A 144,179-nucleotide genomic window follows, 5' to 3' on the forward strand; every position below is an offset into this window, starting at 1 on the left:
ATCATGGCTGATGCCTGTAGTCCCAGCTCCTGAGAAGGCTGAGGCAAGAGGACCCCTTGAGCCCAACAGTTTGAGGTTGCTGTGAGCTATGACACCCCAGCACTCCACCCAGGGAGACAGTAAAACTGTCTTAAAAATAAATAAATATATAAAATCATGAAGAACTTGAATAAGAAGATATTTTAAAAATATAGTATTAGCTGGGGACTGGGGCTCATGCCTTTAATCCTAGCGTTCTGTGAGGCCAAGTCATAAGGATCCCTTGAACTCAGGAGTTGGTCGGCCTAAGCAAGAGCGAGATCCTGTCTCTACTAAAAATAGAAAAATTAGTTAGGTATGGTGGCAAGTGCCTATAGTCCCACCTACTTGGGAGGCTGAGGCAGAAGGATTACTTGAACTAAAGAGTTTGAGATTGCTGTGAGCTAAGCTAACAGCACAGCACTCTATCTTGGAGCACAGAGATTCTGTCTCAGGAAGAAAAAAGAAAGGAAAGAAGGTAATAAAGAAATTTTAAAATCTTGAAATGTCAGTTATGATTTGCAGACCATGTATGATGTAAGACTGAGAGGTGGGGTTATCAGTGTATATCCTCAAGAGAGCAAAAATAGCCAAAAGTCAAATTGGATTGAAAATCCTAGGAAGTATACTATATCTAAGTGACGAGAGGTTTTATTTATGTCATTATGTCTGAGGAATTTTTCTTGAAAAATGTGTTTGGATTTTATGGGCTAAATAAAATGTTTTAAATGAGGTTTATATGGTTTTTATTTATACCTTGTATTTTTTCCAAGAGGATTTTAAAAAGCTTATGGTTTTATAGAAAATATGATAAGATACTATGAATTAAATGTAGAAAAAATGTAGAGACATAAAAAAAACCCAGGAATGGAGCTTATTTAAAACTTGAATTTAGGGGGCGGTGTCTGTGCCTCAGTGAGTAGGGCACCAGCCCCATATACCAAGGGTGGTGGGTTCAAACCCAGGCCCGGGCATACTGCAACATAAAATAGCTGGGTGTTGTGGTGGGTGCCTGTAGTCCCAGCTGCTTGGGAGGCTGAGGCAAGAGAAGCGCCTAAGCCCAGGAGTTTGAGGCTGCTGTGAGCTGTAACGCCACGGCACTCTATCAAAGGCAATAAAGTGACACTCTGTCTTTAAAAAAACAAACAAAAAAAAAAATGTGGCCACATACCCCAGAGCTGGAGGGTTCAAACCTAGCCCGGGCCTGCAAAACAACAAAGACAACTACAACAAAAAAATAGCTGGGCGTTGTGGTGGGTGCCTGTAGTCCCAGCTACCTGGGAGGCTGAGTCAAAAGAATCGCTTAAGCCCAAGAGTTTGAGGTTGCTATGAGCTGTGACACCACGGCACCCTACCGAGGGAGAAAAAGTAAGACTCTGTCTCAAAAAAAAAAAACTTGAATTTATGTAGTGATTTGGCCTTTAGTCCTACAAGGTAATTTCTAAAAATTATGCAGCATATACACATACATACATATATAATATGGGTTGTACACATTTTTCTATAATTTACAAAATATTTTCCTATCTATTTATCTTACTTGATCTGAAATTGACTTTCAGAGGCAGTTATAATCTACATTTTCCAGATAAGGAAACTGAGGCTCAGAGAAGGACTTGAGAACCCAGCCCTTGACCTTCTCATTACATTATGCTATAACTGACCATGACAACAGCTCCTGTGTACAAGTAAGCAATGCATTTCAGTTCTGTGTGAGTACAATATGCACTTGATGCCTGTGGCCTTGGTCGTTTGATGAGAAGATTACTCCTTTCTTTGCCGTTCGCTTTATATCTGGAGGTTGGCTAGACAAAAAATGAAGGACTTCACGCTTGGAATGGCCCTTTTAAGAAACACTTAACTCCAGGCTGGTGCAGTTCACACATGTAATCCTAGCACTCTGGAAGGCTAAGGTGGGTGAATTGCTTGAGTTCAGGAGTTAGAAACCAGACTGAGCAAGAGTGAGACCCCCCATCTCTACTAAAAACAGAAAAATTAGCCAGGCAGTTGTGGCAGGCACCCGTAGTCTCAGCTGCTTGGTGTGGCTGAGGCAAGAGAATTGCTTGAACCCAGGAGTTTGAGGTTGCTGTGAGCTATGCAACAAAAACAAAAAAACCCCACTTAACTCCTTTACTTTATACATGAGTACACTGAAGAGCTGAAGGCCAAATGATTTGTCACATTCCCACAATCAGTTAGAGGTAGAGTCAAAACCAGAAGCCGGGTTTCCTAAGCTCTCTTCTTTATACAGCATTGTCTCTATAGCTTTCTACCCATTTCTATGATTTGGTTACACACTCCATTCTGACCTTCTTTGCCTTAACAATTTCCCTTGTGCCTACTGGTTGAATTTCTGCATGGATACTGCCATGGCACACGAGGCCTTGCATAGACTGGCACAAGATACTTCCCCACCAATGAACCTTCTCCTACAGCATGGGAATGCTACTGACTCCTCCAGGTGCTGCCTCTTGTGTAAGATCCTGATAAAGTTGTCCTGCTGGAGCTGTGTTGGTAAAAGCCACACACCTGACAGTAAGGACTTGAGTTTCTTCTCTATCACTCAAGAAAGACTTGGTGAAGGCATTCAGGTGGGAGGGACAAAACAGCCTCTGGAACCTGGAGGCTTTGGGCAGGGACCTCTCCTTCCTTATACCGAGGGCGACATAGTGAGACTCTGTCTCAAATAATAATAATAATAATCATTAATAAATAAATAACTTTGGCTCCCTTCCCCAAACTGTTGTTCTTTTGACAAGCTCTCATGTATTCCTGATACAGACATCTTCAATCTTTCCTGACACTAATTCCTCTTTCAAAATCTGTGCTCCTTTACAACAGGATCTGCCTGTAGTTGCCTTGTCTAGCATGAGACATATTATGTATTCAATAAATATTAGTGAATAAAATAGCAACTTTTTTTCCCTTTAACAATTTTGTTTTACAGTTTTGGGCCGGGGCTGGGTTTGAACCCACCACCTCCAATATATGGGGCTGGCGCCCTACCCCTTTGAGCCACAGGTGCCACCCAACAATTTTTTTCTTTTTTTGAGACAAAAGTCTCACTCTGTTGCCCTCTGTAGAATACCCTGGAATCATAGCTAACAGCAACCTCAAACTCTTAAGTGATACTTTTGCCTCAGCCTCCCAAGCAGCTGGAACTACAGGTGCCCACCATAACATCTGGCTAGTTTTTCTTTTAGCAGAGACAGGGGTCTCTCTCTTGCTCATGCTGGTCTCAAACTCCTGAGCTCAAGCAATGCTCCCAGAGTGCTGGGATTACAGGTCTGAGCCATCAAGTCTGGCCAACAATATTTTTTAATTAATGAACGCTGCAAACAATTCAAACTGTACCCCCTCAAAAAAAAATTTTTTTCAGGGAAAAGTAAAGTCCCATCCCAACCCCCCCCCCCATATCAGGTATGTTTCCTTTCAGATTGTTTATGCACATATGGGTATTTAAGTGTGTTTCTTATACACATAGTACAAAAATTATAAGATATAATTTATATGTAAATATACACGAGCAATTTACGTATTATTATGGAGCATGCATAATTGTATAACATATAACATGTAAATAATATTTCATTTAAATACATATTTTTACACACGCCCTTAGCGTATGTCAGGCACCATTTTTATTTTTCAATTAAGAGCAGTTTAGTCTTCCATCGTAGGGGCATAACATGATTTACTTCACAGACCTGATGTTTCCAGTTTACAATTACTGCCATCGTCACTATTGAGAGATCCCGTCGCCAAACACAGAAATACCATCGCTCTCACCCCAGCCCCCGGTGGCTCTGCATTTTCAAAGACCTTTTCATGCACCCGGGAGCTGGGCCTTGCACCGAACGCAGTCCTCGCCTACCCCCACAAGCCCGGGGTCCCCACCGCAGGGCGGAAGACCTCCGCGCCAGCGAGCGGGGAGACTGCAGGACCGACCCCGCCCCTCCCCTCCCCCAGCGTCTCCCGGCCGCCCGGCTCGCCGGCTCAAACGTGCCGGAACGTCAGCGCCCGGCCTCGCCCAGCTCAGGACCCACAGGGCGGACTGGGCGCGGCAGGCTCGGCGCGGGGCGGGGCTCGGGCGGGGCTGGCCGGGGCTCCGGCCGGCGGGGCGCGGCCGGCGTGCGGGGCTCCTCCCCTTTCCTCCGGCGGCGCCGACGGCAGCAGCACTTCCGGGTCGGCGCGGAGGCCGGGCGGAGGCGCAGCGGCGGCTGTTATTGTTCGGCTGGGCTCGGACGGGCGCTGTCTCTCTTTACTCCGCGGTTGTCAGTTTGTCCGGCTTCCTCTCGGCCCCTTACTCCCGGCAGGTGACGGCGGCGGCGGCGGCGGCGGGCGGGGCCTGGCGTTTCGAGGCTGAGCAGCGCGGGGGTGAGGGGCGCGGAGGAGGAGCAGTAGCCGGAGGAGGAGCCGTGTGCCCTGGCACTGAGCGGCCGCGGCCATGGCGTACGCCTATCTCTTCAAGTACATCATCATCGGCGACACAGGTGAGGGCCTCGGGCGCTGCCGGGCGGGTGTCAGCGGCCTCTGGGCCTGGGCTGAGGGGTGGACGGCGTCTGGCAGAGGCGCGGACGCGGATTCCGCCCGGCGCCTCCCTCCCGGCCGCGCCGCTCCATTTCCGCAGTGCTGGAGCTGGTGACGTGGGCACTGCGAGCGGCCGCGGCCTGGCCAGGCCCAGTCCGCGGGCGGCCCCCGACCGGTCAGCCTTGCAGCCGAGGGCCGCGGCAGCCGTTTGCGACGCCCGATCTGGGAAGTGTGCGACAGAAGGGACAGTCCAGGACAGTCAGAGCCTGACTCTGACGGCTGCACCCCACCGCAGGGCCCCTCACCTTGGGTGTCTTCGCGGCCCCCGAGAGAGAGGGAGGGAGGACGAGAAGAGCAGAAGGTGATAGCACCGGGGTCTTGGTTCTCCTGACCAGTCCCCCGTCCTGCACGCGTCTGCCAAGGTCCGAGCAAGGAGCTTTCTGGTGTGGGACAGCCAGCTGAGAAGAGAAGGAAATCTTTTTTTTTTAATGTTTTTAACACCATCCCGAGTCAAAATAAGTCACATCTCTCCATTGGATGGCTAGAGAATTCCTTTCGGGGTTATTAAAGCATGAAAGAGTTCTGTGGACTTTTGCCACGTGTAAACTGGGATTATTTGATAGTAATGCAAGGCCATTCAGTGCGCTGGGTGTGTGCATATGCGTGTACGTCGAGGACGCTGTTTGTTTTTAGATATGTCAAGTCCAGTGTCACAACTGTTAGTTTTCAGGTGATCCAATGCCCATTTGAAGTGGAAATGGATTCGGTTATTCCAACTTAAATAACATTTTAGTGTATTTCTCAGAAAAGTAAAAAAAGCCATTGTAAAATATTTCTAATACCTGTAATTTTTGGCATTACTTTGAATCTAATAATAAACCTAAGACATGTTCAGGTGTTAACAATTATTAATATACCAGAGTCTGATTTCACTGGTGACTCTTGCACAACTTCGGACATTTTGCACAACTTTGGAAATGTAAGCAGCAGCTTGTGATTGCGCTAATGATGTAGCAGGTTCTCTAAGTAACTAAAGGAGCATGCTGATGCTGCCTGAAAGAAATACTTTGTGCTATAAACATGGGTTTTCAGAAAGGAGTTGTTGGTGTGCACACGTGTATGGAAAGTGGATGGTTTTCTATTTAAAATCCTGGTAAAGCAGCGTGTTGCAAATGTTTGGTAGCAAATTTTTAAACTTTAGAAAATGCTGTGGTATATTTGGGGAAAAGGAAGGTGGGTTCTCAGACCTTCTGGCAAAATTGGATTTAGGTTGTAAGAATGAGATTGGAGAGGAATGTATCATGCAGGGAGTAGCAGGGCAACAGATATTGTAGCAGGGCTACAAGTGTGGGCCACAACATCCAGCTAATTTTTCTGTTTTTAGTAGAGAAGGGGTCTCACCCTTGCTTAGGCTGGTCTCTTGAACTCCTGAGCTCAAGAAATCCACCCACCATGAATTACAGGTGTGAGCCATCTCACCTGGCCTCCCTCTTTCATAAAAGAAATTTTGAAACTTTGTCCTTTTTTTTTTTTTTTTTTTTTTTGAGACAGTCTCACTCAGTTGCCCTGGGTAGAGTGTGGTGACCTCATAGCTCACAGCAACCTCAAACTCCTGGGTTTGAGCCATCTTCTTGCCTCAGCCTCCAGAGTACCTGAAACTCCAGGCACCTGCCACAATGCCCCACTAATTTTTTCTAGTTTTTAGTAGAGACAGGGGTCTCACTCTTGCTCAAGTTGATCTTAAACTCTTGAGTTTAAGCAATCCACTGGCCTCAGCCTCCCAGAGTGCTAGGATTACAGGTGCGTGAGCCATCAAGCCCAGCCTAGACTTTTGAAACTTTTATATCAGTGGTTCTCAACCTGTGGGTCCTGACCCACAGGAACTATATTAAAGGGTTGTAGCATTAGGAAGGATGAGAACCACTGTTTTACATAATCATGATACTGTTGAACTATTTTCTTACTGTAAGGCTAAATGCAGTTAAAATGTAGCTTTAAAACTTTTCCTTGGTAGTGTCTTATTTCTGAAAAATCATTTAGGAAAATGTGTCATTTAAATCTAGATATAAAGTGGAAAGTGGTTGGTTTGTTTTTTTTTTTTGGTTTATAGGAGAGATTTATTTGAAGAAATATTACAACATATAAAAACTACATAAAGTCTTAATTTCCACTCATACAATGGGTTGATTTGATATAATGGGGAAAGTGGTTTTTAATAAGGCTTGCCCAATATCTTTTTTTTTTTTTTTGAGACAGAGCCTCAAGCTGTCGCCCTGGGTAGAGTGCTGTGGCATCACAGCTCACAGCAACTTCCAACTCCTGGGCTCAAGCGATTCTCTTGCCTCCGCCTCCCAAGTAGCTGGGACTACAGGCACCTGCCACAACGCCTGGCTATTTTTTGGTTGCAGCCGTCATTGTTGTTTGGCAGACCCGGGCTGGATTCAAACCCGCCAGCTTAGGTATGTGTGGCTGGCGCCTTAGCTGTTTGAGTCACAGGCATGGAGCCAAGGCTTGCCCAAAATCATACCAGATAATTATCAAGCATAGAGGGAAAGAAAAATCATAATAAACCCATAGTAATTGTTGCTAGTAAAGTTCTTGCGTCAGCTTACCATTAGCCCTCCTTGCCCCCAGACACAAAAAGGCACAAACCTGCTTGTATTCTTCTATCTCAAATGCCCCTTCCTCAAAAAAAAAAAAGGAAAGGTTAACTTTTGTCACCTGGCCAATCCTATTTTTCCATTGTTTTACGATGACAACCCCCACCACTCCCTGTTGGATTATACTAGTCCCCTCCTTTCTTCCCTCTCCTGCCTCCCTACTCCCACTTGCATTTTAAATAATCTTTTTGTTAGGAAGGCCTTTGACTTCCTCTTAGGTGGAAAGGTAGGCTTTCCATTATCAGAGATTTTTAATAGTTTAGTGGATGGACCTTTGGGGGAGGTGCTATGTGATGTCTGAGCTAAAATTAGAATGATGAGTAAGGATTTGCTGGGGTGGGCAAGGGAGAATGTGTAGTTTGTAATTGGAAGTCATGTTTGTAGCTTAGAAATGTGTGACCTGGGTTTCAGATTTGGTAGCTAATAATGTATAAATGGAGTTCTTATTATCTGAGCATTCTTATTTAAGCTTTTGAAATTATGAAGTTTTGTAGGTAAGAAAAATTCTTATAAAACTTCATAATAATCTTATAATAGCCAGGCGTTGTGGTGGGCTCCTGTAGTCCCAGCTGCTCAGGAGGCTGAGGCAAGAGAATCGCCTAAGCCCAAGAGTTGGAGGTTGCTGTGAGCCGTGTGATGCCATGGCACTCTACCTGAGGGCGGTACAGTGAGACTCTGTCTCTACAAAAAAAAAAGAAAAAAAAAGAATTTTTCTTTTCTTTTTTTTTTGTAGAGACAGAGTCTCACCTTATTGCCCTCGGTAGAGTGCCGTGGCGTCACACAGCTCACAGCAACCTCCAAATCCTTGGGCTTAGGCGATTCTCTTGACTCAGCCTCCCGAGTAGCTGGGACTACAGGCGCCTGCCACAACGCGCAGCTAAAGAAAAATTCTTATAACATGAAAATATTTACTGATGAGTTACCATATTAAGAAATTAATGTGGCCAGGCATGGTGGCTCACACCTATAATCCTTGCACTCTTGGAAGCCTAGGTGGGTGGATTACTTGAGCTCACAGGTTTGAGACCATCCTGAGCAAGAGTGAGAACCCGGTCTCTAAAAATAGCGGGATGTTGTGGCGGGCGCCTGTAGTCCTAGCTGGGAGGCTGAAGCAAGAGAATCACTTGAGCCCAAGAGTTTAGGGTTGCTGTAAAGTGTGATGCCAGGGCACTCTCCCAAGGGTGACAAGGTGAGTCTCTGTCTCAATAAATAAATAAATAAAAGAAATTAATGCCTTTCCAAAACTTTCTTCCTCATTTATATTCCCATCCTCTTGGCTTTGGCATAGGGTCCTGCAGATTATAATAAAGCTTGAATTAGTTAAAAAGTGAAATTACTTATGCTAAAAATGCAAGCATTTATTTGATGAAAATGATTTTGGAGTTTTTGATTACATGCAGAACCGCTGGTAAATGGGAATTTGACAGAGTGATCCTCTTTGAATGAAGTAGCTAATGATCATTCATTGAATGAATATTGACTGAAGAAAACTTGGTTGTGATGGTGAAGAATCACCATGGGGCAGACTAGGAAAGTTATCAGCGAAGAAGACTAAGCAGGAAGAATCAAAAAGGAAGAGAAACCTGGACAAAACAGTGTCACAGAGGGGGAGCATATCCCTTAGAGGGGACTGTTGGTTGAAATGGTAGAAAGGCACTAGTGGTTGGCCACAGTGTTGGATTGTGAGGTGAGAGAAAGGGAGAACTGTAGGTATACTTTCTTTTATTTTTTTTTTAAAAAATACAGATATTTTATATATTATGTATGTATATTGAAAAAAATCTAGAAAACTGTACACTTAACAATTACTTCTGAGGAGGAGGGTGAGTAAAATTTTTTGCTTGTGTTGAAAGAGTTGGTATTGGTGGCTGTGCACAGTGGCTCACGCCTGTAAACCTAGCACTCTGGAAGGCCGAAGTGGGTGGATTACCTGAGCTCACAGATTGGAGACCAGCCTGAGCCAGAATGAGACCCCGTCTCTAAAAATAGCCAGGGAGGCAGGTGCCTGTAATCCCAGCTATTTGGGAGGCTGAGACAAGAGAATCGCTTGAACCCAAGAGTTTGATGTTGCTGTGAGCTGTGATGGTACAGCACTCTACCAAGGGTGACAAAGTGAGATTCTGTCTCCCCCCCCCCAAAAAAAAGTTGATATTGGTGAAATGGGTCTTTCTACATTGTAGAGTTCTCCTGCTTTATTTTCTTTCTTAAAAATTTAAGCAATATTATAAATAATATTGCTGCTTTTGAAAAAAGATACTGGGAAGTTAAAATCAGAGTCATATTGTGGGCTGTCTTATTGAAGAAAGTGTGAAAGGAAAGGAAAGAATGAGAAGTTTAGACTTGGTGAGCTGCTGTGTGCCCACGTGCATGGGTGTGTAGTTGTTTATATGTATTTTAAGATAGACTTGAGATTGAAAATGCCAGAAGGAAGGGAGGAGCAAAATCTTAAAGGATTTTTGAAAGTATTAGGTTCTTCAGAGTTTAAGAGTTTTAACAAAAGGAATACCTCTTCCTGTGAGAGACTCAAAGTTGAGTTTCTTGTGAACCACCTGGGGTGTTTGTTCAGGGGGGAAAAAAAAAGATTCATTGGCCCAAACCCCCAGATATTTTGATTCACTAGATTTGAGGGGGTAGGCTCAGTGTTGCTAAACCTGTGGCCAGAAACACTAATCATTGAGTTTTTTTGTTTTTTGTCTTTTTTGAGACAGAGTCTCAAGCTTTCACCCTGGGTAGAGTGCTGTGGTGTCATAGCTCACAGCAACCTTTTGGACTCAAATGATCCTCTTGCCTCAGTTTTTCTATTTTTAGTAGAGATGGGGTCTTGCTTTTGCTCAGGCTGGTCCCAAACTCCTGAGCTCAAGCCATTCACCTGCCTGGACCTCCCAGAGTGCTGGGATTATAGGCTTGAGTCACCTCATGCTTATGAGCAGATTTGTTAGAGTATCTTCAAAAAACAGTAGAAAAACAAACTGAGAAGGTCAGAGGTAAAATTCCATTGAAGCTTTTTTATTGTGAAATATGTATATAAAAGAAGACATGTAATATATATGCACAGTTTAAGAGTTTTAAAAAGTAAGAAACATTCATATTAAGGGACAGTATCCTGGTTAACCAGGTTTCCACTAGCCTGACTTATACATTAATCTTCCCGTCACAGTTGTATCACTTAAGCCTGTCTTTAGATGTATTTAGCTATTTTGTTTATCAAAGGAGAATTGAAGCATTTTTTAATGTTCCCGGGAATTTAGATGATAGGCTTTTGTCATATTTAAATTTGTTTTACATATTGTTATTGGTAGTTAGTCTTTCAAGATTTTTGACTAGGTCTTTTCTGTTCCCAGTACTGAACCCAATTTATTTGCTACTTTCTTCCCCTAGTATCTGTATTTTCCTGAGACTTTATATTGAACTGCAGAGAATGTTGGCCCTGATGTTCTCATTCCTTCTTTCCTCTCGTAATCTCCCTTGGTAAACTCCCTCCTCGTTATCCCAAAGAACACCCCTCTTCCTTTCTGGTGCACTTGTCCTTTTTGTCCCACTCTATTCTTGCACCAGCATGAAATTACTTTTCTTATTTATCTCCCCCAACCGCACCCCTCCTTTGCTTTATCTCTCCAGTTCACCTCCTCTAGTAGTAGCCAGTCATTTTGATGTTTTATTTGGGCAGACCTAGTTTTGCCAGCCAGCTGTTTTTCCCTCTCTTTCTGACCCAACTGTGCTTACTCTGTTTGTTGTTCTGCTCCTCCTCAGCCCCTGAGGCTGTGTCCTCTGCTATAAAACCTGTAGCCATATGTGGCCCTCCCTTGTTCCCTTACTTTTTGTTTTCTACGTGAAATTTTCCCATTTGATTTCATTAGCCTCATTTATTTGCAGGTTTTTAAAATACTCTGCATTTTAGCTATTATTCTTCACTTGTAAGTAAAGAGTGGGGAAAAAAATGCTGGATTCCTTCTGCTGTCACACACAGGTAGTCACCCATTCAGTGTTTCTCAACTCAAACTGCTTGAGTCTCATCCTTGGAGATGCTATTTTAGTAGCTCTATAGGGAGTCCTGAACATCTGTTTTTTTAAAAAAGTATTGTTTGTAACAGTAGTACTGTAACATTCCTCTACTGGTCAGTCATGGGCTTTTTTTGCTTATTTTTCCAAAATTGATTCTTTTTCTGTTACCAAATTTTCTACTGTTTGTGAGATATAGTTATGCCTGCCATTGTACTCCAGCCTGAATGATAGAGTGAGACCCTGTCTCCAAAAAAAAAAAAATCTGCTTTTGGGATTTTATTTAAGTAACCCCTAACTAAGATATATCCAGTTTGTTTGTATGGAGTTTCCCATCACATTGCCTTTTGGCCCTGAGTCTGTATGGTAGATTCTCATGAGGAATCGTCCATAGTTTTTATAATTCCTACACAATATAAAAGAGTTATTATCTTTTAATCCTTTGACAGATACAGGAGATTACCATTATACAGACAAAGAAACTGAGCTGTGTCAGTTGGGGCAAATAATTTTAGGAAGTAGGGGAACAAAGACCTCCAGCCATCTGGTTCCAAGGGCTCTTTGCCCTTCCTTCTCTCATCTCTTCTGTGGCTTTGCTTTTCATAGCTATGATGTAGCCTTAGGTTTTCTCCCCGTTGTCTCTTCAAAATGTTCTCATTTTTAGGTATAGCTGACAGTTTACTGTGTTTCTGGCCAAATCTGAGAGAGAAAAGGAGGAAATGAATATTGATGACTGTAGGTTGTGGCCAACTCCTTGAAGGCAGGATGGTGCCTGCACAGAGTCACAGTAAATTCCTGTAAATGATGAATGTGTGCTAGGTAGGGTCTGCTGGGTAGGCTGTATGCACTGACCAGTTCTTGTCCTTGTCTCACAAAGAATTTTAGGCCAGGTGCAATGGCTCACACCTGTAATCCTAGCACTCTGAGAGGCCAAGGCGGGTGCATTGCTCTCACAGGTTCGAGACCAGCCTGAGCAAGTGCAAGACCCCGTCTCTAAAAAATAGCCAGGCATGATGGTAGGTGCCTATAGTCCCAGGTACTTGGGAGGCTAAGGCAAGAAAATAGCTTGAGCCTAAGAGTTTGAGGTTGCTGTGAGCTATCATGGCAAAGCACTCCACTGAGGGCAACAGTAGACTATTGACTCTGCCTCAAAAAAACCCCAAACAAACAAAAACAACAACAAAACACAAAGAATTTGAGGGCAGCTTAAATCCTTATGTATCATTTTCAGTTTTCTTATTAAATTAGAGAATAAAGGAATGTTAATTTTCTATTGCTGCCCTAATAAACTACCATAAGAAATGTAGCAGCTCAAAAAAGATGAATTTATCTTACAGTTTTATGGTTTAGTAGTCTGATGTGTCTCACTGGGCTAAAACAACAGTTTCAGCAAGTTTGCTTCCCTTCTGGAGAGTGCTAGCTCATTCAGGTTGTTGGCAAAATATAGTTTGTTTGTTTTTTGCTGGCTGTCATGTGAGGTTTTATCACAGCTTCTGGAGTTCATATGCATACCCACATTTTGGTCCATGCCCTTCTTCCTCCATCTTCACAGCCAGCAGCAGTGAGTCATGACCCTCTCCTGTCCTACCTTTTTGATCCTTCTTGGGTCATCCTTTGTCTCCCTGATACAGGAAAGGTCCTTTGCTTTTAAAAAGACTTGTGTGATTAGATTAGATTCTATGGCTAATCCGTGATGATCTTCCCATCTCAAAGTCTAATCTTAATCACAATTGCAAAGTCTTCTTTGCCAGGTAGGGTAAGATATTCATAGGTTCTGGGCATTAGGAGGACATTATTCTGCCTGCGGTAGAGGGCTAAGGAGCAAACGGTAGAAACAGTAAAATGAAATCAGAGGAGACAGGAGTACCTGAAGTATATGATAGGAAGTTGTGTACATTTTGAAATGAATACTGTATTTAGCACTAACCAGTGCAGGGAGATAGCCCTGCTCATTTATAGTAATAATAGTATCTATTATTTTTAAAAAGTATATGCATGCACTTAACTCCTAACATTGAATCTTGAAAGAAGCTTTTGTTCTGATTCCTCTTAAAAAGAATACAGTGTAATATAGTGAAAGAATGTAAATATAGGACTGTTTTTATAGAGCACTGTTTTAGAGCATATGCACTGTTTTTCTCTAGTGTTATAAAACATTGAATCTGAGCCAGTAGTCCTCACGAGGAAGACTCTTCTTTTGTAGGTAAGGAAAAGGAGACTTACTGTAAAATTCTATAGCTAATAACTGACTGAGCTAGAACATGAACCTAGGTCTTTCTGACTCCAAAGTCCGTGCTTTCTCCCTCATCTCATATATATTTCTTGAGTCCTGTAAATTCCATGTCAGACCTCTTTTGGCTTATTAACTTCCATTGGGTTACTGTGGGAGTACATAGTCCCTCAAATCTCTTTACTTAAACAGATAGGACCTCCACTCATGCAAAACTGGGTAGAACTATCTTGTATAAAACTAAGATAAAGTCCTTCTCTGCTATTTACCAGGTTGATGACTATGGGCAGTTAATTTCATCTTCCTAAGTATCTTTATCTATATTATGGGAATGAATAATTGAGATCATGTGTATTAGCAGTGACTTGAGTAAGAAATGGTTCCTATTTATTTCATCTTTACTTTTTATCCTCCTTTGAATGCTTTTATAATTTTTCCATACGCATGTGAAAAACTATCCCAAATTTGAATAGTGCTATACAGTGTCTTGGTAATGCTGATCACAGCAAAAATAATTATTTTTGTCCTCTGTGTGATTTAATACGTTGCCCCCCTGCATCCTTGCTTACTTGTTTTTGGACGGTTTATACTTAAAGGAGTGTTAGCCTCAACTATAATTGTTTCTTTCCCAGTCTGTGTTAGTGTTTGCTTATATCTAGATGTTTCGTGGAAAGTTTCTAGTGTATCAAGATCATTTTTGGTATATGTAGTTTTGGCAGCTTTGCTTAATTTAGTGTATATGACCATCCAAATCCACTAATGATTTAGAAATGATCTTAGGATTTTCTAAGAAAGACCTGTATCATAGCATGGAACAGAAACCCACTTCAGAGAAAGAGATTTATGATATAGATTTAAAGAGGGCTTCTATAAATCTTAAAAAAAGAAAAAAAAGTTGAATAAGCAAATCTTGGGCAACTGCTTTGAATTTTTGTTTTTCTCTCTTCTCCCTTGACCCTTGAGCTATTTAGAAATGGGTATTTGGATTTTTAAACATACTACATTTTCTTTTTTGTACAATCTTTTCATTATTGATTTCTGACTTTTTTTTTTTTTTTTTGAGATGGAGTCTCACTATGTTGCCCTCCATAGAGAGCCCTCCTCACAGCAACCTTAAACTCTTTTGGACTTAAGCGATTCTCCTGCCTCAGGCTTCCAAAGACCTGGGACTATAGGCACCCGCAACAACACCCGGCTATTTTTTGGCTGTAGTTGTCATTGCTGTTTGGCAGGCCCAGGCTGGGCTCCAACCCATCACTTCCAGTGTATGTGGCTGGCGCCCTAGCCACTTGAGCTATAGGCGCCAAGCTGATTTCTGACTTTGTTTTACTTTAATTAGGGAACACTGACCATGTGTATTTTCTTTCTGAGATAGAGTCTCACTCTGTCACCCTGGGTAGAGTGCGATGGCATCGTAGCTCACAGCAACCTCAAACTCTCGGGTTTGAGCAATCCTCTTGTCTCAGCTTCCCAATAAGTGGGGACTACAGGTGCCCTCTACTACACCTGGCTAATTTTCCTATTTTTAGTAGAGACAGGATCTCACTCTTGCTCAAGCAGGTCTTAAACTGAGCACAAGCCCTGGCCTCCCAGAGTGCTAGCTGCTGTGCCTGGCCCAGACCGTGTATATTGATTCTTTAATGGTTGAGACTAATTTTATAACTGACTACTTCATCAGTTTTTGTGTTCCATGTGTGCTTGAAAAGTGTATTCAGCATATGTGGTGACTTTAGGTTTTCATAATGTCCATGAGATCAAACTTGCTATTTGTTTTGATCATATCTTTCAAGGGTGTCAAACCTGCAGCCCATGGACCACATACTGATTTTGTACAGGCTTTTTTTGCTTATTTTGGTGTAGTGTTGGGTATCATAAAAAGTATGCACAATCTTTTGTTTTGCTACTCAGTTTTCGTATTTAATGTGTGGCGCAAGACAATTCTTCCAACGTGTAGCAGAGAAAAAAAAGATTGGACACCCCTGTTCTATGTGGTCTTTTGCTTACTTTGGTGTTTTGGAGAGAGATGTTAAAATCTATTATGATAATGGATTTTTCTTCTACTTCTGTTATATTTTTCCTCCCATAAATTTGGGGGCTAATTTGTAAGGTGCATTTGGACTGGTTCTGGAGTTATATATCTTTTTTTTTTTTTTCAGTTTTGGTCGGGGCTGGGCTTGAACCCACCACCCCCTGTATATGGAGCCGGCACTCCACTTCTTAAGCCACAGGCGCCGCCCTGGAGTTATATATCTTACAAAGGAGTTATTCCTTTGTTATTGAGTTCCTTCCACTTGTAACGTAGTATAGTTTTCCCTCTACTTGTTATTTAGTATAGTTTTTGTATTCAGATGTTTGAATTTTGCATATTTGGTTCATATTTACCCAGTATGTGCTTTCTCAGCCTCTTTTATTTTTTGAATTACTTCTGTTTAGGAAATAAACATTTTATACTTGGCTCTGGAACATTTTCATTCAACGTTATTTTGAGGGATTTATCTTTATTAATGCATTTTCCTCTGTTTCTTTGATATTAATTGCTTGATTGGTTTAATTTTAATTATGTTCTGCTGTTTGACTGTATTACATTTTCCCTATTCTTTACACTTAAGGAAATTTCAGGATTGGTTATTTTGTTGTAAAAGATAATACTGCGTCAGTCATTTGTTTCCTTTATTTATAGTTAAGAATGGCAGTGTCTGTGGTGTATTGCTATGCTGCTTCACCACTATTAAAATCGATGGAATTCTTTCCCTTTTGCTTTTGTCCATGTTTAGCAATAACATTGTGCTTCTAGGAGGCAAAAAATTTATTATTTTAAGTTCTATCTGGTTACTTTAGCTTAGACACCACTCTTGGAAAGTTTTCAGGAACCTAATGTTTGAGGTGGGTGCGGTGGCTTATGCCTTTGGGAGGCCTAGATGGGTGGATTGCTTGAGGTCAGGAGTTCAAAACTAGCCTGAGCAAGAATGAGACTCCATCTCTCCTGAAAATAGAAAAGCTAGCCAGGCATGGTGGCTGGTACCCATAGTCCTAGCAGTTTAGGAGGGTGAGGATGGAAGATTAGTTTGAACCTGGGAGCTTGAGGTTGCTGTGAGCTAATACCATGGCATCCAACCCAGGGTGACAGGATGAGACTATCTCAAAAAAAAGAAAAGAAAAAAAGAACCTAGTATCTGTAATTAGAATATCTTGATTAATGTCGTGGCTCCATGGCTTACTTTTGACTTTGATAAAGTTTATGCTTCTTCAATTTTAGTTTTCTCATCTAGAAAAACCAGTAGAGTGCCTGGCTTGTATCCATCACAGGACTTCTGTGAGCTTCCGCAGGTACCTTGTAAGCTGCACAGGGCATTGTTAATAGTAATATTAAGGCTCATTTCTCCTATTTATTGAGCATCCTAAATTAAGTTAGTTGGGTTAGGTTTCTGCATATGGAAAAAGCTGTTCACTGTGCTGATGTGTTAACCACAAAGTAGCAGCTTTTCCATCCTGATGTCCTTTTAGACTGAGTAAAAGAAAAAGTCCTTTTCTAATTCAGATGTTCTCATCAGCCACTTGAGGCTGAGAAAATATCAAACAGGTGCTGTTTTTCATTAGTCTTCAGGAAAGAAATAGTAAGGCCAGTAGTTTTCTTCTACCTTGATTTCTTCTGCACCCACTGTTGGTATTTTGTGATACCACTTGAATGAACCCCTTTGAAAAGGGGCAGTTTTGTAGATCTATAGAAGTTTTTAGTATAAATGAATCTATTGATTGGTGGTTACCTTATCTTTGTGGATAAATGATTATTTATTTTAACCATTTTATATAAAAGTGTACGTGTCCCACATCACTTATGCTCAAAGTTTTACTTACATGTGACATAAAAATTAATCAAAAGATGAGTTAATCAGTTATAAATTAAAGCAGTAATAATTGTATGTCTGAGTTGATTCACCAGTCATTTAAGTAAAGTTATTTGTTACACCTTTTCAGGATAACCTTGGGTATGAGGTGAAGAAATTGTACAGATTTCACAGCAAGGTAGATTTTTAACTGGTTCAATAGTATCCGTGAAGGGTTTCCGTTATAGGCAAACTGGAGGGAACAGTCCTGATTTTTTTGTTTTGTTTTGTTTTGAGACAGAGTCTCACGCTGTCATCTAGGGTAAAGTGCTGTGGCGTCACAGCTCACAGCAACCTCAAGCTCTTGGGCTTAAGCGATTCTCTTGCCTCAGCCTCCTGAGTAGCTGGGACTACAGGCACCTGCCACAAGGCCCAGCTATTTTTTTGGTTGCAGTTGTCATTGTTGTTTAGCAGGCCTGAGCCAGGGCCCGAACCCGCCAGCTTTGGTGTATGTGGCTAGTGCCCTACTCACTGAGGTGAATTTTTTGTACTATCCACCCTGAAGAGACCAGTTTGCTACAATAATTACAGGAAATGTAGTACAGGTATGTACAAAGTACTAAAGGAACATGGAGAGGCTGTTTTCTAACTGGAGCGGATGACTCCCTAACAGATTCAGATTGTCAGTAAACATATATTGAGTGCCTACTATATGCTGAGTACTATGCTATGACATTCTTATGTTCTCTGAGTAGGGAGCTATTTATTTCATTTTACATGTGCCCTCATGACCCTGTGTTTATATTAATATGTGAGGAGAACTGAACTGAGCTCTTTACACTTTTATTTTACCAAAGGTTTAATGATTCTATATCAGGAATGTTATATAATTTCAGCAGTGAAGGATTGTAAGGATTAGGGGACAAGGATGAAGGAATTGAAGGAATCTTAGGACCATACTGTAAGAGCATTGTGTGAAGGAATCTTAGCACCATACTCTAAGAGCATTGTGTGACAGAGGTTAATTTTTTATCCCCTGGATGGTTTCAGAGAAGGAACCCTATCCTCCATGCTCTTAAGGGTATAAATTTCTACCCTAACTCAGATTTTTTTGTAGTAATTAATGAACCCCTTCCACTGTTTAACCTTTGTTTTTCTTTCTTGGTTTTAACCCCCATCCTTTCTGCCTTAAAGTTTTGTTTATTTGAGAATTATAAGAGAAATAGAAAAATTATATTGGATTTAATTGTGAATGTGTGAGTTTTCAGCTGTTCTTAAAAAGACTTTGGGCAGGGGATAAAGGAACTCAAAATCTACTTCACATTATTTCACTTACAGGCTTCCTTGTTATTTTCTTAGCAGGCCAGCATTTAACATAACTATTTTTGGTCACACTAGACCAGCGGTTCTCAACCTCTGGGTCATGACCCACGGGAACTAACTGTATTAAAGGGTTGCGGCATTAGGAAGGTTGAGAACCACTGCACTAGACGTTTTGTTACCCTGTTTTCCCCCAAATAAGACATCCTCCGAAAATAAGACCTAGCGTGTCTTTGGGAGCACACCTTAAAATAAGACACTGTCTTATTTTCGGGGAAACAGGGTAGTTACTTAAATGCCACCTCACTATGGAGGTGGATGAGGTCCATATAAGTATTGGTTTTATATGGTGTTGATGGTAAAATACATCCTTTGAAAAACTTCCATCTCTTATCAGCCCCTCATTATATACTTCACATATGTAAGCATGGTAAATAATGGTTTTATGCATCCTTCCAAAAATTTTCTGTGCTTTTATGAGCCTTTGTGTGTGTGTATGCATGTATCACAATCACACCAATAGGATTATACAAATAGAGCTATTCTACACTTTTTTCACTTAAGGTTAAAGCTTGTGTGTCCTTCCATATCACCATGTATAAATCTGTGTCATTTTTCAAGAACTTTTTACCTGAACCATAATTAGTTTAACCCATAATTAATTAATAAGTTATTGATTCTGTTATTGTCCAAGTTGGTGGTAGCAAACAACAGAAAACAGCTCTGGTTAAAATAAGCAGAAGTCAGCTGGGTGCAGTAATTCACGCCTATAATCCTAGTACTTGGGAGGCCGAGCCAGGTGGATTGCCTGAGCTCATGGGTTCTAGACCAGCCTGAGCCAGAGCAAAACCTCATCTCTAAAAAAACCAAATAGCCGGGCGTTGTGGTAGGTGCATGTAATCCCAGCTACTCAGGAGTCTGAGGGAGGCTGAGGCAAGAGAATTGCTTGAGTCTAAGAGTTTGAGGTTGCTGTGAGCTATCATGCTACAGCACTCTACCAAGGGTGACACAGTGAGACTCTGTCTCAAAAAAAAAAAAAAAAGAAGTGGATTTTATTGGAGAGATTGAATGATTGACAGTACTGTTAGGATCAGTAGAATCAAGCTTGAAAATGGGCAAAACCAAGAAAGAAAGAGAAGGCATAGCCAATTCCTGTTGTTAGTACAGCTTGCTTAAGAAAATAGTGGGCATGTACCACTGGACTCTGCTGAACTCTGATGCCCACTGCAGCCACCAAGGATTATCTCTCTTTTTTTTTTTGGAGACAGAGCCTCAAGCTGTTGCCCTGGGTAGAGTGCTGTGGCATCACAGCTCACAGCAACCTCCAACTCCTGGGCTCAAGTGATTCTCCTGCCTACGCCTCCCAAGTAACTGGGACTACAGGTGCCCGCCACAATGCCTGGCTATTTTTTTTGTTGCAGCCGTCATTGTTGTGTGGCGAGCCCGGGCTGGATTCGAACCCGCCAACTCAGGTGTATGTGGCTGGCACCTTAGCCACTTGAGCCACAGGCGCCGAGCCTTTTTTTTTGGTGGAAGAAAAACTTTATATAACTGCTTCTGCGAAAAACATCTGTATGAAGTAGAAATTGTCCCAGTCACCATGGATTATCTCTTACTGGTCCCTGATATTGCAGCACTTTCTCAAGATTCCAAGTTCTGAACAAGAGCATCTGATTGGCTCAGCCTGGTCTCATGTCTCTGCCTTAGCTGCAAGGGAGCTCAAAGAAGGATGCCATGACACCAGGTTGCCAGAAATGACAAATGTCCCACCTACACCTGTTGATGAGTTTTTGTCATGTGCACTGTTGCTATTAGCATTCTTGTGCATTCCTATAAGAAATAAAATTTCTGGGTCAACTATATTTACATTTTGTATTTTGATAGGTACTGCCAAATTGCCTCTCAATAAAAACATGAATCTAGAAAGAATATTTGAGTTTGACTCGTATTTCCTGTATTTAAATTCAATAAGCTAATCCCGGTATTCATTGTGTATGTTAACTGATGCCTGGTCTGTTGGGAATTTAGCAGTTTGATTTTGTTACTGTTAATGCATCATTCTTTTGGCTCTTATTAATTTAATCCAGGTATTTCATAAAATAGTTTTTTTACTTACAGCTTTTAACTTGAATGCAAACCATTTATATCATAATATACTACTTAGAGATCATGTGTAATAAATTTATTTCGTAATAATAATTATATTTTACCTTTTGGTTGAGTTTGATACATAGTATTGTGAAAGTTTTCTCTTCAAGTTACTTCATTGAAATGTATTTCTGAGATGCTACAGTTCTTACTTGGAATCTTTATTTATGAAGGAATTAGGAAAAGAGATGAAAGTGTGTTAAGATACTGACTTATCTATATTACCTAAATGGATCAATATTATTTGAGACAAAGTCAGCATTATGGAACCAGTGTCATTTTTTTTTAAACTTCTCTTCACTGAATTTCTGTATAGGGTCATTTTGTGTACAGAATATTCCTCTCTTCCCGTAGTTTTGCTACTAATACCTGGAAAGTCAGGTGCTGTTCTTTTTGGTTTGAAGAGATACTGATTGCAAATACTAGTATGTATCTGAGGAAGAACAGATTCAGGAGGTTGGGTCGAACCCTGGGGGAAAATGCCATTTAGAATCAAAAAACCAGATTTGGAGGGCAGCACCTGTGGCTCAAGGAGTAGGCACCGGCCCCATTTGCTTGGGGTGGTGGGTTCAAACCGGCCGGGCCAAAAACTGCAAAAAACCCCCCAGATTTGGAGTTATCAGCTTTGCCTTCTAGTATTTATGTTAAATTGCCAGCAAATGACTCAGTCATATTTTTTCTCTGATCTCTGCCCTTGTAAATGTTAATTAAAAGAGAATAGAAGTATTCTATGTTCCTCACAGTTGACTTATTTTACTTTTAATACTAGCGAAAATACTGATGAGATCTGTCACTGGGTGTGAACATTAATTTCCAGTTTGTTTCTTATAAGCCATCGTATAAGGTACCTTTTACATTACAACCCCGGGTTCAAATATATGCTTAAGTGCATGTACCCTTCTAAAACAAAAGTTTCCAGACAGTACTTATTTTAACCATGTGGAGTACAAACTAATATTTGCTGTTTTGTTCTATTGTTTGTTTTTTCTTCTTTATAAAGAGTCTTGTTCTGTCCCCCAAACAGGGGTGCAGTGGCATGATCATAGCCCACAATAATTTCAAACTGCTGGGCTCAAGTGATCCTCGTGTCTGAGCCTCCTGAGTACAGAGTACTACAGGCATAAGCCCCATGCCTGGCTAATTATTGTTATTATTATTTTAGTATTTTTGTGCAGATGAGGTCTCACTATGTTGCTCAGGCTGGTCTAATTCTTATTATTTATTTATTTATTTATTTTTGAGGGACAGTCTCACATCTGTTGTCCAGGCTAGAATTCTGTGATGTCACAGCTCACAGCAACTTCAGACTCTTGGGCTCAAGTGATTCTCTTGCCTCAGCCTCCTGAGTAAATGGGACTCTAGGCATGAGCCACCACTCCCAGCTAATATTTTTCTTTTTTAGTAGAAATGGGGTCTTACTTTTGCTCAGGCTAGTGTGGAACTCCTGAGCTCAAGTAATCCTCCTGCCTCTCAGAGTGCTAGGATTACGGATGTGAGCCACTGCGCCCAGCCTAGGCTAGTTCTTTTTATTTTTATTTTTTTATATTTTTGAGACAGAGCCTCAAGCTGTTGCCCTGGGTAGAGTGCTGTGGCATCACGGCTCACAGCAACCTCCAACTCATGGGCTCAAGCGATTCTCCTGCCTCCACTTCCCAAGTAGCTGGGACTACAGGTGCCTGCCACAATGCCCGGCTATTTTTGGTTGCAGCCGTCATTGTTGTTTGGCAGGCCAGGGCTGGATTCAAACCCGCCAGCTCAGGTGTATGTCGCTGGCGCCTTAGCTGCTTGAGCCACAGGCACCCAGCCGGCTAGTTCTTTTTAAATGGTAGTTATGATCCACTAAATTTTAATTTCGTGACCTGACTGGTTATAGCTTACTGTTTTAAAAAATCACACTAAAGGACTTCCCAACAAAACTGACATTTAAAAATGTTAAGAGGTATTTGTAGCTCAGTTTTTTGTTTTTTTTGTTTTTTTTTTTTTTTAAGACAGACTCTTACTGTGTCGCCCTTAGTGGAGTGCGGTGGCCTCACAGCTCACAGCAACCTCAAACTCTTGGGCTTAAGTGGTTCTCTTGCCTCAGCCTCCCAAGTAGCTGGGTCTACAGGGACCACCACAATGCACAGCTATTTTTTTGGTGTAGTTGTCATTGTTGTTTGGCAGGTCCTGGCAGGGTTCGAACCCGCCAGCCCTGGGGGCTGGCGCCATAACTGTTGTGCTATGAGTGCCAAGCCAGTAGCTCAGTTTTTTTGTTCTGATTTTTTTCCACACATTCTAGCCATTTTCTACCATTAAGACAAACTAGGCGTAACGTTTCACAAATTGGGAGGAAGAAAAGAATAGGGATGTTATTGTTACCATATTCTATTCATCTTACTTGCTACTACGTTTAATACCTCTATAACTTGTTGAAGATAATTAGATAATTTTCTTATCTAAGAAAATTAGCAAATGCTCCATTTGATTATCTAATTTTTAAGTTTTGTGAAAGTACTGTATTTAAAGACAGACTCTTTTCTAAGAAAGTTAGAACTCTACTTTCAAAAATCCTCAACTTCACTAAATTAAATTTGGTTTATCTTAATGAAAGATGTATTAGACTAATTGTATCAGTCAAAGCCCACTTAGGAGACAGAAACTATATAGGAATTTGAAGAGAGAGAGGCTTAGCTGTAACATGGAATTAGAGTAATGGAATTGGCCAAGAGGTAGAGAGAACTCTTGAGAATATGGTAACACTAGGTAAGGGGGAGTGGTCACTACCTCTGAGGCTGGGGAGAACATGAAAGAAAGGGACAGATACGGCATCCAGACCTTGTTGGAGGGCCATGGCTGAGGTCCACCAGATAGCGCAGAAGTTCCCTGAGAAAGCTGCCCTTTTCATACCAGGGGAAGCCTTCCATGGGTGGTGTGTGTGGCCTGGGAGCTCCATGAGAAGCAGCCTAAGTGGGAGTGATTGACTGTGGAGAGGTGACAAGTGCTGTTGCCTTCTGTCAGTCATACCCCCTTGCAAGGGAGAAATGTTCAGTCTCACTTCTAGGGCTGTGAAGGGTGGATTTAGAGCATACTCTAGTACATTTACTACCTTTTTCAAAAGAAAATTACACTCAAATTAGGGGCAGATAATATTAGAGAAGCATTTCTAATTTAGTGCAGTCACATTTTCATTCTCCAACATCATTTCCTATGTGAAAAATCTATTGAAAATTTTTTTTTTTGAGAAATTGATAGTTTTTTCCCTTGAAATGTAGACTAGAGTTGTTACATAGAAAAGAATAACCTATCACATTGTGATCTTTTCTGTAAGCTTGATATACGTACATTAATTCAACACTCATTGAGCCTCTGCTTTTAAGCCAGTCCTCTGTACAGGTGGTTATCAAAATACAAAAGGGTAAAGGTTATTGCTTTTAAGGAAGGAAGCTAGATGTGTAAACTGATAAAGTACAATGTGATCAATGCTTAATAAAGTGTGTGTATTTACTGAGTAACAGGGCCTTAGCAGATAAAGTGTCTTTAGGTATCAGGGAAGGAAAAAGAAGCACAGACTTATTATCTCTTTTATTGTGTACAAGTTATCTTTTTTATTTCTCAGAATAGCTGATGAGTGAAGTATCTGAGATGATTACCATCATACAAAAAAGCAAACAAGGCCTAAAGACCTGAGGCAGCTTTTTCTTTTGGTGTCACACACAGGATTCCCATCTAGTCCAGTAGATATTTGTTATCTATTAAGCTGGTGGTATACCTTGAAATGCAGAAGGTAAAAGTTCTCAACACAAAACATAGGACTAAGTACTATTGTGAAGGATTTAAAAAATGGATTTGATGTGTCCTTGCCCACAGGGCGTTGCTAGTCTACCTGTGCTGATGGGTAAGGGGCTCTGATTGAGGAACTTGAAAAGATAGCTTTTTGTAAGATGGGGAATGCATTTTGCTCTTCCCCCTTTGATAACATTCGAGTTGGTTCTTGAGAAATGGGTAGGCTTTAGACAAGTAGGAATGGTAAAAAAATAAAAATAAAAATGTGAAAATAAGAAGAAACAGGAAGGTAGTCCTCATTTAATGCACACCTGCTGAGTAGAGCGTCACCATGTTCTGGCCTCAATGTACACAATCCAGTGTAACTGCTTAGACCCTGTGTCAGAAGTTACGACAAGCACGGTGGGAAAGATAAATCTCTCAAACATGATGGACCTAGGAAAGGACATGTTGTACAGGTTAAGATAGAGTGCAAACTTTATTCTGTAGACAGTAGAAAGCATTTAAGTTTTAAAATAAAGAGTACAGGACTAGAGTTAGATTAGGTTTGCAACTAAATAGAATATATGTTCATATTGTAACACAGTGGCAGACACATGCTAAAAATTAAATGTAATCCTTTTCTCATCCGTTCCTGGTCACATGTAGGATAGCCTAGAAAGGGGGGGTATAGTTAGATGGTTATTATGACAATCCAGGTAAGAAGTAGTAAAGGACTTACCAAAGACTATGGTAATGAAAATGGTAAGGAGGTTACAGGGGACAGCTGGGATTATCAGGTTTAGTGATGGATGTTGTATGGAGTAGAAAGAATTAAAGATGGTTATTTTTAGGGACTTTTCCTTTAAGAGTGTACACTTTAAATAGAGCCTCTTTTTCATTTACTTTTTATATAAAAGTAATGCATGCACAGAATATTAAAACAGTATGGAATGATAAAATGTTGGATATGGGATGAAAGATGACATCATACAAAAGAGCAACAGGTCAGGGGAAATGCTGAGGGTAAAGCTTTGGGAAGGTTGGTTCCTCAGGTGTGGGTGGGGCATAGCAACTTCCTTCCAAGGAATACAGTGTGAAAAAGGAGGAAAAAATCACTTTACAGTGGAGAAGCCTGAAAAACTACCTCAGCCAGGTGATGAAGGTTAAATTCAACGGTGATCAGTTGTGTTGATAATATGTACTCTTGATATGATGTGAAAATGGCAGTCTGTCTTCATGATCTATTTCCTAAACACTTAAAACCTCAGTCTAATTAAGGAAAAAAATCAGACACATTTCGGCAAGAGGGCATGTTACAAAAACCTGACTCCTCAAAGCTGTCAAGGTCATCGGGGAAAAAAAAGATCTTGGGTGGTGCCTGTGGCTCAGTGAGTAGGGCGCCGGCCCCATATACTGAGGGTGGCGGGTTCAAACCGGGCCCCAGCCAAACTGCAATAAAAGTATAGCCGGGTGTTGTGGTGAGTGCCTTCAGTCCCAGCTACTCAGGAGGCTGAGGCAAGAGAATCACCTAAGCCCAGGAGTTGGAGGTTGCTGTGAGCTGTGACACAATAGACTCTACCAAGGGCGACACAGTGAGACTCTTTGTTTCAAAAAAAAAAAAAAAAAAGAAAGAAAGATACAGTATATGTAGTGATGATTGTAAAGGGAAGAGGACCAGTTCTCCATATGGTCTTATGTCCTTTTAAAAATTCATTTATTATCTTTTATTATATTACCTAGCTGAGTGCTTGGAACTTAATAGGCGTGCATTCCATAAAAAAAATTTTTTTTGAGACAGTCTCATCAAACTGTCGCCCTGGATAGAGTCCCTCAGCCTCCCAAGTAGCTGGGACTACAGGCGCCTGCCAGAACACCCAGCTATTTTTTGGTTGTAGTTGTCATTGTTGTTTGGCAGGCCCGGGCTGGATTCAAACCCGTCAGCTCTGGTGTACATAGCTGGCGCCCTAGCCACTGAGCTATAGGCACCGAGCCTATAAATATTTTTTTAATGGCTATCTCTTCCCTTCCCTCCTACCTTCCACTGACAGGTTTCACAAATAAATGCTGTATACATGTATTCCATTTTCTTCTCTCACACCGGTCAGTATTTCTTGTGTTTGAGTCACTTTACTGATTAATCGTAGGAATTATTATAGACCCAGAGTCAATAAGACTCGAAGACAACATAAAAGTCTTAAAGGAGTGAAAGATGACTCTTAATTCGTGTATTAGTTTCCTAGGGCCACTGTGACAAATTATCATGAACTCAATGGCTTAAAACCGTAAAAATTTGTTTTCTCATAGTTCTGGAGGCCAGAAGTCTGATACGAGGTGTCAGCAGGACTGTGCTCCCTCTGACGGCTCCAGGGAGAATTCTTTCTGATACTTCCCGTTTACGGCTTCAGGCGTTTCTGGGATCTGGCTGCAGGATTCTAATCTCTGTCTCTGTCCTAGCTCACCTGGCTGGCTTTCTTATCTTTTGTCAAACCTCTCTTATTTTTTTCTTACAAGAACACCAGTCTTACAGGAACCACCCTAAATCCAGAGTGAGCTCATCTTGAGGTCCTTATTCACATCGCAGAGGTTGTTTCTCTAAATCAGGTCACATTTACAGGTTCTGAGGTTAGAAGTTGGACATACCTTTTTGCGGCCTTCTCTAATAAACTGACTATAGTGAGCCACCAGAGTAGTGTGTACTTGAAGTAATGGAGAAGATTGCTTTCTCGGATGCGAGGGAACAGTGTGTGGACAACCAGCAGTATGAAAACAATTCTGAAGTCATCCTACTGAAAAGGAAAGTAATAAATTACAAATGTTTTCTTTACTTCACTTTTTAAATACATATTTAAAATTTTTGATTAAAGGTCAGATAATTTTGGTTGGCAATTTTGCTCTCTTATATATATTCATCTCAAAAAATCCTCAGTTTAACATTTGCATTAAATACTTTGAATTTGCAAAATACTTTATTTGAGCCTCATGACATTCCTTTGGAGTAGGAATGCTGTGCTTTCTTTTTTCCTTTTTTGGGAGGGGTGAGGGTAGGGATGGGGGAGACAGAGTCTCAAGCTGTTGCCCTGGGTAGAGTGCCATAGCATCATAGCTTTACAGCAACCTCCAACTCAGGCTCAAGCGATCCTCTTGCCTCAGTTTTTGTATTTTTAGTAGAGACTGGGTCTCGCTTTTGCTCAGGCTGGTCTTGTACTTGTGAGCTTAAGCAATCCACCCACGTGGGCCTCCCAGAGTGCTAGGATTATAGGTGTGAGCTACTGCACCTGGCCTCTTTTTCCCATTTTATAGATGTGGACATGGAGCTCAATTTCTATAACTAATTTGCCTAGGTCACAGGCTACGGAAGTAATCCAGATGGATTTGAACACTGGTGTTACAACTGTAAAACCTGTATTCATTGCGATCTACCGTGCAGAGTTTATTAACTTAATGTTTTAAAAGAATAGACTTTATTATTTTTTCATACTTCACATGGTTTTCAATTTGGAATGTTAGCATGAAAAAGGATAAAATGTTTGCAAAATAAGTTACTAATGTTTAAATCAGACTTACCATATCTCTGTATGATCTGTGTTTGAGTTCTGTCAGTCCTTTGGTATGAATTAAAAACCCACAGTTTTTTGATGGCCTGCTTTTAATACTGAGATAGAATTTTTGTGCTTTGTTTTGTTTTGTTGAAGGACCAAATACAGTAAGTAGGTGACAATATGGAACCGTGATTTCCGGATGATGGTTGTACAAAACATTTCTTCAGCTGTTAAGAATTGGCCCTGGTACTTTTCTTCACATCTTTGTATTTTCACATATTTTATACTTAAAGCTATTTGGCTTATGATTGTAAAAATATTTACAATTTTAAGAAACTTGAAATTGGTGAGAAGTTGATTTAAGACAAGAAAAATAAACTTCAGTAGACTACCTACTAACACTTAAGTGTTAAAATACAAGAGGACTTAAATAGTTAGATTCTTGAGCCCCACCAAAGACTTGCTGAATTTCTGGAGTGAGGGTTTAGGAATCTACATTTTTGTGACTACTACTAGTAATTTTTAGGCATTAACATGGTATTTTAGTTCTCAGCTCTCACAACTCTGTCCTTTTGAAGGACTTGGACCCTAGGAAAGGAAGGAGATAGGTAACTTTATGGTGGGAACTTTAATAGCAGCATTAGTATAGTGATTTGTATTAATTTCAGAGTGTTCGTGACCTGAATATATCCAAGAAATCCACATAGGGCTTTAAAAAACAGTATTTTACTCATCTTCTTTTTATTCACTAAATAAATAGTGAATAGTATTATAGCTGAAGAGATCATTCTAGATACTTTGGAGAATGAAAAGATAAATAAGTTCCTTTCCCTTAAGGAACTTTGGGACTGAGATTAAAACATATATTTATGAATGTGATTATGAATGAAACTTTATGAATGAGATTAAAACATACATTTAAATAACTGGTAGTATAAAAGTAGGTAGCAGGTAGCAAAAGAGGAAGGAGACATAAGGCCACAAAAGATTCCTCTGGGTGTCCATGCAGCTCCTACTGGGAACTGTTGCAGCCCCAGAAACCCCTTCAGCTGCAGAAGGACAGAGAATTTGGTTTGGAGAAGGGGATTTGCACAGTGAATGTATAGTAAGGAAAGCTACACCTTCCAGAACTTCTGTACAAAATAAGTCGTATCATCTGGCCGGTGGCTTCCCTAATACCTTAATGAGGATGAATCCATGAGTATTCCAGCAGCTGCCAGGAGCAGAATCCACCTTACTGGTCATACTCTGATGGACATAGGCCCAGCAAGATGCAACTGTGGAGAAGTGGAATCTGTCTAGGAAAAGCACCTGCTAAATGTAGCTCCCATCCAAAAAGGCCTCTGATGCCACATCACTGCCAATTCCTTGATCTTGAATTGTTTTTTTGAGACAGTTTCACTGTGTCACCCTCGGTAGAGTGCTGTGGCATCACAGCTCACAGCAACCTCAAACTCTTGGGTTTAAGCGATTCTCTTGCCTCAGCCTCCCAAGTAGCTGGAACTACAGGTGCCCACCACAACACCTGGTTATTTTTTGTTGCAGTTGTCATTGTTGTTTTTAGCTGGCCCTGGCTGGGTTCAAACCCACCAGCTTTGGTATAAGTGGATGGCACCGTAACCACTGTGCTACGGGCGCTGAGCCTGTTTTTCAATTGTTAACTAATCTGACTGGGCCAGATCTTCATTTATCATTTCCAAGTAAGAAGACTCTCAGTATTGCTCACCCAAAATCCTGCATTTGGGGTAAAGCAACCCGGAAATTTCTATAAGGCGCCTTGAGGAGACTAAAGGACTAGAACAATCCTGGGTGTGAGGCTGGATGTGGGGAATACTTTAGACAGACTTTGGAATGGTAGGGATGGAATGAGAAGAATGTGGCCTCAGGAAGCAGGAAGCCAACAGGGAGGGTAGTTCACCTGGAAGCCACTGATGTCTCCCTGTCCTACGATGATGTTGGTGGCAGTCCTCAGGCAATGTTAGTGGTGCCCAGCACAAAGGAAGCTCATCCAAGCTGTGCTACTGTCAACACTGGAGCATCTTGACACATCAGACACTGGTAAGGCTGTACACTGGTGTGTCAATGACAGCCACAGCAGCCTTACACACCCCACCCACCCTACCCCACCCCACACTTGTGGCAGGAACTTCAGGGCTTACTGGGCACTGCTTAGATTGTTCATTTTTCTCTCCAGCAAGCTAGTGTATTAAAGACTGATAATCCTGGACTAAATAAATCCATGGATGAAGGGACACCAAAGGATATAAGAAAGAATTTCTTGGCCAGGTGCAGTGGCTCATATCTGTCATCCTAACACTCTGGGAGTCTGAGGTAGAAGGATCGCTTGAAGTCAGGAGTTCAAGACTAGCCTGAATGGGAGCGAGACTCATCTCTACTAAATAAGAAAAACTAGCCAGTGGTAGTGGTGGGAGTGGTGGTGGCTTCTATAGTCCCACCTACTCTGGAGGCTGAAGCAGGAGGATCTTTGAGCCTGGGAGTTTGAGGTTGCTGTGAGCTAGGCTAACACCAGGACACTCTAGCCTAGGCAACAGAGTGAGACTCTGCCTAAAAAAAAAGGCAGAGAAAGAAAAAGAAAGAATTTCATTGATAGTGAGATATGACCCATGTAACCCCAGACCAGTTACACGGAAGTAGTACACAGAGTTCATATACTCTCACAATATTTTCCATTCTAGCTTATTGATTTTTATTGAGCAAAAATTTGAGGTTTTTATACATTATTAAACCCATGCCCTTGTTTATGATATTTTCTATTGCTGTAAAAATAATAAATTTCCAGTCCTAATGCCTGCCCTATATCCTGAACAACAGGCAAAATTTAAACTAGATGGTTTCGTTCACGCAGCAGTGGCTCTAACCCATTGCCCTTCAGGATCTGTATAATAATTCCTTTTCTTGACTTTTAAAGAAAAAAAAAGTACATAATAAGCTTCATTTCATATATAGAAATAGACTTCTAGAAGTCCATTAAAGGAAAGATCACGTCCAATTAATGTAAATATACTAGGAGTCTTCCTGAAGGTGATTGGTGGTATAGTTATCTAGAATGTAGGGAAAGAGTAATTCATGACTTCTTGGATGTCTAGAGAAAGCTTGAAATGAAGTGAAAAGTTGAAAAAGATCCATGTTGAATTTTTGTCTTTTTTGGTTTAATAGGATAATGATGACTTTAAATTCTTATGTAGTGCTTCCTCTGTGTTCTATGTATGTTAACTGATTTAATTCTCACAACTTGTGTGAAGTATTATCCTCACTTTGAAAATGATGCACACACAGGCCAAGTAGTTTATCCTAAGGCCACACAGGTAGTGTTTTTTTGAGGGATAAGATCTTACTCTGTAACCCAGGCTGGAGTGCAGTGGCACAATCATAGCTCACCGCAACCTTGAACTCCTAGGCTCAAGCAGTCCTCTGGCACAGCTTCTCGAGTAGCTGAGACTACAGGAATGTGCCAGTACACCTACCTAATGTTTTCTTTCTTTCTTTCTCTCTTTTTTTTTTTTTTTTGTGGAGACAGGATCTCACTGTGTCATTCAATCTGGTCATAAACTCCTAACCTCAAATGTTCCTTCCATCTTAGCCTCACTAAGTGTAAAGATTACAGCTTTGAGGGTAGGGCGCCGGCCGCATGGGTTCAAACCCAGCCCCAGCCAAAAACTGCAAAAAAAAAAAAAAAAAAAAGATTACGGCTTTGAGTCATCATGCTGGCCCCAATTTTCTTCATTGTAAAAAGAAAGAGTTTTGTCAAGAATCCTTTTTTGTTCTCCCATGTTTTAATTCTGTATTTATAAAACAAAATGGACTTACTCTTTCTTTGCTGGTTTCTCTCTTCCTGTGGCTTAAAATACCATCTTATGCTGGCAACTCTCTAATTTATATCGCCATCTTGATCATCTTACTGAAATCCAGAGTGATCCTTTTAGAATTTAAATAAAATTTTATGATTCCCATGCTCAGGCTCTCCAGTGAATCCCCTGTTTTTATTTCAGGACTTACACAGTCCTTCACTTTGTGTGATCAGGCGCCTGGGATTCCTGTAACCACAGTTCCCAGGGGCATGGCTCTTGCTTGCCTTCTGTACCTTAGCCATTCTGGCCTCATGGGTTTCTCTAAAATGTGCCACCTTTGAACTCTTCCTCTAGCTCAATGGGGTCACGACCCACAGGTTAAGAACGGCTGCTCTAGCTGCTTCCTCAGCTTGGAATACTCTCCTCTCAGTCATCTCCCTGCCCTTTATTTCCTCACTTTTAAATCTTCACTTAAACCCCACCTCAGTGAAAGACCACCTAGTTTAATACTGCACACTCTTGAAGCGCATTCTTCTCTGTAAAGTATCACAGAATGGAAAAGCAAATATCCAATGTACTTCATTTTATTATGAAGCCAGCAGACGATCTAACACACGCCCACACAGGAGAAAAACTCAATTCTGTTCTAATTGAGGGGGGTTGGTGTGCTCCCATGGAAAGGGCACAAGGTAGGGGTGTATGCACACCTTTTGGGTGTGGGATACAACTACAAAAGGGACTCTACACAACAAATTCAAATATTGTGACCTGGTTGTTTTTACCCTCACATTAACCTAAAATTACACAAAAAGAAGAGCCTAAGACCATGTCCTTATGGTTTCCTCAAGTATTTTTTCAGAAAACTTTATACGTTCTACAGCAAAAGATAAGGAGTCTCTGATATTTTAAAGGATCGTCACATTTTATACATGTTGCTAACTGTGAATGTAGTTTGTATTTCTGTAGGCAATTTTATAACATTTTTATGAATAAATCAAAACTTCCAGACAAGAAAACAAACAAAAAATAGCGCACACTCCCCCCCAACCCGGCATTCCAAAGCCTCACATCCTTACCTTGCTCTATTTCCCTTTACCGTGCTATGTAACACCCTGGAACTAGCACACCCTCTCTGTTTCTGCTCCCCTCTTTTCCTCCCTCTCCTGTATATACACATACATTTGCATACATACATTGGGAGGAAAAGTTTATTTTCTTTTCTCCTCACTCCACAGTGCAGGAGACTGGAGGTTCATAGGACTGATGCCGAAAAGGCAGCATGGTTTGTGCTTTTAGGGAGTGTAAATAGGCATGTAATAAGTAGTTCGGTAGCAGTAACATTTGCCGAATTCTTTTTTGAAACTTTACTCTGTGCCAGACACTCTTTTAAACACTTGGAATACATTAACTCCTTTAACATTCCTGATCAGCCTGTGAGAGTAGGCATTATCAACCTGCTTTTTACAGATTAAAAAAAACTGTGTGTCTAAGAAGATACATAGATGGAACCTGGCTTATAATGGTTTGACTTAATGATTTTTGAATTATAATTATACAAAAGTGATATGCATTGAGTCGAAACCATAATGTGAATTTTGATCTTTTTAAATTTTTTATTATAAAATTTTTATTTCATTTATTTATTTATTTAGAGACTAGAGTCTCACTTTATTGCCCTTGGTAGCATACTGTGGCGTAGCAGCTCACAGCAACCTCCAACTCCTGGGCTTAGACGATTCTCTTGCCTCAGCCTCCCGAGTAGCTGGGACTACAAGGGCCCGCCACAACGCCTGGCTATTCTTTTTTGCAGTTTGGCCGGGGCTGGGTTTGAACCTGTCATCCTCGGTATATGGGGCCTGCACCCTACCCACTGAGCCACAGGTGCCACCCTAAAATTTTTATTTTTTTAAACATTTTAAATGGCAAGTAAGTTTTTTTTAATTTCAGAATATTCTGGGGTACAGATTTCAGGTTACATGAATTGCTTTTGTACAGTTTGAGTCAAAGTTTTAAGTGTGCTTTTACCCAGACAGTATGCATTGGTGTGAATTTACCCCTCCCTTCTTGCCCCATCTCTCTTGCTTGCTTTCCCTTGAGTTTTACCAAATGTGCATGTGGGTATTGGTCAAATAGCTCCAATTTAATAGTGAGTACATGTAGTGTTTGTTTTTCCATCTTGTAAAACTTCACTTAGAAGAATGTAAAATTTTTACTGCTATTAAATGGGCTTTGTGGCTAGATGCACATGCCTGTAATCTTAGCACTCTGAGACCCTATATCTGCTAAAAATGGAAAAACTAGCTGGGTGTTGTATGGAGCACCTACAGTCCCTACTGGGAGGCTGAGGGAGAGGTATCACTTTAACACTTGAGCCCAGGAGTTTGAGGTTGCTATGTGCTAGGCTGACACCACGGCTCTCTACCCTGGCTGACAAGAGTGAGATGCTGTCTAAAAAAAAAAAAAAGAAAAAAATAGGCTTTGTGTTAGGTAATTTTGCCCAACAACAAGCTGAGGGAATTGCTGTGAGCATGTTTAAGCTAAGCTAAGCTATGATGTTTGGTAAGTTAAGTGTATTAAATCCATTTTTGACTTAATGATATTTTCAGTTTATAGTGCTTTATCAGGATGTAATCCCATCGTAAGTTGTCTATAATTTGTGGTTCTATTGATAGTGATTGACAGAGCTGGGATTGGAGTCAAGGACTGTGGCTTCAGTGTCAAAAACCAACCATAACACACAATATTGTTCCAAGCAATAAATGAGGTAACATACATAAAGGGCTTAAAAATAGTGTCTGGCACAAAGTAAGATCTCTATAGATTTTATCTGCTACTGAGAATGTAGCAGATAAAATCTTTTGTAGTATTTTAAAGTTCCTAAGAATATAATCATAACATAAAAAGATTAATTGGTCACTTAGTAAACTATTCCTCATTTATTATTTTTTCTAAGTGTCTTCTTCCAGGAAAATCAACATATATAAATGCCAAATCAGTTGCAAATCCCACCAAAAATGTAGGATTTATCAAGTATGTGGAAATAGAGCACTGTTTGAATTCTATGAATTGATGAATGGGGTCTGCCATTTAGACTGCTGAATAGACAGTACATGCTTTAAAGAATTTGGAATATCAAGAATTAAGAGAGGCTCTGGGGAAAATTGGTAAGAGAAACCTTGGAGATTTTTGTCAATTTTACTTTATAATGCTATAATAAGGGCAGTCATTAAGGGTGTCCTGTGAAGTATACTTGTAAACAAAAATCTCTAACTTAAAAATAATTTGATATATACTTTGTTCAGCGTATGGTTGTATTTATAAATTAACTTTATTATGTTTAAAATTTATCTTAAAACTGCATAGCTTTTAAGATTAAGTATAATTGGGCTCAGCGCCTGTGATTCAAGCAGCTAAGGTGCCAGCCACATACAACTGAGCTGGTGGGTTTAAATACAGCTGGGGCCCGCCAAACAATGACAGCTGCAACCAAAAAATACCTGGGCGTTGTGGCGGGCACCTGTAGTCCCAGCTACTTGGGAGGTGGAGGCAGGAGAATCACTTGAGTCCAGGAGTTGGAGGTTGCTGTGAGCTGTGATGCCACAGAACTCTACCCAGGGCGACAGCTTGAGGCTCTGTCTCAAAAAAAAAAAAAAAGATTAAGTATAAGCGAAGGTTTTTGATTCCTGTTCCTGTTTATTGTGAAATTTTGGTTCTATTTTAATGATTTCATTTTAGGGGCTTTGTTTTGCACTCCCAGAAAACAAGGGAATATTATTTTAAAGCATCATATTTTAACAGAAATTTAGTCATTGCTTGTGCTGAGATTACTATTTTGTCTATATAAGGTATTTCAGATATACTCATATGTTCCAAAGATTGATTTTAAAATGTAGCTTCAATTTAGAGTGTTTTTCAAACATAGAAAGCATGTCGTTTTTGTAAAATGTGTCTTTTCTGACTATTAGGCTAGTGTTATAGGTTATATAAAAGTTTTCAGAAGGGTTGGCTACTGGATCTGAGTATTAATGTGCTCTAAAGCTCTTGAATTAGGACTTGCATTTAACTTAAGCATGCAGAGATATGGCTTATTTTTTTTTTAATTTTTACATATTTACATGTAAATAATAATTATCTTTACATACAAATATCATATACATATATACATACAGAACACTTTACATACATATTTGTATGTAAAGATTTTAAACACAAGAGTGCTCTTATTTATTTATTCATTTGTTTTTAAGAAAGAGTCTCACTGTGTCACCCTTGGTATAGTGCTGTGGCATCACAGCTCACAGCAACCTCAAACTCCTAGACTTAAGCTGTTTTCTTGCCTCACTCCTCCCAAGTAGCTGAGACTGTGGACACCCACCACAACACCCAGCTATTTTTTTGTTGCAATTGTCATTGTTGTTTAGCTGGCCCTGGCAGAGTTCAAACCTGTCAACCTCGGTGCATGTGGTTGGCGCAGTAGCCACTGTGCTAGGGGCGCCAAGCCAGATGGAACTATTTCTTAGGGAAGGTCAGTCCTTTTAAAGCCTTTTAACTGATTGAATCTAGCCTACCTTGATTATCTAGAAATATCTTCCTCATGTAAAATCAACTGATAACATGGCTTGGCACCCATTGCTCAGTGGTTAGGGCACCAGCCACATACACCCGGCTGGTGGGTTCAAACCTGGCCTGGGGCTGCTAAACAACAATGACAACTACAACAACAACTAAAAAAAATAGCCAGGAATTGTGGCAGATGCCTGTAGTCCCAGCTACTTGGGAGGCTGAGGCAAGAGAATCGCTTAAGCCCAAAAATTTGAGGTTGCTGTGAGCTGTGATGCCACGTCATTCTACCAAGGGTAACAGAGTACGACTCTGTCTAAATAAATAAATAAATAAATGAATAAAGTAAAATCAACTGACAAAAGATTTTAATTATATTTACAACGTTTTCATAGCAACACCCAGATGAGTGTTTGCTTCAGTAACTGGGAAGGATCTAGCTAATTAGTGACAGAGCTAGGATTCTAATGGGGTCTTTTTAGGGCAGATATGAAGTGTTATGGGGGAGCTGAAGTTGATTATTTTTTGGTATATGGGATAGTAAGGGCTAGTAGACTATTAATTCTGGTTGAGGATTGATAGAATCTTTGGAACAGGAATGCTTTACTGAAGAGAGTATAGAACTCCCTGACTTAGTTCTTAAATCGTGAATGTAGATTTGCCAGGGAGTGAAAAATTTCTTGGTAAAGGGTATCAGGGAAACAACATGGTGTCATTTTCTTTTCTTTCTTTCTTTTTTTTTTTTTTTTTTTTTTTTTGAGACAGAGCCTCAAGCTGTCGCCCTGGGTAGAGTTCTGTGACATCACAGCTCACAGCAACCTCCCAACTCCTGGGCTCAAGCCATTCTTCTGCCTCCGCCTCCCAAGTAGCTGGGACTACAGGCGCCCACCACAACGCCTGGCTAATTTTTGGTTGTAGCCGTCATTGTTTGGCAGGCTTGGGCTGGATTCGAACCCGCCAGCTCAGGTGTATGTGGCTGGCGCTTGAGCCACAGGCACCGAGCCATGTTGTCATTTTCAAAGGATGGTATGTTGTGCTTAACTATTACGATCTATTGGAGTCATAATTTTCAGCTCAAATGCAAAGGACCTTGTTCACTATTATGAAGAGCTTGTGTTTCTATATTTTAGGCAATAGAACATGCAAATGAGTAATGGCACCTGCATTTTAGTACAAATTTTCACAGTGGTTTATAAAATAGATGAGAAAGGATGGGTAGGCCTGCTGGCTTACACCTGTATTCCTAACACTTTGGGACGCCAGTGCTGGAGAATTGCTTGAGGCCAGGAGTTCAGGGCCAAGTTGGACAATAGTGAAACCTCAATCTCTACAAAAAATAAAAAATTAGCTGGCTGTGATGGCACATGCCTGCCATCCCAGCTTCTTGAGAGGCTGAGGTTGGAGGATCCACTTATTAAGCCCAGGAGTTTGAGGTTACAACAAGCTGTGATAATGCCTCTGTTCTATAGCCTGGGTGACAAAGTGGGATTCTATCTTCCCCACCCCCACCCCAAAAAATAAATAAACAAAAAACTGAGATGTTTATCAGATCTTACTGAGAACCAGAATTAGAGCACTGAGGATTAAGAGGGTAAGGGATGTATCTAGTCAGGTTTGAATTAGCCTTGTTTTGCTAAGTCTGGTGGGAGGGGGATGGGGGGGGCGTTAACAATGACTCAGGCTCTCGCCTAAATCCCAGCAACTCTGGGAGGCTGACATGGGTGGATTGCCTGAGCTCACAGGTTTGAGACCAGCCTGAGCCAGAGTGAGAGCTCATCTCTAAAGAAATAGCTGGGCGCTGTGGCAGGTGCCTGTAGTCCCAGGTACTTGGGAGGCTGAGGCAAGAGAATAGCTTAAGCCCAGGAGTTTGAAGTTGCTGTGAGCTACGACTCCGCGGCACTCTACTAAGGGTGACAAAGTGAAACTCTGTCTCACAAAAAAAAAAAGACTCAACGGCCAATTAAATGCTTTTGAATTCACTGTTTGTTGTGAGACTTTTGTACACTAAAATCATACAAATATATTTAACACAATAATAAAAGATAGGAAAAACAAATTACAGCATATGGCTTGGAAGACCAACACACTGACAAACTGAACAGGTCCATAATATTTTCCTCAAAACTCTGTAGGGGCTGTGGGATGGGTGTGTGAGTATGGAAGGGTTACAGCAGCCATTACTGCTAATAAAAGAGGACTCAAGAGTTCACACAGACAGAACTCCTACAGGATGTAGATGATAGAAGGAAAAGAAGGAATTAAGCATGGTTATGAGTGGTGTGATCCATTAGGAAGCAATTCCACAGATTAGGAAATAACTGAAATGTGTATCACATCATAGAATACTATTATGAAAAAGAATGAAGTAATGTCTTCTGCAGCAACTTGGATAGAACTGGACCATTATCCTAAGTGAAGTAACCAGAAACAGAAAGCCAAACACCATATGTTCTCACTTGTAAATGGGAGCTAGGCATTGGGTATATGTGGTCATGCAGAGTGACCTAATAGTCATTGGAGACTCAGATGAGGGAGGATGAAAGGGGGGTGTGGGATAAAAAATTGCCTATTGGGTACCATATGCATTATTCAGGTGATGAGTACCCTAAAAGCCTAGACTGATCTGTTATACAATTCGTCCATGTAACAAAAATCCATTTGTACCCTCTAAATCTATTAAAATAACAATTTTTAAAAAGAAGTAGGTTGAGGCTGTGGGAGTGAATTTGGTAACCAAAGTGGGTGGTAAGGAAGACCGCCAGTATTTCAGGGTTGCATGGAAGAACAGTGATTATCACAGAATTAAGACATCAGGCCAGGAGGATTGCTTGAGCTCAGGAATTCCAGGTCAGCCTGAGCAAGATTAAGACTGCATCTCACCTAAAAATAGAAAAAATGAGTTCTGTGTTGTGGCAGACACCTGTAGTCCCAACTACTCAAGAGGCTAAGCAGGAAGATCGCTTGAGCCCAGGAGTTTGAGGTTTCTGTGAGCTAGGCTGATCTTAGTACTCTAACCTGGGCAACAGAGTGAGACTGTCTCAAACAAAAAAAAAAAAAAAAAAAAAAAATTGAGCTCCTTGCACTAGAGAGTAGAATTGTGGTTATCAGAGGGTATAAGTGTCGGGACAAAGGAGAGGCTAGGGACAGGTGGGTTAACGGGTACAAAATTACAGCTAGATAGAAATAAGAATAAGTTCTACTATTCTATAGTACTGTTGAGTGGCTATAGTTAATAATTTATTGTGTATTTAGTTTATTATATATGATGTGTGTGTATATATATATATATATATATCATTATATGTATTTTTAAATATCTAGAAGAGAGGATTTTGAACCGTCCCAGACACATATAAAAAAAAGAATGATAAATGTTTGAGGTGATCGGATATGCTCAGTACCCTGATTTGATTGTTATACATTCTGTACATGTACTAAAATATCACTCTGAGGCGGTGCCCTCAGTGAGTAGGGCACCTGCCCCATATACCAAGGGTGGCTGGCTCAAACCCAGCCCCCGCCAAATTGCAACAAAAAAATAGCCAGGCGTTGTGGCGGGCACCTGTAGTCCCAGCTACTCGGGAGGCTGAGGCAAGAGAATCGCCTAAGCCCAGGAGATGGAGGTTGCTGTGAGCTGTGATGCCACAGTACTCTACCGAGGGTGACAAAGTGAAACTCTGTCTCTAAAAAAGAGAGAAAGAAAGAAAGAAAATTTTCCTTTGAATTTAGGAGTGTTGAAGTTATTCATTACCTTAATGAGGTCAATTTTAGTATGAAGAAATGCAAAACAGATGACCGTTGCTCATGAAATGAATTAGTGACAAAATAGAGCAAGCAGCTTTTCCCTTAAAGGTAGATTCCAGACGTTTAACTGCTTAGCTTATTTATTTATTTGTTGTGGGAAGTATGATAAAATGAACTAATACTATGCTTTGAATATTTACACTGTTACACACAAAACAAACGTGCACAAAAACTGTACTGTATACCTGCTCGATAAAGGAGACTTAGTTGTCTTATAGGAGTTTAACCATTGCATTTATTTTTCACGTTGAAATGTTGACATGAATAAGAAAGGGTGAAAAAGGTATTTGTGATTTTTTTTTTTTTTTTTAACAGCTTCCACCTAAATCATGAGTCCTCTAATTTCCTAAGAAGTTACAGAATATTGAGAAATCATAGTAGATTTGTCACGGAGTGCCAGAAACCCTGACTACCTCCTTTCCATGTGCTTCGTGTTTTTAGTTTCTGTGCATTTTCTCTCTTAATATCTATATATTATTTTACCTTCCAGGTGTTGGTAAATCATGCTTATTGCTACAGTTTACAGACAAGAGGTTTCAGCCAGTGCACGACCTCACTATTGGTAAGTTTTATATTAATAAAGGAGATGGGAAGCTTTGAAAGTTTTGGATAGTTTAAGAGGAAGATGCTAGAGGGACCTTTGTCTTTGTGATGATTCTGAAACCAGTGAAACTAAATTTGTTGCTATGTAGAGTTTAGTCTCTATAACTTTTTAAAAAATATATGTAGTAAAAATGATTACCCAACTTTGTAAAAATGGTTAGATATTAACATGTATGATTTCATTTAAAGTAATACTGATGACACAAGTTATCATGAGCAGTAAATGAGTTAATGTAAAGCATTGGAATAAAGCGCCTTGCAACATGGTAGATACACTAGAGTTACTTGTAATTAATTATTAACCAAAAGAAACTACCATTGGGTATTTTATGTTTCCTTAGTTGTAAAAAGTAAACAATATAGTTATTGGTAAGAAATAGTTAACAAACACTAATTGTTATTTAAAATAGTGATTTCTAATTTCTATTAATATACAAAGGTAGAAAATTAAAATGAGTGGAAAATGGAAAAAAATTAGGTAATTATACCGTTTCACAGTTTTGTTTGTTTGTTTTTGAGACAGAGTTTTAAGCTGTCACCCCGGGTAGAGTCATGGTATCATATCTCACAGCAACCTCAAACTCCTGGGCTCAAGCAAGCCTCTTGCTTCAGTTTTTCTATTTTTTCGGTAGAGACAGGATCTTACTTTTGCTTAGACTGGTCTCAAACTTGTGAGCTCAAGCAATCCACACACCTTGGCTTCCAGGTGTGTGGATTCCCAGAGTGCTGGGATTACAGGCATGATGGAGTTTTTATTTGTTTAAAAATTATACTTACGGGTGGCGCCTGTGGTTCGGTAAGGCGCCGGCCCCATATACCGAGGGTGGCGGGTTCAAACCCGGCCCCGGCTGAACGGCAACCAAAAAATAGCTGGGCGTTGTGGTGGGCACCTGTAGTCCCAGCTACTCGGGAAGCTGAGGCAAGAGAATCGCTTAAGCCCAGGAGTTGGAGGTTGCTGTGAGCTGTGTGATGCCATAGCACTCTACCGAGGGCCATAAAGTGAGACTCTGTCTCTACCAAAAAAAAAAAAAATTATACTTACATTTTGAGAGCTAAAGAACCTATCTAGATTATTTTTCTGTTGCTGCAGCTCATTAACAACTAGAAATTAGTCAAATATCAACAAAGAAAGGAATTGGAAATCTAGTTATATGCTGTACAACTAATTGTTTAGTGAATCTTTTCAGCCACTGAGATTATCTTCTATTGATGTTAGTAAGGTGCCACTTAACTGTGTGTGTGTGAATTTTTATTTTTATTTTTTTTTTGAGAGAGTCTCACTATGTTGCCCTTGGTAGAGCACTGTGGCGTCACAGCTCACAGCTCACAGCAACCTCAAACTCTAGGGCTTATGCAATTCTCTTGCCTCAGCCTCCCAAATGCCAACACAGCACCAGGCTATTTTTTTTGTTGTAGTTGTCGAGTTTGAACCCACCAGCATCGGTGTGGCCGGCGCCCTAGCCACTGAGCTGCAGGCACCAAACCCACTTAACAGTATATTGATTCTCATACCTTATGTATTTTTAAAATACCAAATCAGAATTAGAGCTTTTGAATCAAATTATTAGATCAATTAATAGTCTTTTATCTAAGCCACATATACTTTGTGCATATATTGCAATCTTTCATTAGCAAACACATCCATATTCCAATTTAATTTTGATAGTTTCAAGCATATGCAGTCATGATGGGTAAAACAGGCAGTACTGTTTTATGCTGGTCATGAAACTTTGTTTAACTTTGTGAGCTCATTTCTGTGTAGATCTACTCTTTGCTCAATCAGATTTGAAACCTTGGTTGCCAAGTTTAGGTATGACTCAGCCCTAAGACAGCTATCCACACAGTTTTTGGTATAAGATACTAAAAAAAATGTTCTTCCCTCTCATTGAATCTTACATATAAATGTCTAAGTTGTGATGGCGCACCCAGTGGGGAGGGTGGGTCTCAGCTTTTGCCAGAAATAGGCATAGGGGCTGGGTGCGATGGCTCACGCCTGTAATCCTAACACTCTGGGAGGCCGCAGTGGGTGGATTGCCTGAGCTCAGGAGTTAGCAGCCAGAACAAGAGTGAGACCTCATCTCTAAAAATAGCCAGGTGTTGTGGTGGGCGCCTATGATCCCACCTACTTGGGAGGCTAAGGCAAGAGAATTGCTTGAGTTTGAAGTTGCTCTGAGCTATGACGCCATGGCACTCTCCCACCAATGGGGACAAAGTGTGACTCTGTCTCCAAAAAACAAAAAAAAAGAAAACGAAAAGAAAAGCATTTTTCAAAGTAAAGGCTGACCCAGTTGGTCTTTCACCCCTTCCTGCCACTGCCGTTTATATAGTGTTATGTACACTTGCTGGTAGGGCATTCAATACAGCTGCTCGTTCAGTCAAGCTAAATGAAGGCCAGTGGAAGCAGTAATGATTATAAATTCGTGATTCTGCCTTCATTGGCACGAAGCCTATGCTGGCTTTTTTTTTTTTGGCAACCATCACAATAATTTATTTATTTTATTTTATTTTATTAAATCATAGCTGTGTGCGATAATGCATTCATAAGGTACAATGTGCTGGTTTTATATACAGTTTGAAATATTTTCATCGAATTGATTAACAGCCTTCATGGCATTTTCTTAGTTATTGTGTTCAGACATTTAACAATTTATTTTGTAGACAGAAAAATAATTAGTTGATTATCACATAGTTTTAAAAGAACACTGGAATGTTTGCTGAAACAGGAATATCTGGACTCTGCTGAAGGCTTGCTTCTGCCCGATGAATAGGTGAAAATGAAAATTTAAGGTTGGATTATGAATAAGAAAGTACTAAATGAGCCCGGCTTTGTGGCAGGCGCCTGTAGTCCCAGTTACTCGGGAGGCTGAGGCAAGAGAATAGCCTAAGCCCAGGAGTTGGAGATTGCTGTGAGCTCAAAAATGAGATAGAGTCTCATTTTTTTACCGAGGGCAAAAAAATGAGACTCTATCTCTACAAAAATTTAAAAAAATACTAAATGATAAAAAAGAGAAAATAAAAGTCCTTAAGAGGTTAGGAAATACTCAAAAATACTCCACCTTTTGACTACCTCTGTCAGTAAGAATTAAGAATCTGAGAAGCAGTTTGTAGTTTCATAGACCTGGTACATTGAAAGTCCACACGAGAGCCTCACTGCTCAAAAGATGGTTCATGGGTGCGGCGCCTGTGGCTCAGTCGGTAGGGCGCCAGCCCCATATACCGAGGGTGGTGGGTTCAAACCCGGCCCCGGCTTAACTGCAACCAAAAAATAGCCGGGTGTTGTGGCGGGCGCCTGTAGTCCCAGCTACTCGGGAGGCTGAGGCAGGAGAATCGCTTAAGCCCAGGAGTTGGAGGTTGCTGTGAGCTGTGTGAGGCCACGGCACTCTACCGAGGGCCATAAAGTGAGACTCTGTCTCTACAAAAAAAAAAAAAGATGGTTCATGGGCTGTTGCCCTGGACCAGCAGTGTTCATATTGCCTAGGAGCTTGTTATGGAATCTACTGAATTATCATCTGCATTTTGACAAGATTTCTAAGTGATTCATATGAGCATTAAAGTTGGAAAAGCAGGGGGAGAGGTTTTTAAATATTGATTATCCAGCTAGAAATATATTTTGTCTGCCCTTGCACACATTTGAGCACATAACCACACTCGCTGGCTTTTCAGTGCCTTTACTGCTTCTTCCAGGGAGCGAGCTTCTACCCTGCGTCAGCCACTCATTGGCGCTGTCACTCGCAGGACCTTGTGGTTAACCAGAGTCCGGAACCATTCCAGAATTTCAGTTTTACATATCTGGCTGTTCGAGTATCCCTCCCATCCTTCCAACTCACTTTGGAAGAACAGCTCTAGTTCCTAGTGTTAACCATTTTTTTTTTTTTTTACCCCATCAGAGCTATAATTTATTGATCTTAACCGTCTTTTCATTCTCATCTCTCTCACGTTCTTTCTTTCCTCCTTACTCAGCTTCACTTCTGACTACTATGTGTTTATAATCATTCCTGCATATTCTCAGTCCCATTGTCCCTCTCTTGCTTCATCAGAGCCTTGTGGATTAAATTCACATGTCTACTGTCCATGCCAGATGTGTATAGCTAGACGTGGCTGGAGAAAAACAGAGCCATGCTAACTCTTCTTTTAATTTCTTGGACACTAAGATGTAATCCCTTAGTGCCTGACAATTGCACTTCACTGTTCCTGTAGAACTCGATCCTACTTTCTTCTTGCTCTGTAAGCACGCAGTGCCTTCCCCATGTTTACCCTCAGCTGATAGCCTTGGTGTCTATTTCATTCAAAAAATAGAAGCAAGTAGAAGAGCATTTTCAAAGCTTTCCACTATCGATCAACCCCCTAACATGCACTGTGTCCGTAAACTCAGCCTCTGTTTGCTGCTGTGGGTGAACTCTTAACTTCCTCCCAAGGCTTCTCCTCAAGGACTCTGGCTTTAATAATTCTTTTTTCTTCTAAGCATCACTAGTTTTTTCAGTTTTGATGATTACTTTTCATTACTGCATTTTTTCTCTCATTTTAGATTAAAGTTCTCCAAAGTAATTTTCCATATTTGCTGTTTCCGGTTTGTTTCCCCTCATTTCCTTTGTGAATCTGCTCCACTCAGCCCCTTCCCATATGCATTTCCAGCTTACTTACTCAACATCTTTCTTAGATGTCTAGGAACTTCTCGAACTTAACGTGCAAATAGTTTCTGATTTTTTTCTCATGAACACACCCATATACACACCAATACTCATCCTCCCAGATGTATTTATCTTCTAAACTTTTTATAGAAGTAAATATAAGTAAGCAAATGATTTCCTGCCAGTATAAAGTAACATCCATGACAGCAAATAGTTTTATCTATTTAGACTATTGTTGTATTCTCAGGACCTGGTTATACAGTAGGGACTCAATAAATATTGCTAAATGATCCGGGCACAGAGTGCCTGTAATCCTAACACTCTGGGATGCTGAGGCAAGAGTATTGCTTGAGCTCAGGAGTTTGAGATCAGCCTTAGCAAGAGGGAGACACCCATCTCTACTCAAAATAGAAAAACTAGGCTGGATATGGTGGCTCACTCTTTTAATCCTAGTACTCTGGGAGGCCGAGGTGGGTGGATTGCTTGAGCTAAGGAGTTCGAGACCAGCCTGAGCAAGAGCAAGACCCAGACCCGTCTCTACTAAAAGAAAAACTGAGGCGAGAGGATCACTTGAGCCCAAGAGTTGGAGGTTGCTGTGAGCTATGATGACACCATCACTCTACCCATGCAACAGCTTGAGACTCTCCAAAAAAACAAAAGAAAGAAAGAATAACTAGCCAGGTGTTGTGGCGGGCTTCTGTAATCCCAAGTACTCAGAAGGCTTAGGCAGGTAGATTACTTGTACCCAGGAATTTGAGGTTGCTGTGAGCTGTGAAACCATAGCACTCTACCCAGGGAGACAGAGTGAGACTCTGTCTCAAATAAATAAACAAATAAATATTACAAAATGAATATACTGAGAAGAAGCTTCACAAAGCAGTATTTACTGGTGTAGCGCTTGATGCTTGCTTTCCTTTGTTTTCTACTATTCAGTTATGTTGTTTTACAGATAGTGCTAGTTACAGTCCACTAATTCCTACTGCATTTATTTCACTGCCTGCTGATGGACAATGTGACAAATATCGGTCTACATTAGGCCTTTTATATGTTGATTCCGTCTTCCTACCCATTTCCCTCACTTCCTTCTTTAAACCAGTCAACCTATAAGAAATGACAGAAGTGAAAGTGTACTTTTGGGGAAAAGGTGGTAGAATTGAAGCATCATTTCTTCCATTAGGCGTCCCACGGGGAGTCAGTTAAAAAATACACCTCATTTCTTTGGAATTCAGTTTTCTGGTAATTTGGGTTATTTAGAACGACATGGCCAAGAACTAGGATAACTTAAAAGATCACTTGAATATGTAATGAAGATCTTACAAAGTCTACTTAGCTGATTTTTAAAATGTAAATATAGTTTCCTCTCAGGGTATGATCATTGTGAACATATTGTAAAAATCTACAGAAAGTTAAATATCCTGCATATTTACAGGTTAGTCATGATGGATCTCTTGCACCCAGGAGTTCAAAACCAACCTGGGCAATAAGCAAGACCCCATCTCAGAAAAAATGTGAAGAGACTTTTAAATTTGAAGAGAATTTCATTAAATTTATTAATTTGGAGACAATATGTTTTCATAGTATTCAGATTGTCTACGTAATATGTTTTTATTTATTTAGAATTTTTTAAATGCTCTTTAGCAACATTTTACAGTTCTGTTCATTTAGGCCTTTTCTACATTTGTTTTGGTATTTTATGATTTTGTTGCTATTTTGAGTAGATTCTTTTCATCATTGTTAAATTATTTTGCATGCCTTAGGTCAGTGTTTTTCAACATTTTTATCTCACAACACACTTGAACCTATAGTTAAACTTCATGGCATGCTTTCATTATGTTGCTTTAAAAAAAAAAAAAAAGAGTAGGCTCGGCGCCTGTGGCTCAAGTGGCTAAGGTGCCAGCCACATACACCTGAGCTGGCGGGTTCGAATCCAGCCCGGCCCGCCAAATATGACGGCCAATAATGACGGCTGCAACCTGCCCCCCCACCCCCCCAAAAAAATAGCCACACATTGTGGCAGGCGCCTGTAGTCCCAGCTACTTGGGAGGCGGAGGCAGGAGAATCGCTTGAGCCCAAGAGTTGGAGGTTGCTGTGAGCTGTGAAGCCATGGCACTCTACCCAGGGCGACAGCTTGAGGCTCTGTCTCAAAAAAAAAAAAAAAGAGTAAAAATGGGGATATATTTACTGTGCTTTGAACTTCTTTCAAAAATAACTTCATAATCTTTAAAATTTTTCAAGGCTCCCCTACAATCCTCTCATGGCATACCAGTTGAAAATCACTGGTAGGTAGACAGTTTGGTCTTACCTGTAAATTACATTTTTTCCCTAGCTAATATTTATATCTCTTAGTTTTTTGTTGTAATTTTTGAACAAAATCTCTAGAATAATTTCTTTCTTTTCTTTTTTTTTTTTTTTTCCGAGGCAGAGTCTAGGTCTGTCACTCTGGCTAGAGTTATGTGGCTTCAGCCTAGCTCATAGCAACCTCAGACTCTTGGACTCAGTGGTCCTCCTACCTCAGCCTCCAGAGTAGCTGAGTCTACAGGCATATACCACCACACCCAGCTGATTTTTCAGGTTTTAGTAGAAATGGGATATCACTTTATTCAGGCTGGTCTGAAACCTCTGACCTCAAGCCGTCCTCTTCCCTAGGCCTCCCTAGGGATTATGGGATTATGAGTGTAAGCCACTGCTCCTGGCCTCTAGAATAATTTCTGAGTTGAAGACATTGTTATATTTTTCTCAGTATAATTTGAATTCCTCTACTCTTTTACCATTAAGTATGGTGTTTGCTATTTTGTTTCCCATAGAAAATTAAGGACATTACTTTTTGCATATAGTTTTCCTTTATTTCTAGAATTAGGAAAAATCAGGCCATCTTCCCACAGGCCTCCATTTTGAACCTCTGCAGTGTGTAAGTTCCAGGAACAGGACATTGGAGTAGATATACTCTCATACCATCTAAGGGGGGATAAGCCTGGCTTTTTGCTTGATACCTAGTTCTGTAGTCTGCTTTGACATCCCCACTGTGTGTCCCAGCAGCTTGGAGGTTCTAGCCTTGACGTTACACAGAAGCCTGAGTGGACATTCCCAGCGTTACGTAGGGGAATGAGCCACATTCTCCCCTCTGCACATGTCTATACCTCTGCAGTCTCCTGGCTGAGGCAGGTAACCCTCTCTGACAGAGTCTGCCATCATTAGTCATGTGGGTGGTAGTTCAGAAATTCTGATGCATAATATGGAATAATGGGAAGTATGGCTGACACCCTGGATGCTTATTGTGTGTCAGGCAGTGTTCTGTTTTACATGTAATAACTCTTTCAATCTTCAAAGAAACTTCATGAGATAGGAATCATAAATATCATTTTACAGATGAAGGGGTTTACGGGATCACACTAAGTAGGTACTGTTAACAAGTGCTAAGTAAATGATATAATTACTATGGAAGGATAATAATGATTTGGAGACAATTAGAAAAATGTGTCTTGCATTCAGAGTATTTTGTTGTGGAAAGTTGGAAATGAATAAAATATTTAAAAAAAATAAGCATCTCTCCTGACAATGTCAGATAAATGAGGTCTTGACTCCACTGAAAATTTCTTATGCAGCCAATTCACTATTAATTGAAAATGTATCTGGGAAGAGAGAGCCTTGAGGGTATAGGAAATGGTGATTTGTCCCATATCAAAAGATAAGGAAACCTTTCTAAATGAGATTCTCAAGCATATACACACGTAAAGGATTTAAAAATTCTAGCAATCGAGAAGAGAACACAGGTTTTGTTTTTTTGTATTTATTTCTGAGATTTCCAGGACATATTAGGATTTAGTATTTTCTTTTGCCATATAGAATACAAGGGTAAAACCTATACTGGACCCAGTCATAAGATGGTAAATGAGAAATAACTATATTACTGAACCTCAAATTGAGTCTGTTTTTGTTTTATTTAATGAGAAAATAAAAATGCTAGTTTTTCAATAATTTGACAGCACTTGTCAATTTTTCCTTCGGACATGTATGTATATATTTTTTCCTACCACTATTCTTTATTTTGTGCCTCATTTCTTCTTGTTATTAATTCTCTGTCCTGACCCTATTGTTATATGAATTTAAAGCATTAGTTGTATTTTGACATTTCCCTGCTTTAGAAACATTCTTGGGCGGCCCCTGTAGCTCAGTGGGTAGGGCACCAGCCACACACACCGAGGCTGGCAGGTTCAAACCCAGCCTGGGCCAGCTAAACAACAATTACAACTGCAACAAAAAAAATAGCTGGGCTTTGGGGCAGGCGCCTGTAGTTCCAGATACTAGGGAGGCTGAGGCAAGAGAATTGCTTAAGCCCAAGAGTTTGAGGTTGCTGTGACCTGTAATGCTACGGCACTCTACCCAGGGCTACAGCTTGAGACTCTATCTCAAAAGAAAAAAAAATTCTTGATTTTTCTATGACAGGTTTATTTTATTTTATTTTATTTTATTTTGAGACAGAGCCTAAAGCCATTGCCCTGGGTAGCCTGCCAGCCTGCCGTGGCGTCACCGCTCACAGCAACCTCAAACACCTGGGCTTAAGCGATTCTCTTGCCTTAGCCTCCGAAGCAGCTGAGACTACAGACACCCACCACAACGCCTGGCTATTTTGTGGTTATAGTTGTCATTGTTGTTTGGCAGGCCCAGGCTGGATTGGAACCTGCCAGCTCTGATGTATGTGGCTGGTGCTGTAGCTGCTTGAGCTACAGGCGCTGAACTGACAGGTTTATTTTAAATTGTATATATTTTTAAAAAGAGGCAAAGACTTGGTTTGAAGACTTTATTAAGCTTCACCAACTTTTCTTTGGTAACTTTGAATAAAGAAATAAACATACAAAGTCCGATTTTGGCTAAGTTAAGCAAAAGGGAATATTCTAGAATATCTGGAGTACAACTCGCAGTATGTTGGAAACTTGGGGCTTGGGAATGGAAAGGAGTAAAGCGTCTTAGAGGCCAGGAAGCAGGAATTCTAATGGCAGCCCTGCAGTGGGGGCTGTCTCATTAGCCTTGGTCTGCTAGGGTGGATGGTCACCTGTCAGTTTCAGTGTCTTTATTCCCCTGCTCAAGATGTCAGTTCTAGAGAAGGAGCATCTGCTTGCCCTTGCCTGCCTACCTTTGCTATTAGAGGTGTTCCAGTGTATGTTTCTAGTTCATAGTTGCTTTTTGTTAAATTTGGTACATTATGCATTGAATTCAAGAAATTTTGAATCCCAGTGAGTGATGCAGATGTTTTGGGGTTGTGGTTAATAGCCAGCTCATCCATGACAATGAAGAGAAAAATAGAATTTCTCTTTCTCTCCCCCCAGTTTGCTGGTAGAAACAAGAGATTCATGAAAAGACTTGCACTCCGTCACATATCTTGCTTACATGTAGGATTTTATGCTTCAGTATATTCCTGTTAAATACTGGATATTTCAAAGAACATTTGTATCATACTTAGTAACTGGTTTCTTCCCTCAGCTACATTCGTTTTCATGTCATGGGTAGTGGTTTTGTGTGTGTCCCCACTCCATGGCACAGAACAGGTATAATCTATGTAGACTGAGATAGTTGTATGTGGCACAGTTTTACAATTTTCTATTTTCGAGTGCATGGCAGACTTCTGGGTCTCATTTTCTCTAGCTTTCCTGTATTTCTGAGCTTGAGATACATGACCATCACCTTAGTTTCTTGGTATTAACTATGCCTGTATTAAAATGTAAAGCCCCATCAAGTTTTATATCAGGTGAGGACAAATTACCTTTCTTTCTCACCTCCTAATCACAGTTGGAGGACTTTCAGGATATACTGAAATGGAATTCCGACATTGGGCAGTGCATGCTTTTCTGGACACTAAAAGCTGTTGATCTGCCCGGGTGACATCTAATTTCTGGGGATTGTGTGTGTTCTTCGCTTAATCCTGAGTGATGTAAAAACTGATAGAACACACTGCAGACAGCAATGATTTAGTGTAAGTGATATACTACTTTCAGAGGCCTCTTTACAGCTGTTTGCTACTCTAAAATTGTCCCCTGTATTTCATTCCTATTTTGATAATGGAATGAATACTTTCCAAAAGGATGATACATTTAAGTTAAAAAGCCAAAGTAGTAAACTTGTGAATGTAAAGTCTGTATTTCCTTTAACCTGCAATCCTATTTCCTGTAGTTTGCCTAAAATTATAGTAAGATGAAAAATGTTTGCTAGAAATACATTTCAGCACTCACTATTTAGTGAAAATATGGGAACAGCCTAAATTTGTACCTACCTAAATAGAGTACCAATTTAGTAAATGATCTATACACAAAGTAATGTTGTACAGACCTCAAAAATAATGCTGTAGTTTTATGTTTACTAATTTGCAAGATGTGTAGTATAATGTCCATGACATATTTTTATTTTTATTATTTATTTATTTGTTTGAGACAGAATCTCAAGCTGTCACCCTGGGTAGACCATGCTGTGGTGTCACAGCTCACAGCAACCTCAAACTCTTGGGCTTAAGCGATTCTCTTGCCTCAGTCTCCCTAGTAGCTGGGCCTACAGGTGCCTGCCACAGTGCCCAGCTGTTTTTTTGCTACAGCCGTCATTGTGGTTTAGCTGGCCCCGGGCTGGGTTTGAACTCACCAGCTTTGGTGTATGTGGCCAGAGCCTCTATCCCCTGAGCTATGGGTGCTGCCCATGACACGTTTTTAGATAAAGAACAAATTGCAGAACAACATTAATATGTTTTCATTTTAAAAATTGTGTACTCATTTTTGTGTGTGTTTTTATTCATAGAGCACTGTCTAGAAGTATGTTTAAACAGTGGTTATATCCAGTAAGCTGATATAGAGATTTCTTTCCTCCTTGGTTATCCATGTAGGGAATCAAGACTGTGATGTCAAAATTCATGTGTCCTATTTAGTGATTTTTATATTATTATAGTTTTAAGAAATCGTAGTATTTAATATTTGTGACTAATAATTATGGCGCTTGGATCTTTTCCTTAGTTGTTTTTATGTTACTGAGCATGTGAAGCATGAAGACACCACAGTTGATTTCTTAATACTGACTATTCCAGACTTCAGTATTTTAATTATGCCCTTAGCTTATGTCTTATTAGCACCTTTGTCTTGGCTTATATATTTTCTTAGACTAGGTGCTATATTTATTAAAGCTTGTCCTAAAAATAGACATTCTGTTTTTTAATCCTGGGATATGCCAACTAGTTTGTGTAACAAATCATTTTCTACTCTATTCAGGCGTAGAATTTGGTGCTCGAATGATAACTATTGATGGGAAACAGATAAAACTTCAGATTTGGGATACGGTAAGTATAGCAAAAATGCATTGTTTGACCTAAATAAAGTTTTATAAGAATACACTTTATTTTTTGATGTTTTTTATGCCTGTTAATGGTCAGACACTAACATCCTACAGCCATGAGATGAAATGTGGTACTAAGAAGATTAATTTTTCTGTCTTCAGCAAAAAAAAAAAAAAAAAAAATGTTTAAATAAGAGATGGGGGTCTCACTGTGTTGTCCAGGCTAATCTTGAACTCCTGGACTCAGGTAAGCCTCCTGCCTCTGCCTCCCAAGTAGCTAGGACTTAAAAGCATATACCACTGTGCCTAGCCCAGATTGGTTTTTCTTATCCAGTATTTGGAACAGGTGTGGGTGTTGGTGAGCATGTTTGAGAGAATGATTGGTCTATGTGGTCTAAATGGAAATGTTGTAGAAACTGTATTTTTAAGAGAAAAACAATCATATTTCTCAGGTAGACATATGAGGTAAAATAAAAATATCAGTACTGTCAAAAAACTTATCCTGCTTTTATACTAATTTATTTTAAAAATTTGATTTATTCCCAAGCACTTGAAGCCACCTTGTTCTTAATCCATATACTAATCCTGTCACATGTTAGAATGGGTACAGGCGAAACTTACTAAATGCAGAATACAAATGTCTACATACAATAATAAAGAAAATGCCACGAAGGCTACGTTGAACAGGTTGATGAGAATATTTCAGATTGTATATGAAACCAGCACATTGTACCCCTTGATTGCAAATAATGTACACAGCTATGATTTAACAGTAAAAAAAAAAAAATTTTTTTTTTAATTTGATTTATTCCCAAGCACTTGAAGCCACCTTGCTCTTAATCCATAGACTAATCCTGTCATTTACCCTGGTGCATTGAGTACATATTACATGCCATACTATGTAGCTCTTAATGGTGGTTTCTCATCTAAACCACAAAATAAAGAAAATGATTTGAGTAACTGTTTATTCTCCCATTTTAGATGCATAAAAGTGAAGGTACTGTATTATATACGGTGGATGCCTTAAGGTAACCGTTTTCAAATTTTTTTGTTTCAGGACCCTTCTAAAATTTAATGAAGACCCCAACGAGCTTTAGCTTATTTGGCTTTAAGCTGTCAGTATTTACCATGTTAGAAATTAAAACTGAGAAAGTTCACTTTAACCTTATTACTTGTTAGGATAAACAATGCAATTTTAATGGAAACTAAGTTTTTCTAAACCAAAAAAATTCTTTATTTTTCTAGTGACAATAGTGGCATCATATTACATTTTAAAAAATGTCTCAGCTGCCTGCTTAATAGAATATCCTGGATTCTCATATCTGTTTCTGCACCGATTTCTTATATGTTTTTCAGTTAAAATATATAAAGAAAATCTAGCCTCACACCAACAGGCAGTTGGGAATGAAGGACCACATTGCCCCTTACAGAATTTGAGGAACTCTCAGTCTTATAGACTGGATTCCTGAGACCAGGCGACTTGCTGAAGGCTGTTGTAAGATCTAGGTTTCCTGATACTTCCTACGCTTTACGCACTTGTCCCTTCAATGTTGGAACCCCACAGCTCTATCTTGCCTGTCCTAGAATTGTCTATTGTGTCTGGGTTCTTGAGCTTTCTTACCTTATCTTCAATGAAGTTTCATAGTTTAACCCTTTCTGAGGGGTTTTCCCTCTGAGCCTAAAGCATCTCAAAACTTTTTTGATTTACATTCTCTCAGGCAATATGATTTCATAATTGTGTGGAAAGAAAATATAAAATGTGCAGAATCCCTTCTTTCTAGAAAATTAATCATTTCTAACCAAAAGGAAACATTTTTTATTTCTGTATGAAGGATTTCTCTCATCTTTTGCAGAACTGACTTCATAAACTCAGTTGGATTTTTAGCTAGTAACCTGGGCATCACACATCTTCCAGTGGTGTGGGAGCCAGGCTGCTCACTGTTCTTTAATAAACACGTTTTTCATGTCTTATCCTTTGCATAAATACTTGCTTTACTTGAAGTGATTTTTTTCCCCTCTTTTCCATTTAAGAACCAGCTATTATGTGAACTCCTTTGTGAAGCCTTTCTGACCCCCATGGAAATAACTGATTCTTCCCATAATATTTTATGCATATTTCTGTGACCCCGTTGTCATTATAGTTTTTTTGTTCACATATCTACCCTCCTCAAAATAAACATTGTAAGGAAAGGAACCAACTGTATCTTATTCCACTTTGTGCCTTGTATTGTTAGCTTGTTGACAAAATAATAAAGTTATTGGTAAATTTTATTAAGTGAATGACTAGAGAATCTCATTTTTTCTAAGCAATTTGTCGGCTCATTTGATCTGTTCAGGAGACAGGTGCATAGTTTCAAAGAGAAAGGTTTAATATAGTAATGATGATTATGAGATGTTTTAAACATAAACTGCCTTAGGTAGTTTATTCATTTGTTCTTCTATCCTTAGAATATTTCCATGAATAATCTTTTTTTGTGTGTGTGGGGGGGTGTTGAATAAGCCATTCATTCTCCATTCGTCTCTCTTGTGGGTTAACCAGTCATGCATTCTTTTGCTAGGAGCCTCTTTTTTTCAGTTTTACGTGGCGGTGATCTATCAGAAGAAATCTAAAATAGTTTCTCATACCAGACAGTATGGGAGGGAAACAGAAGAAAAATCATCATTTGCATTCCCCTAAGAAAGCGGAGGGCTAGTTTTTCTCTCTTACCAACAAAGCTGTGTGGAGCATTATAGGAACGAAGGGCCTGTCCCAGATTTTAAGGATTATTCGAAAAAATTGAACTTCTTTTGAAGGTTATTTCTTGAGTCTTTTGTCTTATAGGTTTTCTTCATATTTTCATTGGTTCTCCTTTGTACCTAACTTCAAAAACTTTTCAGTAAATGTAATCTAATACAAATTAAGGGTGGTTTCATGCTCAGTTTATATATAAAAAACAATATTTTTCATAATATTAATGTTTTACAGTGTGTCTCTATACATTTGGATGGCTAGTTACATTTTTAGTAGCGAGAGTTATACCTAGTCCTGACCCAGAACAATTACAAAACCATCTTAGAGTCCTCTGGGGGAAAATTTGACAAATGTTAGGATTTGTTTAGTTAGCCTGAAAGAAATAAAACTTTTTTTCCCAATGGCCAAATTTTGGTATTTTAGGATATTTGTCATTCATTGTATATTTGTTTTTATACCCTCCCTCCCCAACAAAAAATTTAAAGTTAGTTTCCTGACAAAATTTTCACAAACAACACCTTTGCTTTCTTTGGCAAATAGTAAGTATAGTTGCTTTAAAACCGTCAGTCAGTTTCACAGCTGGAAGCAGTGATAAGCCTCTATCAGTGCCTCCTTTCAAAGCACTTTCCCCTGGCCCTCCAGTGAGTGACCTTTTTTCCTATTATTAAAAGCGGAAAGGCCAAACCCTTCGAATATTCTTGGTGTCTACCAGGGTAGGTCAAAGAAGAATCAGAAATTGCTCCGGGTTCCTGTTTACTGGCCTATGGAAAAAGGGCAGAAGTTTGTTCTCCCTGTCAGATACCATCCTGCTGTGCTCCTGCCTCCTTGCACTTTGTCACTCTTCTCAGTTGTCTTCCCAGCACATTCAAATACATTCGACTCTCCACCCCACCCCGAAAATTTGTAGCACACACAGTTAAGTCCATATATCTGTTTAACTTTTCCTAGAAATTTTTTTTAACATTTACAGATATTTTTATATCAAGTCAGAATTAGTAAAACTATTTGACAAAGTTATGTGGAAATTTACACACAAAAAGTTCCTTCTCACAGGACTTTTTTTTCCCTTTACAAAACGTGTTAGGTTATATTCTTGACTTTTTATCAAAAAACTGAATAATTATTTCATTGCATCAATAAGGATGCAGTGGGGCTAGGGAAAGGGCCTAGGACCTGTATGGGAGGGCTGGAAGCAATCCTGTCTCCACGTCTGCTTTTCTTCTCTGACCTATCAACAAAACGCCTCCCCAGCTCATCCCACGGGAGTCTGTCCTTGAAAAGTTTAGAGATCTGTTTTTCCTCTTTAGGCACCCATTTTCTTGAACAGCCACAGGGACAGGAGACTGTCTTAGACATCTCATTCTACTCTAATGATTACCTCCTGCATGTGGCCTCCACTTTATTTTAGATGGCAGCATTAAAAGAATCTGAAGTTGGCAAATTATATGCTCTGAGTCTTTTTCTCAATCCTCAACTTTTGTAAAAGCATTCTGCTTTTCTTTCTAGATTATTTCCAACCCTTGTTTTCTTTCACTGGATCTACTTTAGTTTCTGTAGGAGACTCTTTTAAAAGGCCCAGAATTAAATAGTCCAGGTTGGTTTTTCCAACATCCTTGCTTATGGACACTTGATTCTTACTAATCTTACTATCATCCAGAATAGAAGTTTTGTTCATGCACGTGGATTGCAAAATCTTTTTCCTTAGTGATAGCAGTTCCCTTTATCACAGGTCTAGATTTTTAAGTTGAATCTGTTTAACAAAATGCCTGAAATTAAAAGCATTGGCAAGGAACAATTTATTTGGCTAGTTAGAAATCCTATTTTCCTTCTGTTTGGTTCTTATCTGTGTTCTACACAGTTGGTGTTGTTAGACAACTAGCAAGGAAAGTAAGGGAAATATTCCTGTAATATTGATCTTCACAAATCTTAATTTTCTGTCATCTCTTTGGGATTAATCAGTATAACATATTTGAGTGCCTACTATAAATATATTTATATTTAAACATTATAAATTATTTAAGTTATATTAATAGTTAAGCTGTCTGTCCTTCAAGGAAAAATAAAAAGGAAAAAAGACAAGCATTTGAGCAGCACATTTTATCTAATCAATACTACCAGAACCAAATGACCAGAGGAAAGTGCTTTTGGATTTGTGAGAAAAGAATAACTACGAGCTGTCCGTAGACAAGCTTCCTAGCTTTGTGAAAGAAATTACAGGCTTGAACAGGACCTCAAAGGAAATGGAAATTGGATAGGTAGAAAGAGGAGAAAATAGTTCCTCAGACAAGAAATTAAGCAGGGGCACAAAAGCAGGAATATTCAGACTATAGGCAAGATAATCAGTGGGAAAAAATTGACTAATGAGTAAGACACTTAATAATGAATAGGAAAAAAGTTTCAAAAGACAAGTCAAAATCTAGTTCCCAAGAGCATAGAACTTTAAGTCAGGCTATTTAGAGATTTTTGAGTAATAGCTTAACATATGTAAAGTTGTATTTTATGTAGGTAATAGGAGGGGAAGAGGAGTTTAGATTACCACCAATTGCCAGCCACAAATGTTACTATAAAAATTGGTATTGATGGAAAGAACCAGACCCATGGGGCAGCCAATTTGGGGGGAATCTTTTATCGGGCAACTGGAAATAAATTTTTAAAGTTATGGCACAAAGGATCAAGTTTGTTTTATTTAGCTGTTCTCACATGGAAAATGAAGGTCTGTCTATGAGACTGCTCTTGTATGAATTTTCCCATAGCTCTGATTTTAACACTAAACATCAATACAAATGAGCATGCTCATTATTTCTTGAGACAGACTTGCTCTGCTCTACATTGTACATGTCTGGGTTGTTAGGTAATTGCCCCAGAGAAAGCCCCCCCTACTTTCTACAGACCAAGATTAACCATGGCCTGCCCCTAACGCCTGATCTGGCCAGGGCAGTAACTCCTTATTGGCTATTCTACCCTCCCATCACCATTCTAAGACTTCCCTGACTGAACCTATATAGCTCTCTCTCTCTCCCCTCTTCTCCTCTCTCTCTGTCTCCCTCGGTGGTCTCTCCTCTCTCTCTCTCTCCGTCTCTCCCCCTTCTTTCCTCTCTCTCTCTTTTCTGCCCTCTCTCTCTCTCTTCTTTTCTCTCCTCCTTGGTGCTGCTCTGCAACATCCCTCCCTGGCCAATAAAAACCTTTCGTACAAGTCTTGGTGGTCTATGAGATCTTTGCCGGTGGAGTGCCCCCCCTTTCATGGGTATCTTGTAGATTTTCTTTTTAAAAAATCAAACATTGCAATGTGAACTGATGAAAGGAAAGTTCATCATCCACTCTAGCCATCTCTAACTTGGGTTGTTTGTGCTCTGATGCTATTTATTTAGTTATTCCTGTTTCACTAAATGCATGTTTCTTTGTATCAGGGACTGCTATTAGGAATCGCTTACTACAGAGAATTCTATATTCTGTTTGGTTTCAAGTTTTAAAGGTCCTTTTAACCAACACTTTATAGTGAAGAGGATCAAATGTAACATCCATAATTATTAACATTCTTTTTCACCTAAAACAATACAGGTGCATCAGAGTTTGGACAGGTGTCTATTAAAGTGCTTTAAACCAGATTACTTTGCTATAATATGATCAATATGATTAACCATTGGGCTCACTCTTTGCAGTTAGTTGTTGTGTAACAGTTTATGTTTAGTTAGTGAAGCTATAATAAAACACTTTACTGGGCAAGATTTTTTTCAAGGCTATCAATATCATAACCACAGAGACAAGGCCAGAGTTTGTGATGGTTTTTATACAGAGGGGGGTCTCAAGAAACTATTCTGAATATTGATCTGTATTATAAAATAATCATAGATTTTAAGATGCATGCAGCTTCATTCATAGTCTTCATTTAGAATATGTGTGGATTTTTTTTTGCTTGAGTTTTTATTTGATTTCATAATGGCAAAAATCCAGATTCAATGGATTGAGTATGAAGCGCTACATTGTGTAAGTTATTTCCATGTTGGAAATATGTTTTTTGTTCTTTTTTGGGGAGGGAGGGTTTTTTGTTTTGTTTTGTTTTTTGTAGAGACAGTCTCACTTTATTGCCCTCGGTAGAGTGCCGTGGCATCACACAGCTCACAGCAACCTCCAGTTCCTGGGCTTAGGCAATTCTCTTGTCTCAGCCTCCCAAGTAGCTGGGACTACAGGTGCCCGCCCGGCTATTTTTTTTGTTTCAGTTTGGCCGGGGCCGGGTTTGAACCCACCACCCTCGGTATATGGGACTGGCACTGTACTCACTGAGCCACAGGCACCACATATGTATTTTGTTCTTTGCTAAATAATTTGAGAAGTATGAAAATGATTATAGAAATTTGCTTTTCTCCATTTCTTAAATTTATTTTTTCTTTACTCTTTTATTATATTTTATCTTGGCTGTAAACATGGAAGTTTTAGGTCTCACAATAGCAATGTGTTCATTTTAATTTATCCTACAAAACGTACTAGCCAGATCTTTTTAAAAAACTTTACCTTTGCTCATTGGTTAAACATGGGAGATGTAAGAGCCCTGAACCTGATTTTTATTCTGAACTAATGAAATATTCATCTTTTTTATATTATAATAGTCCCTCCTTGTCTGTAAGGGATACTTTCCAAGACCCCCCACTGGATGCCTGAAATTTAGAATAGCACCCTTTATGTACTTAGGTTTGTTCTATCCGATAACCAAGATGCTATACTTTGAACATACCTAATATAAAAATTTTAAACTTTGAGCTCTAACATGATGCTCATTGGAAATGCTCATTGTTGTGTTTCAGATTTCTGGATTACCTGATTTTCAGAATAGGGATACTCAATCAGTAAATTGCAAATATTTCAGAATCCAAAAGAATCTGAAGTACCGGTCCCAAGCATTTTGGACAAGGGATATTCCTCAGCAGGATGTGCAAGATTTCATCATACTACTAAGAATGGTGTTCAGTTTAAAACCTAGGATATTTTAATTTCTAGACCTTTCATTTAATGTTTTCAGACTGTGATTGGCCACAGGTAATTGAAACTGTGGGAAGCAAAACCACAAATAAGGGACAACTACTATATTTACTATAGAATCCTTTCTTGGTACATGTGATTCCCACAAAGATCTAGTCCTTTGTTTTCTCATGCTAAGCAATTAAAGAAGTTATTCTATAATTCTTCCATTTTTAACTTTGGATTTGAAAAGACTTTTTCAGAAAGATGTAACAATGTCATGCTTTTTTTTTTTTTGAGACAGAGTCTCAAGCTGTCACCCTGGGTAGAGTGCGTGGCATCCCAGCTCACAGCAATCTCTCCAACTCCTAGGCTTAAGTGATTCTCTTGCCTCAGGCTCCCAAGTAGCTGGGACTACAGGCGCTCACCACATTGCCCGGCTATTTTTTTTTCTCTCTTTCTTTCTTTCTTTTTATTTTTTGGTTGCAGCCGTCACCATTGCTTGGCAGACCTGGGCTGGATTTGAACCCATGAGCTCCAGTGCATGTGGCTGGTGCCCCAGCTGCTTGAGCCACAGGCGCCAAGCGACAATGTCATGCTTTTAACTGTAGTTTCTAGTTTTTTAACCCCAAACTATGTGAAATAATTAAGCTATTTTTACAGCTCTTTTGTATGACGCTGTTGTCAGTTTCTAACTAAGCATAAGACATTTTCTGTGTCAAAATTGGTTACTAAGAGGTCTAATTGTTAGTTTGCTCATGGGAGAAGTTATTAATATTTTCATTGAATCTTAGCATGTTAGGATTTACAGCTGTCCACTCTGTTGGGGTGGAGTACTGACCTTTTTATGCACAGGAGTGAGACGTTAGGATGTATTCTTTCATTCAGCAGGCTTTCTCTGAATGCCTGCTGTGTCCAGACCCAACCCTAGACCCTGGAGGTGGGAAGAATCGGAGGGAGGGCGTATAGAGGAAGGAGCAATGAAGTAAAGCATTATAGAGTGTTGAGTGTTATCACAGGATAGAACATGAGCTGTCTGTGTGCATTCTGTAGGTAGAAAGGGCTAAATGTTCACACTGGAAGAGCAAAACTTACAACGGGGAATCTTGAATAGTTTTCAAGTTAGTAGATTTTGAATATAAAAATTGTTAAAATAGGCTTTATTTTTACTTAATTAATAGGCTTATTTTTCTCAAAGTACTATAATATAAAAATGATTAAAAATGAAAAGAAACTTGATAAGAACTGTCTCAGTTTTAAATGTAGAGACAATACTTGCATTCCTCACCAGCCATTCTTTAAAAATAGAACATTTAGTACCACAAGTAAAAGAAAAATTACCTAGTTTTTCTTAATCTCTTGTGTCTGTTTCACAGTGGATATAAAGATGACTTTTATGTCCTGTTGCCTTTTGACAAGAATTATATATCAAATACAGAGAAAATTGATTAAGTGTGGAGAAAAAAATCATATAAATTAAATTTAGAACCATTTTCTGTTTTTCATAATAAAATGATTGCTCAAAGAATTCCATGTGATGACTGTTGAAGGCTTGCTGCAGTTTATGATATAACTGATAAAATCTGCATCCTTGGCCTTCCAACAACCTTTACACCAGCAGATGGTGGGCGTAAAGATGTCATTCATCATTTATTTACAATGGGCTTTATTTATTCTAGTGTTAACAGCTGCCCCAGGGAGTGGGATATTGAATTCAAATGTGAGGCTCTGGGTTATTTGCTTCCTTTCAAATTTGTCTTCAGAGCTTAGTTGCTAGGAGTCCATTCTGTCCTCTAATAATGATTCATGTATTGTGAAGCCATTCAGTAAATTGGGTTGTCAGGGTTTGCCAAAAAGGGTTTAGAGGTCTTGGGTGGGTGGGTGGGGTGCAGGAGTGGCTACATGTGTGTCTGGTTGATTTGAGCAACAGTGGTGTTATGTGACTTTTTCCTACGACTGGTGAAGTTAAGTTTTCTTTATTCCCTTTATTCCTCTCCTACCTGCCCATATTCTAAAAAGAATAACATGAAAATATAGAGAACATTGTATTAAAGAACTCTCTCAACCTTTCCTTTCTTCATAGGCAGGGCAAGAGTCATTTCGTTCCATCACAAGGTCATACTACAGAGGTGCAGCAGGAGCATTGCTAGTGTATGATATTACAAGGTGAGAACTTGGGACATTTCTACTTCAGTAGTCAATACAGAGAATTTGTCTAAATAATTATCATTATCAGTAATAAAAGAATAGCTTTGCTTTCATGAACTTGTCATTAAAATTATGTCTTGAATCAAATTTAAATGTACTACAAAAATCTGCAACTGAATTTTTTTAAATTTAAATAAGCACCCCAAATTGATCAAATTGGTTATATTTATTTATTCATTGGAATTTTCTAAAGTACTGCTACACTTAATTTATAAATTGAACTGTAATCAGTGAAGTTTAAACCCAGGTATTGTACTTGTTATCTGTTTCTCATTACATATATGGCTGATACTGGTGCGTCTTAATATGTATACTGTTCATGTACAAAACTAGGAGAAATGATTTGAAAATAGTAATCGGATTATTTTTTATGTTTAGGAGAGATACATTCAACCATTTGACAACCTGGTTAGAAGATGCTCGCCAGCATTCCAATTCCAACATGGTTATTATGCTTATTGGAAATAAAAGGTAAGAGAGACTAATTTAGAGCTTACATTGGATTAATGATGAAGACTGGGGAGTACTGTTTATGTGACTTATGTTCTACATTTGTTTAAATGTAAGTTACTGGCCTCTTAAATTATAAAATTTTGAAAATTCTAAAATATTTTCTTTGTCACCCTCAGTAGAGTGCTATGGCATCACAGCTCACAGCAACCTCCAGCTCTTGGGCTTAGGCAATTCTCTTGCCTCAGCCTCCCAAGTAGCTGGGACTACAGGTGCCCACCACAATGCCTGGCTGTTTTTTGTTGTTGCAGTTTGGCTAGGGCTGGATTTAAACCCACCACCCTTGCTATATGGGTTCAGCGCCCTACTCACTGACCCACAGATACCACCTTTAAGTAAATAAATTTGAAGGGGAAAAAAAGACAGTTAAAAAAATAGCAGTGGCTTTATCCCTCTAATCCCATCATTTTCAGAGGCAGAGGCAAGAGGATCACTTGGTCAGGAGTTCAAGACCAGCTTGGGCAACATAGCTAGACTCCCTTCTTTACAGAAAATAAAAATGAAAAAGTAACAAGGCATGGCAGCTTGTACCTGTAGTCCCAGCTACTTAGACCGATATATCACTTGAGCCCACTCCAGCCTGGGTAAGAAAGCAGGATCCTATTTCTTTGAGGTTGCTGTGAGCTGTGACAATACAGTACTCTACCGAGGGCAACATAGTAAGACTGTTGAAAAAAAAAAATTAAATTTATAGGCAAACTACAGACTGGGAGAAAATACTATCAAAACATATATCTCACAAAGGATTTGTATCTAGAATATCTACAGTAATTGTTACAGTTCATAATAAGAAGGCAGTCCAGTTTTTTTTAATGATTTAATGATTGAAGCTGGCACTTAACTATAGAAGATATATGGCTGGCCAGAATGTAAAAATAGTACAACCAAGAAATTCAGTCATTTCTTTAGAAATTAAACTTACATCTACCATACTCCTTACCAGAGGCAATCTGCAGCCTTCTGATTTCAAGATTGTTCTTTTTAAGCACCAAAGGAGGCAAGAAAAGTCTTGCCTTTCCCTGCTGCACCCCTTTCAGTGAAACAATGTGTTGTGTAAATTTTGGAGTCAGCTGAAAGGCTGCAGTGCACTGATGGACCTAAAACATCACATCTGCCTTCAAGACCTCTACCGGTAGCTATTTTACTCCTATATATTTACCCAACATAAACATGTTTTCATGCACCTTCAGAAAGAAATTGTTCACAAGTAATTTGTAGCAGCTTTGTTTGTAATAACCCAAACTGGGAACAACCCAAATGCCAATTAACAAGTCAATTGGTAACGAAATTGTGATTTAACTTTACAATGAAATATGTCTAAACAATAAAGAGGGATTGACCATTGATACATGGAACAAAGGCAGAGATTCTAAAAATAATTATAGTGAGTGAAAAAACCTAGACCAAAAAATACTATGTGATTGCATTTACATAAAATCCTGGAAGAGGCAGAGCACTATATAGTGACAGAAGGCAAATCATTTGCTGGCTAGGATACAGGTGGAATCAGGGATGGATTACCATGACGTATGCAGAAATTTTAGGGGACCAATGGCTTTTGAGGTATACATATGTCAAAACTAACCAAATTTTATATTTAAGTACAGTTTCTCTTATATCAATTATACCTCAACAAAGGTATCAAAAAGTATAATGTAGCAAATAACATTATGCTTATAGATTTTATTTATTTTTTAGATTTGATTTTAGATTATTATTTTTATAAAAATTGAGGTTTGCTATTAAGAGAAAATATTTGTGACATCTGCATTATAAAAGGCCAACTATTGATTACTTTTTTTGAAGAAGTATCTGTTACCACAGCATTCACTCAAGGCCTTCCTTGGATATTCTTTCCTTATTTAAATCATCTCATTAAACCTTTTTTTTTTTTTTTTGTAGAGACAGAGTCTCACTTTACTGCCCTCGGGTAGAGTGCCCTGGCATCACATGGCTCACAGCAACCTCCAGCTCTTGGGCTTATGTGATTCTCTTGCCTCAGCCTCCCGAGCAGCTGGGACTATAGGCACCCGCCACAACGCCCGGCTATTTTTTATTGTTGCAGTTTGGCCGGAGCTGGGTTTGAACCTGCCACCCTCGGTATATGGGGCCAGCGCCCTACTCACTGAGCCACAGGCGCCGCCCTCATTAAACCTTTTTAAGGTTGAAGCTATTGGAGGGAAGCTTTAATCTTTCAACCAAAGAAGTACTCATTCCATTATTCAATGTATGAAATAGTAAGAGAGTATTTGGAGAATGAAAAGAATTTCCATACCTTTTTTTATTAAATCATAGCTGTGTACATTAATGCAATTGTGCGGTACATGTGCTGGTTTTATAAACAATTTGAAATACTTCATCAAACTAGTTAACATAGCCTTCACTGCATTATCTTAATTATTATGTTAAGACATTTATATTCTACACTTAGTACATTTAACATGCACCCTTGTAAAATGCACCGTAGGTATGGTCCTACCAATTACCCTCCCTTCACCTATCCGCCCCTCCTCTCTCCCCTTCATCTTGGGCTGTAATTGGGTTATAGCTTTCATATGGAAGTGTGGGTGCTTACAAATTGGTTTCATAGTAGGGCCGAGTACATTGGATACTTTTTCTTACATTCTTGAGATACTTTGCTAAGAAGAATATGTTCTAGCTCCATTGTGTAAACATAAAAAAGGTAAAGTGTCTATCTTTTTTAAGGCTGCATGATATTCCATAGTGTACATATACCACCATTTGTTAATCTATTCATAGGTCAGTGGGCACTTGAGCTTCTTCCATGACTTAGCAATTATGAATTGGGCTGCAATAAACATTCTGGTGCAAATATCTTTGTTATACATTGATTTTTGGTCTTCTGGATATATACCTAGTAGATGAATTGCAGGATCAAATGGCAGGTCTATTTTTAGATTCCTAAGTGATCTCCAAACATCTTTCCAAAAGGAACGTATTAGTTTGCATTCCCACTAGCACTGCAGAAGTGTTCCCTTTTCTCCACATCCACGCCAACATCTCTGGTTTGGGGATTTTGTGATGTGGGCTAATCTTACTGGAGTTAGTTCATATCTCAAAGTGGTTTTGATTTGCATTTCTCTGATGATTAAAGATGATGAGCTTTTTTTCTTGTGTCTGTAAACCGTGCACCTGTCTTCTTCAGAGAAGTTTGTCTTCAAGTCCCTTGCCCACACTGAGATGGGATCACTTGTTCTTTTCTTGCTAATACGTTTGAGTTCTCTTTGGATTCTGGTCATTAAACATTTGTCAGAGACATAACCTGCAAATACCTTCTCCCATTCTGAGGGCTGTCTGCTTGCTTTACGTACTGTGTTCTTGGCTGTGCAGAAGATTTTTAGTTTGATCAGATCCTAGTAATGTGTTTTTGGTGTTGCTTCACTTGCCCAGGGGTTCCTCCTCATAAAATATTCTCCCAGGCCAATTTCTTCAAGTGTTTTACCTGCACTTTCTTTTAGTATTTTTATAGTTTCATGTCTTAAGTTTAAATCTTTTATCCAGTGAGAGTCTATCTTTGTTAATGGTGAAAGGTGTGGGTCTAGTTTCAGTCTTCTACAGGTTGCCAGCCAGTTCACCCATTTGTTAAATAGAGAGTCTTTTCCCCATTAAATGTTTTTGATTGGCTTATCGAAGATCAAATGATGCTAATTAGCTGGATTCATCTCTTGATTCTCTATTCTGTTCCATACATCTACCTCTCTGTTTTTGTGCCAGTACCATGCTGTTTTGATCACTATCGATTTATAGTGTAGTCTGAGGTCTGTTAGCGTAATTCCTCCTGCTTTGTTTTTATTTCTGAGTAATGTCTTGGCTATTCAAGGTTTTTTATGATTCCATATAAAATGAACTATTGTTTTTTCAAGGTTTTTTAAGTATGACAGAGGAGCTTTAATAGGGATTGCATTAAAATTGTATATTGCTTTGGGTAGTATGGACATTTTAAAAATGTTGATTCTTCCCAGCCATGAGCATGGTATATTTTTCCATTTGTTAACATCTGCAGCTATTTTTTTTCTCAGAGTTTCATAGTTCTCTTTATAGAATCTTTCATATCCTTTGTTAGGTAAACTCCCAAATATTTCATCTTCTTTAGCACTACTGTAAAAGGAATAGAGTCCTTGACTGTTTTTTTCAGATTGACTACTGTTGGTATATATAAAGGCTACAGGTTTGTGAGTATTGCTTTTGTAACTAGAGATGCTGCCATATTCCTTGATCACTCCTAAGAGTTTTGTAGTTGAATTCCTGGGGTTTTCCAGATACACAATCATATCATCTGTGAAGAGTGAAAGTTTGATTTTCTCTGACCCTATATGGATACCTTTGATGGACTTTTCTTGCCTGATTATGATGGCTAAGACTTCCATTACAATGTTAAAAAGCAGTGGAGACAATGGGCAACCTTGCCTGGTTCCTGATCTGAGGGGAAATGATTTCATTTTAACTCCATTCAATACAATATTGGCTGTGTGTTTGCTGTAGATGGCCTCTATCAGTATAAGAAACGTCCCTTCTATACCTATTTTCTTAAGTGTTCTGATCATAAATGGATGCTGGATATTATCAAAAGCTTTTTCTGCATCGATTTAGAGAATCATTTGGTCATTTTTTATTTTCTTTATGTGATGTATTATATTTATAGATTTACATATATTAAACCATCCTTGAGACCCTGGGATAAAACCAACTTGGTCATGGTGTATAATTTGTTTGATGTATTGCTGGATTCTGTTTGCTAGGATCTAATTGAATATTTTTGCATCTATATTCATTAGTGATATTGGTCTATAATTTTCTTTTCTCGTTGGGTCTTTTCCTGGTTTGGGGATCAGGGTGATATTTGCTTCATAGAATGTGTTGGGAAGTATTCCTTCTTTTTCTATTATGCTTTGGAAAATGTTATGTAATACAGGTACTAGTTCCTCTGTAAACGTTTGATAGAATTTCAATGTGAAGTCATCTGGTCCTGGACTCTACTTTTCTGGGAGATTTTATATAGTTGATGTTATTTCAGTATTTGATATAGGTCTGTTCAACATTTCTAATTCTCTCTGGGTAAGTCTAGGAAGGTAGCGTTCTTCCAGGTATTGGTCAATTTCTTTCAGATTTTCGTATTTCTGAGAAGAGAGTTTTTTGTAGTATTCATTAAGAATTTTTTGAATTTCTGAGGTGTCTGTTGTTATTTTGCCTTTGTCATTTCCGATTGATGAAATTAGACATTTTAATTTTCTATTTCTGGTTAGGCTAGCGAAAGGTTTATCAATTTTGTTAAACTTTTAAAAAAAAAACAACTTTTTAGTTCTTTGATCTTTTGAATAATTCTTTTGCTGTCGATTTCATTTAATTCTGCTATAATTTGGTTATTTCTTTTCTTCTGTTGGGTTTGAGGTTGGAGTGTTCTTTCTTTTCCAGTTGCTTGAGATGTCCCATTAAGTTGTTGACTTCCTCTCTTTCCGTTCGCTTAAGGAAGACTTGGCAGCGCTATATATTTCCCTCTTAGGACTGACTTTGTGGTATCCCAGAGGTTCTGTTCATTGTCATCCTGTTCCAAAAACTTAGTAATTTCCTTTTAATCTCATCTTTGACCCAGCTATCTTTCAGCATAAGGTTATTTAGTTTCCATGTCTTTGTATGAGTATGCAGATTCCTGTTATTGGTGAGTTTGACTTTTATCCCATGATGATCTGAGAAAATACGAGGAATAATTTCTGTTCTTTTAAATTTGCTGAGGTTAGCCTTGTTACCTAAGATGTGATCAATTTTGCAGGATGTTCCATGGGCAGTTGAGAGGAATGTGTATTCACTGTTGTTAGGATTAAATGTTCTGTAGATGTCTATTAAATTCAATTGTTGTATGGTTAAATTTTAAGTCCAGAATTTCTTTGTTTAGTTTCTTCTTGGAGGCTCTATCCAACACTGCTAAAGGGGTGTTAAAATCTCCAACTATTATGGTGCTGGAAGATATCAAATTGTTCATGTCTGTTAGGGTGTTGCTTATAAATTGAGGCACATTTTGGTTGAGTGCATAAATGTTAATAATTGATATCTCATCGTGTTGAGTGTTTCCCTTAACAAATATGAAGTGACCATCCTTGTCTTTCCTTACTTTTGTTGGTTTAAAGCCTAATGTATCTGGAAATACATTTTTCTGATTTCCATTTGCCTGGATTAGAGATGTCTATCCCTTCACCCTGAGTTTAAATTTATCCTTTAAGGTAAAGAGAGATTCATGTATGGAGCAGATATCTGGCCTGAGCTTTTCTATCCAGTCAACCAACCTGTGCATCTTAAGAGGAGAATTTAAGCCATTCACATTAATTGAGAGTACTGATAAGCTTGTTAATATTTTGGGTGTCAAATTTATCAGAAGTCCAGTGGACATTTTAAATCTTTTCACCACTGTGGAAATTGGGTTTGGTCAGGAATATCAGATTGAGTTTACTGTGGTGGTAGAGCATTGTGCTGGTCATTATGGAGGATGTGTCTGAGAATATCCTGAAGAGCTGATTTGGTTATGGCAAATTTCTTCAACGTGTGTTTGTCATTAAAGTATTTTAGCAGAAAGATGTGCAGTCATTCTAACATTCTTCCACTTGCAGGTTATGATTTTCTTACATCTGGCTGCTTGGAGGATTTTCTCTTTCATATTAACTTTGGTGAAGTTAATTACAGTATGTCTAAAGAATATTTTATTTGGATTGAGTAGTGCTGGGGTTCTGAAACTGTCTGCTATCTGAATTTCAGTATCTCTTCCCATGCTTGGGAAGTTTTCCTCTAAAATCTCTTGGAGTACAGCAGGTGTTCCTTTGAGATCATTCTCATTACCTTTAGGAATTCCAATAAGGCGAATGTTTGCTTTTTTTGGAGTGATCCCACAACTCTCTCAGGGAATGATTCATCTTTGCTCTCCACTTCTCTCCGTCTTTGAGCATTTGGGTGTGTTCAAAACCTTTGTCTTCATTGTCTGAGATCCTTTCTTCTGCCTGCTCCATCTTATTACTGAGGGATTCTACTGAATTTCTCAGGTCTTTGAGGGATGCGAATTCCTGCCTCAATCTGTCAAAATCATTGGTGATTTTATCTTTGAATTCATTGAATTCTTTTATTTTTTTAATTTTGGGGGATTCATTGAGGGTACAAGAAACCAGGTTACACTGCATTTGTTAGGCAAAGTTTCTCTTGCAATTGTGTCTTGCCCTCAAAAGATGTGGCACAAACCAAGGCCCCACTCCCCTTCCTCCTTCCCTCTCTCTGCTCTTCCTTTCCCCAACCCTCCCTCCTTCTTTCTCTGCTATCCCCTTCCCCCACCCCCACCATGTCCTTAATTTTCATTAATTGTCCTCATATCAAAATTGAATACATACGATTCATGCTTCTCCATTCTTGTGATGCTTTATTAAGAATAATGTGCTCTACTTCCATCCAGGTTAATACAAAGGATGTAAAGTCTCCATTTTTTTTTTAATGGCTGAATAGTATTCCATGGTGTACATATACCACAGCTTGTTAATCCATTCCAGGGTTGGTGGGCATATAGGCTGTTTCCACATTTTGCCAATTGTAAAATGAGCTGCAATAAACAGTCTAGTGCAAGTGTTTTTATGATAAAAGGATTTTTTTCCTTCTGGATAGATGCCCAGCAAAGGGATTGTACGATCAAATAGGAGGTCTAGCTTGAATTCTTTGAGGTTTCTCCATACTTCCTTCCAAAAAGATTGTACTAGTTTGCATTCCCACCAGCAGTGTGAAAGTGTTTCCTTCTCTCCACATCCACACCAGCATCTGCAGTTTTGAGATTTTGTGATGTGGGCCATTCTCACTGGGTTTAGATGGTATCAGGGTGGTTTTGATTTGCATTTTTCTAATAGATAGGGATGATGAATATTTTTTTATATGTTAGCCATTTGTCTGTCTTCTTTAGAGAAGGTTCTATTCATGGGATTGTTGGCTTTTTCATGTGGATTAATTTGAGTTCTCTATAGATCCTAGTTATCAAGCTTTTGTCTGATTCAAAATATGCAAATATCCTTTCCCATGGTGTAGGTTGTCTATTTGCTCTGGTTGTTGTCTCCTTAGCTGTACAGAAGCTTTTCAGTTTAATGAAGTCCCATTTGTTTATTTTTGTTGCTGTTGCAATTGCATTCTTCATGCAGTCTTCTTCATGAAGTCTTTCCCCAGGCCAATATCTTCCAGCGTTTTTCCTATGCTTTCTTTGAGGATTTTTATTGTTTCATGCCTTAAGTTTAAGTCCTTTATCCATCTTGAATCAATTTTTGTGAGTGTAGGAATGTGTGAGTCTAGTTTCAGTCTTTTACATGTGGATATCCAGTTCTCCCAGCACCATTTATTGAATAGGGAGTCTTTCCCCCAAGGTATGATCTTGTTAGGTTTATAGAAGATTAGGTGGTTATAAGATGTTAGTTTCATTTCCTGGTTTTCTATTTGATTCCAAATGTCTATGTCTCTATTTTTGTGCCAGTACCATGCTGTCTTGACCACTATGGCTTTGTAGTACAGACTAAAATCTGGTATGGTGATGCCCCCAGCTTTATTTTTATTACTAAGAACTGCCTTAGCTATACTGGGCTTTCTCTGTTTCCATACAAAACGCAGAATCATTTTTTCCAAATCTTGAAAGTACCATGTTGATATTTTAATAGGAATGGCATTAAATAGGTAGATTGGTTTGGGAAGTATAGACATTTAACAATGTTGATTCTTCCCATCCATGAGCATGGTATGTTCTTCCATTTGTTAATATCCTCTGCTATTTCCTTTCTTAGGATTTCATAATTTTCTTTAGAGAGGTCCTTCACCTCTTTTGTTAGGTATATTCCTAGGTATTTCATTTTCTTTGAAACTATGGTGAAGGGTGTTATGTCCCTAATTAGCTTCTCATCTTGACTTTTATTGGTGTATACAAAGGCTACTGACTTGTGGACATTGATTTTATATCCTGAAATATTACTGTAGGTTTTAATGACCTCCAGGAGTCTTGTGGTTGAGTCTTTGGCATTCTCTAAGTATAAGATTATGTCATCAGCAAAGAGGGAGAGTTTGACCTCCTCTGCTCCCATTTGGATTCCCTTTATTTCCTTGTCTTGCCTAATTGTATTGGCTAGAACTTCCAGCACTGTGTTGAATAGTAAGGTGACAGAGGACAACCTTGTCTGGTTCCAGTTCTAAGAAGAAAAGCTTTCAGTTTTACTCCATTCAGTAAAATATTAGCTGTGGGTTTGTCATAGATAACTTCAATCAGTTTCAGAAATGTGCCACCTATGCCTATACTCTTCAGTGTTCTAGTTATAAAAAGATGCTGGATTTTATTGAATGTTTTTTCTGCATCTATTGAGAGCATCATAAGGTCTTTATTTTTGCCTCTGTTAATATGGTCGATAACGTTTATGGACTTGCGTATATTAAACCAACCTGGCATCCCTGGGATGAAACCTACTTGATCATGATGTATGACTTTTTTGATGATAAGCTGTAATCTGTTGGCTAGGATTTTGTTGAGAATTTTTGCATCTATATTCATTAGTGAAATTGGTCTGAAATTTTCATTTTTAATTGGGTCTTTTCCTGGTTTTGGTGTCAGGGTGTTGTTTGCTTCATGGAACGTGTTGGAGAAGATTCCTTCCCCCTCAATTTTTTGGAATAATTTTTGCAGTACAGGAATAAGCTCTTCCTTGAAGGTTTGATAGAATTCTGGTGTGACGCCATCTGTACTAGGGTATTTTTTTGTTGGAAGCTTTTTTATTGTTTCTTTCATCTCAGTGCCTGAAATTGGTCTCTCCTGGAGCTCTATTTCTTCCTGGCTAAGTCTAGGGAGAGGATGTGATTCCAAATATTGATCCATTTTCTTCACATTGTCAAATTTCTGGGCACAGCGTTTCTGGTAGTATTCAGAGATGATCTCTTGTATCTCTGTGGCATCAGTTGTAATTTCCCCTTTATCATTTCTCATTGAGGTTACTAGAGATTTTACTTTACTATTTCTTGTTAGCCTGGCCAAAGGTTTATCTGTTTTATTTATTTTTTCAATAAACCGACTCCTTATTTCATTAATTTTCTAAAAGATTCTTTTGTTTTCAATTTCATTGATCTCTGATTTAATTTTGGTGATTTCTTGTCTTCTACTGGGTTTAGGCTTAGGTTGTTCTTCTTTTTCCGATTCCATAAGGTGGCTTGTGAGTTTGTTGATGCGCTCTTTGTCTGTTTTTCGAATGTAAGCATCTAAAGCGATAAATTTTCCTCTCAAAACGGCTTTTGCAGTATCCCACTAGTTTTGGTAGCTTATGTTGTCGTCGTTGTTATGCTCAAGGATGTTAATGGTTTCCCCTTTTTATTTCTTCCTGCACCCAACAGTCATTCAAGAGAAGGTTGTTTGATTTCCATGCCTTTGTGTGGGGTTGAACATTTTTGTTGGAGTTGAGTTCCACCTTTAGTGCCTTGTGGTCTTGAGAAGATACAAGGTAAAATTTCAATTCTTTTGATTCTATTGAGTTTTATTTTGTGTCATAGGATATGGTCAATTTTGGAGAATGTTCCATGGGGCAGTGAGAAGAGTATATATTCTTTAGCTTTGGAATGGAGTGTTCTAAATGCGTCTATCAAGCACTAGTTGTTCTAGGGTCTCATTTTAGTCCCTTATACCTTTGTTTAATTTCTGCTTAGAGTATCTGTCCAGCTCTGTAAGAGGCATGTTAAAGTCCCCTGTTATTATGGTATTATCAGATATCATATTGCCCAGACTGAGTAAGGTCTGTTTCAAGAATCTGGAGGCATTTAAATTGGGTGCATAAATATTTAGCATTGAAACATCTTGTTGTATTTTTCCCTTGACCAATATAAAGTGACAATCTTTGTTTGACTTTAGTTGCTTTAAATCCACATGTATCTGAAAATAAGATTGCAACTTCTCTTTTCTTCTGAATTCCATTTGCCTGAGAAATTGTCTTCCAACTCTTGACTTGGAGGTTTAATTTGTCTTTTAATTTGCCTTTAATTTGTGTGTTTCCTGCAGACAGCAAATGGATGGTCTGTGTTTTTTAATCTAGGCAGCCAATCTGTGCCTCTTCAGTAGGGCATTCAAGCCATTAACATTTATTGAGATAATTGATAAGTGTGGTAGTATTCTATTCATCTTATTTTCTGGGAGTCCATTGCTTAGCTTTATCTTTTGCATCAGTGTGGAAGTTAGGTTCTGTCCTTAAATGCTGAGTTTTTACTTTGCTGCTCATCCATTGTGATGGTCAGTAGGTAGAACAGGTTGAAGTATTTCCTGTAGAGCTGGTCTTGTTGTGGCAAATTTCCTCAGTGTTTGTGTATCAGTAAATGATTTGATTTCTCCATCAGTTTTAAAGCTTAGCTTAGCAGGATATAGAATTCCGGTTGGAAATTGTTCTGTTTAAGTAGATTAAAGGTAGATGACCATTGTCTTCTTGCTTGGAAAGTTTCATTAGAGAGGTCTGCAGTCACCCTGATCGATTTGCCCTTATAAGTCAACTGGCACTTACTCCTGGCAGCTTGCAAAATCTTTTCTTTTGTCTCAACTTTGGACAGTTCATCACAGCATGTCTTGGAGAAGCTCGGTTAGAGTTGAGGCGACCTGGGATCTGATATCCTTCTGAAAGGAGTGTGTCAGAATCTTTGGTGATGTTTGGGAAATTTTCATTTATAATATTCTCTAATATGGCTTCCATTCCCCTGGGGCATTCTTCTTCCCCTTCTGGGATACCTATAACTCGTATGTTGGAACGCTTCGTAAAGTCCCATAATTCTGACAGTGAACGTTCTGCTTTCTCTCTCTTCTTTTCTGCCTCTTCAGTTATCTGAGTTATCTCAAGAACTTTGTCCTCTACCTCCAAAATTCTTTCTTCTGCATGGTCTAATCTGTTGCTGATACTTTGTATTGCATCTTTAAGTTCCCTGATTGCTTCAGTTCCTTCAGCTCTGCTATATCCTTTCTATATTCTTCATATTGTTCATCTCTTAGTTGATTCTATTTTTGGATTTCCTTTCCACTTTATTAGCAGTTTCGTACATTGTTTGCATCATTTACTTTATTGTTTTCATCATGTGTATTCTAAATTCCCTTTCTGTCATTTCTAAGATTTCTTTATAGGTGGAATCCTCTGCAGTAGCTACCTCATGGTCCCTTGGAGGGGTTGCTCTGGACTGGTTCTTCATGTTGCCAGGATTTTTCTGCTGATTCTTCCTCATGAGTGATTTCTTTTATCTTTTTCCTTGCCTTAATTTTCCTTTTACTTCCTCTTGCTCTTTAAGTTGCCATGCCTCTGGACTAGGGTTCGATGAGTCCTTTTGGCACAGGACCAGAAGGATGAAAAGATTGAAGAGCAAGAAGGGATTAAAAAAAAGAAAGAAAAGAAAGAAAAAGGAGAAAGGAGAGGGGGTGGGTAAAAGGGAATATTGACAAAAAAGAGAGAGGCATAGAAAGAGGGAGTCAGAGCAATATAGGTGTACAGCAGGGCACTATGGTACATCCTTAAAAACCCCAACCTCTGGGGGTGCCAGATTGAGTGGCTCCCTTGAGGTCAGCAGCTCTTTGCTAGCCTGTTTGGACACAGTACCTCACCTCCACCAAGTAGAGAGGGCAGACAAAAATGCTCTAAATCAAACTAAAACAAGCAAATAGAAAACTTTACGGGATAAAATTTGGGGGAAAACCAAATAACAGGGGTAGAATCACTAGCAGAAATGAAGTTCTAATTATTGAAAAAGGCAGCAATGGGAAATTGTATTTAAACTAGAAAAATGGAGAAAGAAAAGAAAAATCTATAGGGAAAAGGTTGAAATTAAAAAACAACCAGAAACAACAACAAAAAGAACAAAAAAAACCAAAACAGTATATGTGTGTGTGTATATATATATATATATATATATATATATACCTTGCTGAATATTGTCTGGGCAACAGGTGATCTTCTGGAGTATGAGATGTTAATCACAATGCTGAAAGTCTGGAGGCCTCTGCTGATTTCTCAAACCCTGCAGGGTAGAAAGCCTAAATCTCTCCTCAGCCCTCTTAAAAGGCACTTTTAAGTGCTAAAAGTTGGCTAAGCAGTAGCTTTCACAGGAAAGCGCTTGTCCCTGGGATCACTGTTGAAGTGGCTATCCACTTACCCAGTTTGCCAAAACCCGTCTAACTCTGCCCCTGAGGGCTATAATTGTAAGGCAGCTCAGTCCCCGCCTTTTTAGTCTGCTCAGTCACTAGATTACTAGCTCCCGCTGGATCCTTGCTCTGTGACCCTGAGGGCAGAGCGTGCCAGGGCAGTTCTCTAGCAATGGCTCTATGCGGCCCACAGCTGAACACTATTAACTCCGTCCTGCTCAGCCGCTCAGTCTAAGGCCCTAAACAACGCCCAAATTTTCCGCACTCCTGCCCAAGCTCTCCTAATGCAGTTCAACTGAGTGCCAAGTCCAAAAACACCAAATCGGTTCACAGGTAAGGCCCCTCCAGCCTGCACTCACACTGCTGCTGTACTTAACAGCCCGGGGTATTAGACCAAACGAACACACACAAGCACTTGCCAGTTTTCCACTGCATTTTTACTCTTCTTGGCGTCCAGAAGTCTCTCGCTGACTCCCTTTGACCTCAAAGGGATGATTATAGGCAGATTCCACCAGCCAGAGATGCCTAGAATCTTGTCTCTCTAGACTCACCGTGCAGTTGCAAGGAAGCTGTTACTCGGCCACCATCTTGCTCCTCCCTTGAATTCATTGAATGCTTGAGCCAACTTTTGAATTACTCCTTGAACCTCTAAATCCAATTTTTACTTCATTTCTGTCAATATTATTTTCTATCCAAATTCTGAACTCAATTTCTGACATCTCATTCATTTGTTTATGAATAGGATCTTCTGTTGTGTCTCCTTTGTCGTACCTTGGGGTTGATCTACTGTGGTTATTCATGTTGCCTGAGTTTTTCCAGCTGATTCCGCCCCATGGTTATTTTTCACTGTTTGTTTAGAGAGGCTGGTAAGGCGGAATTAAATTGAGGACTCCTGGGGATGTAAGTAATCATTCCTTTACCAGAGTGCTGGGATTGGTGACTGCGGCTTTTCCCCTATGGCTTTACCAAGGTCCTGTTCAGTACTACAGCCTGAGACTCTGGGGACCCACTTGGTATGATATGGCTAGGTGGGTCTGTCTTGTATTTAGCTAGACTCTGACCAATCCTAGTGACTTTGGGTTGAAATCTCAGCTGTGGACGAATACAAGCAATTAAGATACCCTGCCTCCCATAGGCAATAACTGGGAGTAGAGCATCAGACCCTCCCTCTACGACACAACCAGAGTATAACCTTGGAGAGTCCCTGGGTGATCCGCCCAGATCAAGAGTTCCAAACCAATTGTCACAAACACAGATCAAGTGGGAGAGTTCAAAAGGTCTCCAGCAATTGGAGGGGTCCACTGGCAGCTCAAGTGTGACTCGCTCTGGTGCTCCGTGGAGTCAGATAGGCCCACCCAGTGATAGAATTATTCCAGGGGGCTGGTGCCTCTTTTCCCATTTTGTATCATCATCACCCCTAGTCACTGGTTTAACCCGCAGGGCTGCAGCCCAGCTCTCTCTGATACTAAGGGATTTGCACCTAAGTCAAAGGAGGGGGACAGTGCTTCCCTGACCAGGCCATCTCACTGTGCAACCTGCAGGCAGGACTAATTCAGGCCTGATTCACTCTAGTGATCATTGGAAACTGCGGCATGTTCCATCTGCATCTGTACCCAGCCGGGGTTACCATGGAGGAGTGTGGTTCTCTCACTCAGAGACCATGCCTCTGCCTTGGCCACACTCAACCCCTGAAGGTCAGATCAGGTTCCCTCCTGTGTTCCACAGAATTCGGGAGGTGTCTCCAATTTTGACACCAGTGGGAGGGACCATGGAGCCACCACCACTGTCAGGGGTGGTGTTGCCACTGTCGGGGGTGGTGCCGCTGGTCTGCAGTACTGCTGTGTGCAGGTTACTGGAACCGGGTGGGATGCCATGGGTCACAGGAGCCAGGCCGGATGGCAGAGCCACCAGCCACCAGCTGCGGGGCTCAGGAGCCGGGCAGGGAGCCAGAGAGCAGTGCTTTCGGGTTCCAGTGGTCTGTGACACTTGTCTCTTTCCAACACGGGGCAAGTCTCTCTCCGCTTGTGACTCCCCGCCTCTATTAAAGTTATAGTTTCAGCGCAACTGCCCCACCTCTCATGAGATGCCCTGCCCTAGCAAAAATCTGTCAGACTGTCTAGATTCTGCAGGGGGTAGTCTTCCAGACCTCCAGGAGAGCAGGGAAGGGTAGATTAGGAGTTCAGGATGGTACGAAGAATATTAGTTCAACTTTTGGCCTGGGCAAGAAACTGCCTGGGCTTGTAGCGATATCTCTCTGTGGAGGGAGTCCCAGCCCTCAGTCATTCTCTTCCCTTTGGTGAAACAAAAGGTCCTCTGTTCTCTACTCTCCTCAACCCACTCTCATGAAGTGGGGGAGGGGAAGGATTCCCATCCTCTTTGGGATGGATTTTTGTACCTGAAATTTGTTTCCTTGGAGTCCCAGCTTGCCCTCATGAGGGGTAATGCAAACCTGTCAATCCTCTCTCTCAACTCAGCTCCCGATCTTCTGCTTTATTGGGTTGGTCCTGGCCATTATTTCTCCCTCTGGATAGGAGCCTCTGCTGAAAGCTGGCTTCAGTTGGCCATCTTGCCTGTCTCCAGAATTTTCATACTTTTAATGGTTTTTTTTCCCCTTGTGTCTGAAACATTAATGGCAGCTTGCTGGTGGCTTAAATGTGGTTACTCACCATAAGGAGCTCATAGTTCAAATATGAAAAGGAAAAATAAGAGATGTTTCTAATGATTATAATAATAGATAAGCAGACCTTATAATGAAGAGCATAAGAATAGTGAGAAATAAAAGAAGTAATTATTACTGGATAAGGTGAATTGAGGTAGACATTAAAATAGGGAATAAGGGATTTTTGAATTAGACACATTAAGTAGGTAGGGAACCAGTGAAGGGATTTGAGAAGGGCAGTGACCAAATTGGAGTGACAGATGACATAATTTTTTACTATGGCATTTTAAATTGGTTACATAAGAAAAGGAATCAGGGTGACGCCTATGGCTCAGTGAGTACAGCACCAGCCTCATGTACCAAGGGTGGATGGTTTGAACCTGGCCTCGGCCAAACTGCAACAAAAAAAACAGCTACGCGTAGTGGTGGGTGCCTGTAGTCCCAGCTACTCAGGAGGCTGAGGCAAGAGACTTCCCTAAGCCCAAGAGCTGGAGGTTGCTGTGAGCTGTGACGCCATAGCACTCTACCGAGGGTGATAAAGTGAGTCTCTGTCTCTGGAAAAAAAACAAAAAAGGAATCAGAGTTTAAAATATGAAAGTTTTTAGTGATGAAAAGATTATAATACAGGCCATAAACAAAAAGGGGACATAAATTAAAAGAATGGGTTAGGAAAGAAATGTGTATAAGTAATGTGAGGAAATTAAATGGGACTCAATAGGAGAAAATGTCAAAGACAACAATGTGATTTTATGCCCAGGAAAACTGAGGTATTTTATTTTAGTTACATTTTTATTTATTTTATTTTTCTGCAGTTTTTGGCCGGGGCTGGGTTTGAACCAGCCACCTCTGGCATATGGGGCTGGCACCCTACTCCTTTGAGCCACAGGCACTGCCCTTTAGTTACATTTTTTTAAAGAATGCCCAAATTATAGATGGAATATATAAAAATTCTATTTATCTTTGGAGTTCTATGCTCAAGAATGGGAAACATATTTTAAGGAAGACATTTCTAATCTGGAGAAATACACCCAGAATCATGGTAAATATAAAAATGCTCAAATTTAACAAATAGAAAAAAAATCAAGAATTTTCTTTAAACACAATGTATAGTGGTTTTGGACTAGTAGTCATGGATGTAATAGCAAATATAGTTCAAGAGGCTAGTCTTGAACTGTCACAGATGGCAGAACCAGAATGAAGGACTGTTGGATACTATCATAAGGGTGTTTTAAACGCAATATTAGGAAAGCATTTTAAGAGTTGTCCTAATAAGGGTGGGCACAGTGGCTCACGCCTATAATCCTAGCACTCTGGGAGGCTAAGGCAGGTGGATCACCTGAGTGCAGGAGTATGAGACCCTGTCTCTAAAAATAGCCAGGTGTTGTGGCAGGCACCTGTAGTCCCAGCTATTTTGGAGGCTGAGGCAAGAGGATCGCTTGAGCCCAAGAGTTTGAGGTTGCTGTGAGCCAAGATACAGCAGCATTCTACCATGGGCAGCAAAGTGAGACTGTGTCTCAAAAACAAAAGAAGTTGTTGTAATAAAGAAAAGTAAAGTAGATAGGAAATATACATTGCTGGACTTATCTGTCCGTAGTCTTTTCTTATCCTGAATGATACTATTAATGCTCTTGGAGCATATCATATAGTCAAGATTGGAAGGAGAAACAGAAAAGGGGAGAGAGAAAGGCAGAACCAGGGGAGGAGGGAGGAGCAAAAGGAAGAGGGTTAGAAGAAGTAAAACACCAGCAAAAACAAAAAATGATTAAGGAAATGACTGTTGTCTACTAAAAACTCCTGGCTTTGCCCTAATTCCTCAGTAACTTCCCACACAGTTAAAATTGAGCAGCACAAATTTTGCTGAACTTAGTGAGGTTTTTTTCTCATTGCTACAGACATTATTAGTCCATCCTACCATCCATGGCTTAGTGGTCGTTAATCTCTTTACTTCCTCTCTTCCATTAATGTGTGTTTCCTATACATCTGCTATAGTTTTTCTTTTAAATGTCATTGCTTTCTTTGCTCAGGCATTTTTGAAAGCAGTTTTTGCTAAGTATAATACATTTTAAAATACGATGTCTCAAGTTTTTATATTTGTCGTTGTGGTTTTTAAAATTTGTATGGTAAGAAACACATTTTATACCATGACCTAGTACATAAATTGTGTATGGACCTACAAATATAATAAAATGTTCATGAATTATACATGTATATATAAAACAAAAATTTTATGAAACAGTGGGTGATACACTCTTATATTTCTATTTTTTAAATTCTGGTTATGACCTATTAAAGTGATTTTATAATTCACAGCATCCTGACAGTTTGAAAAATGATCTCCTGGAAAAGCTTTATCACTGTACCCAGAAAAATATATAAAGTGTTTATCATAACATTCTTTGTAACAATAAGAAATTATAAATTATAAACATAGAATTAAAAATAAGTTCTGTTGCATTCATTCAGTAGAATATAATAACAGCAGTAAAATGTTAAGAAACCACTTCCATGTGTGAAGAAATTTGAAAAATTTAATGTCGTAAATTAGCAAGTTGTAGAACAGTAGCTACATCTGAATTCTTTAAAACATTCCAAAGAAATATTCTCTATGTATGGTTACAAACATGAAGTATAAATATGAAAGTGGGAACACAAGATTCACGTAGTAATTAACCTTTGGAGTAAGAGGTAGGAGAATGGGGTCAGGGGCTCATGCAGGGCACACAGGAGGCCATTCAGCTGTTACTGATTTTACTTCTTGAAAGACCAGCGGTGCATCTTACAAGGGTATATGTGAAACTTGGTAAACGGTCTGTGAAGCTAGTGAATGATGCCCCATGATTGTATCAATGTACACAGCTATGATTTAATTAAAAAAAATAAATAAATAAAATTAAATTAAAAAAAGGAAAGAAATGCGAAATCTGTCAATATGTCAAGGCTAGCTAGAAGTCATGGACATTATATTACTCTACAGCAGGGGTCCTCAAACTTTTTAAACAGGGGGCCAGTTCACTGTCCCTCAGACCGTTGGAGGGCCGGACTATAGTTTAAAAAAAAAAAAAACTATGAACAAATTCCTATGCACACTGCACATATCTTATTTTGAAGTAAAAAAACAAAACAGGAACAAATACAATATTTAAAATGAAGAACAAGTAAAGTTAAATCAACAAACTTATCAGTATTTCAATGGGAACTACGGGCCTGCTTTTGGCTAATGAGATGGTCAATGTCAGGTTCCATATTTGTCACTGCTAGTGGTAACAAGTGATGCAAGTGTGCATCAGTTAGTCCTGAAACTGAGAGGAGGAGTTGAGAGACAGAGAGAAGGAGGGAGTCGGAGAGTGCGGCACACATTCCACACATGCGCACTGCAGCCCCGGAACAGTCTGCTGCTAAGCCGGACAGGCAGCGGTGGCAAAAACACGGGGCCGGATAAAATGTCCTCGGCGGGCCGCATATGGCCCACGGGCTATAGTTTGAGGACCCCTGCTCTACATCCTTTTCTGTGTATAAATGTTATATGATAGCAGTAAGTATAAATAAATAAAAAGTAATAATACATCCTGTGTAATTGTGAAGTTTTTTAACTTTTGCAATAAAACGCACTTGAAAGAGGCTGCTACGTTTTTCTCCCTACCTCATGAACATAATTCAATATGTTAAAAATGAGTATCACTGGTTTCATCCCGTATTTCTGATTTAGACTTCCTCCCTCCCTTCATCCCTCCCTCCTTCCCCTCTACTACTTCCCCCCTTTTTATTACAGGTTTGCTTTAAGAAGAAACTGGGAATTAAACCAATTGGGGCAATGTTTCTTTAGCACTTTGGATTTTACTAAACAATTTCCTGTAGCTTGAGTGCTACATTTTAATCGCATTCATAAAACTCAGTCTGGCTAGCAGATGAGGAAATAGTGTAGTCCTGCTATTTCAAATTGTTACCTTAAGCAAAATGATTTCCTGCTGTGGGAACTTGCTACACTCAAAAATAGGGTATTGGACTAAAGATTCCTTTTAGGTTGCTGCTAGTTACAGGATTCTGGGACTCTACGTCAGAATCTTTCTTCAGTTGGATTAATAGTTCTTTGAACCTACACAGTACATTCTAAACACCTTGACCATCATAATATCCAGTTGAAAGAATTATTAGTACAGGTTTGAAAATAACATGACTCTTTCTTTCCCATGTTTAGTGATTTAGAATCTAGAAGAGAAGTGAAAAAAGAAGAAGGTGAAGCTTTTGCACGAGAACATGGACTTATCTTCATGGAAACTTCTGCTAAGACTGCTTCCAATGTAGAAGAGGTAAACAGGAGACCCTTTTAATTGTTTGCTTTCTTTTTATGTAATAGATATATTGAAATGCCTTCACATTTAATTGGTATTTCTTTCATAAGTTTTTATTTTCTAGTAGCCTTTTGTTTTGTTTTGTTTTGTTTTTGAGACAGAGTCTCACTTTGTCGCCCTCAGTAGAGTGCCGTGGCATCAACCCCAAACTCTTGGGCTCAAGCAATTTTCTTGCCTTAGCCTCCCAAGTAGCTGGGACTACAGGCACCACAAACACCAGCTGATTTTTTTTAGAGACAAGGTCTTGCTCTTGCTCATGCTGGTCTTGAACTCCTGAACTCAGACAATTCACTTGCCTCGGCCTCCCAGAGAGTTAGGATTACAGGTGTGAGCCACTGTGCAGGGTCCTCTCCTATATACCCTTTGAATATCATAAAGTAGGAAAATTTCTTCTCTTTGAAATGCCTTATAATACTCATCTTCTGTCAGACTCTTATATTTTTAACTATCTCTTGAAGCCTGCGCACTTTAACACATCTTTGGACATATTGTCCCTAAAAACTTTTTTGTGTTGCATAGAAGGAAAAAAAAGAATACTAATGAAATTTAGAAATGTTTTAAGATTCCAAATAAATGTAGCTATATTCACTTCTGCTTACATAGGGAAAGTACTATATTATTGCTAAGTAACATTATACAAAATATAAACATTCTGCTATCTTCAATAGATGAAATTTGCACTTTCTCAATTATTTCCATTGATCAACTTGAACTGTTGGAAGGTTTTGATCTTGAACTTGTGACCTTAAGCAGTCCACCCACCTCGGCCTCCCAGAGTGCTAGGATTACACCACTGCACCTGGCCATATTGGAAGTTTTTGAACACAGTATATTCTTTTATGCAATATATGTTTAGATACAGTGTTTATCTACAATAACTAAATGATTAGACAGTTGATCCTCTCTAAGATAAACGTATTTGCTGTACTGTTTTTTTAAGCTAGGAAAGGAGGCTAAGAAAATTAGTTTACCCAAAGTAATACTTAGTTCCGACATTCTAAGTACAGCTCATAAGTGCAACTACAGAAAGGGATCTTAACAAAACGAATGATTGTCCTAAAGATAACAGAAGAAAGGATCCTAGCCTGCAGCTAGCACTCTGCCTTTGACATATAGTAAGCATTCAGTAAATATTTAGTAAGAATGATAGTTGGGGCTCCGTGCCTGTAGCTCAAGCAGCTAGGGTGCCAGCCACATACACTGGAGCTGATGGGTTCGAATCCAGCCTGGCCTGCCAAACAACAATGACAACTACAACCAAAAAATAGCCAGGCATTGTGGTGGGTGCCTGTAGTCCCAGCTACTTGGAAGGCTGAGGCAAGAGAATCACTTACACCCAGGAGTTGGAGGTTGCTGTGAGCTGTGACGCCACAGCACTCCACCAAGGATGACAAAATGAGACTGTCTCAAAAAGAAAATGATACTTGGAGCTCTGTTTTGTTTTGTTTTTTGATACAGAGTCTCACTGTGTCGCCCTCAGTAGAGTTCCATGGTGTCACAGATCACAGCAACCTCAAACTCTTGGGCTTGAGCGATTCTCTTGCCTCAGCCTCCTAAGTAGCTGGGACTACAGGCGCCTGCCACAATGCCTGGCTATTTTTTGGTTGCAGTTGTCATTGATGTTTAGCTGGCCGGTGCTGGGCTCAAACCACCATCCTTGGTGCATGTGGCCGACGCTGTAATGTAACCACTGTGCTACAGGCACAGTGGAGCTCTTCTAATTAATCCTTGAACCAGAAATTGACTATAGTAATTTGACAGTGGTATTTTCACTGAAGAAGTCTTTCCTTAGGTAAGATACACAGTTGTGTGTTGCTTGACAATAAGACTACATTCTGAGAAATAAGTCATTAGGTGATTACATTGTCATTTAAACATCATAGAGTGTACCTACATAAACTCAGCAGAATAGCTTATTACATACCAGCTGCAGACCTTGGTACTTGAGAGGACACAGCAGTGATTTCCCTTGGCTTTACTTTTGCTTCATACCTTAGACTGGATGCTAGAGAAACTGGCAACATAGAAAACCCAGTGGGTACGCAGAAAAAAACTATGCAAACCCAAGGACCAGGAAAATAGCAGAAATGGTTAGAAAATAACTATTCTGCAGCCAAACATCACAGAAAAAATTACAGTGCTGCTTCTAGCATCGCCAGACTTTAATGAGGTTCTTCCACACTTATCTGGCAGTAATGAACTGGCACACACACACCCACTGCCACTACTGTTTCCCTGTTGGAGTAATATCAAAAGAAGAGAACTAAAGCAGAGGCTTAAAGAAAATCTAGAGAGTCATAACATAGTATCCAGAATGCCCAGATTTCAATAGAAAATTACTTATCATACCTAGAACCAGGAAGATCTTAATTTCAATGAAAAAAAAAGATAGTGCTAACATCTCACAGAGATGTTAGGATAATCTGACAAAGATTTTACAACATCTGTTATAAAAATGCCTCAACAAACAATTAGGAACATTCTTAAAAATGAAAAGTAGGCTCAGTGCCTATAGCTCAGTGGTTAGGGCGCTGGCCACATGCACTGGGGTTGACAGGTTCAAACGTGGCCCAGGCCCTGCTAAACAACAACAGTGAAAACAGCAACAAATAGCTGGGCATTATGGCAGGCGCCTGTAGCCCCAGCTACTTGGGAGGCTGAGGCAAGAGAATCGTTTAGGCTCAAGACTTTGAGGTTGCTGTGAGCTGTGACACCACATCACTCTACGAAGAGCAACATAGTGAGCTCTGTCTCAAAAAAAAAAAAGAAAAAGAAAAGTAGTCTTATTAAAAAAAATAGAAAGTTTCAGTAAAAGAAATAAAAAATAAAAAGAAGAACCAAATTTATTGGATGGTCTTAACAGCAGAATGGAGGAGATAGAGAAAAAAATAGTGAACTGGATGATAGAACAGTAGAAACTACCAAGTATGAACTCCAGAGGGGAAGAAATGGACAAGAAGAAACACATGATCAGCGTCTCAGGGACCTCTGGGACTACATAACAAAACTGTCAAACGTGTCATAAGTCCTATGACGTGAAGAGAAAGAGATGGCTGCAAAAAAACCGAAAACTTTCTAAATGTGGCAAAGTACATAAATATGCAGATTTGAGAGATTAAGCCAACCACAAACAGAATAAACCCAAACAGAGCAACAAGACACCCTCTGTATAGTCAAATCTCTGAGACTGAAAGACCAAGGAAAAATCTTGAAAGCGGTAAGAAACAACACCCCACCTACTGGGGAAAACTAATAGCAACAGATTTCTCATCAGAAACCATGGGGTCCAGAGGAAATGACAAAAGATTTTTCAAGAGCTAAAACTAAAGAACTGTCAGCCCAGAATCCTGTCAAGGAAAATTGGGTTTCTACATTTTTATTGATTTTTGTACAATGACAGCGTTAGTAGACTATAATAAATCTGCTATTTAAAAAGTTATGCAAAGAGATACATTAAAAAAAATTAATTTTTCAGGCAGCGCCTATGGCTTAAGGAGTAGGGTGCTGGCCCCCTATACCGGAGGTGGTAGGTTCAAACTCAGCCCTGGCCAAAAACTGCAAAAACAAAAAAAAAAATTTTTTAAATCAATTTTTGGAACTCTGAAAAATGTTCAGTTAACCCACAGGAAGAAGAAAATGAAAAACAGAAGACAAAGTAAAATGGCAGACTTCAGCCCTCATATATCAATAATTACATGTATGAGTAAGCCAGTCAAACACAGAGATTGGCAGAGAGAATTTAAAAATATGATGTCTACAGAAAATTCACTTCAGATACAACAGCTGCATTGCAAATAAAATGATGGGAAAAGATAGATTATATAAGCATTAATCAAAAGAAAGCAGGAGTGGCTATTATTAATATAAAATAAAGTAGACTTAAGAGCAAAATTTTACCAGAGATAAGTGGGGCATTGCATAATGATAAAAGAGTCAGTCCACTGAAAATATGTAACAGTTCTAAATGTGTATGTATCAGACACAGAACTATGAGGTAATGTAAAGCAAAAACTGATGAAACTGAGAGACAAAATAGAAAAATCCGTAATTATGGATGGAGACTTAAGCGTCCCTTAGATGCCCACAGACTGTGTATCAAGATAGACCACAGTCTGAACTATAAGGAAAACCTCAATAGATTTGAAAGTATTGAATTCATAGACTGTATTATCCGATTAGAATTAATGTAGAAATCAATGACAATTAACTTAAAATCTACAGACACTTGGAAACTGGACATATACTTCTAATCTCAAAGAGGAAATCTCAAATACAAAAGCACATTGGACTAAATGAACATACAGTACATCAATTTGTGAAAAACACATAAAATAGTGTCACAAGAGGGAGATTTATGGCATTAAATGTACAGGGCAGAAAAGAGGAAGTCTCAAGTTAATAATTTTAACTCCTACCTTAAGAATCCAAAACAAAATAAACCACAAAAAGAAAAGCAAACTGTGAAAGTAAATAAAAGAAGGAAATAATAAAAAGAAGAAATCAGTGAAATTGAAAACAAAAATCAGTGAAACAAAGAGCTGGATTTTTTTTTTTTTAAATATCAGTAAAATTGGCAAACTTCTACAAGACTGACAAAGAGAAGGTACAGGTTACTGATATCACTAATAAAACAAAGTGGCAATACCAATCCTGCAGTCATAAAAGCTCTACTCATATAAATATGGCGCCTTACATGAAATAGACCAGTTTCTCAAAAAACACAAATTACCACAACTAAAATAGTGTGAAATAGTTGTCCTTGAGTAGCCCTATAAACAGTTAAGTAAGTGGAATTCATAATTTTAAAATTCGTCAAAAATGAAACCTCTAGGTTTAGATGCTTTCACTAAGAATTCTATCAAATGTTTATTTGTTTAGCGATAGTGTCTCTGTTGCCAAAGGTGGAATACAGTCGCTTGATTATAGCTCACTGCAGTCTCTTTTGGCGTAAGTCATCCTTTTGTTTCCTGAGTAGCTGAGACTACAGGCACGTACCTCCACACCTGACTAATTTTTTATTTTTTTGTAGAGATGGGATCTCGCTATTGCCTAGGCTGATCTCAAACTCTTGGCTTCAAATGATCCTCCTCCTCAGCTTCCCAAAGTGCTGGGATTACGGGTGTGATCCACCACCTATCAGAAATGTAAAAGGAGTAAACACCAATTCTAGACTTTCTTTTCTAGAAAATAAAAGAAATAGAACACTTTCCTGTTTATTTTATGAAAGTGACATGAAAACCAACATGCAAACTGATAGCCTTTCCTGATATATAAGCAAAACTCCCAGCACAATACCAGCAAATAGAATTTTTAAAATGTACAAAATCATATATACATGTACATGTGTAGAATATTTACATTATTACCAAATTGACATTATTCCAGGGATGCAAGGCTTGTTCAGTATTCAAAAACCAGTCAGTATGATCCACTATTTCAGTAGGGTAAGGAAGGAAAACCACGATTATAGCAGTCAGTGCAGAAAAAGCATTTAATAAAACACAACATATATATATACTTGTAGAATAATAGGAATTAAAGAAGGATTTTCTCAAATTATTAAAGTGCATGCATAAAAACAACCTCATAGCTAACGTTATTCTTAAGGGCAAAAGGCTGAATGCTTCATCCCTTAGATTAGGGAACAAGACAGGCATATCTCTTCTCCCCATTACCTAAAGTATTGATAGAAGTTCTGGCCAGTGTAGTAACACCAGAAAAGGAAATAAAAGGCATACAATTCAGGAAGAAATCAAACTGTTCATATTTATGGATGACATAATTGTCTCAATAGACAATCTCAAGGAATTTACAAGAAAATAAACTAGAACTAACAACCGAATTCAATGGGATTGTAGAATACAAGAAAAATGTACAAAAAGCAGTTCTGTTTTCTGTAGCTAGCAGTGAAAACGTGAACATCAAAACTTAAAATACAGTGATATCTATAAAGTGAATAAAAATAAAGTGAAATACCTAGGTGTAAATGTAAACATAACATGTATAGGATATGTATGCTGAAAACTAAAAAACCCTGATGAAAGAAGTAAAGGAGATTCAAATAAATGGAGAGAGTACACTAGGCTTATTGTTTGGAATACTCAACCTTATTAAGATGTGATTTCACAAATCAATATAAAGATTTAAGACTATTTCTACCAAAATTTCCAGTAAGATTTTTTGTAGATATAGACAGCATTATTATAAAACATACATGGAGAGGCAAAGGAACTAGAGTAGCAAAAACAATTTAGAAAAAGAAGAATAAAATGTGATGAATCACTCCCTTGATTTCCATTTTTACATAGCTAGTCATCAAGACAATGTGATAGTGGTGAAAGGATAAGACACATATATAACAAACAGGAGGATAGAATAAATAGCCTAGAATTACACTTAAATATATACAACGTTTTTTTTTTTTTTTTTTTTTTTTTGACGAGTATCAGTCTGTTGCCAAGATTAGAGTGTTAGAGTGTGGTGGCTTCAGCCTAACTCACAGCAACCTCCAAACTCCTGGGTTCAGGTGATCCTTCTGCCACAGCCTCCTGAGTAGCTGGGACTACAGGCACCTGCTATGATGACTGGCTGATTTTTTAGTAGAGGCAGGGTCTCACTCTTGTTCAGGCTGGCCTCAAACTCCTGAGCTTGAGCCATTCTTCTGTCTTGGCCTCACAGAATACTTAGGTTACGGACGTGAACCACTACACCGAGTCTATGCAACTAATTTTTAATAAAGATGCAACAGTAATTCAGTAGAAGGAGATAGCCTTTCAATAAATGGTGTTCTAGCAGTTAAAAATCCATAGGCAAAAAAATGAATGTCATCCTAAGTCTCATACCTTATGTGAAAACTAACTTAAAGTGAATCATAGAGTTAAATGTAAAACATTAAACTATTTATGTTTTAAGGAAAAAGCAGGAGAAAATCTTTAATACCCAGGGCCTAGTCATACTTGACACTAAAGGAATAATTCATAAATGGAAAAACTGGTAAATTGGTATTCAAAAAGTTTTAATCTGTGAAAACCCTGCTAAGTATATGAAAAGACATAACTACTGACAAAGAAAATATTTGCGGGAGGCGGAGCAAGATGGCGGCTGAGTAACAGCTTCCTTGCATCTGGGCACTGTGAGTCTGGGGAGATAGGACTCCAGGCATCTCTGGCTGGTGGGATCTGCCTGTCATCACTCCTATGAGGATACAGGGAATCAGTGAGAGACTTCTGGACCCCAAGAGGAGGACTAAAACAGTGGAAAACCGGCAAGTGGTCGCGTGTGTTCAATCCGTCTAAACCCACCCACAACTGTAAGTTCAGTAGCAGCGAGACTGCAAACCAGAAAGGCCTTACCTGTGAACTGTTTTGGTGTCCTTGGACTTGGCACTGAGTTGAACTGCCTTGGGGAGGGCCTGAGCGGGAGTGCAGAGAACTTTGACCGTTGTCTAGGGCCCCAGTCTGAGCCACTGAGCCAGACGGAGCTAATAGTGTTTGGCGGTGGGTCACACGGAACCATTGTCAGTGATCTGCCCCGGCAAGCTCCGCCCTCAGGGTCACAGAGCTAGAAACGGGTGGGAGCTGGTAACCCAGCAACCAAGTAGCCTAAGGGTGGGGTCTGAGCCGCCTTGCAGCCCTAACCCTCAGGGGCAGAGTGAGACCGGTTTTGGCACATTGGGTAAGTGGATAGCCACTTCAGCAGTGATTCCAGCGAGAAAGCTGGGAAAGCTTCTGCTCAGCAAGTTTACAACTTCAAAGTGCCTTTTAAGTGGGCTGAAGAGAGATTTAGGGTGTCTATCTGCTGGGGTTTGAGAAGTAGCAACCAAGTAGCCTAAGGGTGGGGTCTGAGCCGCCTTGCTGCCCTAACCCTCAGGGGCAGAGTGAGACCGGTTTTGGCACACTGGGTAAGTGAATAGCCACTTCAGCAGTGATTCCAGCGAGAAAGCTGGGAAAGCTTCTGCTCAGCAAGTTTACAACTTCAAAGTGCCTTTTAAGTGGGCTGAAGAGAGATTTAGGGTGTCTACCTGCTGGGGTTTGAGAAATCAGCAGCCTCCAGTCGTATCAGAACTGTGATTAACATCTCATACCCCAGAAGACCACGTGTTGCCCAGACAATATTCAATAACATATACAAACTCCTTTTTTTCGTTGTGTATTTTTTTCTTTTTTTTTTTTTGTCTGGTTGTTTTTTTTTGTTTATTTTGACGTTGTTGATGTTCTTTTGTTTTTTAATTTCAATCTTTTCCATACAGATCCCTTTTTCTTTCTCAATTTTTCTAGTTTCATTATAATTTCCCATTGCTGCCTTTTTTAATAACTAGAACTTCATTTTTGCTAGTGTTTCTACCGCTATCATTTGGTTTTTCACCAAATTTTATCCCCGTAAAGTTTTCTGTTTTCTTCTTTTGGTTTGATTTATAGCATTTTTGTCTTTCCTCTCTACTTGGTGGAGGTGGGGTACTGTGTCTGATCAGGTTAGCAAAGAGCTGCCGACCTCAAGGGAACCACCCAACTGGGCACCCCCAGAAGGTGGGTTTTTTTCTAAGGTTGTGTCAAAGTACCCCACTGTACACCTATATTGCCCTGTCTCCCTCTTTCTGTGCCTCTCTTCTTTTTGTCAGTATTCCTTATACCCACCGCCTCTCCTTTCTCTAGCTTTCTTTTTTTTCTTATCACTCGGTCCTCCTTTCTTTCATCCCTTTTTTGCTCTTCAACCTTCTCACCCTTCTGGTCCTGTAACCCTTAGTCCACAGGCACAAGAACTTAAAGAGCAAGAAGAAGTGAAAGGAAAATTAGGGCAAGGAAACAGATAAAAGAAATCACTCATGAGGAAGAATCAGCAGAAAACTCCAGGCAACATGAAGAACCAGTCTACAACAACCCCACCAAGGGACCATGAGGTAGCTACTGCAGATGATTACACCTGTAAAGAAATGTTAGGAATGACAGAAAGGGAATTTAGAATACACATGTTGAAAACAATGAAAGAAATGATGGAAACAATGAAGGAAACTGCTAATAAAGTGGAAAATAACCAAAAGGAAATCCAAAAACAGAATCAAATAAGAGATGAATGATATGAAGAATATAAAAAGGATATAGCAGACCTAAAGGAAATGAAACAGTCAATCAGGGAACTTAAAGATGCAATGGAAAGTATCAGCAATAGGTTAGACCATGCAGAAGAAAGAATTTCAGAGGTAGAAGACAAAGTTCTTGAGATAACTCAGACAGTAAAAGAGGCAGAAAAGAAGAGAGAGAAAGCAGAACGTTCACTGTCAGAATTATGGGACTTTATGAAGCGTTCCAACATACGAGTTATAGGAATTCCAGAAGGGGAAGAAGAATGCCCCAGAGGAATGGAAGCCATACTAGAGAATATTATAAAAGAAAATTTCCCAAACATCACCAAAGATTCTGACACACTGCTTTCAGAGGGATATCGGACCCCAGATCGCCTCAACTCTAACCGAGCTTCTCCAAGACACATTGTGATGAATCTGTCCAAAGTCAAGACAAAAGAAAAGATTCTGCAAGCTGCCAGGAGTAAGCGCCAGTTGACCTACAGGGGTAAATCCATCAGAGTGACCGCAGACCTCTCTAATGAAACTTTCCAAGCAAGAAGACAATGGTCATCTACCTTTAATCTACTTAAACAGAACAATTTCCAGCCCAGAATTCTGTACCCTGCTAAGCTAAGCTTCAAAATTGATGGAGAAATCAAATCATTTACGGATATACAAACATTGAGGAAATTCGCCACAACAAAACCAGCTCTACAGGAAATACTTCAACCTGTTCTGCACACTGACCACCACAATGGATCAGCAGCAAAGTAAGAACTCAGAAATCAAAGGACAGAACCTAACCTCCACACTGATGCAAAAGATAAAACTAAGCAATGGACTCTCACCAAATAAGACGAATAGAATACTACCACACTTATCAATTATCTCAATAAATGTTAATGGCTTGAATTCCCCACTGAAGAGACATAGATTGGCTGACTGGATTAAAAAACACAAGCCATCCATTTGCTGTCTGCAAGAAACACACCTGGCTTCAAAAGACAAATTAAAGCTCCGAGTCAAGGGTTGGAAGACAATTTTTCAGGCAAATGGAATTCAAAAGAAAAGAGGAGTTGCAATCTTATTTTCAGATACATGTGGATTTAAAGCAACTAAAGTCAAAAAAGACAAAGATGGTCACTTTATATTGGTCAAGGGAAAACTACAACAAGAAGACATTTCAATTCTAAGTATTTATGCACCCAATTTAAATGCTCCCAGATTCTTGAAGCAGACCTTACTCAGTCTGAGCAATATGATATCTGATAATACCATCATAACAGGGGACTTTAACACTCCTCTTACAGAGCTGGACAGATCCTCTAAACAGAAATTAAACAAAGATATAAGAGATTTAAATGAGACCCTAGAACAACTATGCTTGATAGACGCATATAGAACATTCCACCCCAAAGATAAAGAATATACATTCTTCTCATCACCCCATGGAACATTCTCCAAAATTGATCATATCCTGGGACACAAAACAAATATCAACAGAATCAAAAGAATTGAAATTTTACCTTGTATCTTTTCAGACCATAAGGCACTAAAGGTGGAACTCAACTCTAACAAAAACGTTTGACCCCACACAAAGGCATGGAAATTAAACAATCTTCTGTTGAATAACAGATGGGTGCAGGAAGAAATAAAACAGGAAATCATTAACTTCCTTGAGCATAACAACAATGAAGACACAAGCTACCAAAACCTGTGGGATACTGCAAAAGCAGTTTTGAGAGGAAAATTCATCGCTTTAGATGCCTACATTCAAAAAACAGAAAGAGAGTGCATCAACAATCTCACAAGAGATCTTATGGAATTGGAAAAAGAACAATCTAAGCCTAAACTCAGTAGAAGAAAAGAAATATCCAAAATCAAATCAGAGATCAATGAAATTGAAAACAAAAGAATCATTCAGAAAATTAATGAAACAAGGAGTTGGTTTTTTGAAAAAATAAATAAAATAGATAAACCATTGGCCAGACTAACGAGGAATAGAAAAGTAAAATCTCTAGTAACCTCAATCAGAAACGATAAAGGGGAAATAACAACTGATCCCACAGAGATACAAGAGATCATCTCTGAATACTACCAGAAACTCTATGCCCAGAAATTTGACAATGTGAAGGAAATGGATCAATATTTGGAATCACACCCTCTCCCTAGACTTAGCCAGGAAGAAACAGACCTCCTGAACAGACCAATTTCAAGCACTGAGATCAAAGAAACAATAAAAAAGCTTCCAACCAAAAAATGCCCTGGTCCAGATGGCTTCACTCCAGAATTCTATCAAACCTTCAAGGAAGAGCTTATTCCTGTACTGCAGAAATTATTCCAAAAAACTGAGGAAGAAGGAATCTTCCCCAACACATTCTATGAAGCAAACATCACCCTGATACCAAAACCAGGAAAAGACCCAAACAAAAAGGAGAATTTCAGACCAATCTCACTCATGAATATAGATGGAAAAATTCTCAACAAAATCCTAGCCAATAGATTACAGCTTATCATCAAAAAAGTCATTCATCATGATCAGGTAGGCTTCATCCCAGGGCTGCAAGGCTGGTTTAACATACGCAAGTCCATAAACGTTATCCACCATATTAACAGAGGCAAAAATAAAGATCACATGATCCTCTCAATAGATGCAGAAAAAGCATTTGATAAAATCCAGCATCCTTTTCTAATTAGAACACTGAAGAGTATAGGCATAGGTGGCACATTTCTAAAACTGATTGTAGCTATCTATGACAAACCCACAGCCAATATTTTACTGAATGGAGTAAAACTGAAAGCTTTTCCTCTTAGAACTGGAACCAGACAAGGTTGTCCTCTGTCACCTTTAGTATTCAACATAGTGCTGGAAGTTCTAGCCAATACAATTAGGCAAGACAAGGAAATAAAGGGAATCCAAATGGGAGCAGAGGAGGTCAAACTCTCCCTCTTTGCTGACGACATGATCTTATACTTAGAGAACCCCAAAGACTCAACCACAAGACTCCTAGAAGTCATCACAAAAATACAGTAATGTTTCAGGATATAAAATCAATGTCCACAAGTCAGTAGCCTTTGTGTACACCAATAACAGTCAAGATGAGAAGCTAATTAAGGACACGACTCCCTTCACCATAGTTTCAAAGAAAATGAAATACCTAGGAATATACCTAACGAAGGAGGTGAAGGATCTCTATAAAGAAAACTATGAAATCCTCAGAAAGGAAATAGCAGAGGATATTAACAAATGGAAGAACATACCATGCTCATGGATGGGAAGAATCAACATTGTTAAAATGTCTATACTTCCCAAAGCAATCTACCTATTCAATGCCATTCCTATCAAAGTACCTACATCGTACTTTCAAGATTTGGAAAAAATGATTCTGCGTTTTGTATGGAACCGGAAAAAACCCCGTATAGCTAAGGCAGTTCTTAGTAATAAAAATAAAGCTGGGGGCATCAGCATACCAGATTTTAGTCTGTACTACAAAGCCATAGTGGTCAAGACAGCATGGTACTGGCACAAAAACAGAGACATAGACACTTGGAATCGAATTGAAAACCAAGAAATGACACTAACATCTTACAACCACCTAATCTTTGATAAACCAAACAAGAACTTACCTTTGGGGAAAGACTCCCTATTCAATAAATGGTGTTGGGAGAACTGGATGTCTGCATGTAAAAGACTGAAACTGGACCCACACCTTTCCCCACTCACAAAAATTGATTCAAGATGGATAAAGGACTTAAATTTAAGGCATGAAACAATAAAAATCCTCAAAGAAAGCATAGGAAAAACACTGGAAGATATTGGCCTGGGGGAAGACTTCATGAAGAAGACTGCCATGGCAATTGCAACAACAACAAAAATAACCAAATGGGACTTCATTAAACTGAAAAGCTTCTGTACAGCTGAGGAGACAATAACCAAAGCAAAGAGACAACGTACACAATGGGAAAGGATATTTGCATATTTTCAATCAGACAAAAGCTTGATAACTAGGATCTATAGAGAACTCAAATTAATCCACATGAAAAAAGCCAACAATCCCATATATCAATGGGCAAGAGACATGAATAGAACTTTCTCTAAAGATGACAGACGAATGGCTAACAAACACATGAAAAAATGTTCATCATCTCTATATATTAGAGAAATGCAAATCAAAACAACCCTGAGGTATCATCTAACCCCAGTGAGAATGGCCCACATCACAAAATCTCAAAACTGCAGATGCTGGCGTGGATGTGGAGAGAGGGGAACACTTTTACACTGCTGGTGGGACTGCAAACTAGTACAACCTTTATGGAAGGAAATATGGAAAAACCTCAAAGCACTCAAGCTAGACCTCCCATTTGATCCTGCAATCCCATTACTGGGCATCTACCCAGAAGGAAAAAAATCCTTTTATCATAAGGATACTTGTACTAGACTGTTTATTACAGCTCAATTTACAATCGCCAAAATGTGGAAACAGCCGAAATGCCCACCAACCCAGGAATGGATCAGGAAGCTGTGGTATATGTATACCATGGAATACTATTCAGCCATTAAGAAAAATGGAGACTTTACATCCTTCGTATTAACCTGGATGGAAATGGAAGACATTATTCTTAGTAAAGCATCACAAGAATGGAGAAGCATGAATCCTGTGTACTCAATCTTGATATGAGGACAATGACAATTAGGGGGAGCAGAAAGAGCGACGGAGGGAGGGAGTGGGGCCTTGGTGTGTGTCACACTTTATGGGGGCAAGACATGATTGCAAGAGGGACTTTACCTAACAATTGCAATCAGTGTAACCTGGCTTATTGTACCCTCAATGAATCCCCAACAATAAAAAGAAAAAAAAAAAAAGAATAAAATTAGATCCTTATTAAAAAAAAAAAAAAAAGAAAAGAAAATATTTGCAAACCAAATATCCAGCAAAGGACTAGTATCTTGGATATAAACACTCTCAGAACTGAATAGCAAAAAACCAATCCAGTTAGAAAATGAGCAAAAGACATGAGCACATATTCCGTTGAAGAGGCTATACAAGTGGCAAGTAAGCAGTTGAAAAGGTACTCGGCGTCTTTAGCCATTTGGGAAGTACAAATTAAGGGGGATACCTCAACGAGGTATCCCTGTGTACTGTCAAAATGGCTAAAATAAGAAGTGGTAATTAATGCCAGTGCTGATGAGGATGTGGAACTAAATCATTCATACCTTCCTAGTGGGAATATAGAGTGACACAGCCTGGAAAATAGACTCTGGAAAATAGTTTGACAGGTTTTTAAACACTAAACTTGCGTCTAACAGGCAACATAGCAAATTGCACCTGTGGACATTAATCCCAGAACAGTGAAGGCTTACATTCATATAAAAGCCTGTACACAAATGATCATAGCAAGGGTTTTTGTTTTTGTTCGGTTGGTTGGTTGGTTGGTGTTTTTTTTGTTTTGTTTTGTTTTGTTTTGTTTTTGAGACAGTGTCTCATGCTATTACCCAGGAAGAAGTGCTGTGGTGTCAGCCTTGGTCACAACAACTTCAAATTCCTGGGTTCAAGCAATCCTCCTATAGCAGCCTCCCAAGTAGCTGAACCTACAGGCACCCACCATGATGTCTTCTAATTTTTCAATATTTTTAGGAGACAAAGCACTCTTACCCAGGCTGATCTTGAACTCCTAAGCTCAAGCAATCCTTCTGCCTTAGCCTCACAGAGTGCTAGGATTATAGGCATTGCAACCAGCCAATAGTTTTATTTATAATAGCCAAAAATTGGAAGTAAACTAGAGACACTGGGTTGAAGGACACTTCAATGACTGGGTGGTTAATATGTGATATGTCCTTGGTGTGCTTTTACCTAACAAGCACAATGTAAGGGTATATGGACACCTCCTGGATGAGGGGACAAATACAACATGGACTCTAACTAACAAACAATGTAACTTAATTGTATCTTCATACTAAATCGGAATTTTTTTTAAGTGATACATTCACACTTTGAGGTTGCTGCATGTATCATTGTTGAGTAGAATGCAGCAACCTGATAAATCACCAGAGAACTACATTTAGTGAGTAAAGTCTATCCCAGAAGGTTGCATACTGTATAATTCTATCTTGAAATGACAAAATTAAAGACATGGAGAACAGATTAATTTTTGGAGCCAGAGTTAGAAAGGGTGTCAGAGTGAGAGGGAAATGGATATAGCTGTGAAAAAGACAACGTGAGGCCAGGTGTTGGCACTTGTGCCTCTAATTCCATCACTTTTGGAGGATCACTTCAGGCCAAAAGTTTGAGACCAGACTGGTCAACACGGTGAGATCCCATCTCTACCAAAAAAACTTTTTTTTTTCATTAGCTAGGGCATCACTCTTCTGCTCTTGGTACTCCTCGTTCTCAGGCCTTTAGACCCAGACTGGATTCCATACCATTGGCTGTCCGACACTCAGGCCCTCAAATTGTATCACTGGCTTTCCTGGGTTTCCAGCTTGCAGACTTCTCAGTCTCTAGGATCACATGAGCCATAACTTACAATTAAATCTTTTCCTCCAGATATATGGAAACCCTACCTAACAAGTCACCTTTCACTAGGCTATAAATTCTTGAGAGCTAGTACGGCTGTGCAATAGATTAGGGTAATGACACCTATTATTTCATGAGAGCTCTGAAGAAAATGGGAAGCTCTCTGAGGTGGCAGCAGGTCATAATATAACTTTTGAGCAAAAGAGGCAAGGAAAAATTGGGGGTAAAACTTTGTTTTAGTCAGGCCTTCAATAAATTAAATGAGGCCCGCCCACATTAGGGATGACCCTCTGCTTTACTCAGTCCACAATGCAAATGCTGATCTCTCCCAGACATACCCAGAAATGACGTTTAATCAGTTATCTGGGCATCCTCTGGCCCCGTAGGGTTGACATAGAATTTACATTAGCATTGAGTAAATTAATGTCCCAGTATATTGTTTGCTAAATCATTTTGTTCCCTGAAACCAATTTAACATGACTAATGTGAATGGATAATTTCTCAGTAAATTATAAAACAGATCACATAAATCTGGAAAGGATCATCACTTCATTTAGTTCACAAAGATGAACAAAAGAGATAGAGGCAAAACTGCCTAGAGAGGCCCTTTATATACTTTAAAACATTGAGATATAATTCACATACCATAAAATGTACTCTGTTATAATGTGCCATTCAGTGGTTTGGGGTATAATCACAAGGTTGTGCAACCATTACCATGATCTAATGCTAGAATGTTATCATTGCTCTCCAAATAATCCCCATTTCTATTTCCACCTAGCCCGGCAACAACTAATCTACTTTCTATTATACTTTTTGTCTGTGTGTGTTTGCCTATTCTGGACATTCTATATAATTGAACCATACAATATGTGGCCTTTTGTGCTTGGCTTTTTTCACTAAGCATGTTTTGAAGGTTCAAATATGGTAGCATTTCTTTTCTTATGTACATATATTTCTTTTCTGTGGACCTAATCCGACTAGGGTAGTACTCCTTTTCATAGCTGAAAAATTTTCCTCTGTATGAATATACGACCTCTGTTTAGTAGTTTCCACTCTTTTACTGTTAGGTTGTGAACATTCAAATTCATATTCATACAAATGAATAAATGTAAAATATATACATAACCATGGTGCCATTATCACACCTGACAAACTTAGCAGTAATTCTTTAATGATGCCTCATATCAAGTCTTTTTATTTCATCCAACAATTAATGTTGGAAAGCAAATATTTAGTTTCTTTCTTTGGGTTCAGGAAAGACTAAGGATGGATGTTCTTTCTTTTTAGAAAAGTGAGAAGAAAGAACTGAGCCAACACTTATTTGGCATCTGCCTTGTGATGGGCGTTCAACATCAGTTCCTAGGGCAGGAGAACCAAGACCAAACTAGGCAGCTGAAAGAATTACCATAGATTATCTCAGAGATTTAAGCAAGAGTTAGCCTCCCACAATTAGATCCAAGGAATAAATGTTAGGCATGCAAGGCCATAGATTCTTTATCATATTGTTCTTGGACTTAAACTTGGAGAAAACAGTGGTTACAATAGTAATTGAGAAATGTGTTCTGTGTTTATGCTTTCCCAAGACTGCTGAGATTTGCCTAAGTGTGCCATCCCATTGTCCCTTAGGAAGGATAAGCAAAACTTAATAGGAAAGACACTTTGGCTTGGTGGGTAGAAACAGGCCATGGATCTAAGACAGGAATCTGTTTCCAGCTTGCTCTTTTTTTTTTTTTTTTGTAGAGACTGAGTCTCACTGTACCGCCCTCAGGTAGAGTGCCATGGCGTCACACGGCTCACAGCAACCTCTTAACTCTTGGGCTTACGCGATTCTCTTGCCTCAGCCTCCCGAGCAGCTGGGACTACAGGCACCCGCCACAACGCCCGGCTATTTTTTGGTTGCAGTTTGGCCGGGGCTGGGTTTGAACCCGCCACCCTCGGCATATGGGGCTGGCGCCCTACTCACTGAGCCACAGGCGCCGCCCCCAGCTTGCTCTTTAAACTTGGAGGACTATTCTCTGTAAGAGAATGAGGGGATAAAAGAGTAAGCTAGGTATTCTAATGACGCTTCCTAGTAACAGTGGTAGGTATTTGGATAACAGGAGGTCATCGTCCTCTTTTTTTATTATCTATTGAGGATTCAATTCCTACCTGATTATTGGCACCCTTGTGTAGAGAAGTTTTAACATACCTATGTATAAAAGAACTCAATTAAAAGACTTGTTGTTCTTGACACAGAGTCCAACCTTGTACCCTGAGCAGAGTGCATAGCTGTCATATGCCCTGGCCATCATAGCTAACTGCAACCTCAGACTCAGGCTGTGGGCATCCTGCTGCCTCAGCCTCTGGAAGCCACTCACTGTGGCTGGGTTTTTTATTTTTCTAGGAGTCAGGGTCTCACTCTTGCTCAGACAAATCTCAGACTCCTGAGCTTAAGCAATTCCCCTGCCTCAGCCTCTCACAGTCTTGGGATTACAGGCGTGATCCACCATGCCTGCCCTGAAAGACTTTTTAAAATATAATTTCAAGATTATGGGTTGGCACCCTTAGCACAGTGGTTACGGCGCCATATTCACCAAAGTTGGTGGGTTCGAACCCAGCCCTGAACCTGGTCCGGGCCAGCTAACCAACAGTGACAACTGCAACAAAAAATAGCCAGGTGTTGTGGCGGGCACCTGTAGTCCCAGCTACTCAGGAGGTTGAGGCAAGAGAATCGCTTGAGCCCAAGAGTTTGAGATTGCTATGAGCTGTGATGCCACAACACTACCGAGGGTGACAACAGTGAAACTCTGTCTCAAAAACAAACAAACAAAAAAGATTATTATGGTGGCTCTTATCTATAATCCCAGCTACTTGGAAGGATCACTTGAGGCCAGGAGTTTGAGTGAGGCTATCATCAGCAAATATGATGCCACTGCAGTCTAGCCGGGTGTCAGAGCTAGACCCTATCTCTAAAATTATATACAGTAGAACTTCTGTAAGTTGACCACCCAGGGGACTGTAACAAACTAGTCAACATAAGGAACTGGGCCTTCTGTCCTGATATGTACATGTGGTGCATGTCCATTCAACTTAGGGAGGTGGTCCATTAGGGAGGTTCTACTACCTATGTAAATAAATTAAAAATAACTTTTTAAAAGATAATTATGTTAAAAGATAAAATGTCTTATATTAATGGACCATCTGACTATGGGTTCTGTGGGTTCTTTTTAGAAGTTTAAGACCACATGATTATTCATTAAAGTTTAATCTAAGTGGTGCATTAATGGTGTTTAGAACTGGACCTGTTTCTTTTTGATGTTGTGCTATAGTCTATTTATACATTTTAACCAAGGTCCAGTTACTGTAATACAAGTAGAGGCCATGAAGTGTAACTTTTATATTTTCGTGTAAGGGATTGGATACTTTGCAACATTAAGATAATGACACCATTATTCTGGCCACAGCTATGTTTTTGCTAGCAATAGGTTTACTATTAATCTATAGGTTTACTATTAATTAGCTTAATGATTTCACCCAAGGAAGATCTCTTGAGGGGAAGAAAAAGGACACAGCAGCGTTAGGGAAAAATGCACAGGAGAACTCCCCTCAGCAAAGAGTGATCTGGTCCAAAATGTCAATAGTATTCAGGTTGGGAAACATTGAGTTAGAATAATAGAATGCAGTTAAATTCAAGGAAGTGAGGCACCAACAACTCCCATAACAGATGAATCCTCTTTATTTATTTAGTAAGAGGAGAGATGGTGCTATGATTTTAACATGAAAAATGCTTTCTTTCAATGATGGCCTGAGCGGGAGGGAGTAAAGACAGGAAAGTGCTGTTAGGAGGTGACATCTCTTCTATTTTATGGGCTGTCCTGTGACCTGTGAATCTTAAAATGAGTACCCTCCCCAGTTTCAGCATCTGATAATGTTAATACCTGGATCCGAGTTCATTGTCTTCCTGAACTCTACTGACCTCCTCCTCCTCCTCCTCTCCTGTTCAGGCGCCCAGCAGCACCATTAGTCAGCAGCGCTCTACTTGTACTGTCTTGACGTTTATATTTTCCTTTAACTGTGGCCTCCTGGTGTGCCACCTGTTTTGCTCTTACCTGATTTGATACTGCCTATCTTGAATTAGGGTCTTAAATTTAAAATGTTACCCAAGACAGTACTTGCGAGTTAATTTCTAAAGACCATAAAAACAAAATGATACTTTTTACTCTGCCTAAACTAGATACTACTTAACAGAGGTAAGAATTTATCAAGACAAAATCATATGGATACACACACGGAAAATCAGATGTTACATTAATAATAACAACACTGATGCGTATACACGTAAACAGTTATATATACACACAAACATCGATGGCATTCTGGTTGAAATGCCATATGAAACCTCTCTGTTAGCAAACCTACTACAGTATTAGTACTCAAGCAGTAGATTTAAGTATATTTCTTTCCAAATTATAATTTTCAAGTTATAATAGATGAATTTATTGCTTCTACAAAATGTAGTTGAATTTGTTTTATATAACTTGGGATGGCTGCGAACATGCTGTTATCACTATCTGTCTGGTTATTCACTGGGGAAGCACATCCATAAATGTGAGAGTAGAATTGCCTCCTCCACAGTTGATCTTCTAAATGTCAATGAAATAAAAAATCCAATTTCAACCAAAGGTTTTTCATGTCTATCTGGTATTCCCGTAGCAACAGGAGATCAGAACTCCTTTTTTACATTTCAGTTACTGTTACTGATTTTTAACACAGTATTTGGATGCTCTACATGTTTAATGATGATGATGCAGTTGGATATTCATAGGGCACTTGGTTTTCCGCAGAGGGTTCAAACCCAGGTGTTATGGTTCCCCGTTTCCTCCTCCTTTATGTTATACTACACAATAGAAAATAGCAGTACTGAAGATTAGTCTGTCCTCCTTTGAGGGACTTCCATTAAGATGGCCACTTGTGGCTCGGCGCCTGTGGCTCAAGCAGCTAAGGTGCCAGCCACATACACCTGAGCTGGCGGGTTCAAATCCAGCCTGGGCCCGCCAAACAACAATGATGGCTGCAACCAAAAAAATAGCCAGACGCTGTGGCAGGCACCTGTGGTCCCAGCTACTTGGGAGGCAGAGGCAGGAGACTCGCTTAAGCCCAAGAGTTGGAGGTTGCTGTGAACTGTGATGCTACAGCACTCTACCAAGGGGAACAGCTTGAGGCTCTGTCTCGAAAAAAAAAAAAATGTGGCCACTTCTGCAAGGGTGCCATGAGCACATAAGTTTAGGAGAAGCAGGAATGTATCCCCCCTTTAGAAAACCAGAATTCAATTATGGCATATTGATTTCTGAGAATCCACTATTAAAAAATTGCTGATTTTTATTCAACACAGAGTTTTCCAAGTATAACTTAGCCATTGCCCCCAAATTAGAATTGGTAAGAGGATTCATAACTTCTGTTAATATACCATGAACTGAGGGATCTTTTATTTTGCATACTCTTTGACTTCAATTCTAGTCACGCAGAGGTTGTGGTGGGGGCTTGGAGACTACCATTTTTTTAAGCTCAGACTGTCTCGTAAGATTTTTGTTCCAAATCAGTTGTATTTTTGAGCAGCACTTCTCAAACATTAATGTGCATATAAATCACCTAAGAATCCTGTTGAAATGCAGCATAATACCCAATTCAGTAAGTCTGTGGTGTAGCCTGCGAGGCATTTGCTGACCCTAGGATCAGTCTCTGGGGAGCCGTGCTGGACTGGAGTACCCTGAGGGCTATGGACAGGTGCAGTTGGCGCTGTGGCTTCACAGGAGACTGGCAGAGTGCACTTCCCCCATCTCCTCAGAGACCTGGTCAGATCTTCTCTTCATCCTTTCCTTCTCTGTGGGTTCTTGGCCCAGCATATAATTTTCAGAACCTTACACCTGAAGTCCTGTCCCTCCATTTCTCCTGGATGTGTTCCCTTCCAGCTTCTCTAAAGAGCTGTTCCCTTGTTCTTTTTTGCACCTCATTTCACAGTCTGACATCCTCCATGTGGGCAGGGGGTCATCCTGGACTTAACAAATGCTTTTATATTCTTACCTTAAACAGTTCTTTGAGGATATCTGATAACTTTTGCCTACTCTTCTGTAAACTTCCTTAGCTTCATGACACCATTTCTCCTCATTTTTTGTACCTCACTGGCCTTCCCCAGCTGCCCTTACCAGCTCTTAGTCCACTTTGAGATGGCTCTTAAACTCATGACCTCAGGTAGAGGCCGATAAAGTGAGACTCCATCTCTACAAAAAATAAAATAAAATTGGTGGCCAACATGTAAATAATATTTTGTGAAATTTTGTAGTGAATATTTTGTGAATAAAGGTACATTTAAGGCCGGGCCTGGTGGCTCGTGCCTATAATCCAAGCACTCTGGGAGGCTGAGACAGGCAGAATGCTTGAGCTCAGGAGTTTGAGACCAGCCTGAGCAACAGCGGGAACCCATCTCTAAAAATAGCTAAGTATTGTGGTGGACGCCTGTGGTCCCAGCTACTGGAGAGGCAAAAGGAAAAGGATCACTTGAAGTTGCTGTGAGCTGTGATCCCACGGCACTCTGCCAAGGGTGACACAGTGAGACTCTGTCTTTAAAGAAAGGTCGGGAAGCCATTATATTTAGCTACAATTTCCCATTTTCCTGATGCATGGCAACTTTAGGGGTGACTTTTGGGATGCCCCATAGCATATTCCCTGCAGGCCACCCGAAGGCTTAATAAAAGGGATTGAGGTATAAATAATGATTAAACTTGCCATTTGCCAAAGTTATCACTTAAACATCTATTTGATGTGGTCTTCCCCCCATATTTATCAATTTTAACTAAAATTAAGATGGAAAATTCAGATGAAACCAGAAAATACAAACAGCAAAAAAAATTTGAGGCAAAAATCATAAGGGTTTTCGGAAGGGGACCTTTCCCTAGTCCACCATAATCTTGATAAATATCCTGACATAGATCTAGTAATTAAAATTATCTTAAACTATTTGAAAAATCAGGGCTGAAAATTCCTGATTTAGCTACTAAAGTACTAAAGAAACAGCCAAGGTATTAGCTGAAAATGCAGCCGTCTAACCCTAAAGTACTTTGCAGTAACCAGCCGAGCATACTAAACTGACGGGGTAGATGAATTTCTATGTCTGGGGAGAATACATGACTTAGTAAGACATTGCTAACCAGGAAGAACAGTTTCAAAAGGCTGATTCTTATGTTCTGTACCAGGACTTACTACAGACCTAATTTGCATTGAGAGGCCATCTTACTTGTCTTGGGCTTTGTTTTAAGTGGTGGAACAGATACTTGTAGTTAGCTGGAATGTGGTTGTAAACTGAAGGCTCTCTTGTCCCCTTCCTAATATCAAGCCCGTGAATACTGAGGCATACCACACAACTTTCTGGAAGTCTGACCTGGCCTTAGCAGCCTTCTAGCATCCCTTGAGGACAGCTTAGTTTAATAAATATTTGCCACTCCCCTCTACATCCTTGAAGACATTGCTGACTACCCTAACCTCTCTGCTTCTAATTTGGCCAGCCCCTAGGGAATTTCAGATGATCCAACCCTCAATTTGGGGAGTTACATCCATTTTATAAACTGCTATACCAGGATAACTAAACATCTAAGAAGATCATGCTAATATGTGTGTATCTTCACACTTACATGCACACGTTTGTCTGTAGTGTATACTCACATACAGTTATATACATCACAGCTACCAAGACTCCCACATGTGTGACATAGCATTAGAATCCTGCATCTAAAAGAAACTTTTACTTCTCAAAACCTGATTTTCTTCCTTTTTAATTTAATTTATAAATTAAAATTTAATGAATTTTGATTAGTTAATTAATTATTCATGGTATACTGTTTCATCTCACAAAAATGGGAGTCATTCTTAAACACCTTACAATTTTACTCTTATCACTTAGAAACTCCTATTAATTTGTTGCCACCATCTGAATTGGTTGGGCCTTCCTTCATTTTTTCGTAGATGATTATTCTAGATGCCTTACTGGTCTCTGTTGTCGGCCTTGCCCCCCTAATGATTCATCCTCTAGACCAGGCGTCCTCAAACTGTGGCCCATGGGCCACATGAAGCCGTGTGAATTGTATTTGTTCCCGTTTTGTTTTTTACTTCAAAATAAGATACGTGCAGTGTGCATAGGAATTTGTTCATATTGTTTTTTTTTTTTAAACTAGAGTCCGGCCCTCCAACAGTCTGAGGGACAGTGAATTGGCCCCCTGTTCGAAAAATTTGAGGACGCCTGCTCTAGACTCTCTGATTTTTTTCTCTCCCCTGCTTCCTACCTTTCCATAGTTCTTTGATGCCTATAAAGCCACCTCTCTAATCACATCTCTTTGCCCCTGTCCAGAATGCTCTTTCCTCCTCCCACTTTCCCTGGTAATGAAGGGGAGCTTTCCTGTCCTTCAGGCTTTCCCTGTCAGGGATTCCTCTTCCTCAGAAGGGGTCATGCCACTTTTCCCCTCCACAACACCTGGAGCTTGTCCTGCTGTGTCCCATTTGGGATTTGTATCTATCCCGTACAACCATGTCCTTGAGGTTTATATATACGACTCGTACTTACCTGAGTGTCCTCAGTGCCTCATGCAAATCAAGCTCACTACATGCTTATTGACTAGAAAGACTAAATTACTAAGGAATTACACATATTTTTGTGTTATCTCTGATGGCAAGTACGAACAGGAAATCTTAAATACTGTAATCTTTCTAATCTATAGTTCCAGTTTTTCTCTTAATTTCTCTGCTAAAATTAAGATTTATTTAGGCAACCTTATTTTTTTTCCTAATAAGCTTTCACTGATGATGTTAATTTTTGTAAAGGAAATAAGAGACATAAATGATAAATTTCATGTACTTCCAAAAATAGTCTGCTGGACACCTGTAGCTCTGGTTAGAGCGCCAGACCTGCTAAACAACAACAACAACAAAAAAAATAGTCCCAGAAATCCGAAATAATTTGTAGTTAGAAGATTTTTAAAGGATGTGTGCGATGTATGTGTTTCTTATGTTTGATTTTTAACTGCAACAAAAAATAAATGAAAATTCCCTAAACTTGTATTAAAGGTAAATGATCCTAATAAAAGGACAGTAAATCTAACAGTAACTGTTAGATTCTAATCCTGCTTCTGCTGTAAATGTGTGTGGTCTCAGGCAAGTTCTTTCTCCATCTGACACTCAATCATATCTATAAATGAGAGTTACTATAGATCAGTAAGTTTAGCAAGGTCCTGTATCTTCCAGTGAAACACAAGGAAACTGTATCAGAGAACTACAAACAGGACAGCTCTACTTTAAGTTGGGGATACTGTGGAGAATGAGGGGAGAAAGAAGACGAAGGTCTTCCCCCACTGGGCTGTCCTTAAACCCTACCTCATGTTCAAAAGGCAACCCCTGCAGAATTGCCTTGAAACAGGATCTGAAGGCCAGTGTGTTGGATGATGTATGAATTTTCTTCCACTTTCATCAGATAGACTCAGAGCATTGTAAAGTCACAAAATTTGAAGGGTTTTCTCATTTAAAAGCCTAAGTACACATGGCATAGCTTAGATCTATTGTCTGAGGCCATATGCTTAGATTTCCCCAACTAGTCTACTGCATAGTATCTAAGTCTTAATATATTTTATTCCGTAGGGCTACTTATACACCATGTATGCTGCTAATTCGCTTACTTACCATTTTAGTTAATCAGGATATGCGGACAGACTGAAGAACGTTGATCTCTGGTTCTCTCCTTCACTCTGCAGTGTTCGTAGGGCACATTCATGTTCAGCATTTACACCCCTTCCTGCTCCTGTCGTTCCCCATATGGCATTGCACCCAGAATTTGGTGACAACAGCTGACACCATTGAGTACTTAGTACTTGCAAAGCACTCTTTCCAGTGCTTTTTAATTTTTTTTTTTTTTTTTTAAGAGACAGAGTCTCACTTTGTCACCCTTGGTAGAGTGCTGCAGCGTCACAGCTCACAGCAACCTCCAACTCTTGGGCGTAAGCAGTTCTCTTGCCTCAGCCTCCCGAATAGCTGGGACTACAGGCGCCCATCACAATGCCCAGATATTTTTTGTTGCAGTTTGGCCAGGGCTGTGTTCGAACCCACCACCCTCTGTATGTGGGACTGGTGCCCTACTCACTGAGCCACAGGCGCCACCCCCAGTGCTTTTTAATATTTATCCTTCCAATAACCCTATAATGCAGATGCCATTCCATTTTACAGGGGATTAAACACTGGCTCCAAAGCAACACAACTACAATGAGGTGGCCCTGGTTCTGGAGCCCTTAGCCATTCCAAGGTATAACTTCATTCCACAAACATAGATTTTCTTGAAAGCGAGTAAAAGAAAATTAATATTAAATTTGCTATTTTTATACATACTTTGAATTTCTTTTAAGAGATGATAAAATCTTCCAAACCACAAGAGTCCATTAAAAAAAGAAAAAACAAATAATGAAAACCAATGTAAATCATATAGTATAGTGACGACTCCATAATAAGCACTTTGTAGATACTGTTTATCATTTTACAAGATACTTTGCTCTATAGCGTCGAATATACTATACTGTCAAGATACTTCATTTGATTTGTTATTTTGAAGTTTTACTTAACAGATGCCATAATTTTTATCTTGCCACCAGGTGGCAGCATGTTACGTAAGGAAGTAATTTAAATGTTGGTTGAAAATAGATTTTATTTTCATTATTTTGCCTTAAAACTGTTCAGTCATAATAAAAATAGATTACAATTCCATATTCGCCTTCCCTTACTTTCCCTGGTCAGTTGTAAAGGCCTGTTATGTTAGCACATGTTTGTGGTGTGTGCCTCAGTCCTCCCCTGTGTTCTTCTTGTCAGTGCAGACAATTTCTTTACCTCCATCCTTAGAGATTTGAGCCCTTGTGCTTAGGTTTTCCCAACTAAATGGGAACATTAGTTTAGTAACAGTAGGAACTGTGTCCTCCTCTCCCCTGTATCTTCCATTGTACATGGGGAAGTTCTGAATACGTGGTAGCAATTTAATAGATGCCCTTAGGTAAGTGTCAGTGATAAGTAAGATATATCAGCATGTGTATTTGTTCAGTGTTTATTTGATTTATAATACATTTGACGTTTTTTAAGGTTATGTTTTTTTTTAATTTGTGCTATGGAAGTCCCTGAAAATTTGCCTGAAGTTAATAGGTATTGTCGGTATCATTAAGATAACTGCTGCCAAAGGTTTGAAAGATTAGTGTCTGAGGTGGAAGGCAAGAGAATTAATGGGTAATGAAGAAAATTGAGGCAAAGGACTGAAGAAGGCAATTAATCAGAGCGTGATGAAAGGGATGTACTAGTGGTAAAAAGAAGAGCAAGGCAGATTCTGATAGTGGAAGGGAGCACTCGCCACATGGGAAAGCAAGAAGATCACCAAACTCATTTAGCTTCACAGAAATCTGTCTACACTTCATAATCGTGGTCTGCCTAGGTCTTACTTATTTCATAATGCAAACAAATCATTGATACAAATGAAATTATTGGACATCGGGTTTTTTTGTTTTGTGTTTTGAGACAAGATCTTGTTCTGTGCCTAGGTTAGAGTGCAGGGTCACCATCACAGTTCACTGCACCCTGAAACTCCTGGGCTCGTGCAGTGCTCCTGCCTCAGCTTCTCAAGTAGCTGGGATACAAGTACATGCCACGATACCCAGCAGATTTGTTTTGTTTTGGTTTTTTTTTTTGCAGTTTTTGGCCGGGGCCAGTTTTAAACCTGCCACCTCCAGTATATGGGGCCGTGCCCTACTCCTTTGAGCCACGGGCACCATAGATTTTTCTATTGTAAGTAGAGACAGAGTCTTCTCTATCTTGCTTAGGTTTGTCTCAAACTCCTGACCTCCAGCAATCCTCCTACCTTGGCCTTCTAAAGTGCTACGATTATAGGCATGAGATACCATGACCAGCCATAGCCACACACTTTGAAAACAGGTGTACTGATGTCTACATTTGTTCATGTTGGGCTTCAAACTCTAAGGACTCATTAAACTTAGTCACTACGGGTGGCACCTGTAGCTCAAGCGGCGAAGGCGCCAGCCACATACACCAGAGCTGGTGGGTTTGAATTCAGCCTGGGCCCACCAAACAACAATGACAACTACAACCAAAAAATAGCTGGACATTGTGGCAGGCACCTGTAGTCCCAGCTACTTGGGAGGCTGAGGCGAGAGAATTGCTTACACCCAGGAAGGGTGACAGCTTGAGGCTCTGTCTCAAAAAAAAAAAAAAATTAGTCATTAATCACTTAGTAATATATATTAAATATTTTTTGTTGTAAAGTATATAAAATATTCCATTTATATAATATCCTTTATAATATGCTCAGAGGGGTAGAAAATATTTTAATGTCTTTAATGAGGAGTTAGATGATCAAGTAAATGTAGCATTGTCCAAAAACTACTTCAATGGAATGATGGAAATTATAATGAAAAAAATAGCCATTTGTTATATTTCAACTGTAATGAAAGTAATTGCAAGCCCTTTGGATATAAAGTACTATACATCTTAAGTCCATCTGGTACAACCATGCTTAAAGATGCTTTATAAAGTGTTAAGTATTAGTTAGGTAATAAAATTAGTAGTAACTTGTGAAATTTTATATAGCATAGCTTTCTTAAGCCAATTTTTAACGTAATTTGTTAACAGATTGGCAAAAGGTCAGTTTATTCACATAGATTGGTACATTTAATAATAACTTCTGTTAATATAAAAGTGCTTATTTATATGAAGTTGTAATTCATTTATGGCACCTTGTAGTTCTATCTAGCATTCCAGTGAAATGTGTACCCAAAGATCACCCTAAAAGGGATTCTGACCTTGTGAATTCATGTATCTCTTGATTTCAGTGTTTAGTAGCCTGGTTTCGAAAGCCATCACAGTAATTGACATATTATTAGAAATAAAGTTGAGTTTTTCCTTATTTATAGGGATAACTTCAATTTTGAAGAGTGTGAATCAATTCATAGTTGGCTGAAAGCCAGTTTCTTTCACTTTAACTCTAGCACACACATGAAAAGTGCACTCGAGTCCTAAGTGCCTTGTGAATCTGCAGTGATTAATTCTTCTCATTATTTTGCTGCAAATTCTCATGACCCTCTGTGATGATTCGATCAGCCACTTAGAGTTTATGCATATTCATATCTCTGTGCTCCTGCCGCAGACGTTCAGATCTCCTTCATTGACTGGTGTGTGCTTGGTGCAGTAATTGAGCTGCAGTAGATTGATTACTCTGGGGAGCTATAAGGCCTTTAAAGGTGAAAACATATCAGTCCTGTTAATTAGGAAACACAAGCTCTGATGGCAGGTTCAGCAGTCAGATGTTTCCAGTGTAAAAAAGAGGAAAAGTATGATTTGTTTTCTCTCCATGAATCCTATTTACTTTTTAAAATTTGAATTAGATCTATACCAGTGTTATGAAGTCTCATGAAAAGCTGATTGAAGGTGGCCTTATTTATAAAATTAGTAGTTATCTATGATCTGTCAAATCTGATAATAGAAACTGTAAGAGTTTATATATGCTTTGTATAACATAGGTAATATTTATATAAAATATCTTAATATTTTACACAGATATAGAATACTTATGGATAAGTTTTGGCATTTAATTTGGTCTACAGCAGGGGTCCTCAAACTTTTTAAACGGGAGGCCAGTTCACTGTCCCTCAGACCGTTGGAGGGCCCGACTATAGTTAAAAAAAAAACAAACTATGAACAAATTCCTATGCACACTGCACATATCTTATTTTGAAGTAAAAAAAAAAAACAAAATGGGAACAAATACAATCGCACCGCCACATGTGGCCCACAGGCTGTAGTTTGAGGACCCCTGGTCTACAGTATTCTAACTCTTAAATTTTTGCCAATTTAGTAGTTTCACACTATAGGGGAAAAGGGTGAAAGTTTAACATGGCAAAGGAGTTAAGCTGCCTTTCATGTCTTTATTATAAGCATGCTTTGGTTCTTTCCCTCTTAAACTACATAGTAAGTAATATGTCATAATGGGCCCCGTGTGGGACAGTGTCCTCCCAAAGTAAGCTAGTTTTAATGCAGTTTATGTAGCTGACATATGTTTTGCTCACATGTGCTGTTCTTACATTCTAACATTCCTTTTCATGATTTTTTCTTTTGAGGTATAATTTGTATGCCTTAAAATTTACTCTTAAATAAGTGTACAAATCAGTGGTGTTTTGTTCACAATTCACAAAATTGTGCAACTAGTCGTCACTATCTAATTCTAGAACATTTTTGTCACCCCCAAATCTCATACTCATTAGCAGTCACTCCCCCTTTTCCCCTCCTCCTCTGGACTTTTCATAAAGTGAGTTTGTATGTGTGGTAGTCTTTTATGTCAACCTTCATTTGTTCTCTCACTTAGCATAATGTTCTCAAGTTTCATCCGTACTGCAGCATCATGTACCAGTACTTCATTCCTCTTTATGGCTGAATAATATTCTATTAATTAGTATTCCAAATTTTGGGTTCCATTCATTGATAAACATTTGTGATGTTTGCAATTTCTGGCTATTGTGCTTAATGTCACTAATAATGCTAATGGGCCTTCGCATACACCGTAACCTTGTTCTTGGTCTTGGGAAGACCAAGGTCATGGCCTTCAGTCTTCACCATTGATTTCGACGGTGGGTATGGTTTTTCTTAGATCAGTTTGGGGAACTTTCCTTCTATTTCTCCTTTGTCTTTATCATGAAATTTTTTTTTACCAGGTGCTTTTTCCACATTTGTTGAGATAATTACGTATGTGATAGGTTTTGTTCTTTGTTAATGGGATGTATTACATCAGTTTTTTATGTTGGATGTTATAATCTGTAGAGCTTTTATATAATGTTCTTTTACTGTCATTCTAAATAATATGAACCATTTTCTCTACTTTGTATTTCAGGCATTTATAAATACAGCAAAAGAAATTTATGAAAAAATCCAAGAAGGAGTCTTTGACATTAATAATGAGGTATATACATATAAATATTAATGGCTAATATTACTTAGAGTTGACTTTTTAATTAGTATTAAAGCTCAATGTTTTTTAAATTCCTAAAATGAATCCATAATAATCAGTTAACACATTAGTTTATAATCATATAACAGAGCGTGGTGTATATATAGTATAATAGTTAAATATTTATGATCTAGTAACACATCTCTTTATGAAAATGGGTAAAAGTAAGTGGCCCTATCCATTTATTTCAAGCAATGTAAAATAATATAAATCCAAAACAGAAAAGAAAATCCACTTTTATCCACATGTCCATATGGTGTCATCTGATTTGGGAAATACTGTTCTCTTGTGTATAAATGCATTACTAATGCAAGGTGCTCTCTCTGTATAAAAGAAGGAAATACTCGGCTCGGCGCCTGTGGCTCAAGTGGCTAAGGCGCCAGCCACATACCCCTGAGCTGGCAGGTTCAAATCCAGCCTGGGCCCGCCACGCAACAATGACGACTGCAACCAAAAAAATAGCTGGGCATTGTGGCAGGCGCCTGTATCCCAGCTACTTGGGAGGCAGAGGCAGGAGAATTGCTTGAGCCCAGGAGTTGGAAGTTGCTGTGAGCTGTGATGCCATGGCACTCTACCCAGGGCGACAGCTTGAGGCTCTGTCTCAAAAAAAAAAAAGAAGGAAATACTGAATTTGGAAATTACACACAGTAAACATAGCATGGTTTCAGGAGGCTAAATTACTATATATAATCAGCAGTTGGCACTGTTTTTTTTGTAAAGTTACTTTGAGCCTGTTTGGGTCAGCATGCTTAGGATAAAATGTAATGTTTTGGAGGATATAATTCAGAGTGTTCACCAGAAGCTATTTAACCTAAATCCCCAATCTGCATTTATCCTAATTTACTTCAAAATGTTTATGTGGATATAGCATATTATTTATTTTTACATAAGTATTTTTGCCATTCTCTATTAAGACGTCTGGCTTCTAAGAGAAAAGGCCTGCTTTCTTCCCCAGTTGCAATTAGAAAACTATTGTGTTAAGAGAAGCCACTGCAGGTATGTCTCTTGGCCTGTACATAAATGAGGCTTTCTTTTATTCATCTTGGGTAGCCTCTGCTAAAACAAACAATTTGCCTAAGGTTTCCAAAAAGTACTTGATTTTCTCCTTATAATTTTGGGTGATAGCAGTTTCTAAGTCTTATCTTCTGGGCTTGTATGGTAGTACTTTTTGAGTTAATTTAAAAACGACACCATTCAGAGACTGATGCCATATAAACTGAAGAGTAATTGGGCCTCTGTTTAAAGGACACATTTCACTGTGTCTGTCTGGTTTCATGTAGTAGCTGAATGCTTTACTGGGCCTTATGCAGCTTTGATTGTAATATGCTGTCAGGAGCCAACAGGCCCTGCTATTTATTTGGCCTAATGCCAAGTCTGACTCCTTGATTCCTCAAGAAGTTGCTACCAGCCCAGAGGGGGTAAAACCAATGAGCCATAGGGCGTGCTTTTTATTAAAGAGGAGTCAAAAGAGCGAAAAGAAACCACATCAGCTGCTGTCAATACTGAGCTAGTGCCAGAAACCCCAAGGCTACTACTGTTGCAGAACAACTGCCAAGCACTATAAATCTGAGATTTACTGTGACGTGAAGTTTCCTTAAGAGCTTAATTTCTGAAGCTACTGTATTACTTTTCTCAAAGTGTTGTATTTTTAGGTAAAATCCACTTGAGGGAGTGAAGGTTAAGACATAAGTGTGAGTTTGATGAATGAAAGAACTACTCTGTGTGTGGGTTCTTGGCAAGCTGCCATGTCTTTGGGGATCATAGAAATTATTGATGACACAGAACACTCATATGCCCTTAGCCTGAACAGCTGATTCAACATGGAACAGAAATGCTATCGAGAGAAAAGATTTTACATTGTATTAGAGCAGCGTGCGCTTGGATATTTTTGTCTTTTAAAGATTACTTGTGATAGTTGTTTTATTTACTTATTTATTTATTTAAATGTCAAATTACTATGATTTCTCTGTTATGAGAATTCCCTGAGAAGCAGAATTATCTAATGTCTGTTTACCTAGTAGGTATAAAGAATTATTTTCAGAAAGATTCCCACAGGGTTATTTCTTAAAGGAAGGAACATCCCCTAAAAGATAGTGTCTTAATTGTTGCTAAAATCTACTTCATGTATTTTTTTTCCCAGTTTGATAAAACTGTATTATTAAGAGTTAAATGAGGGGTTTTTTAAATCTAATTAAACTGTACTGTCTGGGGGTCTGGTTATACAGTTATATTTATTATTCTGTCCTCTTTTATTCCAGGCAAATGGTATTAAAATTGGCCCCCAGCATGCAGCTACTAATGCAACGCACGCATGCAATCAGGGGGGACAGCAGGCCGGGGGAGGCTGCTGTTGAGTCTGTGCTGCTCTCTGGCTGCCCAGCCGGGGCCTGCTCATCTACTCATTCACCCTATCTCCTCCCGCTCAGCTGAGACATGAAACTGTTTGAAATGGCTTTGTGTCACAGAAGACTTTAATCCTTTAAATTCTTGTATAACTTTGAATAAATGGTTAATGTTCACTTAAAAGACAGATTTTGGAGATTGTATTCATATCTATTTGCATTTGATTTCTAGGTCAATGGATGTGATTATTTTTGTTAAATGTTGTCTTGTGCCCTTAACTACGAGCTGAATTGTATTAAACACTACAAAGTCACTTGAGTATTTTAAATCAGTTTGTGTATTTAGGTTTCCCAGCACCTGTGGTTACCTAATGTTTAATATTATAGAACTGTCCTCAAAAAGTTTGTCAATTTTCAAGGCTATAAGGAAAAGCAGAAGGAATCTTTTAATTCTGTATTTATCATTTATTTTCTGTATATATAGTTTAATAACCTGCTTGGGTGTAATTTGCCAAGCTTGAATTCTTTGATGCATTTGCATAAGTTCTATACTGTTTAGAGCTTAAAGCTACAGAAGCATTGTTAGAAATTGCTTGGACACTGAATTTTAAACTTTTTGACATTGTTAACAAGCATGTTCATCTTTTCTTGTCACTAGTCCAAGAAAAATATGCTTAATGTACATTACTAAAGGCTTTGTATGTGTTATTAACCTGTTTTAATGCCAAAAGTTTGCTATTTGTCCACAATTTCTTTAAGGCCTCTTCAGAAAAGGATTTGTTTGCCTTAATGATACTGTTGGGAAAAACACAGTATAATGAGTGAAAAGGGCGGAAGCAAGAGATTCCTACATCTTAGCGACTCCGAGAAGAATGAGTACCCACATTATGAGGACTTTAATCTTTCCTTAAACACAATAATGTTTTCTTTTTCTTTTATTCACATGATTTCTAAGTATATTTTTCATGCAGGACAGTTTTTCAACCTTGATGTACAGTGACTGTGTAAAATTTTTCTTTCAGTGGCAACCTCTATAATCTTTAAAATGTGGTAAGCATCTTGTATGTTTTGAAGGGGGTGTGACAATAAATCTACCAGATGGAAAATCCTGTTAAAAAGTAGAAAAGCTTTAGTAATTTTACTCAGTGTGGTGGTTTTATCCTTTTTTCTTTTTCCTCCCTGGTCTATAATGAAATTGTTAAAGCAATGCAAAATAAAATCCTATGTATAAAAGTGTTCTTTTTTTATTATGGCCATTTCTTTTTTTAGTGTATTTTTTAGTCTGTTTATAACTTTTACTTGTACGAAAGCATGTTTTTTAAAAGGGTCAGAATGTTTAACAGTTAACCCTTTTAAAACATTTTGCTGAAGTGTGATAAAACTTTTTTACTATATTGAAATTCTTTTCGCTGTTGGTAATGTAAGCAAGTATTTTATACTCCTCAAATAGCTCAGAAACATGTATGCCTGTAAGAAAGCATAAAGAAAATCCAAATATGAAACTAACAGGAGAACCTGTGTGAATTGACCCCCCAAGATACTGTAACAAACTAATCAACATATGGGGGTGGTCAACATAAGGAACTAGGCCTACTGTCCTGGTACGGACATGTGGTGCATGTCCAGTCTGAAAATCAGGTCCACTTGAGGTGGTCAGAGTAGGGAAGGGGTCAGCTATGGAGGTTCTACTGTACTTTCGATTCACTCACAGACTTCAGCTATCTATAGGTCTTTCTGGAAGACTCATCAATACTCTGTCAGAGTTTTGACTTTACTCTTGTGGGAAGTCACCAAATGCTGTCATAGTTTTGTTTTAACTAGCTCCTTGGAGGCAGAGGTGAAAGGAAAATCTATTTTCGTGAGTATTTGTAATACAAACTGTTTTCCTTCAAGTGGTTGTATCAGATTCCCTGGTTTTGCTAAATCACTCTCTTTACTGATGAATGGAAAAAGGTAAAACAACTAGGTCAGGTTCTGGCCTATGCTAGAGAAAGAGTCTTTGGAAATTGTTAGTTTTAAACTTCTGTTAACTTTCCCAGGAGTTTAATTAGTTTTATTTCCATGCCGTCTCCCTAATTGTTTGATAAATTAAATATAAGAAGGGAATTGAATGGTTAAAAATAAAGCAGGCCAGCACATGCCTTTTAATACCCTAAGAAAAGATGGAGCCCTCAAATACAGCTCCTACCCCGGCAACCTCTATGTGCCTCAGTGTGGAGCAGCAGGGGCAGCTGTGGACTTCTGTCTAGTTGGTTGCCACATCTTTACAAACCTCATCTGCCAGTAAGGAATATGGAATATGTTACGGATCCGTGATGTGAATTGACAAAGCAGTGTTACTGTCTGTGATTTCCACTCTTTGCTTTTTTATTATCCCTGTCACAAATAATGTAATATTGGAACCTGCAATTGAATCTCTACTAATGTAACTGAATTTTTAATTGATCTTTGATCAATTTTTATAGCATCTATGAACATGTTTTAATAGCTAGAAAATCACTGAAAAAAATAAATTCAATTTACAATGTCTCAACATGTTAACATTCCAAAATTGTGATCTTCATAAATACATTGTTACCGTTTGTCTTTTAAATTTAAGAGGATTGAATGAAGAACCAACTTTTTAAAGAGTAGTTTATAATTATACAATTTAAACAATATATGGGAGCTGAACTCAATCTTCTTACCCATTTTGTTTTTCAGGACAGTTTAAAAAGCCTGTTAACAGGAAAATTGTCCCTGTTCATCTGCTGATCATCAAAAGGATAGGAATCTAAATGGTACCCAAATGTATCTAATCACTCAGAAAAAATGACTTATGTCTGCCTTTGGAACACATTAAATACGTTCTATCATAGGTAGCGAAGTCCTATCTCAGGTCATTACTGAGGTTGGCAGTATGGAGTTCAACTCTGCCAGCTTAAAAAAAAAATACAGAAAGGGAAGCTGTTTCATAATAAGGACTGACTATACAAATAGTCCAACACATTCACCTGTGGTGTTCAAATTAAAGTAGCACCCAACCCCATGGTAGATGATCTCATATTCCGTTGGTTTATACTAGGTAATATTATTTTCTTGGCTGAAGTCATGATAAAAAAAACCTTATAAGTTCTAGTGTATAGATTAGCATTAATTAGTATTACAAAATCATGAGGCCAGTTCTTAAATATCAAAGGACAAGGGGCCAAAAACCTGATGGAAAAATGGGGAAAGAGTGAGCAATTCACAAAAGAGGTATAAAACATCCCTAAAATGTATTTTTAAAATTAAAACAGTGTGAGATGATGGATAAGTTAATTTGCTTCACTATACTAACCTCCTTACTGTTTTTACCTCATAACATGTTATATACATAAATATACACAATAAAATTTCATTTTTAACAATTCAAACAATTAGAGACATGCAAATTAAAACTGAGATGTCATTTCTCACCTATGAAACTGGAAGACCCGTAGAGGTTCAACACCATATTCTGTTAATGAGGCACCCTTGTGCATTGTTGAAAGTACAAACTGGAACTACCTTTCTGGAAGGGAACTTGGCGGTACCTAATAAAATTACACACTCACTGTTGGCCCAGCAATCCCTCTTCAGGAACATGCTCCAGTGATAGTCTCCGGCAGTGCCCACGCTCATATGCACAAAGTTAGTCTTAGTGACCTTGATTGTAATAGCAAAGTATTGGAAATTACCTAAATGTACATAGGACAGTGATTCATAAACAATGTAGACCCACACGATAGAGTCCTACGTGGCTGTGAAAAAGTGTGGGCCAAGATCTGTATGAACTGATAATATAATTTCCAGAATATCTAGTTAAGTGAGAAAAGCAAAGTGCAAGAATGTCCACAGTTTATACCCTATTTCATAGGATAAAGAAGGCAGTGTAAGAAAATAGATACCTATCTGCTCATCTGTTCCAAAGGAACACAGGAAGAATAAACCTGAAACTAGGCAGATTGGGTGGGATTCAGGTAGAAAAGAGGATTGGGAACAGGGCAGGTGGGATGCAGGAAGGTGACACTTTTTTCAGTATACTACACTGAGGGGGTCAGGAGAAAATCAACATGTATAACTTGGGAAGATACGTATACCGTAAGGCTAAAGACAAAAAACTCTACACAAATACTGTAACTAGTTAAGGAGTCTGAGAGCAATTCTAGAACTGCCTTTGCTTATGCAGGATGTGGAAAGGAGCAAAGGTTTTATTATCAAGAAATGTGTTGCAAGTAAACTGAGAGGCTAGAATGGATCCTGTGATGGGAGACTGGAATTCGTACACTGTTGATGCATGAATTTTATGTGTACACTTGTAGTGTGAGTGCACACACATGTGCTTTCCAGCATTGTTCACTGAGCAGTCCCAGCACCAGTGAGCACACCGGCTGCCCAGATACTGGTTTCTAAATATCCATATCATTCTCTAGTAAGGGGAACTAGGACACCTTGGCAAAATTGTTGATGCCAGGGCTGGGGCAGAGAAATTAGGAAATGAGCTTGGAGCATCCTGTGATGCCAAGGAAAAGTAAGGAAGTATTCGCAGCAGGGAGGGGATGTGTCAAAGGACACTGGGACAATTGAAAAAAAACAGATGATCTTAATGGATTGTAAACCATGTAACAAGATAAATGCCCATGATTTTGTGTCATAAATGGTTGAGTAAGGGGGCAGGAAGGTGCAGCTCTTCCTCACATCAGAATCCCAGTTAGTAAAGATAAAAGGCATGGAAACAGAAAGTCAACAACACAATCATTGTTCAATGCGAGAACCAAAATGAATGCAAAAATTAATGGGCAAAAGCATGAGAAACAGGTGTGTGCAGAGTCTGATAATCTCCCTACAAGGCCCCACAGAAGGAGAGATTCTGACTTGACGGTGGGAAAACCTAGCAGACAGCTGACCTTATCCAGTGAGGAGCGAGCGAGCCTGGCACGTGTGTCCTGATGGCAGGCGCAGAGGAGAACACAGTTCTGCAGGATTACCAAAAATGTACCAATGGAGCCTGATCGTGGGAAACCTCATACCCAAACAGCAACATTCTGCAAAGTGGCCCGTACTCTTCACATTCAAGTCATGAGAAAAGTGAACTGTCGCAGACTGAAGCAGGTAAGGAGGCAACTAAATGCCGTGTGGGCTGCTGGATCAGAACCTAGATCCATTAGCGGAAAACATGGGAAAATATGAGGAAGGGCTATACTTAATTAGTTCTTATGGGTATATAAAAGGCTAACATTGGGGGGAGGTGGGTGACAAGTACATGGAAACATTGGGCTCATTGAGCTTGGAAGCCAATGTTTATTTTCATGGATATTAAAACATAAGGTCTTTGTGAGGAATTGTATTATCCTATTTTAAGAGTATGATTGGCCCTCCATCTGTGAGTTCCACATCCACGAATTCAACCAACTTTGGATTGAAAATATTTGTGGGGGGAAAAAACCACGAGTCTATCTTTACTGAACGTGTTCAGATTTTTCTTGTCCTTATTTGGTAAATAATGCAGTATAACAACTATTTACATAGCATTACATTGTAGTAGGTATAATCTACCAGTGATTTAAATAAATAAGAGGACATGAATAGGTTATGTGCAAATACTATTCCAGTTTACACCAGAGACTTGAACATCTGTGGATTTGGTATCATTGGAGTCGGAACCAAACCCCCACAGATACCGGGGGGTTAACTGTCTATTAGTAATAAGAATCTTACAGATTTATAACAATGTACTCGTTTTCTCTTGCTACTGTTAAAATCACCACACATGGGGGCAGCGCCTGTGGCTCAGTTGGTAAGGCGCCGGCCCCATATACCGAGGGTGGCGGGTTCAAACTCGGCACCGGCCAAACTGCAACCAAAAAATAGCCGGGCGTTGTGGCGGGCGCCTGTAGTCCCAGCTACTTGGGAGGCTGAGGCAGGAGAATCGCTTGAGCCCAGGAGTTGGAGGTTGCTGTGAGCTGTGTGAGGCCACGGCACTCTACCGAGGGCTAGAAAGTGAGACTCTGTCTCTACAAAAAAAAAAATAAATAAATAAAAAATAACCACACATGTGACTTAAAGAAACATAAATTTATTATGTTACAGTGCTGGAGGTCAGGAGTCTCACTAAACTAAAATCAAGGTGTCAGCTAGGCTGTGTTTGTTTCTGGATGTTGGGGAGTATAATCCATTTTCTTTCCAGCGTTTAAAGGTGATCTGAATGTGATAGCTTGCAGCCCCTTCCTCCGTCTTCACCCCAGCAACTGTCCAGTCGAGTCCTTTTTGTATTACATCTCTTCACTCCTGACACCCTTATCCTTTCTTCACTTTTAAGAACCTTCATGATAACTTTTGGCTCACCTAGGTAATCCAAAATAATCTCCCCACCTCAAAGTCAGCTAATAAGCAAACTTAATTCTTTCTACAACTTTAATCTCCCTTTGGCAAGTAGCACCTCACAGGTTTGCAGGACTGGGGTGTGGATATCTTTGAGAGCCGTTAGTCTGCCTACCATATGCAGTTTCGTACTTATGTTCAGAAGAAAAACATAATCTTGTCAGCACCTTCTAAGAACACACAAGGTGCTTCCTCCACACATTGGTACCTTTTGATTTGATCAATAAAATCCAGTTACTCCTAAAGAAAAAAGAAATTGTATAGCTACGTGTGTATATATACTCAGGAGGCTGAGGTGGTGGGATCACTTGAGCACAGGGGTTCAAAGCTGCAGTGAGCTATGATCATGCTCTTGTACTCCAGCCTGGGTGACATGGTAAGCAAGACCCTGTCTCAAAGCAAAAAAAGGAGAGAGGCTGTAAAAAGTGAAGATGAAAACATTTGAAACCTCATTGAGAAAGGAATGGGATTCAGAATATATAAAAGTATGAGTTCTCACTAGCAAATGGTCAACCTAAATGAACAGAGAACATCACCAGTAAGTACCCAAAACGTGTCAACCTCGATAGTAATCAGAGAGATGTGCATTAGCTCACAGGGAGATGGTCATAATCCACGGGGTTAGGCAAAAACTGAGGAGCTGACAATATCAAATGAAATGTTGGCAAGGTCGTAAAGGAAAGGAAATTCCTGTACTCTGCTGGAGGGAGTACAAATCAGTGCACCCACTTTGGGAAACAGTCCTGCAATTCCCTCTCTCGGGACGGGCCCTGGAGAAATCCAGCCACATGTGCACCAAGATCCTTCTACCAGAATATTCACAATGTCATCTTTAATACCCCCGAACCGGAAAGGAGAGGTCCACCAGGAGAAGGCATGAACTATGGTACCATCACATAATGGGGAAACATACAGCAATTAAAATGAGTTCAACTGCAGCCACTCAGCAATGTGGATTTTGCTAGTGAAAAGATAATAAAGAAAAGATTACATACAATGTCATCTCCATTAAAGCCAAAGTTAAGGCTGGGTGAGGTGGTTCACACCTGTAAGCCTCGCACTGTGGGTGGTCGTGGCAGGTGGATCGCCTGAGCTCAGGACTTCAAGCCCAGCCTGAGCAAGAGCAAGACCCCATCTCTACTAAATATTGAAAAACTAGCCAGTGTTATGGTGAGCACCTATAGTCCCAGCTACTTGGGAGGCTGAGGCAAGAGAATCACTTGAGCCCAAGAGTTTGAGGTTGCTGTGAGCTGTGACACCGGGGCTCTACCCCAGTGTGACAAAGTCTCACTCTATCTCAAAAACAAAACAAAACAAAAAACAAAATTCTGAAGTTAAGTAAGAAAATTACTATCACAGAAGTCAGGATGTCAGTTACCTTTAGCCGGTTGGGAGGACACAGGACTTCCCTGGTACTAGCAATGTTTTGTTTCAGGAGGTGAGAGCGACATGGATGTTTGTTTTATATTTATTATTATTATTATTATTATTATTTGTAGAGGCAGAGTCTCACTTTATCGCCCTCAGTAGAGTGCCGTGGCGTCACACGGCTCACAGCAATCTCCAGCTCTGGGGCTTAGGCAATTCTCTTGTCTCAGCCTCCCAAGCAGCTGGGACTACAGGCGCCCACCACAACTCCCGGCTATTTTTTTGTTGCAGTTTGGCCGGGGGCCGGGTTTGAACCTGCCACCCTCGGTATATGGGGCCAGTGCCCTACTCACTGAGCCACAGGCGCCACTCTGTTTTATATTTCTTTAAACTGTGTCTGTGTATTTTATGCACTTTCTTATAAATAAGATTTTTGTCTCCATTTAGTAAACAAAAGTGCTGCCTTGTGAGTTGCCCTCAAAACAAAAATGCATCAAGTTTAAATTTTTGAATTAAATTGTGTCTGCCACAAAAAGGATCTATTGAAATCCTAACCACCCAGAAACTCAGAATCTAGAAGGATTTGGGGATAGGATCATCATCTTTCTGTCATTAGTTGATGTACTGGAGTACAGTGAGCCCTCAATCCACACGACTGGTACCCTTATAAGAAGATGACCAGGTGAAGACAGAGGCACACAGGCAGATGCCATGTGGAGTTGCCCACCACCAGCCAAGGGATGCTAAAGATTGCGGGCAAAGAAGGATTTCCCTGTAAGTTTCAGAGGGAGCACATCCCTGCCAGCACCTTGACTTTGGGCTTCTGGCCTCCAGCATGGTAAAAGAATAAATTTCTGTTGTTTTAAGACACCCAGACTCATTTCCTTCCAGCAGCCCTGAGAAAGAAACACGCCCCCGTGCCCTGAGGGCTGCCTGTGCACCTTCAGTGGAAGGTCCCCTGAAGGCCCTGGGCTAGGGCAGGCTAACAGCCGCTTCACTGCTTGGCAGATGTAGATGCGAAGTTAGTCTCTAGGAATGTTACTTTTACATCTTTCAGCCTCATGATAATTTTATCTACACACCCAGATGCTACTCAGTAGAGTATCAAATCTTAGTACATGAGAACCTTCAGAGAAAAATCTTAGGCACAACACGTAGGACTTTCTTGACATGTAACTTAAAGAAACCATTTTTAACACTACTTACACCTAGAATTCAGTTTGAAATTGAAGCAGGTACCCAATGAACACCAGTGTGATCTACAGTGATGATGGTGATAATGACAGTGGAGAAAAAACACAAATTCCAGACAGGATTTCTTTTCCTTCTGTTGTGGAAATCAGCAAGTAAAAATGAATTACGAAGTGGGTTGGAGCTGACCAAGAGATGTTGTGTGGTCTGTGTGAGGTCCTGGAGTCTTGTGATCATCTGATTATCGCTAACAAGGTAGGCATCGTGGATGACAAGAGGGAAGACGGCTTGCTGGAGGGTGAGGTAATCACCCGGGAGAGGGCCACTGCAATCTTATATTTGACAATTAATTTTGCATTAAAATAGCCACATTACAGTCCCCAGGAGATGCTGCTGCTGCACAGAATTCACGTTGACGGGGACGCAGAAGATGACCTCAGCATCAGCCCTCTGCTGCCTCTCTGCCTGTGTCCGTGCCTGCAGGGCAGCTGCCTGGCGCAAGCCACCCAGGCTTCACATCGCCGTCCCCTCACATACGGTGATTTATGTCATAGCAGTGGAATGCAACATCCTCTTTGCACTTAATAATATAGAAGCATTTATTAAAGACTGTAATCATAAGATGGTTCTATCAGGGGCCATAGTCAAAAAGTTATTAATTCCTAGGATCACCCTCCAGATACTTACAATCTAAAAGGGGTCTGCATCTACTTCCGGCAGCCAGCCACTACAAGCCAGGTGCAGGATTTCTGCAGATAATGTGCATTTTAAGGTTGAAAAGCAGGTATTAATACACGGTGTAGTAGGGCTTGGCTAGGGCTGCCTTAACAAGGCACCGGAGACCAGGGGGCTTAACAGAAACATCTTGTCTCCCACATCCAGAGGTTACAAGTCCAAGATGAAGGTGTTAGGAGAGTTGCTTCCTTCTACGGCCTCTCTCCGTGGCTTATAAATAACCATTTTGTCTCTGTCTCTTCTCATCAGCTTCCCTTTGTGTGTGTCTCCATATCCAAATTTCCCCTTCTAAAAAGGACACCGTCATACTGAAGTAGAGCCCACGCCCAGTGACCTCATTTTAACTTGATTACACTGTAAAGATGCTGTGTCCAGATACAATCCGAGTCCCAGGTAGTGGGGTTTAGGATTTCAACACGTGAGCTTTTGTGGGGAAGCAGTGCCTAATTCAGCCCATAACGAATGTGGGTGTGGATTATGGGCTTTACAGAGTAAGAAAGGGAAGCTCTCAGCTCTTTAGACAGCCCCGTACATCTTCACGATGAAGCTGAGATTTTGTTAACGCTACGTAGGACGCGAGCAGGCTAGGCGTAAAGAGATATTCAAGAACACACTGCCTTTATGTTCCTGTTGTCGTCAGTGCCTGCCGAATCTAGGGAAAAGCTCAGCCCATGGAATAATAGTCCCTTTCCCTTTTTTTTGAGACAGAGTCTTACTTTGTCATCCTCAGTAGAGTGCTGTGGTGTCATAGCTCACAGGAACCTCAAACTCTTGGGCTCAAGCGATCCTCTTGCCTCAGTCTCCCAAGTAGCTCAATGACCAGCGCCTGCCACAATGCCTGGCTAGTTTTAGAGACAGGGTCTCACTCTTGCTCAGGCAATTCACCCACCTCAGCCTCCTGGAGTGCTGGGATTACAGGTGTGAGCCACCATGCCCAGCCTCAATAATCCCTTTTCTAACTGCACATCTCACTACCTGATTCAGACTCATTAGATAAGCTGAGCCCGCTGCCACTGGTACTTCTGGGATGTCACCAGGCTGGAACGGGGTATGGCCTGGTCTGAGGCCATATGCTGTCCTACCAGGCAGCGTCACAGATCTGCATGTGCAAACCACATGTATTCGTACTGAAGCCTCCTAAATCTTGCCTTCCCCCTCCTTTCTTACTAAGAATACTTTTTCCTTTTCTTTCTTTCTTTCTTTTTTTTTAAATAGAATTTCCCTGTGTCACCCTGGCTAGAGTGCAGTGGCATCATCATAGCTCACTGTAACCTCAACTCCTGGGCTCAATGATCCTCCTGCCTCAGCTTCCCAGGTAGTTGGGACTATAGACATGCACCACAATGCCCAGCTAAGTTTTCTCTTTGTTTTAGAGCAAATTTATTTCAGGTTAATGTGAGAGTACAACCAAGTCAAAATATTTGATTTTGTTAGGTACTAGAGTCCCTCTTGTAGTTATGTCCCACACAAAAGGTGTGCCAAACACCCCCACCCTGTGCCCATTCAGTGAGAGCACCCTGACCCCCTCCCCTTTCCTCATTACCCCTCCCCCCAACTTGATTTGAAATGAGTTTTTCTCCTATGTGGGCATGCATCAGATAGTCTACTGGCTTCATACTAGTATTAATTTGATAATTGCTTTTCCATTCTTGAGATACTTTACTAAGAAGAATGTGTTTCAACTCCATCCAGGATATTACAAAAGATATGGAATCACCATCTTTTTTATGGCTTAATAGTATTCCATGGTGTGCATGCACCACAATTTGTTAATCTGTTCCTGAGGTGATGAGCATTTAGGTAGTTTTCATATCTTGGCAATTGTAAACTGAACTGAGATAAACAATCTAGTACAAATATCCTTATGATAAAATAATTTTTTTTCTTCTGGGTAAATTCCTAGTAGTGGGATTGTGGCATCAAATGGGAGATGCAATTTGAGATCTTTGAGGCGTCTCCATACTTCTTTCCAAAGAGGCTGTATTAGTTTGCAGTCCACCAGCAGTGAAGGAGTGTTTTCTTCTCTCCACATCTGCACCATGGTGTCTCCCTATGCTGCCCAGACTGGTCCGGAACTCCTGCCCGCAGTGATTTTCCACTTTGGTCTCCCCAAGTGCTGCAATTACAAGCATGAGCCACAGTGTCCAACCATTTTGTTCCTTCATTTTTTAACTGAAGTGAAATCCACATCACACAAAATTTACCATTTTAAAGCGGACAATTTAGCACATTCACAACAGGTTCACAGCTGCCACTACTTAGTTTCAGACTTTTTCATCACCCCCAAAGGAAACCCCATTCCAGAAGTTACTGCATATTACCCCCTCTACCCTACCCCTCAATACCGTCCCCATTCTGTCTCTATGAAGCTACCTGCTCCAGACATTTCATATGAATGGAATCCTAAGATATATGACCTTTTGTGTCTAGTTTCTTTTATTTTGCCCAGTATTTTGCAGTGAGCTACAATTGTACCACTATACTCCAGCCTGGACAACAGAGCTGTTCAGCTTTGTCTCTAAAAAAAAAAAAAAAAAAGAGCAAAAGAAATAGTAAAAACATTTCTTCAATACTTGATTTTAAAATGATTAAAGTTGTATATGGGCATACTTTTTAAAAACTAAATAATAAAAATAGCTGGGCATTGTGGTGGGCACCTACAGTCCCAGCTACTCAGGAGGCTGAGGCAAGAGAATCGCTTAAGCCCAGGAGTTGGAGGTTGCTGTGAGCTGTGTGATGCTATGGCACTCTACCGAGGGCCATAAAGTGAGACTCTGTCTCTACAAAAAAAAAAAAAAAAAAACTAAATAATAGTACAAGGCTTATAATTTTAGAAAATACCCCTCGTCCCATCCCCAGATCGCAATTCACTTCCCAGTGTTGTCAGCCATACTTTTTATGTTGTTTTGTTTTGAAATAAGATCTCCCTGGGTTGCCCAGGCTAGAGGGCAGTGGTATCATCACAGGTCACTGCAACCTCCAACTTCTGGACCCAAGTGATCCTCCTGCCTCAGCCTCCTGAGTAGCTGGGACTACAGGCGCCCACCATACCTACTTAATTTTCCTTTTTTGTTTTGTTTTGTTTTTTGTGGAGACAGAGTCTTGCTATATTGTGCAGTCCACCTTGACCTTTTAAAGTTCAGGGATTACAGGTGTGAGCCACATGACCCTGCCTCAGGCCTATTTCTTACCCCCTTCTTTCTTGGTGCTGTGCAGCCCCCACCTGAAGATAATAACTCCAGGACTCATCCTCCAGCTCCTATGGGAAGAGGTTGGATTTCTGGCACTACAGTGTTGAGAGGGGACGTGGTGGCCAGCCCCACATCTCGGCTCACCTTCCCTGGTGACCACAACTCTGTTCACCGACATTTCACTCTGCTAAGCCAAATATTTGTTGGCATTTCTTGTACACTGCTCTCTCTTTGCCCATGTGTATTAATTTGTCCATTTTATTCCTTTCCTGGCATTTATCGAGAGGTCTTGCATGTGCTCAATCCACCTTGCTTAACAGGAAGTTAGTCTAGTAAATTCCTTTTTGCAATACTTTTGTCTTCCTTTTAACTTTTTAAAATGCCACATGCTTGCTGCAGAAAACATAAACAAAAGGAGAAAAAAAATAAATTACTCTCCAGGTTTGCTTTCCTACCAAGCCCAAGCCGAGATGATTTGAGCGTGAGTAGTTTTGCAGGGAGGTGATCCCCGGAAGCTCAGTAAAGGAGTGCAGAAATGAAAGAAGGAGAGGAAAAGAAAGAGCTCACTAAGGAGCTTTGATGGCTATCAAAGTTTCTGCTATCGGTCCCTGGGGCTCATTCAATGGGATGGACACACTCAGCAAAGGACACGTCTGTCATCTGTAGGGGTGCCCCTGGGACATCAGCTTCCTGCACTATACACCACCCAGAGATGCCCTTAGACAGAGAGACTAGGAAACTCTTGGCCTGACATGAAGGTGGTGTCATGAGGGTGGGTCAAGACACCAACCACGTCTGCTCAAGAGACCTAGAATCCCATCACCCAGAGGAAACAACTTAGCATCTTACTGTATTTCTTTCCGGTTTCTTTGTATAATTATGTACACATATATTCTTTTACCAAAATGGGACCACACGGTGCACACACTGATTGTATTCACTTATGACATTGTACAGAATCTTCCAACATTTGTAACATACCCTCTTTAGTTGTAATGATTAAGAATGGGAGTCAGAAGCTCAACTGCCTCTGCAAATACTGGCTCTGCCACTTACTACTGAGGGATTGAGCATCCTCCACCAGCTTCCTGAGCTATGAAATGGAAGCAGTAATCCCCCTGTCTCACAGGGTTGTTGGAAAGCTGAAACAAGTTTTTGCTTGTCAAGTTCTTAAAAATCTGCTTGGCACATAGTAAGTGCTCGATAAATGTTAGCTGTCTGTTATTCTACACCATTTGGACGATTGTTTAGTATTTCATTGTGTGGGTGTGTTATAATTTACTTGATCATCTCTGTCCTATCAACTAGGATTATAAATCATTTAGATAAAATAATCAACAACTCGATTAACATCTTTAGAGCTAAATCTTTGGGGATATCAACTATTTCTTTAGAATACATTCTTGGAAATAGAATTACTGATTTATAAAAGCATGAATATTATTAAGGATTTTATATCTGTGTAATTTCCCTCCAGAAATGTGCCAATTTATTCGCACAACCAGACTTTGAGAGTTTCCTCTCCTTGTACTCTATTACCAACAGTAGAAATTTTTATTTGAACAATATATTTTTAACAACTGAATGAGCACATCTTTTGTTGCAGTGTCATTTACTGAGAAGTTCCTCCATCTGGCGAGGTGGCTCACGCCTGTAATCCCAGCACTTTGGGAGGCTGAGGCAGGAGGATTGACTTGAGGCTAGGAGTTCAAGACCAACCTGGGCAATTGAGGAGATACTGTTGCTATTAAGAAAAAAAAAAGAGTCATGTTTCCTTATGGTATTTAAATACTTTAATTCCAGACTAAATTTTCATACCCTATTTGGACTCGATTCTGAAATTCTTATTGTGTCATAAATGTATATATTTGCCTGATAGTACCACCTCTGGAGATCCTCAAAATTCCAGTGGGATTTCTAAAAATTGTGCTAAATGTGCCATTTAATTTTGGGAAAAGTTGATATTGTTATAATAGCAGGTGTTCTCATGCAGGAACAAGATATGCCTATCCACGTAATGAGGACTGGTAAAAACTAGAGATTAGAGATAATGACATTCACTCCAGAAAAACTTCTGGTTTGGGGAACTCTGTTTTCAAAATCTAAAATTAGTTTTGCTTCTACATTTTCAAATTTAGTGCACTTCAGGGAGCAAATTTCTTCCCATTTTACCTTTTTGTTTGACTAAATCTAAGGCATTCTACATTTCTGCGAACTCCCAGTTGTATCAGTTCTTTTCTATTTTCAACTGCTTATCTTCTCACCTATACATCTTAAGAGAAGTTTACTTTATTATTCCAAAAAAGAGCTTTCTCTTAATTAACTAATTTATTTCATTTATTTATTTTTTGAGACAGCGTCTCACTGTGTCACCCTTGGTAGAGTGCCGTAGCATCACAGCTCACAGCAACCTCCAACTCTTGGGCTTACACAATTCTCTTGCCTCAGCCTCCCAAGTAGCTGGGACTGCAGGCACCCACCACAACGCCCAGCTATTTTTTTGTTGCAGTTGTTTAGCTGGCCCAGGCTGGGTTCGAACCCGCCACCCTCAGTGTATGTGGCTGGTGCTGCATCCAGGGTGCTACTGGTGCAGAGCCAGCTTTCTCTTATTTTAGCTGAAAAATGTCATCCAAAAATAAACAGCAAATATTCACTCAATATGCACTGGACTGGGCTCAGTGACTGTAGCTCAAGCAGCTAAGGCGCCAGCTACATACACCAGAGCTGGCGGGTTCAAACCCAGCCCCGGCCTGCCGAACAGTAATGACAACTATAACCAAAAAATAGCCAGGCGTTCAGGTGGGTGCCTGTACTCCCAGCTACTTGGAAGGCTGAGGCAAAAGAATCACTTAAGCCCAGGAGTTGGAGGTTGCTGTGAGCTGTGATGCCCTGACACTCTACCCAGGGCAACAGCTTGAGGCTCTGTCTCAAAAAAAAAAAAAAAAAAAAAATGCACTGGACTCAACATGAGTGAGCACTCAGCAACTGCTGAATATTTGCAAGGTAAATACAGTAAATCATATTAATGTACTACTTGATAACATAATGTGATGTTCTTTTATATATAGCATCCATTAATGACTGTCAAGGTCATTGCTTATAGCCTAATAAGAAAGCTTTCCACATTAAAGTCCTGCTCAGCAGGCTGGCTCTTGCTGACTTCTCTTAACCTTGTCCTGGAGGTAAATTGCACTTGATTGGCACTACGGTCTGTTCCTTCCACCCCAGAGACTCTGCAAAGACGTGCTGCTTCTGTAGGCCCTCTGCAGTCCATGCAGTGCCCTCTGCAGTCCACGCAGTGACGTCAGCCCTGCTTTCTCCCACCTGCCCTTCCGACCCGCTCAGTCCCTCTGGACCTGACTTCCTGCTCCTCTCCTCTGCAGACTTTTTGCTGCATTGCTGAGATGTTTACAGCAGCACCATTGGAAACAGCAAGAAATTGGAAACAACTTAAACTCATCAACAAGGGAATCATAAAGTACAATTGTCCCATTCTGCAACTAACTAGCAGGGTGATCTTGAGCAGGTACGTTACTTAACTCTTTTGAACCTCAATTTTCTGAATAAAACAGAGATATGGGCCAGGGATGGTGGTTCCTGCCTGGCCTGTAAAAGTTTCTGCTAGAGGTCCCTGGGGCTTCTTCTACTGGGGCCCCTCAGAGACACAGGGAAGGACACACTCCGCTAAGGACACTTCTGTCATCTGTAGGGGATGCTCTCAGGACATCAACTCCCTGGCATTCTGGTCTGACCTGTACACCAGCCAGAGGTGCCCTTAGGCACAGAGAGGAGGTCAGGAGTTTGGAGACCAACCTGGGCAATAACAAAACCCCACATGTACAAAAAATACAAAAATTAGCTGGGCATGGTGGTGCATACCTGTAGTCCCAGATTTTGGGGATGCTGAGCCAGTAGCATCATTTTAGCCTAGGAGTTGGAGGTTGCAGTGAGCTATGATGACATGATGAGGCCACTGCCCTCTAGCCCAGGGCAACAGAGGGAGATGCTGTCTCAGAACAAAACAACACAAAACCACATAGCTCATGTCTGTAATCCTAGCACTTTGGGAGTCCAAGGCAGGAGGACCCTTGAGCTCTGGAGTTGGAGACCAGCCTGAGCAACAGTGAAATCCCATCTCTACTAAAAATAGAAAAATTCGCCAGACGTTGTGGTGGGCACCTATAGTCCTGGATACTTAGGAGGCTGAGGAAGGAGGATCGCTTGAGCCCAGGAGTTTGAACTTGCTGTGAGCTGGTATGTCCCAGTACTGTAGCCTGGGTGATGGAGTGAGGCTCTGTCTCAAAAACAAAACAGAAAAAAAAAAAAAAACCCATTGAATGTACAACACAAGAGTGAAGCCTAAGTTTGAACTGCTGACTGTAGTCAGGAATAACAATCAATATACACTCACTTGTTATAACAAATTACCATCTTAATGCAAGATGTTGATAGTAGGAGAAATGGGGTAAGGAAGTTATATGGAAACTTTTCTTTAAATCTGAAACTGCTAAAACAATCGTCTATTAATTTTTTTTTAAATAGTCTTTTTTTTTTTTGAAGTGTAAAAGATGAGGTTTATGTTTCCCAACAGCAAATCTTCTGACTGGAAGCCATGGGCTGAGCCCTAGGAATTTCTTTTCTTTTCTCTTCCTCTTTTTTCATTTTCTTTCTTTCTTTTTTCTTTTTTTAACTCTGGGTCCTAATCTCTAATGAAAGAGCTCCAGTAATTTATTACAGCTCAACGCTGTTTGGGTTCAGAGTCATGCCCAGATACTTGCAAGCTGAAGCATCAAGCATGCAAATGGCAGACAGATTTAGCTGGTTTCTTTGCATAGACAGAAACCCCGTGAAAAATCAAAAGTTGCTGTCCTCTCTGATCTCCTCAGTATCCTTCCCCCTCACCCCCCAGCCCACATTGCCTTTTTACTCAGGGCTGGATAGAACTCGACTGTCAGACTCTGTTTCTCAGTCCGGTTCAGACCCACATGAAAAGACCTTTCCCTAGTTGTCCCAGTGGCTTCATCTCTCACCAGTCCTGGACGGGGCAGGTGGTCTATTTCCAGTGTATGCTCATTTTTATATCCCTCTGGCCCAATGAGTACCCTCTTCCTCCAGCTTCCAGTACAGTTCTCGTTTGTTTACCTGGACCCCTGGGAGGTATCTCACTTTCGGATTCAGTTCCCACCAGAATATAAACTCCAGAGAGCAGGCTGTGGTATTTCCACTGTCTTCTCCTGTGTATCTCCTGCACCTGAAACAGAGCCTCATTCACAGAAGAATAAATGACACTTGATGACTAAAGAAAGGAAAAATGTATACATAGTTTTTCCAAGTGTCCTTTCTTGGGGGGGGACCCTCTCTCCTTTTCTCTAAGATCATGTCCTTTCACATTCTTCTGTTAAAATGACTTTTCTCTAGTAATAGAAAGTGTCTCTATGAAAGGGACATTTACTTTTCACTGTCCTTTGTACCTTTTGATATTATGTATTCAAAATGAATAAATGAAAGTTAAAAATAAGATAAAAATAAAATAATTTGTCTTTTCTTTTATGACAGCAACTCTTTCATGTCTATAATTGGCGAAATAAAAATGAACAATATTAATTTCCTAAATGTTTTAATTTGCCCCCCCCTTTTTAACTAATAGGAGAACTGTCCAATCCCAAAGCACTGAACATAGTACCTCGCACATAGTGCTCAAATATTCGTAACTTTCTTTTTTATTTTATTTTATTTTTTTAGACAGAGTCTCAACCTGTCGCCCTTTGTAGAGTGCCACGTCATCATAGCTCACAACAACCCCAAACTCTTGATCTCCAGCGATGCTCCCGTCTCTGCCTCCAGAGTAGCTGGGACTACAGGCTCCGGTGCCACTGCGCCGTTAAGACGAGATTTCACTCCAGCTCAGGTTGGTGTCCAACTCCCGAGCTCAAGCAATCCACCTGCCTCAGTCTCCCAGAGTGCTAGGATCACAGGTGCGAGCCGGATCACCTTCCATGGGTACAAAAATTTGATAAGGAAGCAATCACCTCGAGTTCACAAGGTTTGGGGTTAGTGTGTGGACCTCACAACAATAAAAGTGTCCATTCTGACACTGTTGAGAGCCTTTATCACCTGTCACAGCACTCTAACAACAAAGCCCTGGGGGCTTTCCTACCACCGGGCCCGCCCCCTCGCTTCTCAGGCTTCCTCCAACCCCACGCGCAGTTGGGGTGCGCCCTGGGCAGCGCAGTTGGGGTGCGCCCTGGGCAGCGCAGTGTGGGCTGTGGCTCTAGGGAGACCGCCTGGGTATCTTGTTGCAATCGCGGTAGGTGCACGTGGGGCCGTGTCTCCCTTAGTCAGAGGCTTGCTACAAACACAGGCTCCGGGGCCGCGGACTCTGAGTGGGAGTGGGAGTCGCCCCGAGTGTGGTTATAAAGATGCTCCGAGAGACCTTCCCCAGCGCCTGTGGCCCTCTCTGCCCCTGTCCCCTCTTCCCCTGTAGCTGCAAGCCGAGGAGCGCCAAGGATTGCCCGGAGCCGCAGGTGCCCGAGGCGGCCGAAAAGGCTGGAAGGAATCTACCCAGCGTCTCAGAGGGTATTCAGACTCTGGTCCAGAACCGGGAGAAAATAAATAAAACGTGTTGTTTTAAGCCGCCCGGTCTGCAGTATTTTGTTACAGCAGCCGTGGAGACCAATACAGATTTAAAGCGTAATATTTACCCAGAGAATGACAATCCTCCCACCATGGTTGTTTGTTGATCTTACCTTGAAGGTGATGACATATAATTTGAACCACAGTTCAAGCTCTGTGAGGTGCTTGTGCCTTTTTTACATCCACCCCCGTCCTTTCACTTCCCACAAACAGGCTAAAATGGCACACACAGTGTACACTTCCTGAGCCGTGGGGGCTTCTAGTTGGTCTCGGATTGGGCTGCCCCGGGGCTGAAAGGTGTGCAGGACTGTTAAGATACAGACTCCCAGCCAGAGGGTCCAGGTGTGGTCAGGCGCAGCCTCAGACCACACTTGCTGCAGCAAGACCTTTAGTTCACAACCCAGCCTGGTCCCTGAGAAAAGAGCGGCTCAATTAGAAGCAGCAAGTAATGGATGTGGGGAAAGGACAAGGTTTCTCAAATATGGTGTGAATCGGAAGATACAATCCCAGGGCTCTTGAGATTCATGCTTTAATAGAGACAACATGGACCCCATTTCACCAGAATTACTTTTTTATTGCCAAGGTCTTAGATGTTTTGGATTCTAACTTACTCATGAAAAAAGTGTTAAGACGCCTTGCCCACCATCCTAGGGATTTTGTTATCAGTCTCCTAGTTACCAGCGTGTGTCAGTTGACTTTCTCTCTCAGATGTTAAACACTTAAAGATGCCTTCATTATAATAACATTTAATCTAAATAATACTTTTACAGGAAGTTCCATTTTCTTCCATTTGTCAAACATCTAATTATTTAAGCAGAGAAATTTATTGTTGGGATACTTCAATCACCATATAAGTATGAGGATGGGGTAGAATAAAATATCAGCTAACATCGCTTTTTCTGTTAATATTTGACAGTGTGAGGAGTGGATTTCAGCAGATTAAGAGCAGCCTGAAGGGTACATCAGAAACATAAGCTCTTGCTTCTGGGATACGGCATTACACGTAACCTTAGCCACCCGCTCACATCACTGCAGAGAAGTGCCAGACACTGAGATGGCCACACTGTGCGCAAACACCCGCCTCCCCCACCACGGATTGCATTTCTTTAGTGGGTTTTATTACAGTGAAGAAAACCTTTTTATTTCCTTCACATGATTTGACACTAAAAAATATTAAGAAGAACTTAGCAAAACCAAAGCCATGACCCAGAAACCCAAGGTGTTGTGTATGTATCATTTTTATTTTTGGGACCAGTTTTATTATTTTTGGAACTATTACAAGACTTCTATTAAATATGTTCAATGCTAAGAGGAAACAGACTCCTGGCAAATGTGGAAAACCAATTACAGAAATTTGAGAGTTGGGGAAACACAGGGAGGGACAGAGACGTTTGTCCTCCCCGGTCTCCCATTGCTGAAAACACTTAAATGGTGGAATCACCACAAAGAAAACCATGTCTGTTTCAGTGTGGCCCCGATTTTCCTGTGTATACGCAAAAGACAGTAAATGATATTTTTGAGTTAAATCTACTTCTAATGCAGGAGAGTACAACACAGAATTACTTTTCTTAAGGCAAATCTGATAAAGGAAAAAGTAATATAACTTAGAGAATTATCCACTAAGAGCAAAGGAAAAAGCTTCACTACTAATAAAGAAATCAAATTACACTAAATTTAAAAGCACCTGAATTATAAGTATTAATTTATCAAACTTTCGGGAGCATATCTGCTGTAAACAGTGTCATAAAATCTTGCTAACTTGTACATACTGATTAAGGGATGTAATTTTATCCACATAAATGCTGACAAGATCGAAATAAAGGAAACTTCAACTTTTAAAAACTAGAAAGCTGATCAGAAAAAGAATCAATAGAGGAAACAGAACTTATTTTCAATTATTATTCATCTATCACTTTATGAAGTTCTATCAAGCTTGAGACTTTGTGCTAAGTGCCAGAGACTATAAATGAGTGAGGCACCCATCTGTGACCTTAAAGAACTTCTAGTTTTGGAAATGCAAGGCAGCAATTAAAACACAGTACAGGAAATGCAAAAACAGAGGCAGTAGTCCATGTGGAAGGAGCTCAAGGAAGTCTTCATGGAATATCCTTGACAGAAAGAGCAGCACAGCCAAGGTTCAGAGTGGGGGAGGGGGAGGTAGTGGGTGTAGCAGAGAACAAGGATCAGAAGGGAAAGGTCAGAGACTAGACTGGAGGTAGAGCTCAGGGCTGGAGCACATGGGTGTGTGACACAGGCACCATCCAAGGGGGAAATGAAAGGCATATTCACTTGGGACTTTTGAAAAGGCAGCCTTTGATGAAGTCCGTGTTAGTAAGGACAATGGAGAGTGTTGAGGAATGCAGAGGGCTGTGATGGGGGAAAAAGAAAGGGGGGTGGAGGGAGAGAAGGGAGGAAGGAAGAGAAGGAAAGGAAGAAAGGAAGAAAAGAAAGAGAGAGGAAGGAAGGGAGGGAGGGAGGAAAGAAGAGAAGGAAAGGAAAATAGGAAAGGAAAGGAAGAAAGAAGAAAAGAAAGAGGACGGAGGGAGAGGCAGAGCTAAGGGAATTTATAAGGTGAGGCCCCCATGGACCAGCAGCAGTGGGAAGCCACCCCTGCCCTATCCTGAGGGGCTATAGAGAAAGGGGCCTTGCCAGAACCTGCTGTGCGCTGGGGCCAAGGGAGAGTACTCACCTGAGAAATTCTAGGACACACCTTAGTAAAACTTGGTGCTTGTTATCCAATTTAAAATATTTTTACGTGGCTGGGCATGGTGGCCCACACCTATAATCTTAACACTCTGTGAGGATAGAAGGATTGCCTGAGCTCAGGAGTTTGAGACCAGCCTGAGCAAGAGCAAGACCCTGTCTCTATTAAAAATAGAAAAACTAGGGCGGCGCCTGTGGCTCAGTGAGTAGGGCACCGGCCCCATATGCTGAGGGTGGTGGGTTCAAACCCAGCCCCGGCCAAACTGCAACAACAACAACAAAAAAAATAGCTGGGCCTTGTGGCAGGCACCTGTAGTCCCAGCTGCTTTGGAGGCTGAGGCAAGAGAATCCCGTAAGCCCAAGAGTTAGAGGTTGCTGTGAGCCATGTGACGTCATGGCACTCTACCTGAGGACAGTACAGTGACTCAGTCTCTACAAAAAAAAAAAAAAAAATAGAAAAAATAGTTGGGTGTTGTGGCATGTGCCTGTAGTCCCAAGCTACTAGGGAGGATCACTTGAGCCCCAGAGTCTGAGGTTCCTATGAGCTATGACACCAGGGCTCTCTAGACAAGGTGACAGAGTGAGACCCTGTCTCAAAAATAAATACATATTTTTATACATTTGTATCATGTTTTAATAGTTTGATTTGAAAACTATCAGAGGGTAAATCTTAATTATGGGACTTAGTTTAAAACACACACACAAAATAAATAAATAAATAAATAAAAACACACACACACACACACACACATACACACACCCATCAGCTACTATAAGGCCAGGTATTCCTCTTCAGTTGGGCCTGCAGAGGTGTCCTGCAGGCTGTGCCTGTCACCCACTGGCAGCAGTGTGACTCACTGTGTTGGCCTTGCCAGCTGCTGCCACCTCCTCCATGCTGCTCCATGGGCTTCCCTGCCAGATTCACAGGACTTGGAGAACTGTTTGTTGGCCAAAGATAAAGAGCATTAAGTGCTAAGTATGGGTGGGAGGTGGAAGTGGGAGGATGGGTGGATACCATCCTTTTGTCCCTCTCAGCCCCCAGAATATCAAATCCTCACACTGATCCTTAATCACAAAAGTTAAACAGACTCAGCCAACTCAATTTTCAGTGATAATGAGCATCAGAAATCACATGGATTAATGAGTCGCAAATGATCCCTTTCAGAATAATTTTATTTCTAACTTTTTAACCCTGGGCTTGATGGGAAACCGACAACTGTCTTTTTTCTCCTTTCTTTGGCAGAGCCACAGATGAGTAGTAAAAGGGCCACAAGCCCTGAAAACTAAAGTGAATAAAGGGCAAGGTAAATTGGGAAGGTGGGACCAGAGGGGAGGTGCAGAACCACGTCTTAAAGGCACAGTCCTTCCCTTGTCTCCCCCTATGCAACTGAACCTCCAAAAGTCCTGCCTTGAACTCTTGGTTCCTCCTTCCTTCTTCACCTTCTGAAGGACTGAGTGACAACTAGGCATTCAGCCACAATGACTAGGTATGCCAAGAACCCTTCTGGGACTGACGCATCAGATGCCACAAACACAGGCAGTAACACAGGTTCTATGGATTAACACCATGGAAGGAAGAGAGAGAGAGAGAGAGAGAGAGGGAAAAGGAACCAATAGATGGGTGAGAAGACTAAGCCATGCACCACTGTCCATGCTAAAGGTCTGTTTAAAAGAAGACAGAAGATGCAAATTTGAAGGGATATTTCTGTTAAAAATTAGAGGGATGCTTCACTTTCTGTAGCAAAAGAAATATAGGGGGCAGCGCCTGTGGCTCAGTGGGCAGGGCACCGGCCCCATATACAGAGGGTGGCGGGTTCAAACCCCGCCCCAGCCAAACTGCAACAAAAAAATAGCTGGGCGTTGTGGCGGGCGCCTATAGCCCCAGCTACTTGGGAGGCTGAGGCAACAGAATCGCCAAAGTCCAGGAGTTGGAGGTTGCTGTGAGCTGTGTGACACCACAGCACTCTACCCAGGGCATCAGAGTGAGACTCTTTGCTAAAAAAGGAATGAAAGAAAAGAAAGGAGGAAAGGAAAGGAAGAAAAGAAAGAAAGAGAGAGAGAAGGAAGGAAGGAAAGAAGGCAGGCAGGCAGGCACATAGAAAACACATAGCCACACGGCTTTGAACAGTCAGGTAGGATTTTAGCTTGGAATCTCAGCTCTGTGCCCACTGTCAGTCCTTAGGGAAGTTACTGAAACTCTAGACTCAGAGCTGCAATTTCTGTATCTTCACAAATGGGAATAGTGGGGCTGGGTGTGGAGGTGGGCGAGCACCTGTAGTTCCAGCTACTTAAGAGGCTGAGACAAGATGATTGTTTAAGACCAAGAGTTTGAGGTGACTGTAAACTGTGATGATGGCACAACATTCTACCCAGGGTGACAGAGGAACACTGTCTCTCTAACTAACTAAACAAATGAGAATAGTGATTATACCTGCTCCTAGAATTTTTGTGAAGATTAAGGTATATGGAAGTTTCTGTCATATATCAAGTGTTCTACAAATATTATCACTCTGCATGGATTAATTTATGTTATGTACTGAATACCAAAGCAAAAATCCTAAGAGAAGGGCTTGCTGGAAAAGTCTCAAACTTGTTTTTAAAGGCATTTTATACCTGATAGTCTATTTCATATTACGTGATGCTTGCATTCATTATAAACAACTGATTTTTTTTCTTTTTTTTTTTTTTGGCAGGGGCTGGGTTTGAACCCGCCACCTCCGGCATATGGGACCGGCACCCTACTCCTTGAGCCACAGGCGCCGCCCACAACTTACTTATTTTTATTTCACTCAGCTTAATATCCAAATTGTTGGATGTTCAGGAAAAATCAATTTAATAATAAAAATCAACAATTTAAAAGCTAGAGATTTAAATAAAGCTAAATTTTCATCACTTGAACAATTATTTATGTTTCACCTCCAAGGACAGCAGAATCTTTATGCTGAAGATTTCTGCTTTTTCTTTTTTCATAATTTCTGCTTTTTTTATTAGTATTAGATCATAGCTGTGTACATTAATGCTGATAATTTCTGCTTTTTAATTCCTATAAGAAATAGTGATAGGTGAGGGCAAAAAGCCCAGAACAATTGTTATTTGATGAAGATGCAACAACATTTTACAATTTTCTTTACATTTCTTCCCTTGCCATAACAACAATAAAAAATAAATTATATATATACATATATACACACACATATATACATATCTTCACACATATATGTACATATCAGGTTCAGTGCCTCATGCCAGTAATCCTAACACTCTGGTAGTCTGAGCTGGGAGGATCCTATGAGTTTGGGAGTTTGAGACCAGCCTGAGTAAGAGTGAGACCCATCCCTACTAAAAATAGAAAAATTAGCCAGGCAAGGTGATAGATGGTGTAGTCCCAGCTATTCAGGAGGCTGATGCAAGATCGCATGAGCCCAGGAGTTTGAGGCTGCTCTGAGCTAGGGTGGGGCCACGGCTCTGCAGCTCAGACAATGGAGTAAGACTCTGTCTCAAAAAAAAAGACATATCACATTAATATAACTTTGAGGAAAGTCTGTAAGATAAGTTTGTTTAACATCAAATCTGTTTTAATGGAAATCCCTCCAGTATGAAATGAGGTCACGCCTCTTTCTTGCCTCTTGTAATGAAACATGTTATTACATTTATCTTTCTGGACACTTTCCTTCCTTCGTTTGTTGTTCCCAAGTCTTTAATTCTCAATTGATAATTAATTTAATTGATTATTCAAGTAAATAGATCACTGATTTTTTTTAATTTTTCAAAGGCATGAAATTTATGTTAAAAAAAAAAAAAAACCTATTTTGGGCAGTGCCTGTGGCTCAAAGGAGTAGGGCGCTGGCCCCATAGGCCGAAGGTGGCGGGTTCAAACCCAGCCCTGGCCAAAAACTGCAAAAAAAAAAAACCTATTTCAATACAACTTCACTTTTAACTTTACAGCAATTTTTTCCTATCCAGTTTCTTGAAAAGCAAATACCAAATTAATTTTATTCAAAACCCTCCAAACATCTTCCACGGGTGTCTCTCTCATTTCATGCCATGTTTTTCCTCTTTTACCATCTTTCCACTTATTAGATTTGGGCAACAAAATAGGAACAATATTCCATTCCATCATCATCATGATGTTCCATTACCCAGAAAACATTTTTAGGAAGAAAGAAAATCCTCCTCTTTACTAGACTAATAGTAACTGATTGATCTCCGCATTTCTGTACTGTTCCAATCCCCCACCCCCACCCCAGAGACGGGGCTTCCTTACTTATGATGCTCTGGTAGAGGCGAACTCCTGGCCTCAGCGATGCTCCCTCCTCAAAGTCCTGAGTGCTGGTGCAGCCACCACGCCCAGCCTAATTTCTCTACTTTTCAAAATTACAGTCTATAAGATTATGACTCCACTTAACTCCCTCATATTTCAAAAACAATCTGAGCAAAGCCATAATCTCAATGGCTCTTTAAAGGGTTTCATCTGTTCCAAGGCCTTGAGATACGATCCAATACGTAGGATAAACCTAGTATCAAGATCTTTAGTCTAGAACCAGAAGCAGAGTATTTTAACAATAGAAGCAAACTTGGAAAGCTAACTAGTCAGCATCTTCTTTAACGCATGGAAACTAAGAAAAAAATACATATATAGTTATTCTTTTTTGCTTAAAATTTTACAAAGGACATTCGAATGAATCGCCATAGGTCCTAATTAAAGGAATCTTGAAGACAAAGCTAGGTTGGGTTTTCTTTTTAATAACAGTTGGTCCTTTACAATTACCTTAATATTTTTCATCTCAGTTTAAACCATTATGTCAAATGCAGCTATTTCCTTTCCTTGTTGAGGATGATTTTGTATTTTGAAACAGCACCTTTATACGCCATTCTCAGAATCTGCGATCTCCAAAAAGTTACATTTTCCCACCACGGTGTTCCTACCCCTGGAAGGACCCCAAGGCCGGTGGGCACAGGGCGTCGGGGACCCTCGCTCCCCACCCATTTTGATCCGGGGAAGGGCGGCCGGGCAGGGACGGAGACCGCCGCGACCAGACAATGTCCTGCATTCACCGCGGCCTCCGCCAATCACAGGCCGGCGCCTCCCGGCCCCGCGCGGCGCCACCGGCCACAGGTCCGGCCGGAGGAAAACCTGGTTTCCCGGCGGCCATCTGCGGCCGTCTCGGGGCAGAGCGCACCGCGCTCCCACCGCGCCCGACCCGAGGAGGACTCTGGGCCGCGGCGCCGCGGCGACCCCTTGGGGCAGGGGTCTTGCACCGCGGCCAGGACGCGCCGCCCCTCTGGCTAGAAGTCGGCGCTGTCCCTTTAAGACGATCCTCCTTCCAGGGCCCAGAGGAGCGTCCGCGGCCCCGCCATGGGGGGCAGCGACATCCGGGCTACTGGGCAGGCGACGGCGACTGCCCTTTGGGCAGCTCCCAGTCCCCGCTGCACTCCCGGCCCGCCGCGGCTGAAGAGCACCGCGGGGCACGAGGGACTCTTCAGAGGACATAAGTCCCCACCCTGAGATGGCTCTGCCGCCGCCAGCCTCCGCCTTGCGGACGCCGGGGACAGCACGCGGGTCACGAACGCTGAGCTCGCGGGGCCGCGACGCGCGCGCCCACCTCGGCCCGCCCCACCCCTTGCGCGTGCCCGGGGGGCGGGGCTCCGGAGAGGCAGCCAATCGGCGCCGGACGGCCCGGGACCGCCCAGATGTCCTAGCGGGAGGCGGC

The 144,179-nt window shown here is 40.0% G+C and overlaps 1 protein-coding gene across 1 annotated transcript; it reads left to right on the plus strand.

Moving 5' to 3' along the window:
• The first annotated feature begins 4,103 nt into the window (after nucleotides 1-4,103).
• On the plus strand, nucleotides 4,104-117,499 carry RAB2A (RAB2A, member RAS oncogene family). Its single transcript, XM_053558599.1, has 8 exons — nucleotides 4,104-4,511; nucleotides 40,676-40,747; nucleotides 52,658-52,725; nucleotides 62,489-62,571; nucleotides 62,992-63,084; nucleotides 83,134-83,245; nucleotides 113,808-113,876; nucleotides 116,183-117,499. The coding sequence occupies exons 1-8, from the start codon at nucleotides 4,466-4,468 to the stop codon at nucleotides 116,276-116,278; spliced, it is 639 nt and encodes a 212-aa protein (XP_053414574.1). The 5' UTR covers nucleotides 4,104-4,465; the 3' UTR covers nucleotides 116,279-117,499.
• The last annotated feature ends 26,680 nt before the right edge of the window (nucleotides 117,500-144,179 follow it).

This window comes from Nycticebus coucang, chromosome 13 (assembly GCF_027406575.1).
Source record: "Nycticebus coucang isolate mNycCou1 chromosome 13, mNycCou1.pri, whole genome shotgun sequence".
Taxonomy (NCBI): domain Eukaryota; kingdom Metazoa; phylum Chordata; class Mammalia; order Primates; family Lorisidae; genus Nycticebus; species Nycticebus coucang.

Excerpts from the sequence above, each read along its gene's own strand:
- RAB2A (XM_053558599.1), top strand. The coding sequence starts at position 4,466 with ATGGCGTACGCCTATCTCTTCAAGTACATCATCATCGGCGACACAG. Across the intron at positions 52,726-62,488 it reads AACTTCAGATTTGGGATACG|GCAGGGCAAGAGTCATTTCG; the intron begins GTAAGTATAGCA and ends CTTTCTTCATAG. Across the intron at positions 113,877-116,182 it reads TCTTTGACATTAATAATGAG|GCAAATGGTATTAAAATTGG; the intron begins GTATATACATAT and ends CTTTTATTCCAG.